Source organism: Amphiprion ocellaris, chromosome 9, assembly GCF_022539595.1.
Source record: "Amphiprion ocellaris isolate individual 3 ecotype Okinawa chromosome 9, ASM2253959v1, whole genome shotgun sequence".
NCBI classification, from domain to species: domain Eukaryota; kingdom Metazoa; phylum Chordata; class Actinopteri; family Pomacentridae; genus Amphiprion; species Amphiprion ocellaris.
The window spans coordinates 26,762,660-26,906,838 of NC_072774.1; the positions used below are offsets into that span (position 1 = coordinate 26,762,660).

At 40.1% G+C, this 144,179-nt stretch overlaps 8 protein-coding genes and 1 non-coding gene across 10 annotated transcripts in view; 7 read left to right on the top strand and 2 right to left on the bottom strand.

Annotated features, from left to right (window-relative positions):
- Positions 1–2,452: 2,452 nt before the first annotated feature.
- On the bottom strand, positions 2,453–42,817 carry LOC111589114 (exostosin-1a). Its single transcript, XM_023299837.3, has 11 exons — positions 40,864–42,817; positions 17,788–17,881; positions 13,684–13,791; positions 13,057–13,176; positions 9,642–9,774; positions 8,930–9,048; positions 7,792–7,887; positions 6,714–6,803; positions 6,362–6,522; positions 6,099–6,270; positions 2,453–5,711 (listed from the first exon to the last, which is right to left on the bottom strand). Exons 1-11 carry the CDS (start codon positions 41,814–41,816, stop codon positions 5,526–5,528), a joined length of 2,232 nt encoding a protein of 743 aa, XP_023155605.2. The 5' UTR covers positions 41,817–42,817; the 3' UTR covers positions 2,453–5,525.
- A 16,011-nt stretch (positions 42,818–58,828) lies between these two features.
- washc5 (WASH complex subunit 5) lies at positions 58,829–73,307 on the top strand. The gene is made up of 29 exons (XM_023299860.3): positions 58,829–58,961; positions 60,316–60,576; positions 60,975–61,120; positions 61,347–61,431; positions 61,676–61,776; positions 62,154–62,346; positions 62,521–62,673; positions 62,857–62,970; positions 63,359–63,530; positions 64,571–64,698; positions 65,145–65,274; positions 65,585–65,697; positions 66,580–66,746; positions 67,149–67,224; positions 67,375–67,485; positions 67,796–67,936; positions 68,445–68,525; positions 68,670–68,771; positions 68,913–69,092; positions 69,232–69,356; positions 69,482–69,644; positions 69,782–69,884; positions 69,975–70,054; positions 70,164–70,267; positions 70,605–70,734; positions 70,904–71,000; positions 71,818–71,971; positions 72,141–72,228; positions 72,499–73,307. Exons 2-29 carry the CDS (start codon positions 60,391–60,393, stop codon positions 72,553–72,555), a joined length of 3,480 nt encoding a protein of 1,159 aa, XP_023155628.2. The 5' UTR covers positions 58,829–58,961; positions 60,316–60,390; the 3' UTR covers positions 72,556–73,307.
- Positions 73,308–73,391: 84 nt separating this feature from the next.
- nsmce2 (NSE2 (MMS21) homolog, SMC5-SMC6 complex SUMO ligase) lies at positions 73,392–80,120 on the top strand. The gene is made up of 6 exons (XM_023260952.3): positions 73,392–73,751; positions 74,580–74,692; positions 74,962–75,115; positions 76,789–76,880; positions 77,123–77,229; positions 79,579–80,120. The coding sequence occupies exons 1-6, from the start codon at positions 73,637–73,639 to the stop codon at positions 79,688–79,690; spliced, it is 693 nt and encodes a 230-aa protein (XP_023116720.2). The 5' UTR covers positions 73,392–73,636; the 3' UTR covers positions 79,691–80,120.
- A 3,308-nt stretch (positions 80,121–83,428) lies between these two features.
- Positions 83,429–85,712, top strand: lratd2b (LRAT domain containing 2b). 2 transcript variants are annotated; one of them, XM_023299951.3, is made up of 2 exons: positions 83,429–83,792; positions 83,911–85,712. In XM_023299951.3, the coding sequence occupies exon 2, from the start codon at positions 84,113–84,115 to the stop codon at positions 84,935–84,937; it is 825 nt and encodes a 274-aa protein (XP_023155719.1). In that variant the 5' UTR covers positions 83,429–83,792; positions 83,911–84,112; the 3' UTR covers positions 84,938–85,712. The 2 variants fall into 2 exon arrangements, with proteins under 2 accessions (XP_023155719.1, XP_023155711.1); XM_023299943.3 differs by having other exon boundaries at positions 83,429–83,614.
- A 31,361-nt stretch (positions 85,713–117,073) lies between these two features.
- Positions 117,074–122,294, top strand: LOC111589177 (kelch-like protein 38). The gene is made up of 5 exons (XM_023299977.3): positions 117,074–118,336; positions 119,287–120,507; positions 120,595–120,736; positions 120,836–120,941; positions 121,196–122,294. Exons 2-5 carry the CDS (start codon positions 119,288–119,290, stop codon positions 121,483–121,485), a joined length of 1,758 nt encoding a protein of 585 aa, XP_023155745.1. The 5' UTR covers positions 117,074–118,336; position 119,287; the 3' UTR covers positions 121,486–122,294.
- Positions 122,295–127,358: 5,064 nt separating this feature from the next.
- Positions 127,359–127,432, top strand: trnai-aau (transfer RNA isoleucine (anticodon AAU)). The gene has a single exon. It is a non-coding gene; the product is annotated as a tRNA-Ile (tRNA).
- Positions 127,433–128,983: 1,551 nt separating this feature from the next.
- fbxo32 (F-box protein 32) lies at positions 128,984–136,025 on the top strand. Its single transcript, XM_023299826.3, has 9 exons — positions 128,984–129,199; positions 129,652–129,779; positions 130,115–130,164; positions 130,294–130,386; positions 132,736–132,829; positions 133,511–133,695; positions 133,792–133,974; positions 134,425–134,568; positions 134,668–136,025. Exons 1-9 carry the CDS (start codon positions 129,087–129,089, stop codon positions 134,755–134,757), a joined length of 1,080 nt encoding a protein of 359 aa, XP_023155594.1. The 5' UTR covers positions 128,984–129,086; the 3' UTR covers positions 134,758–136,025.
- Positions 136,026–137,319: 1,294 nt separating this feature from the next.
- Positions 137,320–140,919, bottom strand: prelid3a (PRELI domain containing 3A). Its single transcript, XM_023299813.3, has 7 exons — positions 140,553–140,919; positions 139,814–139,982; positions 139,560–139,649; positions 139,309–139,379; positions 139,037–139,139; positions 138,698–138,774; positions 137,320–138,549 (listed from the first exon to the last, which is right to left on the bottom strand). The coding sequence occupies exons 1-6, from the start codon at positions 140,582–140,584 to the stop codon at positions 138,703–138,705; spliced, it is 537 nt and encodes a 178-aa protein (XP_023155581.2). The 5' UTR covers positions 140,585–140,919; the 3' UTR covers positions 137,320–138,549; positions 138,698–138,702.
- A 2,409-nt stretch (positions 140,920–143,328) lies between these two features.
- Positions 143,329–144,179, top strand: part of elovl4a (ELOVL fatty acid elongase 4a) — a 7,657-nt gene continuing 6,806 nt past the window's right edge. The window contains exon 1 of the mRNA XM_023299793.3: positions 143,329–143,565. The gene's annotated coding sequence lies outside the window, so the exon portion shown is untranslated. The remainder of the gene's footprint in view (positions 143,566–144,179) is intronic.

The following is a 144,179-nucleotide window of genomic DNA, read 5'->3' on the forward strand; positions in this document are numbered from 1 at the left end:
TATCAAGGCAAACGCTGAAGAGTTAGATTCCTTTAATCCTGTGAAATGAATTGTTTCTGGCTATTAGTGCCATAATGTGCCTAATCTTAATGTATTCAATTATGTCACCACAGGGAGCCCCATCTACTGCTCTGTGTTGTAATTGCTTTTCTATGAGGTGCTGTGATATTCAGTTGTTCTGTCACTATGGGCCCAAATTGTTTTCAAACATTCAAAGCCCTTTGCTGTTCAAGTAAATTATACCTTGTGTCCTCTTTAAGCATACCATTTATTTTAATATAACGATCCTACAGTAACATCTCTGCAGAATTTTGCTCCCATAGTCCGTAAGTACATGTTTCTGTAAGTGTTTGTTAGCGTTTTTTGTTTATATCATTTACCAGCTTGTGTTGTGTGTTATTTTGCATAGTAGTTTCACTGGTGAGGACCACGTTAAAGGTGGAAATCCAGTGATTCTTTCTGCTTTTACTGGTTCTGGTCCCAAAAATTACGCAATTTTAGAGATTTTTTAAAAATTAAATAACATGACTTTCAAATGTGCCACAGGGTTAAATGTTTATTTTCATTCATACTGTTCTGGATTTGATTTAACCCGTTGAGGCCTGAATTTATTTGCAATTAAATTTTTTTTAAAATGTGTGTTTTTGCTTTGTAGCTGATGTTAAAATAAGTGGAGATTGGTAAATTGTCTATTACACATAGAAGAGATAAATAATAATAATAATAATAATAATAATAATAATAATAATAATAATAATAATAATAATAATAATAATAATAATAATAATAGATATATAATAATTAGGTCCCACTCTGACCTGTCCTACGAGAAACCAGTGCTTGCAAAAGGTTCTGAGGTACGTATTGAATATGCACAAACCAGCATTGGGGGAATGGATACACTATCTCAGCTACAGTCTGAATGAAAGTGGAATGATGCGAATTTGCAAGAATAGGTGTCAAGGGGTTAAGAGTTTAGTTTAAATCTATCTATCTATCTATCTATCTATCTATCTATCTATCATCTATCTATCTATCTATCTATCTATCTATCTATCTATCTATCTATCTATCTATCTATCTATCTATCTATCTATCTATCTATCTATCTATCTATCTATCTATCTATCTATCTATCTATCTATCTATCTATCTATCTGTTGTGACAGAATAAGACATTTTCTCTCCTAAATTCAGGCAGTCGTGCTTCCAACTACATTGCAAAATGCACCAAGGGAACATGTGGTGACAAACTCATTTATCATGTGGTGTGTTTTCAGTTGCAGCGTTAAAAATGAAATCGGTTCAAACAGACAGACGTCACCATGACAACCTAATTTCCCACATACCAAGAAAGTAACTTCTGATCCAGATCTATAGAAACCAGTATGAGTTATGAGACCAAATGCAGGAGCAAAAAACCCTTTCTACTCTTTCACAAGACTGAGTGCATCTTCAAGCATTTCACTGAGCACGGTGCAGCGATATCTGATGAAAAGATGATAGGAAGGGAGGGACTTCTCTCAAATTTGGCTCTGAGTCATGGTGCTTAATCCAACAGCAGGGAAAAGCCCTGGCTGCCTGCAAACTGAGATCCATCTCCACTGCAGATACACATCTCATCAATAGGATTGAGAGAAGTCGAACTAATTTGCATCCCATTAAATCATACAAGAACACTTTTGGCAGTGGATAGCCCCCCCCGTGTGCAGGGAAAATCTCCAGCAGCAACCTCTGTCAGGTTTCACTCCCTGATTTATTGAAAATCACGTATTTCCACTAACTACACATCTGGATCTTGTATGATTTTTGCTTTTTTTCTGATTTGGAACGCACGGTGCAGAGTGGATGTAGTCTTGGTGTGACTGTCCAAATGGTTTTCCTTTTGGCGTGAGACAACATAATTCATCCTGAGCGGGCACTCGTCCCGCTTTCAGATGCTGCGGATCTTTTTGCTTCACGAGTTTTTCCCAGTTTTGTGTCTGTGCGTGTTTTGGGGGTAGCAATTTCTCCTGTAGCAGTTGCTCCAGCTGAGTTGGCAGCTCTCGAGCACCATGGGATCATCCTGGATAGATGCTGTTATTTATGCAGCGTGTCTAAACCAATCATCCTGACACAGATTTATGTAAACACTGCAGTTTCTTGGCATCGGATGAAGTTCACACGCGCACAAGGAGGAAGCTAAAGGTATTATTTAGTTTGGCTCTGTCTCAGTGGGCACAGTGCATAAAACCTAACACGCAAAATATGTTTGGGATGCCTGGAAATTGGGTTGCAGACAGGTTAGTGAGGAAGAGGGATGACGAGGTAAAATGGAGAAAATGGAACTCTGCAGTATATATATCGAGTTGGGTACGTGTTGCAAAGTATGCTGTGGGCTATATGTAACTATAATAGCCACAAACAAATTCCCAAACTGAAAAAACTAAGACCAAAAACACACACGAGGCAGTCAATTTATATCAAACATTTTATTTGTTGATTTTTTTTTCAATTTGTTTCTATAAAATTCATTTACAAAATTGTGATTTTTTCCTCTATCTTTCCATTTTAATCTCTATAAAATTAGGTGTGCAGTTACAGAAGAGAGTGAAGGAAGCAGGCAAAGATTCATTTGAGACACAATCCTGTCTGATATATACTGCGCGTTTGTGTGTGAGAATTATGTTTATTACATGTATTACTGTAGTTGTGACAATTAGGCAGAAGTGGGGGTTTGGGATCTCGCAAGTATAGTAATACAAGGCAGTATGTATGTCAGGACAAGACTTAGAAAAACGTTCCTATGACAGAAAAGGCAGGAATGTTAGTATCAGATGTGTGGTGGTGAGTCTTCATAGCATTCCAGTGTTAAACAATATAAATTAGGGCGCTTTATGAGTTACTGGATGTTGATAAAGAAAACACAAAAACTTTGATGAAATGAAAATAGGGACCTGTTTCTAGAAACAAGGCATTTCAGAACAAAAAAATTCGTAAGTGTATTTCTTCTGAAGGCACGTCAATATATCACCCCCTGCCCTCTGAAACATTAACACAAGGGAAGAGAAAGGAAACAGAAAGAGAAAATGCCAGCTTAAATATTGCACCAAGTTCGTTTCTGAAATGTGATACTGTCTACGACCATGTTCATTTGTCTTGATAGCACTATGTTTAGTAGTTATACTAGGGCTGCTTATTTGCCCTTACACTGAAAGCACATTCTCAGAAGTGAAAAATACCATGCAGCAGCCTTCTGTGCCATGTTCTCAGCCTCTCACACAAACTCTTTCCATCCTTTTACACTCTTGTTCCTATACAGACAGAAAATACTTAACGAACCACATAAATATGGGAATGCATGGCATTCCACATATCCAGTGAACACAAAAAACAAAACCATGAATGCTCTATTGGCACATAGGGTAGTCTGTGAAGGACTGTGGCGCTTAAAGAAACAACGATTTGTTTGATTTTCCGGCAAAAAAAAAAGAAGAAAAGCTGAAGCTACCAAAGCATGTGTCACGGTTTGTGTGATTAGATGGCTGAAATGTTGCTAAATTTACAATTTAAGGGCAGTGTGTTGAATTTTAACTCGATCATGTAGTGATTTAAAAACTTCGTCCATTCTAGAGTCATTGATTTACATTTTCAGATAACATGATATATCAACACAAAAAAAGGACACAAAGTCATTTAGCCTGTTGACCCAGCACCATATAAACCTAATTTCATGTTCCAATGACATTTGGCAATCAATGTACAGATTTGTAACAAATGAGATATGTCTCTCAGATTTCAGACCACTATATAGAAAGTGACAAAGATGTTTTTTAGGAGACATACTGAGTTAAGGAACGTGTCTTTAACATTTGTTTCCTGAATGTTACCAAACTGCAACAGCATTATGTCAGTCTGATGTTGTGATGGCTATTTACATATATCATTATCAGACATGCCAAAAGGCTTTAATTTGCATGTATGTAGTCGAAGAAATAACACAAATGGGAACAATTACTTACTGGATAGCATATCATCCACTAATTTAAAATTGCTATCAAAGTCTTTTAGGGGTATGACAACTGGTTGGTGAGAATTCTTGTTAGTCTGCTCATATTTGTTCATAATATTTGGGGAAATATATAGTGGTCTGCTTAGTATGATGCCAAACTCTGACAGTCTAGATGAAAGCAATGTTAGCCACCGTCAAGTACCTGTGAACCTGAGCTACTGCCAAACTTGTAACTGGATGAAATGAAATTGGGTCTATATCAAAGAGACAATTACAGAATATAAATATTCCAGCCCAAAAAGAACCATGCCCTGGTTTTCACAGTGGTTTGTGTTTCAAACAGACCACTGGCAAACTCAGCCTCATATAACCAAGGCAACTCATACAATCCTCTGTTGTTCTTCAGTTCAGCACGTATTCAAGTACCGATTCTAGCTTGTTGTTTATGCCTTTACAAATGAAAAAAAGGAGACATGAAGAAAGTTTCTTGCTAAAATGGAAACAGGGGATCTCACTGAATTTTCTCTGCATTCCTATTCAGTTCCTGGGATTTCTGTTCCCACATAGCAAATCTAGCTGCACAAGGTGCCTTTGAAACAGCCATAATTTTACACAGGAAATTTGTTCAAAATGGCACATAACTGTTTGTTCAACTGAATAAACACATTTTCATTCTACCTTTTTGAGAACAATATGTGAATGCTGACCTTTGAAAATTTACTACACGATCCATAATTTTATCAGTTATACAGAAAATCACATATCACGAAAAAAAATACAACGATAAAGCAGCAAGATCAAGGTGCTCATTCTGCACCAAGTCTTTTTCTAAGATTCCAGGATCCCACTGCCATTAGATAAACTGTGAGGCACTGTGAATGTCAGATCAATGATCCTAACTCAGTTCTGTGGTCGAGGGGTTGTCATTCCTCCCCTAAGCCACCCTACTATTGGTTTTTTATTAAGACAATACAGAGAGAGTAGTGCTGGCCATTCATTCACTGTATAAAAAATAGCTAAACACAATCCAAAATAGTGTTATCCTCTTCATATTTATCAATAATATTCTGTCATCAAAAACTTTCAGGTACCTGTGCATAGTGTACAGAGCAGAACACACAGTCACTTTCAGTGGGTTGGAGTAGGGAAAGGTTTGCTGCTGCTGGGACACAAACAGAAAGCTGTGATTTTTTTGACTCCATGACCACTTCAGTTTAAAGTCGAGCCTTTAAAAGTCCTCAGGTGTCCTTCAGTGGTTGGTAGTCATGATGTAAATAGTGGGACCTGTGTGTTCCGCTATCCCCTAGTACACAAAGAGCAGGGGTAGAAAGGAGAAATGAAGGAAGGACAACAAAGGAGGCCGACAAATGTGGCGTCCTCCGCTTCTGTTCAAGTTTTATTCCTCGTCTTTCCCTGTGCCCAATCCAATTTGTTTCTCCACTGCTCCATCCATGCAACCATGGAAAGGCTTCTCTACATGTCCGCCCCCTCGCTCTTTCTTTGTTGTGTCCAGCGAGCGGGGGGCTCAGGAGGGTTATAGCCTCTCGATGTCCCTGTACTTCTTCCGCAATATGGACACCTGGTCTTTGAACAGGACCGGATCCAGCCTCATCTGTGAATGGACCAGCGGCATGGTGCCAAACCAGCTGGCAAACTTGTTCATGCAGGTCTGACGCTGGGCGAAATGGTCCGGGTCGGCCCAGCGAGAAGCCCGGGAGCTCTGGGGATGGGAGGTGACAGAATGGGGAGAGAGGGTGAGATGGAGGCAGCGCAAAGGAAAAGAGATCAACAATATGAATAATGCATCACCAATTATCGTGACCTTTCACAGCCTATTGTAAGTATTCATGAGTTGTTTTATACTGAAGGCCATATTGCTAGAAAACACATTTCAGTTTAAATTTACAAATGACTATTGCAGTGTTTTTCTCCCCTCTGACAGCAAATGTTATCAGGGATAAAGCGGTGCAACGTGTATAAAGGCCATCAGCCTCTACAATAGACAATACTAGCAGTAATCCATAAATTATCATATACAAATGCACCAAAATCTCACCTGTTACAAAATAAAATTAACTACTTCTGCAAGATAAATAATCTGACTCACCTGTCCCATCATGGTTTCCTTGTATTGTTTCTTTTGTGTGACCTTGATGGGTGGTAGTTTAGACACCGACGACACCAGAAAATTCATCAGAATGTCCTCGCAGTTCGACATTTGGTCAACCATGGTCTTCAGGCTGGCTGGAAGGTAGGTGGTGTACAAGTAGTGGTAGTATCTGAGGGAAGAAAAGTGAGAGAGTGAGAGGAGGGTTGCTAATGCACAAAGGAGAAACTGAACTAAATGGAAACAGAGCAGAGTGCCAGTACCTGTGATAGATGGCAGCCCCAGTCAGCACCATGGAGTAGTCGTTGGTCCATTTGGAAGTGTAGCCCCACCGCTCCTTGTTGCTGTCCCAGAAGTGGCTGCGAGCTGGGTAACCAACTATGCGGTCGGGGAAACTTTGCCACACTGTGAAGGCAAAGTCGACCTGGATCGAGATCACAGAGAAACAAAGACAAACAGACAGAGACATGAGGCCAAGAAACCAGATCATTCCAGAGAGGTGCATCCAACAGAGTTGTAATAGTGAAGAGAAATTTATTTGGTAGAACTTCTGCAACATGTGCTCTTTATTTAAAAACACTGTATGTGTTTGATGTAGTTTTCTGGCAGTCTGACCTCTGTGGTGGACAGCACCGTGTCCTCGTCCAGACTGAGTACAGCATCAGTGGGGATGGTGTCGTAGGGTAGAAAGCGACTGCTTATCACCTGGTATAATTTGTGGATACACCAGCAAAATGTAAATTTAAAAAAAAAAAAATGGAGTCAACACTTTTACTATGCAGTTCACTAATAAGTATTAATGTATGAACACATGAACACAAGTTAGGGCATCTGTCTGACAAGCAGCACTACCAGTTTTTTCACATCTGTTTGTGCTAGAGTCCTTTCATCTTGCTGCAATGACAGCAGTGTCAGCCACATATACAAGCTCACATAACATCAGTGACAGCACAAATACAGCATTTTACTGATGAACTTAAAACCACAGATAAAAATCTACAAGCAGCAGAGTGCATTTCCCTCCCTGATGAGCCCCAAAGCCTCTGCTTTTTGGCATGTATCTATGCAAATAACTCTGTCTAACAAGTGCTCATGAGGTGGTTTCCAGTTTTAGAAATATGTGCATACTGATCTAAATGCCAGCTTCAATCGAAATGTAGAGTGTGGGTTTTTATGCCTGATAGCAACGACCTTGTTAGCCACATCAGCATTCAACTCACGAGGCTTTGGCTAAACAAACACTTGAGGAAAAAGAACCTGAACTTCAATGCAACTAAGTCTACATTGCAATCTCTGTCAAGTTCCTGCATCACAGTCAAATACCTGGCATATTAGATAATTCTGCAGTTTTCTTCTTGTTGCCTCGAGAAGTTGTGTACAGTATCAGAGCGTTCATTGACAGACTTCTTTTCAGTTTCTCCTGAGTGGCAATGACTCATTTGTGGGAGCTATTCTAACTTTGTCTATGTGAAACATTAATTTTCTCTAAATTTAAGACATGTTTAATGTAGAGAATGTTAAATTAAAAAGCTGCACTGTCTGAATCAAGGTAGAATTGGATCCAAAGCTTGGACATGATACAAGTTTACACCTGTGCTTCATCAGTAATTTATATCTCACAAAGAGAAGGCTTCCAATAATAGATGCAAAATGTATGCAATAACATATTGAAGTATACAGCAATAGCCTTTACCTTGCTTTCCCCTTCTATAACAATGACAGGGACAGAGGTGGCAGGCCAGCGCTGCTTGGCAGGAAGAGGCTTGTCGCAGTTCCACAGAACCATTACCTGCACAAATGGAAAATTGGTAAAGCTTAGTCACCATTCTGAATAGAAGCATTTTCAGATTCACCTATATCCCTTTGTACGCATGTGTAGCTCATGAGAAATATGTTAAAAATGAAGTCTAATTATATCTGACAATCCTTGTCTGGTTTAGAAAGATATCTATAAACCCACAATAAGCCCTTGCTTTAATTCAAAGGACTTTGTTTTACTAACTCACGATTTATGTGGAAGACAAACATCTTCATGAAACTGCATATCTATTTTCAGAACTGTCACACCACCTACATGACAGCATCACACTTTAAATGCTGAAACAAAATGTACTGAGATATTAGCCGTACCGTTCTATATCCAGGAAACAGGACTTCCTAACTTTAGTTAATTAGCAAAAGACTATAATATTGGGTAATATAGGAGAATATCCATTGAAAAAAAGAAAGACTGGCAGCACACATTGAAACTCCTGCTGCAAAACATAACCACAAACTCATCCCTGTCACCATTAATATGTTCAACAGTGTTATGTGTGAATTCATACATTATAGTGATTACATGCAGCTATGAGTTTTGACAGCCGAACAGCTGTACATGACATGGTTCTAAGAGTAATGGTTTCTTATATTTCCAACAGCATACATTAACATAGTGCAAAGGTATCCGTAGAAAGAGGGTGGATCTGCTGCTGCAGGAATATTTGCAATATATTTGGACAGCCTCCCTTCATCTCTCCAGCAAGATTAAAATACTGAAGTTCAAAAGCAGCTTTAAGCCAACAGCAGCACTTCAGTGATGTGACAAACCTGAGAAATGACATTAACATAGCGACAAACTCCTTTTCCACCCAAAGCAGCTTTGCTCACTTTGCTTTCCGTTTAACATCTTAAAATACTGTGTTAGAATTTTTTAGTGTTTTAAGATGTCACACATTACTTCTGGTTTTAATAAATTACCACCACGGAGTAACTCTAATCACATTAACATCGAGTAGTAACCAGATCATTCATGGTCAGATCATTCTAATGTGTGCTGGGTTTCTGATTACCTGAGCACAGTACTGGGATTTGGCCACAGCCACCAGCAGCTTCATGACTGGCTGGGACTGGGAGACCAGTGGAGTGACCACATGAATGATTGCTGTAAACTTGGGGTGTGGCTTGATACCTGTGAAAAAAGTAAAAGTATTAAAAGGCAACATTCAAATCTGTTAGTTAAGCATTAAAATATGAGAATAGTTTTCTGAATTGTATTTACTTTTACATGGAACTACTTGTATATGCAACAGCGCAAATTCTAACCCTACAGTTCTAAGTTGTGCAAATAGGTTTCTTAAAAGAACTGAATGATGACATTTTTCATCTGTAATACCTTTTTGACAGCTGTGTGCATCTCTTGGTTTGTGTAAGCTTACATCAAGCTGTGTCAAGCACAGCTGAACATACGTAATTAAACTTGAAAAGGAAAAGGTAACTAAATGCCAGTGTCAGCAACAAGTCACATATCTGGCCAATTAACAAAGCACAAATACAGCTTGGCATGTCTAATTAATGTGCTTCTGTACGACAAATCAGGAATTAATCAAAATAAATTGCACAAACCTGTGACAGATTTACATGTTAGTTTACAAGTATTAAACAGCTGCCAAACCCCAGCTGTTCCTGTGTGATGCTGTACAAGAAAATTTGTCTAAATAAAGTGAATGTTGTGCCATTAATGTGGCTCTTAGCATGTACCATGTGTATGATTAATGAACTGACCCAGCTTAGCGTAGTAGAAGGGGAAGTCTCTCAGGTGTGTGGAGTACTGAGGCAGCGTGAAAAGACCTCCAGGAAGACAGTTCCACATGAGGTTACTCCGTGAGGTGTGCAGCAGTACCCGGTCCTGGATGATCTACATAGATAGGGGAGTAGAAAAGATTAATTTTCAGTACATTTGTCAACTGTAATAAAATGTTCAAAACACTTGTTATTTTGTAACACACAGAAAAAGATCACAATAAAGAAACTGTTATGAAACTTTATAAAGTACATTTTTGTACGACCAGCATGGACTGGAAGATTAGTTAGAAGGAATTTTTTGGGGGGTCAATATCTTCCATGTCCATTCACGTAACACTGAACCAAAATTATCCAACATGCTGTTTGGAAACGGAGTGCAGACTTAGTTCTTCAGGCGCTTCTCAAACTAGCATCTGAAATAACGAGTCACTTCAAATAAAGCAGGATCCTGCAGACTACAAATGAGCGTTGGTTTTTTATATGTTGTCAGGTCTTCTCAAAAACAACAATTTCTGTTACCCTATTATCTAATTCTCCTTTCATTGTTGTCTTCTGGAGAGCTTATTTCTGGTTGTGTTGTTTTCTATCTTTCAACTGTCTATTTACATTAATTCATATCACATCGCCTAAATATGTTAAATATTGTACAGTAATAAACAGCTTCACAGTTTTGTTAGCTTGTTGAATTACATCTATCAATGACCACCACATGTCAGAAACAAAGGCAGCAACAAACTGATTAAGTACAAATGAAGTATCTTTCCTAAAGGGGAATCACTTCATTATAATTATATATGTTTTTTCTCCTCAACTGTGGCACATAAAATGATTGTTCCTTTCAAGACCCTGAATCTTATCATTTAAGTCCACATGTAAACAAAAGCAGAAACAACATCCACTCTGCAGCTTCTATGAGCTGAAAACAAGACTCAACAATAAAAACCTATTTAATTTGGATTTTGGATATAACCTGTCAATGGAAAGGAAAAGCAAACATAGATCCTCTATATTGACAATTAAATCCTAAAATTAAATTACTCTTTCTTGGCTCAGGTGGTAGGCATGGCTTAATGAAATCATCTGAGCCTCTCATCTGTGAAAATGGTGAAAACATAAGCAGCTTTGAAGTCTGATCAGGTTCTTTGGCTTGTATTTGCAGCTACATCTTTTTGGGCCTAACCTATTCCTTCAAACATTACTTTACATTTGTATTCTGTTATTTAGCCTATGTTTGAGTTTATATATGTTCAGAAATTATGAAACATTCTCAGGAGCTGCAGACCAAAGTAAACTGTATTTATTTCTTATAGGATATTGTGGTTTTAAAATGCTTGGGTGTTTAGTGGAGCATACCTAGATCACTAAAGACTGCATTTGAAGCCCACACACACCTGACCTTGTGTTGTGCGATTGCATACGTTGGAAAAGGGTGAAGATACTGAAAGTGTAAACAGATCGAAGATCAGCTTCTTGAGGCTGTAACTTTACCCTGCTGACAGAGAAATTCCAGCTCTGCCTTCTTGTGTCCTGACTTCCTATTTCATAGTGTGTGTAAAACTATCTGAGGATGCAACTAAACTGCAGTCAGCAATAAGGTTTACGTGCAGCTCAAAATGGTGATTTGACAAGCTGTTCCACCTCACCTGTCATTCTGGTAGTTTATCAGGTCGTCTGCTGTCTTGACACATCGAGGTAAAATAGTGATAGTGGCTGGTGAATTTGAAGATGCACCAATGCCTAACCATGTTTACAGCATGAAATGAAATGCAGTAACAATTCCTGCCTTACTTAGAGCAACTTTATACATTCTGTCTGCCTCCCTGTCTTGCACCCTCATCCCTTTCCATTCCCCCCTGCTCTCATCTTTGCCTGCTTGTAATTCTAGCCCAAGACCAGTATGATAGCCTGCTCCTCACCAGGAAGAATACAGATAAATGGACTCTGACAGTAACAAACTACTGACATGATTGATAGCCGAGCCACAGCGCGATGCAGCCTCAAAACATGACAGCACCGTCTAACAATATATATCATCGTTCTTGGTTTTCATTCTAGTCTGGAGCATTTTCATTGCACGTATTACGTCTGCACTTGTAAAATGTCAGTACAAACTCAATAACCACCCTGAAGAGGATTAAGTGACTTTACACAACACAAGCTGTGTTTGTATTTTTGTGCTTGCTTGTATTTGTGTGCAAGCCTGCACAGTTTTCAGTCAAGTAAAAAATATTCACATTGAAGTAGCATTTTAAAAATTAAAAATGATTCAGTTTAAGTGCGTAAATACTGGCATACAGATTGCTGCCATTTTACACAAACATGCAAATCCTGAACATTTGCATCTGATTTTCCTCCCTGAAGATTTTCTGTTTTGGAAAACAGAATCATGTGTACAACAAACAGAATCCAATTACATGAAAAAAATATCAAACAATAAACATTGCTTAGCCCTTATGTATATGCATCCTAGTGATGAATTAAAGAGTTGTAGTATGTGTATTCATGTGTTGTTTTTGCTTCTTGTTTTGCTGATAGGTATCCAAGGAAACACATTGTTGAGTTTGAATTCGGTTTGATAAGCGTTTATCCAGATGCAAACATTACACAGCAGTTGTTGACTACAGGAGAGCTGTGGCAACCAAATGTACAGCGAAAACAGCGCATCGCAGCAGAGGCTATGCCCAGTCAAAGCACGGGTTCTCCGGTAGGAAAAGTTGGACATAAAAAAACCTAACCAACAATCATCTAAAGTGTGGAAGTGTTTTCGACAGAGCCAACAATGTGGCGCTCTGAGAGCACTGCAAACTGAAAATGGCTTATCACGCCAGTACAACTGCTGTGCATGAGCACTTGAAGAGATAGCACCCTGGAGTGCTTTGTCAAAACTGCAGCAACAGACAGCACCATCCTGTTTACTTTTTGTCTCCACCCAAGCATGATATAGGGTATTAGGAACGTGTTCTGTTGCAGAAAGTGTTCTGTTAGTAGTATCACCCAAAATTCATTTTCTCAATATTTCTTATTCACCCCCGTGTACAAAGTAATTTCTGCACTGCTGCCATGATGGTAATTTTACACCACACATTATCTGGTATTTTGCCATTTGATGTAACAGCCATATATGAATGAGAAAACTGCTTAAGTTAATGTTACATGCAGTTGTTACAGTCTGATAACGCAGTAAGTGCAGGTTGTGAAGTGGTGCGACGTAATCTGAATCAGCAGTTGGTCAGTGATATTGAGAAAGCTACAAGCAGCGATACTAGAGGCCAATAAATCGCCTGTTCCAAGGAGGCAAGTACTGAACGGGCACTGCACTAACATATAGAGATATAAATATATATGTGTGTAACTGCAGTGTTTTTTATGTATAAATATGAATATGTGTGTGTACCTCCAGTGTGGTCAGTACTATCTTCTCCACCGAGTTGAAATAAGCCTCCCATAGGAACTGCGTCTGCTGTCTCAGGGACAAGATCTTATCCTGGTGGATGGACCGCACTGTTGAGGGGATCTGCAACAGAAGTAGTACGTTAGTAAAGAGAGAACACAAGCTATAAACAATACTCTACACTGTGTACTGCCATTTAGTCCACCAAGTCCAGTAAAGGCATTGGGTGAGTCTCAAATGTTATGTGATAGCTTTAGAAGATGGATGTCAAAATTCACAAATTAACACCCAATAATGCAGAAAAACTTACAGAAAACATGTCCTTCAATGAACCATGTTGTGTCAAGAGATGCACAAAACCATTATTACTTTGCATGCGCATAGTGTCAAAAATGCACAAGTGAGAAACACCTGCACACTGCTGCTTTGTTATCAACCTTTTGTGAGTTAAGACCTGCTGAAATCTGTCTGTGGTCAAAAAACAGTCATGTCAATGGGTAATGTGACATTGGACTACAGATTCGCTTTCCATCTATTCTTTGACAGTATGGACGCTGTTATTTCAGTTAAATTTAGATGTGTATGTTGTTACTACCATTACATTTCAACTGTAGTAGAAGCTGTCCTTACCTGTAATAGCAGCCTTTCATCCCCAATAACTGCTGCCGTGTTCCAGTCGATTATCTCTGAGAAGGGAAGCTCCCAGCCATTGCTTAGCATCACTGGCACACAAGCTGCCTGCAAGCGTAACACAAACACAAAATACGCTGTTGGTTAACGTGATGAACTGTTTGAAGAGTGGAACCTGTGATGCACAAACACACACAGCATGGAATTAATACAAATATACAGTAAATGTGTTAAATCAGAGGTGTAGAGAAGTTTCTGGTGCTATAACTCCTTAAAATATTTATGCTCAAAGGGAACCAACACCCTTGTTGTGCTACAATTTGTATTTCTACAGGCAATAAAATGTAGATAAACAGAGAAAAGTAGATATTTAAATTTTAAAAAATGAAACTAAATCACTGTCCAATCAAATAATGAAATTCATACAACAGGATAAACACATTCCATTAACTGCAGAACCACTGCAGTACCTGGAAAGGCAGGTACACTCTGAAATGTACTCGAACAATAAACCTCTGCATGTAGGAGATTAATGAAATTGCACTGAGATGTGTATCTGTGTATGTGTGTGTGAATGTCCTTGTGAATCCTTGCACCCATTTGTGTGTGATAGTGCAAACATGTACACGTTTGTGCTGTGACTTTAATTCTGTGTGTTCCTCATGTGTGTTTGTAAGAGCTGGATAGCACATGCAGTGTTCTGCCAGCAGTAACCGGCCCTGTAATCTGTTAAGCGGGGTCCCATTCACTGATTGGTCACCACACATACGTCCAGGCACAAACACTCCTGCATCAGAGTGCTGCAGTGCTCGTCTAATCTCCTTGGTGTCATTAGCAAAGGTAGCAATCTGCTGAAAGGCTGCCATGCTTTACCTACTTATCTGCACTCACAGAGCAATCAACTAGAGACTCCTGTGGTTCAATCCTCTCCTAACTCAGCATATTACACACATACTCACACTCTCTCACACACACACACTGAAAAAACAGCCATTACTAAAACTCAGTGCTATGAACTCCCTGCATTTTGCAAAGACATGTAAAGAGAATTTCACTGTGACAGTGGCCTTACACGTCACATGACACCTGCAATGCACAGCTTGATTCTACAGCTTTGTGCTTTATATTTAGTGCTGAATCTGTCTACTGCTGCTCAACCTCACAGTCCTCGGTTCAGTAACATGTACATCTCCACTCCGGATGACTGCACTGCTTCCTTTATGACCATTTGGAATACTTTGTTTAGCCATTGCAGGAGTGTATCACACCATAGCATGTTTGTCTTCCTAAATTCTCCAGTGTCTGTCTGCTCTACTCAACCTTTGTGCTTCAGGTCTAAGGCTGTGAGTTTATAGACATTATTACCTCCAGGCCGGAGTCCAGTCCTACACCTCAGCCATCTTCTGCATGCTACCTCTGCAGCTACACTGCATTCTCTTCCTTTGTTGATCTGGTCATCAGCCCACTGGCTCACCTTGTCTCACTGTTAGCTCCCTTGTGGTGCAATTATTTTTGCAGTTCGATTCAGTACAGAGACACTGTCCATCTCCTATTGTAAAGTCAAAACTCATTCTTCTTCTTCAGAAACATCCCTCGTCTCTTATTTCTCTGGACTACTGCTGACAACACTTGACACAAGCATAACTCACACAAAGAAAACACCACAGCTGGGGCTTGTTTTAACTTTTTGATCACATAAATATTGACTCATTTTTGTGCTTTGCACTCAAACTCAGAGTAAGCCACGAAAGGGTGAAGAAACCTGCTATCTGAAGCTAAATATCTTAAATCTAATCATACAACAGGGGAGCTGCAAAGCCTGTTCCTATATGTATTCTTCAAAATACCTCAAAAATATGTAGCTACGTTCTCATGCTGGTGCCTAGAATTTGTGAAAGCAAAAAGAAAGCTGCCCTTTTCACTCTGATGTTTATTATAAATCCCTTAATGCTCTGCAACTGTATGATGTCACACTAATCAAATCAGTAATTTATGTTTAGATACTTTAAATATGTACATTTATAATCACTGTATTCAAGATGTAATGTACCATTTCCTTCGATTTTCACAGATAAACATTTGCCTTTTCAAACAGTTCAGGTGACCCTGAAGCACTGCCAGCAGACGTGTTTCCAATAGTAAATAGTCACTCATGACATAGCATAATAATTTGAAGGGCAATTATTTTTTTTTTAAACATTTCCTTATATTTAAATACTGAGGACAACCAGTCAAATACCAGACCACATTTATTATAATTAATTGGCAGTTATCTTGAGAGAATCCTCATTTACTGCATTATCATGAGGCCTGGCTTTCAAAATCTTGCCATAAATCTAAATCACTGGTCAGGATTACTGAAATAGTCTCCTTGATTAGCCTCTTGTTTTCCTTAAAAGACTGCTACAAGGGAATAATTACAGCATTTAGAGGAGAGCTTCACAAAATCCGGATACAGACAGAATAGCAAGTCTATCTGGACCCAGCTAATACGTTGTATTATAAAAGCAATACATTATAAATGTTTTATATTTAGAAATACATTTGCTGTTGATCAATAAACTGATGTCTTGTTTTCACTAATACACAGTTTCTACATCTAGCTAAGAATATTTCAGAAACATAAAATTAACTGCTACTACTTGAGCAGTTTCTGCCTCAATTTTGTGCTGCCCAAACCATAAGAGATGTGATGTTTGTGGTGTAATCACATTTAGAATTTAAGGGCTGTATCGTTTTTATTGTTAAATTTATATTTTTGGCTCTACAGTGTATTTATTTTAGTTATAGGTATCATTCTGTACAGAACTTGGGAACTTTATTTTAAAAGGCATTATAGAAATAAAATGTAATTTACATTGATGAAACTCATGCAAAACATTTCTTGAACTAGGTACTCATGTATTTTGATTATAGTTGTGCTGCTTAAAATTTCTAAGTTAGTTAATGAAATTATTTGTCTCCAATCGTTCCAGACCTATGATTTGACCTGAATAAAAATCTGATAGACTGAAGGGTTAAGATTACAAATACATGTAAAACCTATCTTATAGCAGTTTTTCCGGTGAGCCACAGAGAACATTGCAATTGCGTAAAGAAGCTTATTGTAGCAGAAGAATGCCTATACCTAAAAAAAAAGTTCATAAAATGCAACATGACTTTTAGTTACACCCAGCCTAATAGCAATTCAAAGAGACTTCTTCTGTTCTCAGTGAACAAAACGCAGTGAAAGGTAAATTTTAATGTAAATTTTAATGTAACTATCGTAAGTGAAACTGTTCATTTGGTGAAACCGCACATTAAATGTATCTATTTAAGTCACTAAAAAAGCTTCACCATCTCTGTACACCTAAAGGGAGCAGACAGGTTAAGTGAGTAATACAATTAGGGAGATGAATTAGGAACCCTCCCTGAAAAATGCACATCCACGTACAAAATTAAGATGTTTGTCAACATAAGAAAACAGATGAATCCATGATTTAAGCAATATGATTGAAGTTTTCAAACACAAGAGGAAACAACAGACAAGAAGAATCAAGCAGGTGGGTGAAAAAATTCAATGGAATAGGAGAAAGCAGAAACAGAATTGAAAAGAAGGAAGCAAAAAGAGAAACAAGATGGCAGGAACAGCAGTAAGACACTGAGTCACAGGCAGCTGAAGGAACACTGGCTGCACAATAACAAAATGACTGGCAGTGGGTGAGAGAGCAATTCAGACTAAATCGGTACTTCACTTTTTCCGTTCTCAAGCACTGATTAATGGATTTATTGTTTGGTCACACAGCAGTGAGGCTGACGCATTGCTAAGGTTTCTAGGAACAGTTCAATTCATGTCTGGTCATTTTCTGTTCAGCTGTGCACTCAAGTCAGCAAAATGCACGTTATTGATCTAAGCACTTTAGAAATTTGAAAGCGTTTAGTACAATTGGGACAATTTAAGTCACAATTTTGCATTAATTCCTTAATAAAATACAGAAATGATTTTAATCTGTAGGAATCAAACTGATAACACTGCAGCTACACTGTATTTTCTGAATTACTACAATATGCTACTAAGACCTCTACCTCACAGTAGCAAACAACATCTGTATTTGTATCACTGACCTGCAAGGCCTCCAAGAAGCGAAAGGAACCCAGCCGTCGTCCTCGAGGTACCAGACAGAATGTAGAGTTGTACAGCATCTCTCTGTAGTCATACCTGCAGAATGACAAAAAAGATAGAAGAACAAATGAAACAAACCTGCAGCATGTATTTATATGCGCAAGATACTAACAAAAGATGACAGAGAATATAAGCAGTCACGCAGAACACAGATAATGCATCTATGCATTGGTTTGTGAGATGAAAAATATAGAAAGGAACACCTCATTAAAAGAACTGTATTTAGAAAGCCAGCAAATACAAGGCTGAAGTTTCCTGAAAGATTCCTAGTGCAGCAGCAGAACAAAAGAGTTGCCTTTTTTACCAACAGAATACCTGGAAAGCAGCAGTATTTTCAGGAAAAATCCCATTCTTTGATATTGACTTTTCCCTCTTCCCCTTTCTCCATCCGTCGTTAAACCCCTTTGCCCTCTCACCTGCACATCTAAACATCTTTCGTTCTTCTTCCAATCTAAGCCTCAGTCAGCACTTGCTTGAGGATTAAGGAGCTGCTTGAAATTCCTTCGGTGTCAATATTATACGTGTGCAGGAGAGAGTGCAAAAAAGTGTGCAGGCTTGTGTTGCCTGGTCGTGCATTAGGTTTGGGTTTTATAAAGTAGGAATGGAAGTGTGACTTTTACTTGTCAGAATATTCTTTGGAAACAAGTATACATGCAAATTTGTGCTATATTTATAACACACTGTGGTCCCATTTGCATGAAAATGCTAATATATATGTAAAGGTGAATGATAATTTGTGTATGCATCCTGTGTGTGCCTGTGAGGGCCATCTCTCCAGCCTCCTCTTCATTGTGTGTGTATACAGACTTATTCTGTCTGAGGCAGCACTCCTGTGTACCTAAGTATACTGCTAAATGCCAATAGTAAGGTAAAATCCTCTGCAGACCTGATGCAGCAACAGATCCACAACTCCACGGGTCACTACACAGCCGAGACACATGTCAGCATTATGTCATGCACATTTGGTAAAAGCAGAGCACAGCAGTATAAATGCAGTTCTTACTTAGCACAAAATAATATAAAGTCTTTCCCTCGCTATGGCTTACAGGCAAATTAATCTAAACTCTATTCCAAGCAACATCAAATGTATCCTAAAAAGTTGCCTGACCAATACATGCTTTCTTATAGCTGCTATATATTTCTACTGTTATATTCAAGATTTCAATCACAGAGATGAGGTTTTCTGGGTTTTATTTATTAAAGCAGCCCCCAGAGATGTACATTAACCATAAGATTTTCATAAATACTGCAGACACACAAGGCCAACAGTTCCATTTATGCAATTGCTGGGCCATCTTAAAAATTCCCATACAAATTACCATTAGTCCCATCCATTACAATAACCATTTTCAGGTTTACTGTCAAGCACAAGACTTTGTATTATTGAGATGTTTGTACTAAGCATCCTAAAATACTATCATATGGGAGTCAAAAATGAGTACAATGCAAAATATCAACTTCAGTGTTGAATCAGCTTTGGTGGTGATGAAATATCATATCTGGATAATCCCACTTAAGACCACCCATGCCATTTACAAGTAACAGCCTCTACAATGACTTAGAATATGATTAACAGCTATAAAAAGCATAAAGGCAGCAGTTAAGCTTGATGTTGTTCATAATAATACATTATAAGTAACATGGTATAATGCACACAGAAATCCATTATCAACGCAGTCCACATTAGAAGACCATAGCAAATAATGCTACACACACAGCACCATCACAGATGCTGCTCTGATCTGTGCACCCATTACAAAACGGTGATCTGATTCATCACCGTGACTCCATCACAGATTTGATAGGCCATCATTAAGTATGACAAACAAATAATTCAGCACGAAACACAAAATAACCGACCACTTTTGCATGCCTATAAAAACAAAAGTATAGGTGCAGTATCTGAGCCTGGCTGGGTGTGAATCTCCCATCCATTATATTTCCTGTCTGTGCAAACTCAGAGAAGACCAGATGTTCCTCTCCCTGCATACCTCCATTCTTCCCTGCTCTTCCAGATGGCTGCCCGTGGGGAGGAGCAGGCTCACAGTTTGCTACCGCATGTCAGTGGAGACGTTAAGGATGGGTGTTCAAAAACATCTTCCTTTTGAACCAACTCCTGCCTCGGTTTACACTTTTTGTGCTACTTTTTCCTAGACTGTCAAAATGCAATGTATGTCGGAGTTCGACAGACGAGTGTCATCGTTAAAAAAGAAAGAAAAAGTGAAACAGGCATTGACGTCAGCAAGGAGTTACTCATACCCTGCATCTCAGAGCAATGTCAGCAATTAACTTTGCATGATATGAGGTAAATCCTGCCTTGTCCCATATTTTCAGTGCTCCAACATGCAGATGGCTGCTGGTGAGCAGAGTAGTCGCACAGTAGCAGATTGGTCATCACAAAGTAATGTAATGAGCTTAAGTCAGGCTTTTTTTGCCACTTCCTTATGCTGATCCAATTTGAAATGCTCAAAAAATGCTGTAACTATTAAGTCATTACTTTCACACCAGGAATGCTATGAAGATAAACTACTGTGTAGCTGACTGTGTAGACTTTAAAAATTAGAAGGGTACCAGTGAATATTATTTTACCATACGATGTAAAACCGTGTTAATGCACTAGATCAAAATAATGTACTGCAGAGCAGTGTAACCTACTGCAGAGTTGCAAACAATGCTTAGCCTCAGAGAATGCATGTAGTGGATGCAGCCACACCCACTCAGGCTTTAAGCTCGACCAACTGTTCAATCAGAGTGACCACACTGTTGACATTTCCTGACCATCCATTTGCTCTTGGTCAGAAACTACCGTCTTTTAGGAATGGCAGCTTTTTATACGACCACTGTGGGTGTTTGTGAGTGACAGAGTGAGGAAGAGAATGATGTGGAGACAAGTTAAAGGGAACTAGTAAGTCTTCTGTGAGGTATACTAGTAGAAAAAAGTCCATGCAATAAAATAACTTGATTACAACTAGTGTAAATCTCTTCTCTTGTGCTCTTTTCAAAGTAAATTATTGGTCACCCAACTGTCTGACTCTCATGCATTGCAGTAACAGAATGGGGACTTGTCTTGGATATAATGTTATTTAAATTTTGCTGCTAGAATAGGTTCTAAATTCAGGTAAGGAAGAACCTTATAAGTCTTATAAAAGTCAAAAGTCAAGTAAAAGCAGCGTTCCTTTTATTTAAATGTGAAAGCGGAATAAATATATTTTGTCCCTAAAATCTATGAATAATCATGTGAGTCATGATCACAACATTAATCGAAATAAATGTGCTTATCATTTTGGTTATAATCATGTAACCCTGGTTGGAACATGTATCAAATAAGCAGGTACTTGTATTAGTTTTGAAGTCCGCAACTTGTACAGAAAAAAAAATAGAGAAAGCTAAATGAAAGAGCTACTCATAAAACTGAAGCTATATTTATGTTGTCTATATCTTTGGCATTTGTGAAGTACTTGTTCAGTTAAATACATCACTCTTTACAATGAGCATCTACATAGCATTGACTGACGTGAAGAAAATAGATATACGACCAAATTCCCAGTTTAGATGCAAATACTTCCCTCCATGGCAGATCAATAATGATTAATTCCTGGCACATTCTTAACTTTTCTAGGTCTCTCATTAGGAGAAAGAAATAACAGAAAGCACTTGACAGTAAAATGGCAAACCTTCAGTTTTAATGCTGTGAGAGTCCTACTGTTATGTCATATTTATATAAACGTATTCATTCATGGATATAATTAAATGTCATTTATTAATATTGCAGGAAAGGAGCACAGTATGAATCAGAAAGAGAAAAGAATAACAAGAAGTGAGCTGGGTTAAGAAAAAAGATCAACCAGTCTCCTAGCAACGAGAATGGATGGTGTGAAAAAGAAATGCACGGCTCACTTTGTCAAGTGCCGGAGGAGACTCAGAAGAACAGCCAAAGTGTTTGTCTCCCATAATCTGAGCAAGAGACCACACACATTTACAGCATAACAGCTCTCAGAGAGGACTGCAATCAAAGAAGCTCTTTGACAAGTCTAAGTGCTCATGTGGGTTTTCCCAAACTATCTTCTGTCCTGGGACAGCATCATGGAATGGAATCATCTACTTTAATTATGCAATTACTTGTTTGTTCAACCTCTAAAGAACATGTTGCAGCAAAAGTTGATTTGATGTTTATTAATCTTAAGGAAATACTGTATTGCATCTCTTCACTATGCAACACTATTTTCTAAATGATACAAGCTAGGGAAGGTGAAATTAGATCCCCCATCTGCTTTTTGTGTTATTTTGCACCTTGCAGAATACAGCAGGCAATGAATATGCATTCAGATATTCAAAATAAACTGCAATTCTTACTGTACTACATGCAATTGTATGACATTCTTGCACAAGGGTGAAATTTTACAATCATTAAAGAATAGATTTTTAAAAAATAATGTCACAAAATAGTCTTACTCATTCATTTTAACAGTAATGACATGCATATTGATGCTAAACAGCTGAATATGGCACATTTGATTAGATACGACTGGTTTTGCAGTTCACCATTTGCTCAGCTACAGCTAGTAAAGTTAGCTTTAAAAGCGGTGCAAACACTGAGTAACTTTCTTTCAGGTTGTATGGTGTGTTATCTCACACTACACATTTTAATCATGCAACTTCTTCAGTTCACACTAAGCGTATGCACGAAGCTCAGGTTGATTTGGTCCAGTGATTATTTCAATAAAGCTTATTCCGACAAGATGACGGTATCCTTAATGTTGGAAAAATTAAAGCAGCATTACTTGGTGCAATTCTAAAGTTGAAATTGCTGAATCCTGGTCACAGGGAGAATCCTCACTAAAGAAAAATTCCCCAAGATGAGCTTCAGAGGGAAAAATTAAGGCAGCCCTCGCACTATGCTCTCTCACCTCATTTCTATCCTATACTAACTTCATATCCAATTTTCTGCTTCCTCTTTTCTGTCACAGTTGAGCCAAGATGATAGGCAGTTGGCTGTTGCCAGGACCATGAGTTCAAGCCAGAGGAATTTCAGCCTGAGAGGCACTGAGTGAAAGTGAGTGTCATCGGATGAAAAAGGGGAAAAGAAGGAAAAACAGCAGCTGACAACTGCACACTGTATCCCAAGCCCCACACAGCAAGAGCCACCCATGGTAGGAATGTCACACACAATGCAAACACACACATAAGGACTAAATTTGATCTCAACACACATCAGAGCAACTTCAATAGTTCAAGACACTGCCAGACCCTCATAGACCCAGCTGCTTTGTTTCTTGACAAGCCAGAACACCAGGAAGTAGACATGTACAACACACAGTGACAGGCCCACGGAGGGAGAAGTAACAGACTTTGCTCATATATACAAAAACTCAGAAACTTCAAATAAAACCAAACACATTCTTTCTGGAAGAGTTGTTTTTCCTATAATATAAATCAACATACACTGCTTTCAAGCAGCACAGCAATGATTGCATGACCATTTTAATCTCCACAAGGCAATTTATAAGCATTCCTCATTCTCATGTTACATGGGGTGAATTTGTTGTCAATACATGATGGAAAGGAGACTGGTGTATATAGGGAGTGTACTAGACCGCTGCAGAAAGTAATCCCTGAGGAAAGTGGAAACATAATACATTAGATGTGGTTTTATTGAGCTTGTAGGGAACTGTTACACCAATCCAATACTTGATTCCACTGACAGAAAGTTTCATTTTTCTGTGCATGTATGGATTCAAATTACACTGATTCCTATTCCAGAAATGCAATGCAGTCAAACCCCAAGAACCTCAAGAGATGAAGACACAATTTAGTGGCCAGAATAACTGCAAAGAGCATGACACTAACTCGCCTTAAGTTATGTAGCTTAAAATACCCCAGTGGCCTCAGGATGGGACATTACAGATTAACAGCTAAGACTATTATGAATGAGATTCACTGCTCTATCTTGTACTTAATGGCGTAGTTAATCTTGACTGTTTTACCTGCAGCCATGATATATGAGAAACTTTTTTTTGAAGCATTGGCGCTGGCTAACACTGCCTTGAGCTAGGATGGGGACAGAATACTGGGACAAAAAAAGTGAAGAGCGCAGAGTGCAGAGCGTTAAGAGGGAGGGAAAAAGAGATTCTAATTGAAATAAACCTTTTCAAAAGCACTGATGCTACTACACTTGGGCCACACTGTCCATTGTTTTAGCATTAACACTGTAATGTGTGCATGTGCAATGGTCACATGTACACATCACCCAAGTCTGGCTTTCTGTGAAACCTGAAAGATGATGGTACATAATTAAGATTCCAGTTTGTCCTTCATCTTTATCAATGGTTTCCTAATGGGCCCTAATTCCCCACTAGTAAAATGCCTGCAGAGGAAAATTAAGTAATCCTGACGTCAATTCAGATGTCTTCTGAGAGAAAATGGAAATACAATTTGAACATGCCTGTAAATATGGTAATTGATAAGTAATGCCTTGTGAGAAAATTAAATTTTTTTGTCAAAGTAAAAATAAGGCAGAATCAAAGGCGGTTGAAAGCTGGGATAATTTCCTAATTTCTGCCAGCCCTCTTTGTGACAATGAATGGAAATAAGTGGAATCACAGCATGTGATCATTTTCAGTACACATGTTCTCAAGATAAAAGTTTATAGCTTTTACACTTTATTAGAAAAGAGAACACTTTTGGCAATTTGGCACAAGAACTAACACTGCTGTTTAATGGGGTTTAACAAGCACTATGTGCTCCACCCTGAGTCAATGGAGCCAAGAGAATGTTAGTACCAATATGGCTTTTTCAAAAACAAAGCCTTTACTCATTTCCTCAAGGCACCTTGGGCTCACTCATCTTCTTCTGGTTAATGAGTTCAAAGAGAGCCTTATAAAACATTTACAGACACACAGAGGGGGGTCTGAAGCTCCACCGTATTACACGACCTCAGGTTAATTCACCTAATTACAATGCTTTGAGTCTTCTATCACTTGTCTTTTTCTTCTGCCCCTTCTCAACTCTATCCATCTTAAGCCCTCTCTAAACAGGAGAGTCTAAAAGCAAAAACCTTTCATCTCTACAAATACCACTCCACAAAATGGAGGCAAACGCGACTCAGAGTGAGCACAAGTAACTCCACATACAAACTGACCAAATCACACAGAATAATCAACATCCAGTAAAGAAATGTTTGAGTCCTAAAAGAGCAAAATTTCACTGACTCTTTTATGAGCATGAAAGAAGCATTTTTCACATCTCTAATCAGCCGTCCGTCAGCCTGATGAGTCTGATGAGTAGGATGCTTTGAAGTGCTCTCTGGACACCATAACTGGAACAAGGGACTCTTGGAGATAATGAAATGACTGTCGTTAATGGAACAGTCATTAGTGCTGGAATGTCAGGGATGACTTGTAAAGTCTGGCAACATAAACATGTCAGATCAGACGCGTAGGGTCAAATTGCATCCATGGACTGCCTGGCCTCCTTGGCAATAGCTAAGAATGATTGAGAGTAACATAAATTCATGCAGACTATTTCCTGCATTTCCAAACATTACATTAGGCCTCAGTATTATAGTCTAATCATTAAAGCTTTTATAGCTGGCCTTCAGGAAAAAGGGAAAGGTCTGTACTATTGTGTATTCAACTACATTCTCACTTTTGTATATTCATTTTGGATTCAAACTTGCAGCGTCTCAATTTTTTAGACCTTAGACTGACAATCCTACGGATCAACCAACAGGATGGTTCTGGTAAATGACTAATCGAATGAAGGAATGCATGAATAGTTTCTGGATGGCCAGTAAGTGTGTCCTATTAGGAACAAAGGTGGAAGTTGAGCAGATTAATCTAAGCAGCCTCTGTGCTTAAAGGAATGCTGTCAAACAGCCAGTAGCTGACTTGTGTTGGAGACAGAGCCTTGTTGGTGATGCTGGTGTTCTGCAAGAGAGATAAGTCCAGGTCAGGAATGTCTCTGTTCCTGGGCCAAGCAGGGTGGATGGATGGAGGAAGAGATAGAAGGATGTGAGAAGGCCGATAGTGATGGAGAGAAGGATTGGATGACACAGAGGTGGAGGGAGAGGCAGAAGGAAACAGGGAAGCAGAGAGTGATGAATGGATGGGAACTGAGAAGGGAAAGGGAGAGTGGAAGGCAGAGGAAGAGTGATGAAAGGCGGGGTGGGATGCAGGGAAAGAGGAGAATAACAGACGTAATGAATATGGAAAAACTGAAGAGAGCAGAAAATAGGCAAAAACAAGGAACACGAAGAAGGTTGAAATTAGGAGAAAGATTATGTGCAGCTGTTCAAGTATCTGTATAAGTAAAAGTATGTGAATGCATCAGTATGCTAATAGTTTTTCATTATCATTTTTTTTCATGAGGGTGAAAAATCCTGTCACATCACAGGCAGCCTCCTCCCTTCTATGGTAAAGCAACCATGACAACAGCCATGACAGGCAGAAAGGGGGCTTGGTAATGCCTCTCCTAGTTCAGAATATGGGATGTTATCAAGCAAGTTTGCTATCAGTGCAGCATCAAATGGACTTGTGGGCTGTGTCTGATCTGATCCAATATCCATCATGCTGGAAGAGGGATTTAGATAAAGCCTGGTGGCTGAAGCTAGGCTACGCCTGGACTGAGAAGTCTGTTTTGAAGCACTGTGTTTGTTTGTGTGTGTGGGTGTGATTTTGGACAATATCTGAGGAGTAATGCAACAGCCAAATCGCAGGGCCTGTGTGCAATAGTGCGAATGTGTATAGGCATGAGTTCTTTTTTTTTTTTTTTTTTTTTAATTTAGCCTGAACCAGGAGAAGAAATTATGTAAGTGTTTCAGGGTAGACAGAGATAGACAGTGTAGTAGAGAGAGACAAAGGGAAAAGGAAGTTTTTATGTTATGCCACACATATTGGTCATCTACATCTTGGACCTTCACCCTTTTGGGCAATAAGGGTGAGTGCAACCACAAAAATGCATAGTTTTTGGTCATTTAACATCAAATGGTCCTCAGGGAGGTCCGCAACTACCTACTACTACTGTTTAAAAAAAAACACCACATGAAAAAGACAGAAAATACGACCAGTTTACACAACCTGCTGACGATGACCAGCCTCAAATGCTCTGGGAAAAGAAGAGCTAAAAGTGCAAAACCAGTGTGAAGTAATGAGAAGAGCGCCTTCATTCTGCTGCTGAGAGAGTAAATTAGTGTCTCGCCAAGTCGAGCTGCCAAAAATGAAGTGTAAACACAGTCTTTTAGCTCTCAAGAGGGAAAAGATGATTACCTCACAATTACGAGACCACAGAGGAGAGAGAAGCCCCATTGCCTCAGTGACAGAAAGAGAGATTACAGGGTAGCGGCAGTACTAATGATGATGTGGAAAGTGAAAAACTGTAGTTTATCCCAGAGGATACACAAAACTGCAGTAACTAGCAGAAATTTGTGGCACTTGGCTAACGCATTGGCAATGCTCTTCAAAATGAAACTTGAAGAGGGGATGTCTTATTTGTTGCATGTCTGCTGCTGAGTTCAACTGTCGATTATCTAAGAGTCTGTTTCAGGAAAGCAGCATTGTACTGCAGCATCAGCGAATCTATTTTTCAGTTCTACATGTATACCACTACTAGGCCTGTCAAATTATTTAACAGTGAACAACTGATTAGTGCAACACGATAAATATAATTAGCTAAGTACTGAGCATGACACAGACACCACAATCAAGCAAATAAAGTTCTAACATTACTTTGCTTTATCTCACATTGTACTTTCATGCCCACACTGTGATGTCGAAGCGATACATTGTGCAATCCAAACCACAATCATCTGAAGTGTGGGAGGATTTTAGACAGAGAGATTGCTCTGTAAACACTGCAAACTGGAAATGGCTGATCCCACCACTACAACTTCTGCACCAGCACTCATACGAACGGCATCTCGGACTGCAGCCACAAACCACACCGTCCTGTGTACTAACCCCGGCCAAGCATGATGTAGCCTGTTACCATTACCATTTATCATCTCTGGTTGCTATTCAGTTGTTTCGTGTTTTCTGTATATTTTAACAGTCATGTACATGTAAGAACTTGGCTCAAATAACTGCTTATCTGCTTATAACTCCAGCGTTGAAGCGAGTCCATGTTATAACCATTTTCAGCTGTAAATCAAGCATTGTACTTCAGTAAAAAATACAGACTCTCTATTTCAGTGAATGGGGCTCTTTGACATGCGTTGATTAAATTAATCAATGTGACCTTTTTTTAATTCAACACTGTAGGGACCTGGAAATTCTATTTTAGTGATTGCATTACTGGATAAAACATTGAAATAAAAAAAAATAATTTTTGGACATTTAATCAGTAAATTAACTCATAGTAATTCAGAGGTTAGTTATTATATTAATGGAAACTAACTGAATCTGATTACCTTATTAAAAAATTGTTAGGAGCAGGGCATAGATTACATTATAGGATTACTGTTAATGTTTTCAGAACCGTACACAGTCGGTGTCAAGTGTTAAGTACTTTGGGTGATTGGCTCGCTTCTAACAGGCACATTTTTAATGGCTACTGTGCTCCTTCTGATAAAGGCTTACTGAGAGGCCACATTAAAAGCAAGATTTGTAAGTCTAAGTGCTGCTGAAGAGTTCCATTCCATCACTGTTCCATAAGCAATCCATTCAATCCACACTAACTCCAACCTGTTTGGCATCTATGTCCTCAGAACCAGAACCAGTCTGCCAGAGAGCAGAAAAGCCAAACTATCTGCAACAGACTGAGCGATGGCAGAAATTTACCAGATGAAAGTAGTTTTCATGTTGCTTCAACAGGAATTCAGCAATGCTTTGATGTATCGATTTACTGAATTTATTCATTGGAAAACAGTAAAATGATAAAGTTAATTGTCTTAGTGGGAGCCTGACCTGTAGAGATGCTTGACAAAGGAAGCTAGGGTAAAAAAAAATGTACTTGAATCATAAAAATCGCCTCTCCTAAGAATCAGTGTGGACTAATACATTTGACAGAATGGTAGTAAATCTGTTACAGGAGATGGCGGACATCTTGCTTTCTGTGAGGATTGGCCTAACAAATCCTCATTCACTAATGTGATGACTGTGTGAGAGGACGACCTAATCCTACTCACATAAATGTATTAGGTATGTGGATAGTGCAAATTCTACTGTGAAAAGCTTAAATAATTTCAAAGAGAAAACCACATATATACAAAAAAAGATATGATGAAATCAAATTTATTAAAACATTTGAGGTAAAATGGAGGACAGAAGGGGAAGGGAAAGTTTTGTAATTATTGTGAGCCACTTTAAGAGATGCTATATTCTTTCTAAGTCATTACCTTTTTCCAGTAGAACATAGGTAGCCCAACAAATACCAAAATATTATCGGCGACCTTTCAATGTTGAACACAAAGTAAAGTTAACCTGATCTTGGAGAGGAACCTAGACTGCAAAACCACACTCTTTGAGGAAGCTGAATTCCTCTATATCCTCACAGCCACACTGGCCTAGAACAAAGCTTTATCATCTGTTAATGAATTCCACGGCCAGCAGTACTTGCTGCTGCAGGCAGGTAATTAGTTTAAACAGCAGGAAAGATCAAAGTCAACATCTCCTGTCTCGCCCCCTGGTTGTGACCTCACAAGGGAAAGTCACAGACTTTACCGGCTGAGAAAACGAAAGAAACTGTATGAAGCTTAGCCAACAGGCTCAAAATCATAGTCTAAAGAATTTTAGTTTGAATTATAGCAACTTTCCCCTATTTTAAGACAACAAAAAGTGGTTTACAAAGGAAACAGCCGCTTTGAGTGTGTCAGTATTTCATATTTATACTTGTTCAGCTATTCTGTAGTTATTTATTTTGATAAAATATGGTCAGTTTAAATTGATTGTAAGTCTAAATGGCCACTTAATCTGTTAAGGACTGCAACAAAGAACAGGTTGAATCAGGCCATCATTTCACAGGAGAGTTAAGGCTATCACATACTCAGGGTTATCATCATGTGTGCTCGAGCGTCCCTTCCTCTCACGGTGCTGGCTAAGCCCTTATCTGACAAAGTGAAGTCCAAAGAGGACAGCGAGAGATACCATATCTTAGTGTGTGTTTGTGTGCCAGTTTTATCTGATGATCCAAGTCACTATTCAGCCAAGCTCTGCAACATGGTGGCTGGTAATTTTTCAGTGCTGCCAAGTGTGGTTACATTAACACAGTCTGGTCTAACATGGTGACAATGATCCAATGCCAGAGTACCTTTGAGAAAAAACAAGGACAGTGGCCCAACTCATCAGGCTAAGTCAGTCAATTTCCCCAAAACAGAAACACTAAGGCTATTTTAAGTGTAAAAAAAAATACGTGTAACATTAAAAATATTACATCAAGAGTGTCAGACAATGAGAGTGGGCTTTGCAGGTCTCTTGTACTCACTGACTGAAGGATTAAAAACTCACAGGATTTGACTAGCATTGGTTTTAGAGTGGTGCTTAATTCTCCATGTAGCTCTCACAACATATTTCATTGTACATGAGGGATAAATGAGCTCCTGTCATGGCCGGCAAGCAATTTATCTCAGTGTTTGAAGGACTGTAAATGTGCCAGGTCACGCAAACACTAGCTTGCTGAATGACGAGTCACTTCCATTACGCTATATCTTTGTCCCTAATGCTCCACCAGCAACGGTTCAGATGACTTTGCTCGAGAAACCTATCAAATATTAATATTAAATCTGGTGTGTCATTTCTTAGCTTCTCTGTCCTATTCTACTGTGTCACTAAAGGTATTTTCATATCTTGTCAAAATTGTCCTGACACAATCAACCGATGACATTATTCACATGAGCAGAGCACAAACTGGGTTTGAGGTGGACCAGACAGCACTTTTCTTTATCCTACTACACCAGAAGCAAACCTCCTTAATCAGGCCGAGTTGTCAAAAGTGCAACCATAAAGATAAAGTGTTACTACCCTTCAGAAAAGGGATGCCTGCATTTCACTACCATTTCTGCTTCTCTTCTTCCACACACTAACCCTCTCAGATCTAAGCCGGTTTTGGCAGCACCCTCTACCTTCTGCCATACTATGGATTGAATGGATCACACTCTGGCATGTGGACATCCCTTTCCTTATTTCACTCTCCCTGCATTCCAAGCGGAATACATCACCTGCACATGCTGCCAAGGACAAGACATACATCATCCTGTCAGGACAAGAGCTGCAATACAAAGGGGAGCATGGCAAACAAATGGCACTGCCCTGTGTACTGAACAACTAGCCTCCAAAGTGAGTGAGAGTGTGACTACAACCCATTCAGGCAAATAAAACATATTTGAATTTGAATCACGGAGAGAGACTGTGAAAGAGAGAGGGAAACCACTGCAACCACTTAAGCACATGCTCAAGTACACAACACTAAGATGACTACTTGTGATCCCATAATGTGCCAGATTTAGACTCTTCTTAAATTAGGCTTCACTGTTTTACTGCAAGTCACTGAGCAAGAGTAGACTCAAAGGTAAAGTGGAGAAACCTACTTCACCGACACTGGTAGTAATTAATGAGTGATGAGATGAGAACACTGATGGTAATACCCTCTGTTCACCCTCCACCTCCCTCTCTATAAATCCTGGCAGTGAAAAATGAGATGGCAATAAATTGAAAAGTGAGAGGACTGAACTCTTCTGGGAAATACTTCGTTTTCATCAGTTTCCTGAATAAAGCAGACATATGTGGAAACATACATACGCACACAGCAAATAAACATGCAGTATTATCATATTTTATATGATAGATATCAACAGGAGGTGATTATACACAACAGTAATCATGACCAGTCTGTGCACAGTGAAGGCATTGATTCTGTGTTACATTATTTAACAAAAATCAAACATTTTCCTGTTATTTCTGACCATTTTATAAGCAAAAATGTCTATTATAATAAAGCAAATCAATCTCCACTGATAGCACTGGTGCAAACAATGGGTTTCACAAGCATATCATTTGACACGCTAAAAAAAAGTACTACTTTCAATCACAATGGCTATGGCAGCAGCTATGTGTGCTTGCCAGATTCATGCCATAACAGCATAATGATCGTCATGCATTCACAGAAATGCAACAAGTTTTAAGTTTCATGCGCTCACAAAAAATGGTTGCACATTTTTGATGCATTCTAGTGCCTTGCCCATTTAATACAACTGACATATACATATATGTATATATATATTTTTCATTGTTAATTCTAATGATTTTGTTGCTGATGTTCTTCTTTTGGCTAAAATCCCTTTAAAGGATATCTAAACCTTCTTCAGTGGGCACCAAAAATTCACAAAATACAAAACTACAATCTCTTTTTACTATATCAAGTATAGCAGGAATTAACGGCACAGAAGGTTAAGACATTCTGCACAGGTCAGCTTGACCCCTGATGTTGTGAGTAAACAGAATGAGCTTCAACTCAACAGGTCAGCCACATGCAACTCTGTCCTCAGTCTGAAGTCAGAATCAGTTTTTGCACGAAATGTCTCTGTTATGTTGAGAACAATGCAGGCCATACCATAGCTTAGCTGCTCAGTTATCCACTTTCTTGTATTGTTTTCATAGCTATCGCTTACCGTGAGCTCTATAAATACGAGCAGTTTCTAATCCCTAAGGTCTAATGGATGACCTATGTAGCTAGGCATTTAACCCCCTCAACACAAAGCTATTAGCCATTAAAACTACGAACTAAATAATTCCTCTTTGACACAGTAATCACCTTCCAGAATATACACTATGTGCATCTTCTGGTTGACTAGACATATACTTTGAAACAACAAACTTGGAAAAGCTTTTTTTTTTTTTTTGCAAACATTAAACTGTTGGATTACCAATTTACACCCAAACAAGCCATACTGACAGACGGAAATTCGATGGAAAATTTGCAAAGATAAAAGGAGAATGGAGGCTTGAGGAAAACTCAGTGTGTCACACTGACACATTTCCTGTTCTATTGTCTGTCATCATCCCGAAAGATGAACACCAGCTGAAAAAGATATGAAACTTCAAAATCACAGCATTCAGAAGAGCTCATCTCAACTCACTGTTGTTAGTCGCTGATGGTGCCAGCATTTTCCTCTGTGGGATTAAATCTGTTTATAGCCTTAGAGACAACAGACAGGAAAACAAATAGCCAGTGGAATAAATATCAGATAACGCTGGATTTACACAAATTTTACGGATGAAAATTGCAACAGAAGTTAAACTGACAACACAGTGTGTGGGAAATAAATACAGAGAAATCCTGTTCAACAGCTACTTGAATTTTGTTTATGTGACAGGCCACAATACACTATTCTCTTGAGAAACAGTTCATTGGCAAATAAAGACTTGTTTTGATTCTATTGTAAAGAAGCTTGTAAAAAAAACATATCATGTAATGTATAGCATGACTGACTCAGGATCATTCAGCAAGGAGAGTTGGTGCCGAGCCCTCTTTAACAATGTAATATCTAAAGAACTCTTAGCAGCTCCATAACCTGTGCCTTCACTACAATACACAAACTGGCCAACTACAATACCCCAGAAACAGCATTTGAAACGCTGACCAGTCCTAAATTATTGTGTGGTCATGTAAATGTCCTTTCTAGGTCAACGTCGATGAAAAAAAAACATACAATCTGTGCAGAGTGGTTTTGTGGTTTACCAGTCTCCTTCCACGCCTGCTGTATCATTCAGCTCTTTCCAGCAGCGCCAACTGTTCTGGTTTACTGGCAGAGCTGAGTTATGCAGGATGGCAGCTCGAGAAGCCATCTCAAAACAGGCGTCTTTTCCGTAACTGAAGTCACATAGTTTATCATGGTATAAAATCTTCAAGATAAAGTCAGTCACTGCACTGCATAATAGAAACAGACTGCAGACGGAACAGGGTAAACAGACAAAACAGAGAACAAAGTCATCATCTTAATACAGAAGCAACACAATCAGTCTCATTATCTACTCGTTTCTCCAAAACACCTTCAAACATGGCCTGGAGTGTCTGTGATGTGTACGACGCTGTTGGCACAAACCTACTGGCACAAACCTACTGGCAACCATCACGCCAGCTGCATAATATTATCCAAAGAGATTTTTCTGACAAGCTTTTTGGGTTTTACTGAATCCAGCCCGTCTTCATCATCGGTTGTCTTCTTTACCAAGCAAATGGTCACAGACTAACAACATACATGCAGTGCTAACTTTTACAGCGCAATTACTAATTTTTTTTTGTCCGAAATATTACATAAACTAGCAGACTGAACATTGAGCAGGATCCATTAAAATCATTTTTCTTTCTGTCTAGAATACAAATACAGCTTCGGCCTAGTTTTTTTTTCCTCACACTGACACAAAATGTACATGCATGTCATGTCAGTGGTCATCTCCTCGTTGACCTTAGACTTTGCGTTTTGCCCAAGTGCAGCTTTTGTCTAAAGGCATGATCTGACATTAAGGATTTGATCAGTCTGCCTTTACCAGTGACAGTTCTTTAAGGTCATCTTGGCGTTTTGCCCTAAAGGTGATCTATGCAGCTATGTCAAGGTGCTGTAGAGGCTATGAGGTGCAATTGGAGCTTCTGTTTTCCTCCTTCAAACTGTACCTATTTATCAGACCTATGGAGGGTACTCGGGAGACTGTAAGAACTGGGATTACTGCAAATGTTTTTTCTAGAGGTTACAGAGAGTGGAGACACATAAGAGCACTTTTAGACGCTCTTGGCTGGCAGCATTCTGAACAAAAACAGCTACAAAATAAACATTGCAACTCTGAACAAGTACACCAAGGGAAGAAAAAAAACAGCTAATCCAATGTGTTGAAATAGCAGATAAGATGGTGGAAAAAAAGCATTTACTGTTAATGTGCAGGAACTCAGAAATTGAACATCCTCTCCCAATGATTATTATTTTCCCCAAGCTCTAAAGCCCGCATCAAGTTGGCTAGCAGCCCTCTGCCAGGGGCTTTGGCCAATACTGAGGATTAAAACACTGCAAGTCTATAAATACACCTAGCAGACCAACGTCACCATCCAGCCAGCTACTGCACACACCTCTTACTGCTGGATAGCTGGCATGTGTTTTCGTCTTTTCTGCTTCTCTCTCACTTTTACTGTCTCCCTTCATCTTTTAGCTTCTCAGACTCTCGCTGTTTGTTCTCTTTGTGTTCCTATTTCTCCTCCTAACTTCCTCTCAGTTTGTTTCCCACTCTTCTGTGACTCTCCCCTCATCTCTCACTCTATTCCGCTCATACTCTCTCGCTTGGCAGGGCCTCTTAATTGGAAACAAGCTGTGAGAGGGCTTTCAGTTTGAGGTTAAAATTGAATCTGACCTGCCTCCTGCTGCATCTTTTCTTCTCTCCTTTGGCTGTTTTACAAGCTTGTACACAGTGGCTGAGTGCGGATATATAAAGGACATGACAGATAAACCAGGAAAATGGAGGCTTACAGAGTTTACTAAAAAACACAGAAAAACAGTAAAATGGAAGATACAACTTGGCATTTTAAGTCACTGATCAGCACACCCTCTTTCCTTTGCAAGACATTTCAAATAATGCGTTTATTCAGGTAGCGCAAGAGAGACAGTATAACTTAGCATCAGATATTTTTACAGTCAAACAGATCACATCATTAAGGGTGCTGTATGTAAGCATTTTATTTTGAAAGTTCAGTCGCTTCATACCAGCTAGCCATGGCTGTCTCATAAATAAAAAAAATTAAAACAAGTGCAGTGTTTTACATTTCCACTCAACACAGCAGGGGCTGACAACAGGAAGGGACAGTTTGGCTCGCAAGGAAGTAAGCAGTGACAAGCTTAGATTCTTGCAGTCAGTCTACCAAGTTCCGGTGTAGATTTTGAGAGGAAGGGAAAAGGGAGAGCACCCTGGCTGGCCAGGTCGCTGTTGGGGAAGTTCTTGATGTCAGAGATTCTTGTCCCACAGGACTCTAATTCTATCATCTCTGAATGTAACGGTAGTCCTTGTTCTGCTCTCCAGGACATCTGCTATGAGCTGGAGGGATATTAAGACCAGAACCTGTAGCAGATTGAGAGCTGGTTCATTTGCGGCAACACAAAGTTTACCAACGGTGAAGAGCAGAACAAGCGTGCCATAAAGTTCATCCATGATAGTCAACTAGCATCGCCAGCTGCAGTCTATGATGATGGAGTTGAAGTCAATCTATAGGTTTAGAGACTTATTGGAGAAGGAGCTAAATAACACTAAGTACTGTCATGACATCAATCTGGCTAGTCTGCTGGTAAAGAAACAAAAAGATACGACTCACTATTTCCAGTCAGAACTGACAGAATAAAATGAAAGTGAAAACAGGATATAGAGATTTGTGAGTTAGCCCTGTGGCCTTGAGATCAAGTGAAAGGCTTTGTATCCAGGCAACCATACGCACAACTAATCATGCAATCACATGAGTTCGTGATTCTACCCCGAAAGACTGTCATATTATCTTTTAGTCAAATCGCCCATCGCTAGTCCAGATCTATTTATTTCTTCCTCCAAACAGGCCGTGCATGTCACACGCATATGCAATATATCAAAACCCCCATATTTATACCAGGCTAACATCTGGAGCACAAAGTCTCAACTATTACACAAAAATGACATGGACATTACATGGTAATTGTGGTGAGAGGCTGCATTCAGTCTGTCACAACTTCCTTGTTGTCAGTGGGAGAGGATAAGAGGGATTTGTGACACAAAGAGCCACAGCCAGGCACAGAAACTATTACTTCCACCCAGTTAGACCACAGACTGCACTGTCTGACCCACAGGGCTGTGTAACACGACAGTGCAACTCAGTCACAATCATATATCAACCTTCACTGAGAATTCTGTACTAACCAAACATGATGCAAAGTTGATTTTTTTTAGCATCTGATTCCTGCCGTAAAGAAGTGAGAAAATACTGTATGGAATAAGCTCTAATGTTGTACACCTACATTCGTTAAAATATTTGACACATTTTCAAATTAACTAATGTCTTAACAAGACACTAAGTGTGTCTGTCTGACAAACAGCTGCTTCATCTGGGCAGATATTTTAAGAGCTCAGGACATTTCATATTTTTCCAATTTGCAGTATCCTCCAAGCAACTTACTACAACTAGTGTGTTGTTTACAGCACAGTATAAGTCAGAATCACTTTTCATTTGGAAAGTTGAATCATGACCGAAAGACAAATATTGATCTCCTTGGCAACCGGCTTCCTCAACTACTGTCCCACCCACATCTTTGGCCCTGCCAAGTCTAGCCCCCTTGGAAAGCAGTGCAAAGCTGGGTGCCAGGATGGGGATAAAAGCAGGTCTAGGTATGATTTACCTTCCAAAAATAATGCAGCTTTTGGGGAATTGATGAATCAGACCTGTACTAGTAACTAGAGCCCAGAAAGCACCAGAGTAGACCAATACAGAAAGAGAAGCAGCAAAGATGCCATTTGTAAAAGCTATCCACAATACAAAGACCACATGTACCCTCTGGAGAATAATTTAAACTGCTTACACAATATGTAATAAGATGGACCACATCTGAAGTACCCTTACCCTATCCATCACAACATAAAAAAAACCTGAAGGGATAAAATGTGATTCATAATTCATGTATCACTGCCATCAACACTACACAGAGCGAACAGCTCTAGGAGATTTAAGAAAATACTACATTCAATGTGTAGTATAGACAGCCTTCATTTCGGCTTGTCACCGCGTTTTAAACACACCCAATCTATAACAGAATGAGCTATTATTGCATACCCAAATAAAAAGATAGTTCACCGCAAAAGATCAGTCTCAGGAGCCTCAAACTGTGTCCCATGAAATCACTGTATACTGCAGGATATTTTTACCAGATCCGGTACAAACAAACTTCTCATAAAAAATGTATGATATCTAGCTGAGAAATGCACTTTTCACTTTGCCTCCACTATGTACAAAAAACATGAAAATCGTGTATGAAGAAAATATTAAGGGCTCTAACTTTCTGTCATCACTTTTTCAAACTGTCAATGTGGCCAATGTCACGGCACAACGGCCATTATGAACCTGTAATAATATTATTACATGCAGGCAATGTCGTGGTCATAAAATGATGACTTGATCTACAATCTGCCACTTGATAAGAGCTGATTAAGCTATCACATACCTTCATACAGATTTGCATTATTCCATACTATTTCCGTCGACTGACACCAAAAATAGAAAAGTATGTAAATCTGAAAATTTATATTGTGAATTCAGCGGCCGTAAGTTCCAGTATGCAACAAAAGAGGGGAAAAGGTGAGACTGAACTAGCATTCAGACAGGGCTTTCCCTCTCTCATGTTCTCTTGCTTACTCTAACTACAAACATGAAAAACTAGTTTTGATGTGCGTTAAGGCAAGTCAGTAAGACTTTTAAGTCAGCTGTCAATAATTACAGAAATGTATATACATTCATGCATGAATTTAACACTTAGCAAGAAAAAAACGTAGCTAGCAAAGTGGGGAAAAGTGCCAGGGTCACACATGGTTCACAAGCCCAGTGGACACATGCACAGACCACAATGGCAGCGGATCATGTCCAGCAGCTGCTGTGCAGCCGGATGCAGAGCTACATTTTGGTGAGCAGGCATATGAAGGATGTAGACACATGGGTTTGTCAGACTGCCCAGCACAGGATTGGCAGATGGAAAAAGGAGCGCAAACAGGATGCTCTAACTTAAGGAGAAGAGTCATATTTGCTGAATAACAATAATCATCATCAGTTTTCCCTAACGGTGGTCCATATGATTCTAATCCAAAACTCTTCTGGTCAAATTCAGCAAGTATCTCCTCAAATTCTACAAAAAATGTGATGTATGTAACAAGCCTGGCCCTGTAAATATGAAACAAGCAAAGTCGCTCATATCAATCTGGACGACATTATTCCAAGTCCAAGAAGCTTTTATAACCATAATAGTTTCAATGACACACAGACTTTATCGAATGTTGTAGTTCTGCCAGGACAAGGTAACGGTGGGATCAACATTTAATGTATAAATCCATTTTATCTAATATTACAGAAATTATGTATGACTGGGGATCAAGCCAAAGGCTGCTGACTGATAGTGGTGTGGCTTACTGAGGATGTAATGACTGAGAAGAACTGGACATACTGTAACCATGCAATGAAACTAAGCTGGCAAGGGCTACAGATATACTCAAAGCCTGTTTCTCCCCCAATGCTACTTAATGACAGGAGGATTAATTTTCCTTTGGGTTACGGCTCTGATGCCACCCATCTCATGATGTGAAATCACTCCCTGGCAGCACTTGGCAGCAAGCAGTGAGCTGGCAAAGAGTGGCAGAAAGTTCATGTCTTAAGAGTGATATGGAGAATATTATTTACTGAGCGAACGAACCTAATGAGTACCACCGTGGTACTTCCCTACCCAGGCAGACAGTAAACATGTGAATCCTATGAGGAACCATGGTAAACAAGCATGATATGAAAACACATCTGAATCAGCTTGTGATTTAAAGTCCAGGAAGAAAACACCTCTCACTCATTCTCACTGTAAAAGGTACTGCAGCCAGATTTCATAGCCGACCCCTTAAGATACTATGTCACCCAAACTGAACAGTTGACAGCAACATGGTAAAAAGTTGACATGAGGGTCAATCACAGCAAGCCCCCAAACAACGGAGGGGTCACGCAGGACACGGGTTGGGGCCAGGGCATTCCTGGCTGATGCAGTTGGGTTTGTCTGGGAAATGACTGAGCAAACAGGGGCCAGAGTGGCTTCCCCTTGCTGGCACCAGCGCTTTGTCCCTACTAATCCACTCCAAAGAGCCACAGTCAAACACCCAGAGCCATACAGTCACCAATAACAACACAGCACAGTCTAGGGGGACACGAAATGAATCCCACTGGCCAAATCTGGGAGACAGACGCCAGTTTGCTCATCAGATTTGATCACAGAAAACAGTATGGCTTTAGCTGCAGGACTGGGTGATGATCACAGAGCAACTTTTTGGGCAATGGAAGTGTGCAATACTGCCTTCACTGGGAATTAAGACTAGTTACAGAGACAGCATTACTCCCCATTGCATACCTATTTGCTTTCAAAACAGTTGCCTGTGCATTATGATAACTGGTAGGCAACATTATAAAGAGAGACCCTTAAAATATCAAGGACAAAGTATCAGGACTCATGATACGATGACAGACATAAAGAGTGAGAGGACAAGAGCAAGAGAAGAAAGACGCAGATTCATCCATTGCTGAATAACAAGCTGTACAGACGAGAGGGATATAAATTACATTATTACAGTAGTTCTTCTGGCTGGCTTTAAAGCGGCGCTCCTTATCAGCACCATGTCTAATTCGATAAATAATGTCATATGATGAGAGGAATATTTAAAAGTAGCAAGTCGCCAGTGCCTATTAAAAGGGTTGTGGTTGTATAAATAACAAAACAAAATGAAGCGCAATCACATCAACGAAGCATGACCTTTGTAAAGACATCAGACCATGTTGTGTTTAGAAATCGTATGATCCCAGTTCCTCATCTCCAGTAAGAGTTATGACTAATTCTTTTCATGACGATAGGAAAGTCCCAATGTAGAACCAAAAAAAAAAGGGGGGGGGGTCAAACATGGGAACAATACTGATAAAACCTAGAATTTAAGCAAACTAAAGCATAACCACCATTGTAATATATGTGTTTTTAAAGAGTTCTGCCAATTTTATATACCAGTGAATAATTTAACTGCAGTAGTTCATGGTTAGAGTACATATACTGAAAATAGAAGGATTAATCTTTGAAGAATACAGGTGTCCTGTCAAAACCTTCAACACTTAATGTCTACACTGTCATTATTAGAGTTGGATAAGAGCGAAAGGTCAACTTGGTAAAATTCTAGCAAATATTAGGATAACATGAAAAGACAAGACAGTTGAATGGGAACTATAACAGACCTATAGTGCATCTGTGTAGTGTAGCGGTCTAAGAGTGTCATGGATTAAAGCTAACAACTTTAAAGTTAAGAAGTACTCACTTGTCGTATTCTGTGTTGTCCCTATCACACCGTGTATCCTTGTGCTTCTGCCAGTCCTTCCCATGCTTACAAGTGGTGAGGAGGACCACATCCTCTGAGTTGTGAACATGATATAAAGCATTCCTAGTGTCCGAACCTATTCCAGTTAGGTACCTTTTCCCCTTAAAAACAAGCATGTACTTCCTATAAGGGGGGATTGTGTTGTGTTTCAGATAGCCCCTTTCCCCTCCTGTCCTGGGGTGGTCTTTAGAGAAGAGAGGGATGGAAACGTCAAAGTTTGGCCGAAAGTTCTCTGTGCTGATGCTGGCCTTGGCCAACATTGCGAGTCCAATGTCAAAGCCAAGATCTTCTGTGTAGTCTGGCCAAGTGCCAGAGTATAAGTTAAAGATGATGTGGTTTTTGCCTCCATTCCACAGAGGAAGGCTCTGGATTTTTGCTTTCAAGTTGTGTACATACTGGGGGGAAAGCTGGTCCCTGTCCAGAGTGTCCAAACTCAGGACAAACAGGCAGGCCTGTCCTGGGTCAGGTGTATAGAACCTGGAGCCTTCAATCGAGGATAAGATGTTCTGGTAACTGTCTGACAGCTTCTCCCCCTTCTGCTGGGGATACACGTAAACTTTAAATCCATTCCTCTCGCACAGGGAGAAGTCGAAACAGGACTCCATCCTGCAACGTTTTCCGGTGTACAGGCCTGAGAGTGTGTCCCTCTTCTGCCTGGGAGATATGTGTTCATTGAGATCATCGCTCCGGTCCTGCTCCCAGGGGCTGAAGGGCTGTAGGTAACCGGGCAGGGGACGCCACCTCGCCCCGGGGTGATAACCGGCGAGGCTGCGGTCATCACGCCGGCTGGGACCCCGTCTGGAAAGCGGGACTTGTATCCCCCCGAAACAGAACAACAGAACCAGACACGCACCGGCGGAGAACAGAAGTAAGTATCGTTTTTTGGCCTGCATGTGTCCGGCGATCTGGGATAAGATGCCCGGCGATAAATCCAAGAAGTCCCGAAGTTTTGGTCTCACCACCTCCTGCGGGAACGTTCCGCCATCTTCCCCCGGGTTGCAAGGGCTGTGCGCTCACTTCTCCCTCCTTCTGCTTCAGATGCCTTTCACAAGTCCGGGAAGTGATCCAACGCATGTGGGCGATTTATAATGTCCATCCACCTCGTCTCCTCGTCAATAATGGCACCGCTTAACTGACAACAGGTTTTCCTAAACAACACAGTGACCCGATGCGCTCAAATCGGGGCATCTGAAGTCGCACCCTACTTTCCTTTGTATAACGCCACCTTTACTCAGCCGTAAGCGATCATTTCAACTCAGAGGATTCTTTTCTATCGAGCTACAACCACACACAGAGCAACAGCAACGCCACACACGACTACAAACTTGAGCAACGTTAAAGCAGCGGTGTGAGCCAGACTTGTTGCCTGGACAGTTAACTATTGTCCCCACTGGAAATTAGGAACCAAGCGGGCTCTGGAGCTCCAAACATTCAACATACCCGGTCGGAGAAGGTGTCACAAATCTTCCTCTCACCGTGTTGAAAGACTCCAGTATCATTTTTACTGTTTGTTGAATCCACACCGCAGATTTCTCCGGCCGACTTAGCTAGCTAGCAGGCTACTAACAAGCTAGTTTCTGAAAACATTCCGAGTTAGCTTGTTAGCTAAGCGGCTGCATCAAAGAGGCTTTAAGGCTGGTTGGAAGTGCAGGCAGCCGGACAGTCTCTCCCCCGCCGCTGAAAAACATGTCTCCTCGCTCGTTCGCAACTTATCCTCCGCTCTTCCCTCTAAGTCGACGGACTAATTTGTCCGTGAATTTCTCCGGTCGTGTAAAGTGTTCAAGTGGTGACTCTCTCGCTCACACACACACGCACGCACACACGAAAACAAGAGTGCTGTGGAGACTGCAAGCCACGCAAAGCAGCACGGCCGTCCCACCAGGACGACTGCTGATGATGATGTGACGTTCCTCCACGGCGCACGGTGCGTTGCCATTGGCTGCGGTCACCTCCGCGGCGGGCGGGGCTTCCACTGCACCCATTCACAACCAGAGAGAACGGAGAAGAAAAGACTCCCGTAGTGACCCGGTCGCAGACGCAGTGTGAGCTGGAATTTATGGTCTTGTCTATTGAGCAATGCCAACCCATTTGAAGAACTGACAAATAATCCCACTCTCAAATGCAGGAATATTTACCAAAATAAACACACTTTAAAGATCATTTTCTCAGAGTATACAACAGAAGTATGTACAGGCCTTTGCTATATGTTCATTGTCAAATGATTCCAGATTTTATAATCTTTCCACTCAATTTCTAAGCTAAAAAAAGAAAAGCCTCATTTCTTATACAACAATAAAAACTAATAGGTCATTTTTTTTATTATTATATTTAAAAGAAATACAGGCCTCATGGGGTGCAGTTTCACTTATGCAGCCTCATATTATCACTCCTAGCTTCGTGGTTCAGTGTCAGGACTATGCATTCATTGTGGTCGTATTGGACAGTTTCCTGCCAAATACACAACAAAAAACAGTAAATTACTGAAATTCAAGTATTTTATGTTTTCATTATTTTTTAGTTCCACCTTTATTTTTTGTAATGTAGCCCTGTGACAGACTGGCGACCTGTCCAGTGTGTCCCCTGCCTTCACTCCAAGTCAGCTGGGATAGACTCCAGCGCCCCCCACGACCCTAATGAGGATTAAGCGGTGTATAGATAATGGATGGATGGACCTTTATTTTTGGTGACTGACTCAGTCTTTCTCAGCATGGAGGACAGCAATATTGCACAAATTCTTAAGAGATATTCTTAAGACACATTTTTCTTCAGCTGCTCTTTGCTGGAGGAGTTGAGTTGCTCTGCCTTTCATCTTTCAAATACCCTAAAGATGTTCTACTAGATTCAAGATTCATTGACACATACTCGGTCAGATCATAGTTTCACTTTTTCTTCTTTCGAAACTCCTGTGTGACTTTGGCAGCGTGCATCGGATCATTATCATGCTGGAATGTTTGCCTTCTGACAAGCTTCTGCAGGCTGGGGGTCATCTTATCAGCCAGTATTTTTGGTGCATTCACAAGCATTCATTTTGCAAGTGACAAATGCAACCTCACCAATACCCGTTTCACTTATGCAGCCCCATATCATCACACTCCCTACTTTGTGTTGCACTGTCAGGTCTACATTCACTGTTGTAGTATTGGACAGGTTCCTGCCAAGCATGCTGACCAAAGAGTTTGCTCCCATTATTTATCTGGCTTTTCATGTTCTTTACCACAGTTTAGTCTTGCAGCTTTGTGCTAAAGAGCAAGCAAGTTTTTATTCTGAATAGCATCAATGGATGTAGTTCATCCAATGTACTTCACATTGTCTTAGCTGTCACAGAAACTCTAATTTCCACTGAAAATCTCTGTGTCAAGTCTAAAACACATATCTATCTGTTTTTCAAAGATATATTGTGTATGAGTGTACTGTTCTGGCATAAATTTAGGAACCCAGCCCTGCAACTATGACTGCTGGTACTTTGACTAATTCCTTACTTCCTGGTTATGGCTGCAACTGTGTTTCCATTGATTTTAGGTTGGTCTATAACTTAAAAAACAATCAGATTTTTAACTTACTCTGGTAATTCTTTTCCATGTGGAGACATGAGACAGATATATGCCAAAGACAGATATAGACAAACAATACTTACAGCCCTTAGATACAAAACTGAGAAACATCTGGTGTTTGCAGACCATTTTATAACCATGTTCATGTAGTTAAGCTAACTGTAAATCACAAGTGTGCATAGTTTAGTTTCTGTTCCTGTATTTTCAATGTAGTCTTTCCAAAGTATTTGTTTTCAGTTGTTCATAAGAGAAAAGACTCCACTGTTCAACTTAGAGATATTGAACAAGGGCATACTCACTTCTGGTGTATACCATTACTGTTCTGGTGCTTTCTAGTCACTTACGTGATCTTCATTAGCTGACTAGGTTTGGACTTCTTGTCTATGTCTGAGGTTATTTGAAGGCCAGTTTTATGGGGTGATGAATTTTCTCTGAACACCAGAGCAAAAGCTAAAGAAAAAATTGTCCTGCTGGTTAAAAGAAGGGTGTCAATGAAATAAATGTCTGCAATACTTGATGGCAATCCATTCATTAGTTATTGAGATACTGTAGACATGACCAACCTAACTTGGCTACAAAATCTCAGGAAATTTATTCTTAAGATTTTCTTGCTTCAGTTTGAACCATTATTACAAATCCAGTGTAAAGAGGCCACAATAGAAGATGAACTCCAGTGGATTTGAAAGATCGGCTCATGTTCCCAGCAGCCCCATCAATTCTGTGTTGCGCTGTAGTCATGAAGGCCTGTCACATAAATTTGAGTGACGTCGACTAAATGCTTTCACCCAGTCGTGACCCAGTTAAATTCCCATGCTCTTTTAAAGACCAGTTCTGTTGCTTCTTGCTTATGAACCAGAACAGAGTAATATCATTAGTGATACAGAATATCTGGTTAATTGCTTTTGCTTTTTCATCCAGTAGTTTTATGAAAATGTTGATTGTTTGCATTGGCATTTCACAGCAAGTGTAGAACTATTTTCACTGGAGATGGTCTTTAAATATAGAAATACTATTCTGCTAAGTTAACAGGAATATTTAGCAACATAAATTCTTCTGGAGCTTTTGATCCAGTTGCATGCTCATAATTAGCTGACTGGATTTGCCCAGTTGTCATAGAAAATGTAGGTATTTGTTTTCCAGAATTCTTTTAGTGTAAATTAAACCCGTCTTAGACTATTCTAAATATTACTTTTATATTGCTTTTGAGGTTAGTAAAGATGACCAGCTACAGAAAATGCCATGCAGACTCATTACTAACAATAAACTACATCTCTAGGGAATAGTATACTGTTTTGTCCCATATATAGGTGGGTTTTTGTCAAGAATTTTAGATCTACATGACAATAACATGAAACAAAGCACATAATTCTAAATTGCATCTTTAAATGGAGCAAGAGTAACTAAAATGTTGCCCATGATGCAAGATGCACAATTTTCTTCATCATCCATGTACTTGTTTTTGTTGTATTTTTCAAGTTTCACCTCAAAGAGAACTTGAGTTTAGGTTCCTATAATAACCAGTTTTTCTGCAGCTGTGAGATTAATTGTCTGTTGAAAGCCTAAAAAACAGGATTCCTGTGTTAGACTCTTAGACCTTCTAATGCTTTCTGATGGACAGTTCTGGTTCTTCTTCAGCATGATGTGGTCCTGCTAAAGTGTCCAGTGCTGGCTGTTGCTGAACCTGACCTCCAATCCCTCTGCCGGTTGTTAAACAACAAGAGAAATCCATGCTTTTCCATCTAAAGTGAAACAGAGTACAATAGAAAATGTTGGGTGAGAGGAGAATGGAGTTCTGAAAGGAACTGCACTGGTGGATGAGGACCGGCAGGACAATGGCACTGCAGTGCATTAGCCAGGTCTTTTCTGGCATGTAGTAAGCCATGATGTGTTTTCACAGCTGCTGTGGTCTGAAAGACTAGAAGTGATTTTGCAGAAGCGGGGAAAGCGCAAGGAGGAATGTGAAGCTGCGTTCCTCAGGAGCTGTGGACCAGCTATCTGCACTGTCTCGGTACCCCATGGACCAGTGATCAAAGACAGGGAGGGATACGACGGCCACCTCCTCATTCTCTACCTCCTCCCTTTCTCTTTGTCTCTCCCACTCCTGCCTTCTCCCTCTCTTACCCTTTCAATCTTTCCTTCTTCTGCTGTCCAGCATTCTTTCCATCTTTCCTCTCTTTCATCCCTTTAACTGGTTTACGAGGGGGTTGGGGTTGGGGGGGCGTGGGGGCTGCTGACTGATGTGAATAGATGGACGTTCCTCAGCTTTTGCCACCAAGATGATCAGATGGGCTTTGTTTATAAGTCACTGTTTTTTAATTCAGGCTCTTTTAAGTGGTCCATCCATGTGGAATTGCGACAGTCACTCTCTTAGCAATCTGAAAATGATTTTTGTGCTCAGATGCTTCACTTCAAAACCAACAAGATGATAGAGAAGGGACAAATCAACAAAAACACCGACAATTGGATTCCAGAGAAAAACAGTAGAAAAACGGTGGGGTTTTGCTTTTGTGTAACTATTATCTGCAGCTTAATGAATGTGGAGATGCCATCTCCCTGCTGTTGCATTGTGTTTGCTGAGCTGAGCACTGGCCAGATTTAGAGCAGCAGGGTGACTGAGGCAGAGCAGCACTCCCACTGTGTAATACATGCAGCCATGCCAATATCTAATTTGGATGCACCCAGGTCAGCATAGTTTTCCCAGCCAGCTCACGAGTCAGCCAGCCAAGCAACTAAACAGCCAAAAGGAGATTTATTACTTCCTTCTGAGTATGTTTTGAGTTCATTAATTTGCTGTTTGTTAATAAGTGTAATACGTCGCAGATTTGTTATTCAGATTCCGCCCACATGCTCAATTATAAAATATGAATGCACTGCATGTGTGAGGCCCATGTGGACATGTGCATGACTATGCACACACACACACACACACATTTGCGGTTGTGTGAATGCTACGTATGTGTGTGCCTCTTTCATGTAGAGCACAGCCTTGGATGTGATAATTTAATGTCTCCTCCTGACTGAGACTGACAGCCTTGGTGAGGAGCCTCATCCATCTGTGTTGATACTGAAATGCACAAATCACATCTCGGCCTATCAAGACGAGCAGCGAAATGAAGGGTTCATGTGACAAATGTGTGTGTCTTGTTGCAGAGAGGCCAGTATGATCACTCTCAAGGATTTAAGTGGATGGCTACTTAATATACTGTAGGCCTGTACATCTGGCACATTTTTCTCTACACAGAAAATGCCCATTCACTTTTTTGCTCATATATAAGAGCATTAGCTTTAGACAGCAGCTGATAATTTTAGTCCCACACATTACTGTTCTCAACTTTTTAACACTTTGGATTTTATACAGATTAGTAAAACTTGATACAATCTGTTTATTCATGAGCTTTGGAGGAGCCGCTTGGAAGATATAGTAACCTTTGTACATAGTCAGTTGTTTCCCCTTTTTGTGGAAATCTCACCAGGTCTTGGCCAAAGTTTCATACAGGTCCAGGAGTGTCCGAGGAAGTTTTTCTAAACTTTTTTTTTTTTTTTTTAACAAAGAAAGTCTCAAAAATTAGACACAGATTGGCATAAGTCTCACTGGAGTTATTTCCAGTTGATACAGTGAAGTCTGTTCATTATAATTGTGGTTAATGAACATGATCACATTTTATTATTTTTTTGCTTCCTGCTAATGAACAAGAAGAGAGAAATATCCTTAAGCAGAGAACAATACAGATTATTTGTTCAATTCCTTCAGATTTTCCAGCTAGCATTTTAGTGAAAATGTAGTAGTAGTCCAAAGAATGTCTCCTGTGTAGTATGATACAGTTATCCATCCATCCATCATCTATACACCGCTTAATCCTCATTTGGGTCACAGGGGGGCTGGAATCTATCCCAGCTGACTTGGAGCAAAGGCAGGGGACACTTGGACAGGTCACCAGTCTATCACAGGGCTACATATACAGACAAACAATCACACTCACATTCACACCTATGGGAAATTTAGAATAATCAATTAACCTCAGCATATTTTTGGACTGTGGGAGGAAGCCGGCGTACCCGGAGAAAACCCACGCATGCACAGGGAGAACATGCAAACTCCATGCAGAAAGATCCAGGGAACCAGGGATCTTCTAGCTGTAAGGCGAAGGTGCTAACCACCACACCACTGTGCTGCCCATGATACAGTTATGAGACACATAATGCAAGTTGAATTTTTTTTTAATTCTTTGATAGTTTATCTTACAAAAATGTAAAAAAGCAAGAACCAACATGTAAAGAATTTTTACATGCCCATAAATCTTATAAATACTAGGAGGAAAAAGGTTGACCCTTCATACAAGAGATATTTTGCTATTTACTGTTTATTTTGCTATTTATTTATTTTTTTAAATCTTTAATCTTGTCTCCCATCTGCATTGTTTAATCACAGCCTGCAATTCAGCAGAAAAATCCCAGAATTTTTGTCATCTAACTGCAGGTCACAACTGAACTAATCATGGCAACGTCTTTGTGCCATAGAGCACAGAATCCTTGATATCTACAGATTCTTGTTGGAGCAAAGGATTTAGTTTTTGCTCATTTTTGATTGAGACATGTAGAATAAAGTAATTTGGATGAAATACGTTTACTTTAAGCTTAGATATTGTGAAGTTTTGCAGTGGAACTGCTTGTCAGAGCCACTGTAAAGTTGAGAATCCTATGATTCTTTCTGTTTTTACAGATTCTGGGTTGATGAATGATGTAATTTAAGTGACACACCTTTTAAACCTGATAGCTTGTGCAGAGGTTCTGAAGGATGAATGATTATTTGTATTCACATTTCTCTGGATTTGTGTAATACTGGATTTATTAATTCAGTTCTATCCATCCATCCATCCATCTATCTATCTATCTATCTATCTATCTATCTATCTATCTATCTATCTATCTATCTATCTATCTATCTATCTATCTATCTATCTATCTATCTATCTATCTATCTATCTATCTATCTATCTATCTATCTATCTATCTATCTATCTATCTATCTAGCAGTACATTTTGATACAGACAAAAATACTGTTTTCATCATAATGTGTTATTCATGTGGCTGTGCTAGAAACAGTCTAGAGGAGAGTAATGTGTTTATTCTGTTTATCATAACTTGATTATCGTTACATTCATCTTCCTTATTATTCTTCTGCTTCCATGCCTGCATTGAGGCTATATATCAGAGAGAAAATTAAAATATAACAATACACATATTTCTGATGAAATGGGATGAAAACATAAAAGCCCCTGTATGTGAAAGGTACATTTGTGCCTGCGTAAAATATGCTCACCACCGTATGCAGGGCAATCTGTGTGTTTGTTGGAACATCTCAATCACAGAGCAGAGATCAGGTTCAATTACACATGCAATAACTTTTAGGTCTCTGTGGGCCTGGAAACCATTTATATGCTAATAAGTATGACAACAGTAATGACGTGCAATAAAAAGACATCTGCTGCTTGATCGAATCTGATATTAGAGCATTACCACAATCAGTCTTTGCTATTTGTCTTGAAAACTACTTGTTAGCCTCGTAACTCCTTTTGGGAAGTGTTTTGGCATCTCGCGGCGGTGATGTAATAACTCCTCTTCTGGCCTTTTCTTGTCTCTCTGCAGTGGGTAGCAGTGTTTCAGCTGCATGCACTTTGGGGAAATTGAAAGTTGACAGATTTTTCCATAAAGTCAGGTCGATTCAGTCGTGATTATATGGAGCAAAATCCCAATAGAGGGCTATAAAATATGTACAACAAACTGCACTATACCCTCCATCCTTTAGACTTTTGATTCATATATGGAAAACCTTATTTTCATAAATTCTGGAAATAGGGGAGAAACCTGATCATTCTTCTAGGATAGATAGACATGTTGCCATATGTACAGAGAAAATGAAAGTAGTAAGGAAAACAAGGAAGGTGAATGAACTTAAGGTCTAAATTAACTGTGTTTTAACCATGCTATTGGTGAGAGAAGCATCAACATGTATTTTATGAATTGTCATGAAATTTTGTACAAAAGATTATATTTTTCATGTTTTTGTGGATTTAAATAAGCAGAAGGAGTCATCAGCAGTAAATATTAGTATGGAACATGGTTGAGATTATACTTGCTGAGCATCAGCATGTCAACAAAAACAAAACGCCGCAAGCATTTTTGCATGCTGATGTTAGCATTTAGCAGATTTTGTGCTCTTTCCTAGTTAAAAAAATTAAATGAAAATAGTTTGTGGAACATTTTTCTTAATGTGTGTCACTTTATCCTGTCAAAATTTGATTCCTGATGTGTCTCCAGAAACTGTGCATAATGAAAACACAAAGGACTCAACCTTTTGTGGTCTGACCTGCTCAGTCATCAGTGGTTATAACTTTCATCCAAGAGTTTCAGGACTCAGAGCACATATAATTAACTTTTGCAATTCAGTATCAAAAGAAAGAACAACAAAGTTAATCACATAAGTGTTGCTAAATACTAGCCTCACGTGGCACCAAATTATAACTATAATTAGACTAGGTACACGACTGTGAAGTAATTGTTGCACGGAGTGACGGGCAGAGTAAGGCAGAGTATGCATCCTGTCTTATTCCAGTGTGAGGAGCCTGCTGTGCTCAGCTCTTACTTCAAGGGCCTGAAAAAGATCAATGAGGAAGAATAACAGTGGGACTGGACTACAAATCGAGGAGCCTTTAGTCACCTCACACAGTTCACAGCGGTGTGAAAGTTCCAGCCATGAAAAGGTTTAATCACTAGTCAAGCGGAATAGAGTTAACTTGCTGCTAATAAAGGGCACACAGGACCTCAGGGGAGACACCTGCACATATGAGTCTATGCACTCACACACATCAGTGGGTGCCCTGGCATTTGCGCATACATGCACACACATCATTCAAATTATCCACATCTAGCTGCAGAACACAGCTAATAACCTCCAATTTATAAACCTCTAAATCGCTCCTTTTCAAAAGTTTTTAGTTTGATGAGTTTGTTAACACATAAAGTAGATAAGAGGCTATTCTCATTTGTCAGCCAGTTCAAGGTTTTCACTGATAAACGCTAATTACTTGATGCAAAATGCTCATCAGGCTACTTTAGGAATGAGAGTGAAATCTGTCAATTCCCTTAATGGGCAGAGACATGAGGGTCATTTGGTCACTCTTCAGTTGATGGATAAATGAATATATTATAAGTGTTTGGAGTATTACTCTGAGGTATGTGATTGCGCTGTTGCTGTGTTTATGTGCTGCACTCTACCTGCAAACTGCACATGCTTGATTCATCACAAACAATCTTGTCTTTTACGAGGAATTCTCCAAAGAGGTCCCTCAAAGACCAATCAAGATAACAAGAAGAGAAAACCCTCAAGGCAACAGAAGGTTAATAAAGAAGGTGTGTAATAAGAGACCTCATTAGTGAAAACCTTTCATGATGCTTCCCAGGAAGCCCATATAGCTGACCCAGGTGATGCTGGGAATGTGACCTTGGTGTGATGGTAAACGGGTAATAAATCTGGCGGCTGCAGGGACACCGTGTGTAGTTTGTGGACAGCCGGGTCAATGAAGAGGCGAGCTATGAATCTAAATTGCATCTGTCTCTGTCTGTCTGTCTCTCGTGTCCCCACTATAAAATGCATTGAAATAATGGCGCACCGGTGGCTCGGCGAGATAAGAAGCACGTTTATTCAGGGCGCTAGGCGTAGCTCACCTTGCCATATGTCACACCCTCTGTCTCCCATTTTCCTGTCAATCACCACTCTTCGCTAATGAATAAAGTTAAAAGTGTTGAAGATAATCTGTGAAAAAAAAACCCTGGAGCAAAGCATCTTTTGCGTGTCAGAGATAAAACACAATTAAGATGAAGCAGCAGGGTGGTATCAAAAGACTTAAGGCATGAAAGTTGAACGATGAGGACATACAATCTGCCACGGTGCACAGAGATATCAACTGGCGCAAGACTGAGATGAAACCTTGTTCTGGCACACGGAGAAGCGACAGGTCAAACAAACAGCTCCCACCATATGGCTGTTGTTAACCTCTGGCTCACACTGCTTAAAGGAAGTGCCTGCCAGCACGTTAGACTTATTGGCAATAAAAGCCCAATTCAATCAGAATTTGAAGGAAACATGAGGGCTTATGCTTATTCATCCATACTGGTCACATGTTGGTCATGCAGGTTTGGTGGTTTTCACAGCACACACTGTGAAGTAGACCCCAGTAATACATGCAAGGTCAAATATTACTGCAGGCAAACTGATTTTCATTGCATAGATGAATACTGAGTGGTTTGCTGCTGAAGTGAAAAGAAAGTCCAGTTCAAAGGCCTTTAAGAAAATATATTTTAGTGGGATATTTTCTGGTTGAGGGCCAGAAAATTTTACATTTCTTCACAGCAGTTTGATCCCAGAGACAGTAGGTTGGTTTAATTTCATTTCAGGCTTATTCTATCTGCTCGATCCCTGCAAATCACTGCATCCCTGTGGAGCCACAAATCTGCACAGAGGCCCTCGGTGTGGTGGAGCAGAAGTGAGAGAGATAAACTGAAGGTGTAGTGGATCTCTGTCGCCACCTACAGAAACCTGCACACACCTCTGTTCATCCTGACTTGTGCTGCAGAGGAAACAGGTGCCAAAAACTGATCCTCTGCCAAAAAACTGATTATCTCCTGGTTTCTGTACATCTACAGCTGCTCTTATGAGGATCAAATGGTCATAAAATGCAAATACACATCACTTTGTGGCTGTGGTGAGAGCACAAAATGTGTTTTTGTATCTGAGTCATTGTGACCAAAGAAATGTTTGCAGTTTGAAATTAAAGATTATACTAGACCTATAATGATTAAAACTCAGATAAATTGCCACCTGCTTTGATAATTAACTGATCTGCATATTTTTAAAGAAAAGGAAAAAAAAAGCTCTGAGCTTATTAAACTTGAATATTTTCTGAGTTCTTTAGCTCTCTGTGATAGGAATCTGACAATCTTCAGATTGTGAATAAAGCAAGACATCTGAGGACATAATCTTTTGATTTTAAAATACCGTCTGACATTCTTCATCATTTTCTGACATTTTTTAAACCAATGAACTGAACAATATTCCAGAAGATAATTAAGAAAAGATTTATCTAAAATGAAAAATAATTATTGTAGCCCTAGATTATGGGCAATATTCTAGAACTCTTTCTGATGTTTGAGCTGTATGTGTTTTGTCTGACTAATATTCTTGTTTAGACTGTAATTAACATGATTTGTGGACAGATTTTATATGTAAAATAAAGAAATGCTCTTTAAATCTTAAAAAAAGAAATTCAGTCATTTTGATAACAGGGGCTGCAGTCACTTTTTGACAGGTAAAAACTGCACTATATGAGCTGAACTCGTCCCTTTAAGCATTTTTAACAGGTGAAAATAACTGGATTTGTTATAACTTAGAACAAAACACAGGTAAAATAAGCATATTTTGATGTTTTGAAATTTGGGATCATTGGAGAGATGTTAAATGTCTGAATTTGTTTTTCCCAGTTCCCAGTAGCATACTGTACATGCATCAGATGTTATAGCTTTTTATCAGCTAACTTTGATCTTTCTGTAGCGTTTTATATAATATTTCTGATTCTTGCATTTGAATCTATTAGTGAATAACTAAATCTGGGATGTAGCAGTTATCGTTACAACATGAACATGTGATATGCATATTTATATATTTATAAATTCAGGTTGTGAGGAGAAGTAAAAAGCTTACAGCAGCTGGTATTCCCAGGTAGTCTCCCGTCCAAATACTAACCAGGCCCAACCCTGCTTAGCTTTGCAGATCAGACGAGATTGGATGTATTCAGGCTCAGAAACAAACCAACAATGTAAGTTCTGTACCTCACATGATTCAAATCTCCACTCACACCTTTTATTTGTCCTTTGATTGCTCCAGTACTGATTGATGCCATCATTTAAGCCAATTTACAACAGCACCTTGTAGGAAATGTGGTGCAGAGGTAAGTTCTGTGCCTCACATGTTGAAGGTCCATGGTTCAAATCCCCACTCAAACTTTTTATGTGTCCTTTGGATGCTCCAGTACTAATTGCTAGCATCATTTAAGCAAAGTTAGAGCAACATCTTGTAGGACAGGTGGTGTAGAGGTAAGTTTTTTGCCTGGCATGTTAAAGGTCCCCGGTTGAAATCCACCTTAGTACCTTTATTATCTTCACCTCCTTAATAGTTTTGTGTACCATCATTTACGAAAACTAACAGTTACACCCAGTAGGAAGGATAGTGCAGTGGTAAGTTATCTGCCTCTCAGCCAGGAGGTTTTTGGTTCGAATCCAGCCCAGGGCTCTTTTGACACTTTTTAAGATAAGATAAAGATAAGATAAAGTTCTTTATTTCTCCCCACTCCAGGGGAAATTTACATTGTTACAGCAGCTTTATTTACAATATATACATACTTTGGCTGTATGACAACCTCTTGCAACCATCATTACAACAAAGTCCATGAAGGACCTTGTGTGAAAGATAGCTCACACATAGGTTGTGTGTCTGTCATGTGGAGGGTCACGGTTCGAATCCCCACTGGGAACCTTGCGGAGGATGATAGTGGAGTGGAAAGGTTGTGGTCTGTGGTGTGGAGTGTCAGTGGATTGGAGTTGAAGGGTGGATTGGAGTTGAAGGGTGGTTCCTGGCAAAACCCAGAAGTTGCCTGAAAAAGGCAAAGAGCGCAAAGAGCGCAAAGAGCGCAAAGAGCGCAAAGAGCGCAAAGAGCGCAAAGAGCGCAAAGAGCGCAAAGAGCGCAAAGAGCGCAAAGAGCGCAAAGAGCGCAAAGAGCGCAAAGAGCGCAAAGAGCGCAAAGAGCGCAAAGAGCGCAAAGAGCGCAAAGAGCGCAAAGAGCGCAAAGAGCGCAAAGAGCGCAAAGAGCGCAAAGAGCGCAAAGAGCGCAAAGAGCGCAAAGAGCGCAAAGAGCGCAAAGAGCGCAAAGAGCGCAAAGAGCGCAAAGAGCGCAAAGAGCGCAAAGAGCGCAAAGAGCGCAAAGAGCGCAAAGAGCGCAAAGAGCGCAAAGAGCGCAAAGAGCGCAAAGAGCGCAAAGAGCGCAAAGAGCGCAAAGAGCGCAAAGAGCGCAAAGAGCGCAAAGAGCGCAAAGAGCGCAAGTGAAAAAAAATCTTGAGCAGAGTGGGGGATTGAACCTGCACTCTCCAGGTTCCAAACCACCATCACTACCTCTGGACTACCGGTCCTACATACCCAAATACAGGCTTTTCTTCTATTCGTCAAGGCGGTGACATCAACACTGAAAGAAAAAAAACAATCCACAAAATCAAAAAAAGAACATAATCTACCTACAACTTTTAAAGAACACGCTAAAAAACACAATACTAAAAAGTCACACTCTTCTCCTCATCACTCATTTTTACATTTTAACACAATTTCAAAGCCACACAAATCACATTCTTCATGTCAAATCACTTCTCTTCACTACAAATGGGAGAGAACAGCAAACAAATAAAATACAACTTATGGCTTAAATATCTTCAAAATCTCTTTGCTATTCCTCTACATTCAAATTCCTCAACACCACTCAACAATCACCTGCAGGATCTCTTACTTCTTTCTTAGCTCTGACAAAACATCTTCAAGACTCTGAGAAGACAACTCATTTTCAACACATTTGCTGCTTCGTCTAAGTGTCCACACACATCTCCAGTCATCCACAGGCCTCACCACTGATCAGCTGCACAAACTTACATGTTAAACTTCTCCAAAGATAAAATACAGGCCCTTCTGTCTGATCACAACTTTTACTGGTGGCTCATATTTCAAGTGCATTTCCTTGCAAAGTCTTTATTTTGGATTAAAGTGGGATCTGTGACCAGGCAGATCACTTGTTTATTCTTAGCATTTGGATTTCACTGACATTCCTGTCATGTAGAAAAATAGAAATATCTTTGCATTGATTCAGCTAAACTAACTGCAGACACTGAGAGGCGTAAAGTTCAACAAATGCTGTTTTTATTTACTTCACTGGTGACATCAGTAGATGCTTGCAGTGAAACCACCACTGCAAATATTTATGCATTAAAGTATCCCAACTGAAAACTCCCTACAAACGTCCACTTCTAACACCACAAACATTGTCCAGAGGAAATGATATTAGCTGAACATAAAAACATGTAAAACAGCTCTGATGCTTTCATCCTGAGCTCCACTCAAACATTTCACTGTGCAGCAGCTCAGCAGTTTGTTTAAGAAAAGCATTTAGGTTCAATCTGTGAAGCCCAAAACCCACCAGCTTTGAAAAATGACACCATTTACCAGAGTCACAAACTGTAAAAACAGAAGGAATTGTTGGATTTTCTATGTCCCCTGAAATCTGATCAGATAAATGAATGTGAAACTACTTTGGGTCTGCTGCAGCTGCCTCCCTCTGATCTTGTTCCTGCCCACAGCACAATCTGATCAGTGAAACACTGAAGGACAACTTCAGCATGTAAAACATAAATAAGCAAAGACTGCAACTCGTGATTATTTTAATTTTAACTTAACTTTATGTGCTGTTCAAAAACTTTATTTTTTCTGCAAATGTGTAGTGATTCCAAATCTAGGTTACTTGATCTCCTTGATTACAAAAAAATCTGTATCGACCCGGAAAAAAAACAAACATGTCAGGCACCCTATGATGTTAACTGTTTGCCTGAATGTTTTTGTTTAAAATCCTCAGTAATAACCTTTGACTGGTTGCTCTTAACCCTGTAAAACTCCCTGCTGCAAAAATACAACATCAGCTTATTTTTTAATTACTATTTTCTATTATATATATCTGAAATAAACCCTAATCTGGGGTCTGACAGCAGTGTGAGGTCAAAGAAGCTGCCATCAGCTGCTGCACTTCTGTCCGTCCAGCAGATGGAGCCATGGAGCTGCAGTGAAGTGAAGAGCAGCACAAGGCAACCACCACTTCCATCCACTGACGCATTCAATTTGACTGACGCTAATGTTTTATTCACTTCCAACCACTAAACCAATAAAAGCTGCAAGCAGCGTTGGACGGGTCCTCGCATCCGAGCGGCCCGGCTGGCCCACGCATATCCACCAGGAGGCGCTGCAACTGAGAGAGTAAAGTTTCAGGCAGATTGGAGCATGTAAAGGCTGGTTACGCAGCACTTCCTGTTTCATGGCGAGAAATCCAAAATGGCCACCAAGTGGCGCAAAGATGTGATTAGGGCCAGACTCTGATCATGCATGTAAAATTTCAGGCAGATTGGAGCATGCACAGGATGGTTTGACAGCACTTCCTGTTTAATGGCGAGAAATCCAAAATGGCCGCCATGTGGCGCTAAGACTGTGAGTGTATATCGACCTATGGATGTGATTAGGGCTGGACTCTGATCACACATATAATGTTTGGGGCAGATTGATGCATGTCCAGGCTAGTTAGACAGCACTTCCTGTTTCATGGCGAGACATTCAAAAGGGCCGCATTCCGCTGGTCACTATGGCCACGCCCTCAGACTTTTGCGGAGCGTTTTGATAACTTTTGATCAACCATGACTGGTGTCCATCCTGGCCAAATTTCAGCTCTCTCGTGGTTACGCTGTTTGAGTTAATAGCTGTTGAAAATGTCCAAAAATGACAAAATTGTCCAAAATATGAATCATATTTCAAAATGGCCGCATTCCGTGGCTCGCCATTTCCACGCCCTCAGACTTTTGCGGAGCGTTTTGATAACTTTTGATCATCCTTGACTGGAGTACATCCTGGCCAAATTTCAGCTCTCTCGGGCTTACGCTGTTTGAATTTATAGATTTTAAAAAATGTCCAAAAATGACACAAAATTGTCCAAGACATGACTCATAATTCAAAATGGCCGACTTCCTGTTGCATTATGGGTAATGTTGCAAGAGGCTTTTTTGTGCGTCTTGATGAGTTACATATGTGTACCGAATTTCGTAGCTCTAGGTGAAACGCTGTCCGGGGGCTGAATTTTCTTAATTTTCTAGGGGGCGCTATTGAGCCATTTTGGCACGCACGCGTGCCATTCCCCTAAAATATCAAATCTTTCGCCGGTCCTGATGTGTGTGGCGATTTTAATGCGTTTTCGTGTATGTTTAGGGCGTCAAAAATGCGTTTTCCCCGTCCGTAGAAAAAAGTATAATAATAATAATAATAATTCCTAGGGTTTCAATAGGTTCCTCGCACCACTTCGTGGTGCTCGGACCCTAATAATGCAGACACATTAAGTTAAAAGCTACTTATTGATTCTGGCCAATAACAATGACTAGTTAATCAGATTTTTCTGAAGACAATATGAAGAGCAATCCTTTCCACATTTACACATTTACTTCTTTAGGTGGTGAGATCATTTGCCAAAGTTGTTCCCGCCCGTCTCGGGCGCGCTGAGAGAGGGAATTCAACACACCCAGCAGCGAAGTCATGTGATCGGTCATGAGGAAGTAAACAGGGAAGAGGAGCTCCGAAGACGAAAGAGGTACTTTTAATTTCCTCCAGTCAGTAAAAATGTCACATATTTTAAATTATAACATTAAAATGGAAAGAATTTAGTTAACACTAAGATGTTTACAGCTTTCTACGTGCTTCTGTGTCGCCTGCAACATCATGGGTAATGAAAGTAGCTAGCAGGCTACATGCTAACGCTAGCTCGATGTGAATAGTAACAGGTATAAGTGACCATGGGAAAACTCCTTAAGTTATTCCGAGCAACGCATCTATTAGTAATTCAAGGATGTTTTCTGTATGCTTTTGTGTGTCTTCAAGAAACGGGATTAATGGGTAACTCGAGGGTGTTCACATGTTGAAAACACATCACTCTAAAGGACTAAAATCTGTTAAAGCTATTGTGCATCGAAATACATCAAATAGTGATAGTAACTTTATCTATATAGCACCGTATAGCTGACAAAACAAGGCTTTACTAAATACTTGGACATACAACGCAAAAGCAGAATACCCAGGCCAGGAGGCAGAATATTAGCAATAAGCCACAAAACATTAAGGTGAAAATAAATCAGTATGTCAATATAAATAGATAATAAGAATAGTAAAATAACCATTAACAAGTCTTCAGAAGACTACATCATGTTAACGACAGTTTATAAAATGGGTTTTACGAAGAGATTTATGTATATCGCTGATTTGTCAGCCTTATTTTCTCAGGCAGATTGTTCCAATGACAGGCACTGATGGAGAAAACATTTTTCTTTCAGGTTTGACTTTGATCTAGCCTGAGGGCACCTGACCTTAAAGATTTATAACTGTGAGTCGGCTTATATGGGGTTGACATTTCTGCTCTGTAGCTCGGAGCCAGACCCAGGCGTGCTTTAAGAGTTATCAATAAAATCTCAAAATCAGTCTAAACTGAAAGGGGAGACAGTGAAGAGAAGCCAGGATTGGAGTGATGTGATTTTGTCTGCTAAAACTGATTAGAAGCCGAGCTGCTGCATTCAAAACTAGTTGGAGATGAGAAAGTGACTTTTGATTTGTACCAAAGAGAAGAGAGTTACAGTTGTCAAGTCTAGTGGAAATCAAATGTGGGAACAACTTTTTTTCAGGTTGGAGTGTGAAAGCAGTTTTTTTTTTCAAAAGCTCACAGCTGATACAACACCTATTCTTCATGAAAATACTATGCTAACACTACACGTTGCTAAAGCTAATTTAGTCAACTGCAGCCTAGTTCAGGTGCTGGTAGACATTCAATCCTGCTCAGGCGTCCCTTTAGCACACTGGATATAATAGTCTGCCTGCCTTAAAACATAATAAAATCCTCGAGAAGCAAGCTCCATGTTATGTTTGAAATTCTAAAAAAAATGTTTCCTTTTTTTAAGGAATATCTGGAATATTGGCTGCAAGAACACAGTGTCAAAGTCTGGTTACTTTGCACATCCTCCTCCTCCTCTACTATGGTGGACTTCTTGGCGGAGAACAACCTTTGTGGCCAGGCCATCCTCAGGATAGTGTCCCGAGGAAACGCCATCATTGCCGAGCTCTTGCGTCTCTCTGACTTCATCCCTGCAGTTTTTAGGCTCAAGGACAGAAGTGACCAACAGAAATATGGAGACATTATCTGTGACTTCAGCTACTTCAAGGTATGTTTTACAGTCGGACCTGCAAAACCCTATAAGTTTTTGGTCCAAAGCTTGCTGTGCTAGTACAGAGAAGACCTGGAGACTTTATGTAATTAGTTAATGTAATTGTGTAATTATGTAGTTGTAATTATTTGTATATTTTAGAAAACTAGACACATGATGGATTCATAGTTTTGAATTAGTGTAAGGGGTTTTAATGGTTTATGGTCATAGGAAGTTTAGATAATTTCTTTTCATTTTGGTTAGCTCTGAGTTTTCCCAGCAAAACATGATGGAATGTAGCTTTATGTGTAATCCTTCTGATAGGAACAGCTGCATTATGTGGCTCTCATTGTGGGTTTGTGCAAATCTTTATAAAGACATGAGTATCATGTGCTGCACTGTTGCTTCCTCTCCAGGGTCCTGAGTACTATGAAGGTAAACTGGAGGCCAAACCTGAGCTGCAGGACTTGGATGAGGAGTTTAGAGAAAACAACATTGAGATTCTGTCCAGGTTCTATCTTGCGTTTGAAAGCGTTCACAAATATATCGTGGATCTTAACAGGTAGGACAGGAATGAGAGATTTAAGGGTTTGGTTCACTTCTTTTTTTTAGCATATTCAATCTTCAGAATGCAAAAACATGTTTTGTACTTGTCCTATTCAAATACATAATAAAAACATAGTCCTTGACCTTGATGCTCACTGTCTCCTTTTTTCTTTTCAAACCACAGAACATGATTAAGAAAACATTGTATTAAAAATGTGTGTATTATTTTCTCTTCTCTCCAGATATTTGGATGACCTATATGAGGGAGTTTATATTCAGCAGACCTTGGAGACTGTCCTTCTAAATGAGGATGGGAAACAGCTTCTAGTAAGTAACACAAATGCACATTTATCCTTATTTTATAACATTACGAAACAAGTTAACACTACGCACAAGCTAATGCCTGCTAAATATCTGTTTCTGATGATTTGATATTCAGATTTAGCCGAATGTTTCACTGATTTTCCGATTAATGTGCATGTTTAGCTCTAATCTACCTGAGAAAGAGACTACAGAAATTGATTGCGTATGCTTTTTTTTTTTTTTTTTAATTATTTTTTTTTGCATCTAGTGTGAAGCTCTCTACCTGTACGGAGTCATGTTGCTGGTTATTGACCATAAAATTGAAGGGGAGGTCAGAGAGAGGATGCTTGTTTCCTATTATAGATACAGGTGCGTTGTGACTCACTCACCCCCAGGCAGACGTATGACACTCTTTTGGTGACTCATAGCTCAAATTACTTGTTAGCCAGTGAGCCCGATCACAGCCAAAGTTGAATCACTTACTTGACTCATACATAGTTTCACCCCAGTGTCAGGTGCAGAGAATACACGCATGCATTGAAGCTACATGCAGAGACACGCTGAATGAAACATTTTTAAGTCATTTTGGCTAAATGATTCCATAGGCTCTTTACGTGTGCCACTAAATACCACGCCTGCCTGATTTCACTTGCCTGTTTGAGATTTACACTTTTCATATGTCACTTCTTTTATTTATGGGTATCAAATGTTCATACTGTTTTGTTCAAATATATGTGTATCTTTAGTGCCGCCCGTTCATCAGCTGACTCCAACCTGGATGACATCTGCAAGCTCCTCCGCAGCACCGGCTACTCCAGCCAACCTGGAGCCAAACGACCAGCCAACTACCCAGAGAGCTACTTCCAGAGGGTCCCCATCAGTGCCACTTTCATTAGCATGGTCATCGGGAGGCTGCGCTCAGATGACATTTACAACCAAGTGAGAAGCATTTAGTCAATTACAAGATTGTTAAAATAAAAAAAAGACAATTAACATTTTCCCCTTTTATCAGAGTTTTCATTTGCACAGATAGCATGATGCTGTACCCTGAGCAGGGTACAGCATCATGCTCTGACCATCAGGCTCTGACCTAAATTTTCCTTCTGTCCTCAGGTTTCTGCCTACCCTCTACCGGAACATCGCAGCACAGCACTGGCTAACCAGTCAGCCATGTTGTACGTCTGCCTGTTCTTCAGCCCCTCCATACTGCAGACCCAGCAGGCCAAGATGAGGGAGATTGTGGACAAGTATTTCCCTGACAACTGGGTAAGACATCTGTTATGTGATACAAATGTTCTCTCCATGCTTACGCTTTACTTTGCCAGATTGATAAATCAGAAGTGAACATAAAAAACTGCTGAAATGTTTTGCCATTCTATAAGTTTTCTTTCCTGTTCTGTCTCATTTCTGAGGAAACTTTCCTGAGGTGTTTATTTTATCTATCTGCAGGTTATCAGTATTTACATGGGGATCACAGTGAACCTGGTGGAAGCCTGGGAACCATACAAAGCTGCCAAGACTGCTCTCAATTACACCCTGGACTCTGCTAACATCAAAGAGCAGGTATTAAAAAATGCATTAGCTTCAATGTCACAGAGTCATGAGGTTCCACAATTTACAGTCTTCACTGTGTTAATCTATTGTATGCTGGTACCGATGACTGTGTCCACAGAATTTGTAAGTCATCCACTGTGACTGTGCTGAATTTAAATTGAAACTTTAGGGTATTAATTAAATCTCTGACTTTAGAATGACATTTCTAAAGTTTTCTTGAAAAGTTAGTTTAAAAGATGGTGGATGTTCATGAGCTTGTGTACAGAGTTTGAATAGTCCTTATTTAGTCTGTCACTTGTAGACATTGTCAGTGTCTGTATGCATAATTAATTATCTAGATTTAAGGATGCTTTGCTGTGTACGAGCACTGTATCACTACAAGCAGCTCTGTGTTTAGGCCACTCGGTATGCAGCCAGTATGGAGACTCTGAGACCTCAGGTGCAGCAGCTGCTAAAGGAAGGATTCCTCAGGGAGGAGATCATCCTGGACAACATTCCCAAACTACTCAACTGCCTGAGAGACTGCAATGTCGCTATCCGCTGGCTGATGCTGCACTCTGCAGAGTCTGGTGACTTTTGGTCAAATACCTTTAATATACAACAGAGATGAGTACAGCCCCTATGCAATATTACCAAAATATCACATGATTCAAGACTGTATCACCTCTCAAGAACTGGATTATTTCTAAGTTGACAAGTATTTCATTATATGAACAATATAAAACAAATCCTTTTGAAAGACTGTATTAAAATGGCAGGTTCCAAAGTAGGAACTAAGTGCAACAAACCTGAACACACCTGTGATTACCGACACACAAGTTAGAAAACCTGTTATCACTGAAACTAAATTCTGTACACTTCAGATTTCCAAGAAGTTTAATTGCAAGAACATAATAAAAAATACTCTTGAACACTAGAACTTGAAAGATTTGAATGTCAATAATGAACACTGTAGTGACTTTTGTTACATTGTGTTTCTACTGTGGGGCCTGCATTTGTATCATAGTGAATCTAAACTATTCATTTTTAGTTTGACTTAAGAGCAAATATCATCCTGTTTGCTTTAGAAGTAATGAAAACACTGTAAGGGGATATCATTTTGAATCATTTGACATTTAAGTGATAGGGGGTGTGCTGTAAGTAACATGTTTTGTGATGTATAATAGTAATCCGAATGACTAAAAGGGCAAAGTCAAGGAAATGTAAGACGTATTCTTCAGATTTTCTCAGCTTTACTATCAGATAGATAGATGGATTAAACCTTTATTGATCCCGCAGCGGGGAAATTTTCGGTGTTACAGCAGCAGAAACAGTAAAAAGAAAAAGAGCAGCACACAGTGCACAGATATAAATAAGTACTTTCTCCTTACAGAAGAAATATGAATATAAATGTTTACAGAAAAAAAAATCTGTGAAACTGCATAGTGTCACATCTGGCAATTTAGAATTGTCTAATTAGCTTGTGCAGTTATCCCTAGAGAATGTACTTGTTAGTTCTTACAGCAAATGTCCAGTCATTTCCAAATGTGGCAGTACTTTTAGAATAGTGATATTAATGAAAATAATGTGTTGGTTTGTAATTTACTAAAAATGTTATTCTGTGCGTCAGCCTATGACCCAAACAACAAGCGACTGCGTCAGATGAAAGACCAAGTGCTCAATGACTCCAAGTACAACCCCAAGATCCTCTTCCAGCTGCTGCTTGACACTGCTCAGTTTGAGTTCACACTCAAAGAGGTGAGTCTTTAATTAATATTACATAATGTCAGTGATGACGGGAAAAAACAGAAAGATAAACAGTTAACATAATTATAATAATAATAATGCATTTTATTTTTATAGTGCTTTTCAGAATACTCAGACACTTTACATATAAAATCAGCAAACAAAATCTCAATAACAGCATACATATATAACAGACAATAATAGTAAAAGTAAAAGTGTGCTTCTTTTAAGCAGCTAGAGTAAAAGTGTGAAATTATTACCTGAATAATTCCAAAGTGATCCATCTTTGGTGGTTTTTGTCAGGTATATCTGCCCAGCTGCATATTAGCATGCCGTGGGATAGCATATGGCTAGCCCGTCTATCATTAGGAGAGGACACAAATTTAATGTACTAATTACGCATCTCATCTGACTAATCCTTCCTCATCGACTTGGCATCTGTGCTGTCCCTCTTCCAGATGTTCAAGCAGATGCTGACAGAGAAGCAGATCAAATGGGAGAGCTACAAGAAGGAGGGATCAGAGAGAATGACTGAGCTGGCCGAAGTCTTCTCTGGTGTCAAACCTCTTACCAGGGTGGAGAAAAACGGTGAGTTACGCTGTTGGGCTTGATAAAGTGAAGGATTACACACACATACACAGCAAAGAAGTGGTTTTGTCTGCAGGAGCCTCAGCTGTTCTGTGTGTTTGGATTATTCCAACATTGGAACACAAATGCTAAAATGAGTTTGAAGCTGTTCAGAGGAAAATGATGAGGCAGGGAAACATGATGGGGAAAAAACATTAAGAAATACACATACAGGAAGAGTTGGATTAAATTTACATCAATCATACTTTAAGCTAAAGCACAAAGTCATATTTCATCCCTTTGTTCTACACACCTATACATTCCTTTACAGAGAACTTACAGGCCTGGTTCAGGGAAATCTCAAAGCAGATCGAGTCTTTGAACTATGAGGATTCAACGGCTGCTGGGAGGAAGACGGTTCAGCTGATACAGGCTCTTGTTGAGGTGAGCAGGATAATTGTATTTCACCATGGATTTACAATTTAAGATTAGATCAGTCAAAGATAATGGTGTTAATGCTCCCTTTTGGTTGCACAAAGACACTTTTTTAAATTTAGCCTCCTGCACAGATATTAATTTACTCCAAGAACATTGTTTAAAATTGGAAGCAAAACTAACAGACACGTTACTGCTATTAAATTGTGTAAATGTGTAATTTCAACACATAAGAATGTGTCACAAATGTTTTGTTGGCTTAGTGGTTTGCGATGCCCTCATTTTCTCTCCCATCACCATATATGTGAATTGAAACACAAAAACTTGATAAATACCACTGGACAATATTTTTTGATCAAGAAAATAACACTGTCAAAAAAATATTCTGCAGAGTACAGTCAAGTTTACATCTTAAAATTATGTGAATCCTAAATCACGAATCAAGCCGATGACTTTGGTTGCCCACAATCTTTTTTAATATGCCATACTCTGAAAGACTGTAGTGGTAATGTGAATGCAGGCAATATGATTTTAGATTTTTATGGATTCTTTGTACACTCTCAGGCATCCTTACTTGTTTTATTTAATCATTTCTGTGCATCAGATCAATTAGCAGACTTCTGAAACATGCTTCAGTGATGTAATCTGTCACAGTGAACATCATTTTAAAGGATATTTCGATACCAAATCAGTGTATTAACTACAGTAAATGGTGGTCGGTACTGCTGTAGTTGGGCTCAGCATTGAAGCACATCTTAGCCACATAAAGAAATCAGCATCAGTTTAAGTGTTCACTCTGTTTGGTAGATTTTGACCATTTTATATGATTGGAGTGTTGTGTATTTTCTGCAGTTTTTCCTGTCTTAAAAATGTTTTTCTCTTGGACTTCAGGTCCAGGAGTTCCACCAGCTGGAGTCTAACCTGCAAGTCTGTCAGTTCCTGGCCGACACCAGGAAATTCTTGCACCAAATGATTCGCACCATCAATATCAAAGAAGAAGTCCTCATCACCATGCAGATAGTTGGAGACCTGTCCTACGCATGGCAGATAATAGACAGGTACGTACTTGCTGATAAATAACAAATACATGCAAAATACTGGCCATGTAGAGTGAATAATTTGTAAGGGGTCATCAGTTTAACTTCTATAGAATAGATCTAAGATAATAATGTAGCCATGAATAAACTGTAAATACATCTTTAGTACTGCAGTCTATATACAGAACAGTTAAATGCCTTATGAACAACTGATTTTTAGGCATATTTTCTATCATCCCTGCTATTATCTTCACATTCCCTCAGTAGGATGCAGTAGTGACCCATTCTGCTTACCTTTCTATTTCCTAAATCATCAAAAAGACCACAGTGCTGCTGTACTTTCAGATTTACCTCACTTTTATTTTTGTTTTGTCTGTGTAACAGATTTCACAATTATTTTTCGGCTTATGTTTTATTTTGCAGCTTTACATCCATTATGCAGGAGAGCATCAGAGTCAACCCGTCCATGGTCACCAAATTGAGAGCTACGTTTCTGAAGGTGACGACTGTTTGTGTCCAACACACACATACTCAGACACTGATAAAAGAATAATAAGAATTCATAAATTATTCTGACAGCTGTGCCCGGATGTGGAGAAACGTTTCCTGGCATTTTGAAATAATTTGTGGCTTTTGTGTGTGGGACCAGCTGGCATCTGCTCTGGATCTTCCGTTGCTGCGTATCAACCAGGCCAACAGCGCCGACCTGCTGAGTGTCTCACAGTTCTACTCTGGAGAGCTGGTGGCCTACGTCAGAAAGGTGCCGTATGATGGAGCATTCTTTGATTTGAGATCTTACAGAAGCACCTGCTGTTTGCAAAGCTTGTTGTCAGAGACGACTGATATTCTCTGTGGTGTTCGTAGTTGAACACGCTTTCATAACTTGAACAAATGAGCTCTGCATGCTGCAAATTGTTGATCGCTATCTGCGCAGTAACAGCTGCTGTAATTATTAATGTTTCTTGAACCATCTGTTTGGCAAATCTACCCAACGCCAAATACTTAATGGGTGTGTACCTGAAGATGATATCATCTTCTGGTGTTTGAGTTTTTTATCGTCTTGCTTCCAGGTGCTGCAAATTATCCCAGAGAGCATGTTCACCTCTCTGGCCAAAATCATCAAACTCCAGATCCACGACATCATGGAGGTGCCCACACGGCTGGATAAGGACAAGCTAAAGGACTACTCCCAGCTGGGGGCCCGCTATGAAGTAAAGCAACTGTTGTGGTTCAGAATGACTCCTGCTTCTTCAGCGTTGTTCAAAATGTCACTGACACAAAGAAACATAATCCTCAGATCTACGTTAAAATGAAGAGCATAGATGAGAGGCCCCATGTTGTTCTGTTTTGATGTCGACTCATCTGCTGTAGGGGAGTCTGAGGCAATCCTCCAAGCTGACATTTCTGAACACTTTTCAATCTTACCTGCAGCTTTTGATGTTAAATAGAAATTAGAGAACAAAGTTTGATGGAGAAGCAGATTGTGCAAGCAGATGTAGCTGAATAGCATTAGAAGAATTCAACCTACTGCAGTAAAATTTAAATTTCCGTAGAGTGTATTTTAAATGCAGTCAAATGGCTAAGTTTACAGTTTCAATTTCGATTTTGAAAACAAAACTGCAGTCATTTCTCTTTATACAGTTATTGTGGAATAATTAATTTATGCTTTGCTGGATTAGTAGTTATTTGGGTGTCTAAACATCTGTCATGTGATTACAGGTGGCGAAACTCACTCATGACATCTCTATTTTCACTGAGGGCATCTTGATGATGAAAACCACTTTAGTTGGAATAATTAAGGTAAATGCTATAATCAACTTATTTGGAAAAATATTTTTATTTTTACTGTTGCAAGCTGTTAGAATACTAAAACTTTGTTCCAAGGCAAGCAGGGATTTGGTGCTACAGTATAGTTTTCCTTATTAACACACTGTGATGTTTTAGGTGGATCCTAAGCAGCTTCTGGAGGACGGTATCAGGAAGGAGCTGGTGAAAAGGGTAGCTTACGCTTTGCACAAAGGCTTAATCTTCAACCCCAAGGCTAAGGTGAAACATCACGTCTGTTGTCTGCTGATAGCTTATGCATTTAAAACACTTTGTCTTCTTTTTCTGTGAAAATCAAATATAACAGCACTGAAAAATTAAAAGACTAAAGAAGAATATAATTTTCCTTATATTCTCTCTCAGCCCAGCGAATTGATGCCAAAGTTGAAGGACATGGCAGCCACCATGGACGGCTTCTACAGGTCCTTTGAGTACATCCAGGACTATGTCAGCATTTATGGCCTTAAAATCTGGCAGGAGGAAGTTTCCCGCATCATCAACTACAATGTAGAACAGGAGTGCAACAGTTTCCTCAGGACCAAGGTCAGGCTTCACACGCTAGCATGTTTCTAAGAATGTCCCTGAATAGTGCACTTACAGCAGTTCATCCCTGTGTAATCAATAGCAAATGTTTGTTTGGCTGTAATAGGAGTTTATTGATTGGTTCCATGCTTCCATTCAGATCCAGGACTGGCAGAGTGTTTACCAGTCCACTCACATCCCTATTCCCAAGTACCCCCCTGTGGATGAGTCGGCCACCTTTATTGGTCGTCTGTGCAGAGAAATCCTCCGAATCACTGATCCCAAGTATGTCTGCTCAAATATATCAGTGAAAATAGGAGTTACTGAACAACTAAGAGATAAAATCTTTGATCAAATATATAGAGGCCAAATCTTGCTGCATTCAAGACCAAAACTGACTCTTTCTGTAGGGTAACATGCTACATTGACCAGATGAACACCTGGTATGATATGAGGAGCCACCAGGAAGTGACCAACAACAGGCTGTTCTCTGAGATCCAAGGCACTCTGGGCACATTTGGTCTCAACGGACTGGACCGCCTGCTCTGTTTCATGATCGTCAAGGAACTTCAGGTGATTAAGCCCCTCCATAAAATGCCTCAAGTTTTATGATAAAATGAAAAAACCCAGGATCCTTGCAAAGGCTTTTATGATATCTTCAGTGCACATACGGGCATGTGAATAAATTTGCAACCGATATGTCTCATCAGAACTTCCTGACAATGCTTCAGAAGACCATCCTGAAGGACAAAGCTGTGGTGGATGTCTTCAAAACCATGCTGGGTGCTGTCAACCCAGTCCAAGGCATTGTGGGTAGGTATTCACTCAGGGCTCTATCTCTATAACCTGCCAGAATTTTTGAATCGCTTGTACAAGATCTACTGTATTTTTTTGTCGCTATAGCTAACGCCAGCAAAGTGTACGCCAGCGCAGTGGCCAAGTCCCAGAAGATCTGGAGTGCATACCTGGAAGCCATCATGAAGGCAATGCTGTTCTCTCATTTTAGTGAATAAAAGCTAAACAACAATATCACTTTAAATGACAATCTTCATTGCTGTCCATTTTCTGATTTATACAAAATGTTTGCTGCAGGTTGGACAGATGCAGATTCTCAGACAGCAGATTGCTAATGAGTTAAACTACTCCTGCAAGTTTGACTCCAAACACCTGGCTGCTGCCCTGGAAAACCTCAACAAGTCAGTCTGTTCTCACCACTGAGTGTATACTATCTTCTTAATATATATATATTTTGTATTTTCTAATAGTTAGTGTTGAGGAAATCACAAAAAGATACTAACATGAGCTGTTCCTAAAGGTTTATGGACTTCAGGCCATACTCCAACAATAGATAGTTGTTTAGTTATGGGTTTTTTTGTGTCATTACTAATCTGTATTACTGACGTTATGATAAATACTCTTGCTGTTTGCTTTGAAAAGGAGATACAGGACTTTCCCATACACAATGCATGAGTATGAATTGATAAATGATAACAGGCACACGTCAAACTTTATGTGTGATTATTGTCTTGCCAGGTCTCTGCTGGCAGACATTGAAGCCCACTACCAGGACCCATCTCTGCCCTACCCGAAAGAGGACAACACTCTTCTTTACGAGATCACTGCCTACCTGGAGGCTGCCGGGATTCACAACCCTCTCAACAAGGTTTGGAATTCCCCACTTAATGACTTGTTCTTGTCTCACACTTCACCTGTAATCAGAATGAGTCTTTTTATGTTCAAAAACCACCACAAACTGAAGCCAGCTTCTTTGTTTGTGAAGTGTACAATACAGGATATTCAAATATTTTTTCTTCTGTTCATGCTTCACACAGATCTACATCACTACAAAGCGCCTCCCTTACTTCCCCATCATCAACTTCCTTTTTCTTATTGCTCAGCTGCCTAAACTTCAGTACAGCAAAAACCAAGGTGAGCTTTTCATTCATCCACAGGACTTATTAAAACTGAGGTCAAACCACTGTACTGTGATGATAATAATATTAAACTTTATTTCAATTACACCTTTCAAAACTGGAGTTACAAGGTGCTTTTGAAAAAAAGAGCAACGATTAAACATGAAAAGTCAGTAATGCATTAAGAAAGAGGGGAAAAAAGGTATTTAAAAATGATAAAATATTACACAAATGTCTGTCTGTACCGATGGTTTTATTCAAAGCTTTTTAGACTGAGGCACTGACTGAGCTCTACTGGCATTAAGAAGGAGCTTGTTCCAGAGTGTTGGAGTTTAAAGAGTAAAAGATTTATTTTGATCCTGGAAAGTAGAAATTTTAGCAGCAACTTACTCTCTTATCTGAACTGTCTAGCTACAGAATAAGGCGTTAAAATTCTTCAGGCTATCTACAGATTTGTAAGTAATGGGCAGGATCTAAAAATAGTGGTTGACTCTTAAGAGAAGATTAATTTTCTACTTCTCTTAGCCCATCACAGTATCTTTTGTACTCAATAGAAAGCTGCATAAAATCTTTGTCCATGGGGTGCAGCACCCATTATTGGTTTCTGTATCTCTTTGAATGTGGTATTGACTGGATTAGGCTATTTGCTATACTGAGCATGCACAGAGGATTACTCTGGGAAATGTCATAAGTCAATACCTAAACAAGGAAAATTGAAGAATTCTTGTTCCAAGTGATAAATTCTGCGGTGGATTAGTGCATCAGTATATTAGACTTGCTGGTCTGTAAGGATTCATCCACATGTGTTTACGTGATGTCTTGTGTTACGCCAGGAATGACCTGCAGAAAGGCCACAGACCCAGTCGACTGGCCTCCACTAGTCCTCGGTTTGCTCACTCTGCTGAAGCAGTTCCACTCTAGATATACACAACAGTTCTTGGCTCTCATTGGTCAGTTCATCCGCTCTATCATGGAGCAGTGCACAAGGTAACAGAACAGACTTTGGAATAAATTATAAAATTACATATAAAATGCCTTACTTTGTCTCTTTTTAAAGATTGTTTTATGTTTTCATCATGTTACCAAATTATTACTAATTATTTCCAGCTGCAGCTTCATGAACTCATAATTGATTTTCCATTTGATCCTGTTACAGTCAGAAAATCCCTGACATGCCTTCTGATGTGGTGGGAGCTCTAATGTTCCTTGAAGACTATGTGAAGTACACAAAACTGTCTCGTAAGGTAGGACAACTTTCACCTTGTTCACGGTGCTAGAAAAGCTGTTGGTATATGACTAAATGTCACAATGAAATAGGGTAGTTGGGAAGCTGCAATTTAGATGTTTTATTCTACCTTAACATATCTTACAACTGCTGTTATACAATCATATCTATTACCAACTGTAATGCATGGGAGATGCATTATAATGTTTTTCAAGCATGGTAACTACCATTTTTTCTGTTATGTGAGATTATGACATGTAAATCTCTTTATTTTCTCTTTATTCTCCAGGTGGCTGAAGCTCATGTGCCCAGTTTCATTTTTGATGAGTTCAGAACGATACTGTGAAGATCTGGAAGAAGAAACATTTCATTTGAATGTTTTTGTTGCCATAGGCCTTTATCCCCCACCGTAGACATTTTAACTTGACATGTCAAGAAAAGCACAGGCGTTATTACGAACATTGAGGATTGCTTCATACTGTTCAAGTGTTCCAGTAAGCTGTGAGTCAGTATGCAGTAGGGAATATGACTTTTTTTAGGGCCATACCCATATCTTGCTGTCAAAATTTACAGTAACACAAACTTCAACAGTGTCTTTGCGTATTTTAATTTTACATATGTTTGAGTTAAAAACATTCAACATTTAACCTTCACTGTTATTCAGTTAGTGCTCTAGGAAGGATATTACTTGAGACCCTAACCCTAACCCCCCCCAAAAAAAAGACTTTTAAAATGAATTTATTTTTACAAGAACAAAAAAAAAATGAAAAATACATAATATTGGATCTGATATTTGGCACAGCAGATAATTAGTAGACCCCACTTTCATGAACTTAACTCATTTAGCTAAAGCACCTAAATAGAACTAATTAACTTTAATGTTTGCACCTATACTTTTCCTACAGCAACATGTCAGACGAGGGGCCTGTGGAATAGTTTACTTACATTTCATTGTTTAGACTGTTATTGTCTTGCACTAATAATAGAATGTACATAGATAAAGCAGAGAATTGTCTATGAATTAAATTGCCAACTTTGTATACTGTCATTCTGTGCCATTTCGAAATGAGATTCACTAATAAATACGATTGTTCATAATGCGATGTAATGTTTTCTGTAGTTGCTGATTAAGGCTCTTATTTTGGAAAACAAAACCGGAAGTTAGAACTTCAACGGCTCTTATATTTAGTTTTTCACGCAGGTGATTTTTAGTATACATTTTACCTCTTATATTATTATTAACCGAATTGCTGAAATACGTTGATGTAGATTCCGCTGCTACTTTACATTCCCGCAGTAGGTCGTTAGTTTGCTCGGCTAACCGGAAGTTGCAGTTAACGTTAGCAAGTGAGGCTAAGCTAAGCTAGCTAGCGTTAGGTTTTGTTCTTGGTGTCTGCAGTGATTGAGGATTAAATTTACATCTTATCATGTCTCTGAGCGCCGTTCACGGAACACTGTCGAGTCTGAAATCATGTCAGACAGACATCGGGACAGGGATGGACATAGTGACAGACGTAGCCATGGACCTGGCTGAAGCTCAGGGTAAATATCACTGAATATCACTAATGTCATCCTCACTGGCTGTGTGTGTATCTGCAAAACTCACCTACTAGGAATATTTTCAGATTTATTGTCTTTCAGTTACAATTTTAAAGTATTTGTAGGTTACTTGAATGTTTTTTCCCTCTTTATTCTACTATTCTGCTACATTTCAGAGTAAAATTATTGACTCCATTTGTCAAGTAGCCATAGGTACTGTTACTGCTAAAATGTAGCCTGTACTTACAAATGCTGAATAGGATTTATTTTTGTATAAGATGATGCATTACAACCTATACATTAAATTACCCAAGAGATCTGAAATCTTGCATCATGATCAGCTACAACTTTAGGTCTAAGCATTAATAAAGCTCTAATAATATAATGAAAACTTGTGCAATTAGCAGCCAACTTTTCAAGTAATCACCAGTTATTTTGATCATTGATTAATCACTTTGAGTCCAAGCTCTTATTCCAGCTTCTTAAGCTTGAATATTTTCAGTTTTTTTCCCCCACACCTTATGACTGTAAACTAAATGTCTTTACATTGTGGACAAAATAGGACATTTGAGGAAGTCATCTTAGACTTTGATATACACTGAGCAACATTTTTTTTTTTTTTTAAATTTTTTACCATTTTCTGACATTTTATAGACCAATCGACTAATGGATTAAAAGATCATATCAAAAGAAATAACTAAAATCAACAACGAAAATAATCATTAGTGGCCACCCTACTTGTACAATGTAAATTGTAGATGCATCTTTTTAAAATATGTATCAGAATATTTTTACAGCATACAAACCACTGTGCCTGATCTTATGTTACAGATGATGCAGTGAATCCTGGCATCAAAGCGATGGAGGATATGATCCTGGAATGTGCCAAACTGGACAGAGAGATTAACTACTTTGTTGATGTGGTGCAACAAGTCACGGCTGAGGTGAGAGCAACTGGCATCTAATCACTAGAAGTGGAAAACATGCTTAAATCAAAGAATCAAGCTTAAGATGTACTGTTGGAAGAAGGACTTTAATTAGTGAAGTGAACATAAACATGTTTGATTGCCTGACAGGTCGTTGAGTGCTCACCACGCCTCCTGTAATGGCGGTACTTAATGCTAAAGTGTCACTTTTAAATGCTGCAGAGAACGCTGGACTTGATTCATTGTAAAGGTCAAAAAACTGGTCTTACATACTTAAATTTCCGCAGGTTATAACACAGCAGCCGGAGGCCATGTTCAGCCTGTCCGACAAAGTGAAAGAACAGTACACGGAGAGAATCGCCAGACTCTCTGATGCTGATCTACACAATCACCAGAAAGTAGTGGCCTTCAAGGACAGCATCAAGAACTCTTTCAAACAAGGTGAAGCCTGAGGAGAGACTAGAGAGGGAAACATAATCTGAATCAATAGACTGCTAGACTCAATGCAATGAATTCAGGGCTCATAATAGACTGATACAAGCTTGCAGCAGAACTTCATAGCTGAGGAGAGAGGAAAATCTTGCAATGCAGGGCTCCAGACTAACTTTTTCACTGGTAGCACCTCCCACCTTGTCACAGGAAAAGCACATCACTTGCTGAACATTTTCTTATCGATGGACACAATTAACCAATGTTCCCTAAATGCCCCACATTGCAGGCTGTGGTAGAAGCTGCTTGGTGTGCTTAGACAGGTGCATGACCAAAAGTGACCTTAAAAAGAGTTAAACTAGGGTGTTCTAACATCATATATGTCCAGTATATAACCGAGTGATTTTTTTCTACATGCGGCCTTCTCCATGAATGGAAAAAACAGTGCATGTAGGTGTGCTCCACATTCCATGAGAAGATAACATTTTTAAATGTAAATACCACAGTACACCAAAATTATAAAAGTACTATTTTCCACCACTGTGATTAATGCAGTAGCTGCCTGTCCTAGTTAGAGCGACACTAATAGAGCTTAATCATCGTCATGCACTCGCACAATGCAACCACTTGAAATTTGAACTGGCACACTCTTTAAAAAAGGTCACAAATGCACCCATTTTGGTCGCAGTCTGGAGCCCTGGAATGTGTCCTTTTTTTCAGCTTAATTCTAAACATCAGGGTCCTTTATTTACTGTTCGGTAGTTATATTTGCCTGTCACTTGCTTTTAGTTGTCATCCTCATGATATCGCTGATACTTTGAGGTCCTCTGTAGATATTATAAGCTGAAATGTAGTCTGCATGATGCTGTTTTACCAGGCGGACTCAGTCCCAAAAGTTGCATTAAGAGAGAACACTTATTTTGATGTATGGACTTTATAAACTGGGGTGATTTCATGAGCCTATTTCATATTCTGTCACTGTATTCTTTTGTATTCTTTGAAGGCTTAGGCGATCAAATGTCATTATTGTTCACTGAATAAGCCGCAAAACTAAAAATGCATGTTACTCTTCAGGGATACTTTTGGCAGATTCATTGTTGCACTCTTAAAGGCTGAAATTAAAGTGTGTTGTGTTGCATAATAGTCGGGAAGAGTTGAAAAGCACTTTTGCTACCTTGGGCTCAGGATGACCTTTGAGTTATTCAATAGTTGTATCTGTTCCGGGACAACAATAGATATTGTGAAATTTATATGCGGGCTGTGAAAGGGGAGATTGTTTTGTGCGTGGGTGGATGTGTTAGATGTCTGTGTACCAGGGTGAGTGGATGAAACTTTTGTGTGCACACGTAGGCAGCCATGCATCTGTTGGTGTAATGTCTTACGGCTTTGTGTGCGACTATAAATCTATGCATCTCATGCCAAAGTAAGGGTTTGTGAATGGTGGTAAACACGTGACCACGTGGACCGTGTCCTGTTTCTGAGGATTTATTACCATATGCAGGTTTAGCTCTGAATCCATTAGTACATAAGTGGCACATGTTGCCATATTCGGTAGATATAATTTCATCCAAGCCCGCGTCCTTGCCTGCTGGATATTTTCCTGCCGTCTTGTAAGTGATCCAGTTCATTATTTATTACTGTGATTGGACATTTGGAAACAAACTGCACTTATGCTGTGTTTTTAGCCAACCAGGAGTCAGCGGCGAGCATGGAAGAGCTCGATGAGGACGTCGCTGTTACACAGACCCAAGTCAACTTCACCTGCCCACTCACACAGGTAATTTAGTCCACGATGCTGTTTTATTTATTTATTTTCAACTTTCCATCGATTATTCATCATTCCTGTTTTATGTCGGAACACTTCCATCTTCTTTTTTGCTCAGATAGCTTCTGACCACAACAACAAATTGGTTTCAGTTTTAGAAACACACAGAGAAACACCTTGTGGTTTAAGCAGCTAAATTAGATGTTCTTTCTGCGCTTCAATGTGCAACGCTCCTCTCTGCATCTGTATTCAAGGTGGAAATGGTGAACCCAGTGAAGAACAAGAAGTGTAACCACCATTATGATGAAGGAGCCATACTGAACCTGATCAAAACAAGGCACGGCCAGAAAAAGAAATGCCGGTAAGACGCTCTCCCTTGGAGGACCGGTAGAAAGTTGAGTCAGGTTTTGCAGCAGTAAACAACTCTGCAGGCTGGCATGGGACCAGCAGGCTGAGTTAATTCACATTTTCTTTATTATATTGCTTTGATGTTGGAATCAAATTAAATGTGGCTGGTCCTGGAGGAACGCTGATGAAATCCCAGTGCCTGTTTATGTTGTCGTCAAATAAGCTTTCCTATTGTCAATGTGTGCAACTTTAGCAGCAATGTCCTTTACTTATTGTGATTAGGTGTGTGACTGATGAAACACCGTTGTACTGGTAGTGAACAGCATTTCATCAGCAACCCTGAAGTGGCCATCATTTAAGTCTCCCAGGGTATCAGAGCTTTTATGTAACAGCCAGTAAAGCATATGTAGGGTTTCAATAATGTATAATTCCTATGTAAGAATACAGAAAAGAAGGAAATCTAATCCCCAATTAGCGTGAAAAAACTTCCTGGTATAGAGCTGGCTTAGAAAACAATAAAGCTAAGTTACGTAGGGGTTTAACAATGTGTTGCACAAAAATTACACAACAATAAATTAGGCAAAGCTAATATGAAGGAAGCTTTATTTGATCAGACATGCTCATATATACTTAAGGTATATTATGTAGCCATCCTACATTAAAAATTGCTGACTTGTGTACTTACATAATCCCAAATTTTTCCAACAATCGCTATGCTTCCATTAACTGTCAAGCTAATTTGATGTGAAATTTTGAAATTTCACAAAAATACAAATTATGATGCTTTGGAGCAACTAACAGAGGCTGCACAGTTTCTTCAGGCTGTAATTAACAGAGTACAGGAAGCTGGAAGCAAAACAGTTGTGTGCCGACGGCCAAGAAACCTGTACCTCTAAAATACGTTGGTGTTGATTTAGATCTCAATGACACAACTCTAAAGTTTTGTGACCATAAACTTTGAATTGTTGCAAAAAATGTTTAAGAAAAAAGAAGACATTAGATTTTAAAGAATAGTGTTGTTTCCATAACAGCTTCAGAGCAGTAATTTGCCAACTGCTATAACACCTCTATGGAGAATAGAGAGCAATCTTCAGGAATTGTTTTCAGTCAGGACATTTTTCTTTCATGTCAGCTGGTATTGGCCATGTTTGAGGACAATGTTTTGTTACTTTTTTCCAATACTTCAGAATTCAGAAAAACATATTATGTTGACACAACTCATCTTCTCAGGCAGGGAACTCCATTTTTGTTTATTGCAACACTGCATTTTGGGTGCCTGTCAGTGGCATGATAACTTCTTAACTGCTGGAAAATCACAAAACACTGGATGAGAGTGCAGAAGAAAGAGGAATTAAAAGTAGGAGGACTAGCTAGTTTGTCGATGCTTTGTTTCATTTGATTGTTTGTATTTCAGCATACGTTTGTTCGTCTTTTTGTCTGCTAGCAACATTACTCAAAAACCGACTAACGCATTTGAATGAACTTTTCAGGGAAGGCCAGAAATGACACAAGGACCACCTCATTAGATTTTGGCAGTGATGCGGCTTATAGTCTGGATCCATGGATTTGTTAAAGATTTCTGTATCGTTGTTAGATAGCGGCACGGCATCACTGTAACTATGACAACAAGTGAATGTTACGGCAGCTGCCTGCTGATGATCACATGATTGTGATCCTACTACAAATCAACTACTGTGGACTTATCGGGATTTATCTGTCAGAAATGACACAAGGAACAATTGATTAAATTGTGGGGGTGTTTCTGATTCCCATCAATTCCCGCCGTCTGCTACATATTTGGGTCACGCGATTCAGTATCTGTACATAACATACACATGCATAACACACACCTGTGCTCAGCACAAGTTCATTTTGTTTGTGGGTGCACCTATATTAAATGGCCACATTCTATGGTGCCGGGATTTCTGCCACGACTTTTTCAAGATTTCAGCTGTAGGAAATGATACGACGACCAAGCAGTCTTGGCGGAGTACTGCAATCTCTGAGTGCTTTTCTTGTTTTCACCACTATAACAGCAGTGGAACCCCCACAGCTACATTTGTCATATAACCTTGACTACAGTCAGCTCATCTAATGTTAAATTAGCAGTGAACATCACTTTAGCTAGCATTATTTGTAGCTATTAGAATGAAATTGCACAAAGTGAATATACATGAATACCAGAAAGTCAAATACTGCAAATTTTCTTCAGCAATGGTGATGAAGACAAGAACTCCCATGATCCCTTGCTATTTCAGGATGTCATTCACACTCCATATTTTGTCATTGTTTTGATTGAGAGACCTTGAGCAGCAGAAACTATGCACTGTGTCTAAGTTTCTGTCTCTTTCTCTGCCTCTAGCTGTCCGGTGGTCGGCTGTGGGAACGCAAATGTCAAAGAGTCAGACCTCATTCCAGACCAGATGCTGAGGAGGAAGATCCAGAGCCAGAAGAGGCAGAACAGCCGCACTTAGTACAGTACATTTTTCTGAATCGTTCATTACAGTTATTCATTAAGCCCATGCCTTGGAGATGACTGGCACACTGAGAAATAATATGTTGTTGGTTGTGAAGCTGTTTTCATCTGTAATGAGCACATGTTGCTACATTACATTTGCAGGTATTTGTAAATAACTTTTTTTTTTTTTTTTTTTAATTCTCTTTGTGCTTTGGACTTTAGAAAATATCTGCTGCTCAGCTGGATTTGAGTTTGGAGGTTTGAACTGTTTTTCTATTTCATCTGGAGCGTTTCTGTGTGTTCCAGTTTTGTTAAATGAAAATAAAGGCTTCAGATATTTGTATGAAATAATTCCACTTGTCTTCCTGATGCAGTAATTTGACAGAACCACAAGAGAGCAGCGTTTGTTCAAAGTCAGTGCCTAAATAAATGAATCTTAACAATGATGGATTCTTATTCCTCTGTTTCAGGTGGAATATTGGTGGAGTAGTGACCACCACAAAGATCCTTGAAGTGCTAATTTTAGCTCCTCTTCAGATTGCTGAGTCACTACTTTCTACTCGAGTGTAGAAACGCTGATAATGAATACGGGCATTGTTGAAATCTTTATGGTCACATGTGGTCCTCTGTCTCTCCTGTTTGCAAGAACAATACTGGAGATGTAAAAAAAAAAAAAAAAAAAAAAAAATCCTGAAAACACAGTTACATGAACAAGCCATAAACAAACTGTTCTTTAACATCTGCGGGAATGCACTTATGTGATTAAATCTCTCCCTGCCTGCTCTCACCCCTTGTGAAGGGTCTTTGTTCCAAAGAGAAACAAACAAAGGCTGCGTTGAGATGAAACTAGGTGAAGCTAATCTTTTAATAACCTTGCATCAGGCATTTTTCAAAATCTCTAATTGCTCTTTCCCTACAATGAGTGCGTCACGCAGCACAAAGAGCACTTTGCCAAAGAAGATATTAACTGGCAACAAATGCTCTCGCTGGTGTTGGCTCATTCATTCCTCCACTCTGCTTCATTCTGAACCGCGGCTCTCTCAGTCTAATCGAGTTTACAGCACAACATGTTAAGTCACAGGTAATTTCCCAACAACAGTTCAATTTGTGGAAAGTGCGCACACAAACACGCCTCAGCGTTGCGTTCACCAGATCACAGGAAGAGCCATTAAGCTGTTTCTTTGCAGGGATGCGGAGCTGTAAATATCCTTGGGAATTCAATCACAATATTGCATGGACACACAGTGCTGCGAAAGAAGGAAAAACAATCAATTCCTCATAGATGTTTGCTTACTTCTGGTTACGTTTGATCTGGAATTCACATTCATCTCTTCAAAGCTGCAAGAAGTAGGTGTAATGGCTGCCTGAGACACTATAAGCCTGGATATCTGGCTTGTCCAAGGAGGATTTTTCCTTTGGAAGTATTCTCACTTCTTGGCAGTGCCAGAGCTGGGTGGAGAAAGAGATGAACAGCAGGGCTCAGCTGAGACTGGCACTTCAAAATTCTAGTTTGATCCCGGTGTCATGCTTTCCTTCCACTGTTTTTTGCACTTAAGTCTAAACAGTTTGACATGTAAAAAGTAGCCAACTTCTTCTGCTGTTGACACACCGAGTTGTCAAGGAAACTATATTCTCACAGGTTGCCCACATGACCTCTCCCTCTCTGAAGTGAATAAAACAATCCTTTTATCGCAGAGTTGTTGGAGACTTCAAGTGATACCTGAACTTTAGAAGAAGCACTGTCAGACCTGAAATGTTCCAGCATCTCTGTACTGTAAATCTACCAGCGCAGTAGATTCCTGCAGTGACTCTTGGAAGATTCATTTCAGTTAAGCGCATCTCAGTTTTGATATCCAATCTGGCCTCACTGATGTGTATATCTATAGCTCAACAGATTAGGAGGCCAGATGTCAAAATCCAGAGCAAAGTTGGTATTTTTCTCTTCGGATAAACACATAAAAAACATAGAATTCTGTAAAAACCTGTTTAGATTTGATTGTGTGAAGTTTATTTGGATTTTATTTTTTTTACAATAAAATGAAAAGGTATGTCCTCAGTTTGCAGTACATTTTATTTCGTATATAAGCCACCTTTAGTCATGTAGTTTCTGTTTGACAGAATGATTAAAACTACATTTAGGTCTGTATAAACCTATTCTTACTGTTGCATAATAAATTCCTTAAATTGTTCTGGGCACAAACAACAATGTGCATACAACAATGTAAGTTGTCATTGAGATTTCTCTTTTAAAGCTGATTTCTACACACATTTCTGAGCACAGGTATAATGAAATATTTCATAACTGACAGGTATACTGAGTAGAATACATGTTTGTTTGTTTTGTTGCATTGTAAATCTCATGATCAAATTCTAAACTTAATGATGCAGTATTTTTCATCTGATTTGTAGATTTGCATTTCAATTGCTTCAGTTCAACAATAATAAGTTTTTCAATTCAAATAAATTTTGGTTGACAACTGAATCGATGAATAGAGATATATGTGAAATTAAACAGCAATAATGTTTGTTTTATTTATATCTATCTGCATTTTTCATCTGTCTCAGATTACTGCAAACTTAAAGAGCAATTATAGCGATTATATGCAACATTTTAACACTTTTTGTAAACTCAAGCACTTTCAATGTCAAGTGATCTATTATGGGATGGTTACATTGGTTGCCAGTACCAGGACTGTTGTAGTTAACGTTTGGTCTATTGCTCTGGAGCTCATTTGCAAAAAGTACTTTCATGTACGCAAATGCGGTGCGGGGAGTAGACGTCCAATATATTGTGAAACTTTAATTAAATGCCTAAACTAGCAGTCATTGAACTGAAACGAGGACAGATTTAGCAGTTTATTTCTTGCCCCAAATGCTTTCAGAAACACTTCCTGCTAAAAGTTTTTGTAATAAAAGAAAGTTTGTGATTGAGCCACCATGTTGGTCCGACGTTTCTTTGCTGATTCCCTCTTTATCATGACTAGCAAACAGACTTTAGGTTCTTTACCGCCACCTACTGGGCTGAATTGTGCATCAGTGTTACCATTGTGCTAGAAATTAGGGAACTGAGAAAGGTGTGATTAAATGCGCTATTTTTTAAACGTGTAATATTTTTCTGTAATTAATTAATCATAATTAACACGTTAAAGTCCCAGCCCTATTTTTTGTGCAATATGCATACAGCTGGGACATGCTATGTCATCATAATAATGCACCTTTAACTTTGACTTTTGACACCATTAGATACTGTATGTGACTCAACTGTGCAGAGGATTGTGGGTCAAAATGGCCAGAAAATCACTCTGACTTCCTAACTGCAAGATCAGATGGGATGTAGTTGGACATCTGGGTAGTTTTGTGCATTGTGCATTTCACCTACTGTATATTGTGACATACTAGATCTTTTTTGGCAAACTATATGATAATATAGTATGAATACTGGAACACAGCCATAGATAAAGAATGAGAAGAGCAGAAATGATGGATCCTGTTGACACTTTCCATTTGCTTGCTGTGGCCCCCCTGTGCCACCTCTTAGCTCCGCCCCTGTGCTACACTGAGAAGTGAGTTTAGTACCAGTTTATGTTTTTCATTATCAAAATAACAGCATATCGATCTATCTGGCAACATTTCCAATCAGTCCACTTTTTCCTCAACTTACTTTAACCTGACAAAAGCCTCAATATGTAAATGAGGAAAGGCGCTACTGTCGCTTTAAGTGACAACACCTCCCAGCAGTCTCCGGATCCTGGGCGAGTTTCGCTGCAACAAACCCTGAGCTTCATACTACAGACAGACTAAACAGCAGAGCAAAGCACACAGAGCAACATCCTCCTCGCAGGAAGCGCAGCGGCAGCCAGCACACACCGAAATCCGGTTTATTTTATCGATGTGACAGCAGGAGACCGTGAGAAAGCTGCAGACTGTTGCTGAACCGCAGGTGAGTGTCTGCTGAGTTCACTGAGACTGACCTGAGAGAAATGAGTAATTCTAGAGAACAGCTGAGAAACGCGGACATGGCAGCAGCAGTGGAGGCGATCAGCAGCACTGAGCTGGTGTAAAAAGTAGAAATATCCGCAGTTGTGTTGGTGAGTTTCGTGGAAGCTGTGAACCAACAGGTGAGTCAGGTCACACCTGTTGGGAATGTGAACTGAGCGAACACTTTGACTTGCAAATAGGCCTGGAATGTCATCTGAATTCAGCCCTGAAGTCGACGTCTTGTTTATCTCCGTGTAGGTCTGAACAGGTGGGTCCGTCTGGAGAACCAACAGCTGGACATGGATTACTGGAGAGAGTCTTCACCGCTTTGGATTTAGTTAAGACGCCGCTCAGCGCTGCGCCTCCGTCAGTCTTTCACCGGTTCAAGTGGAGCATCAAGAACAGGTGGATCCTGTTTCTGCGTTCAGCCTAATCCCGCCTCCATCCGCCCTCCACCTTTATGGGGAACCAGGTGGAGAAACTAACGCATTTGAATTACGCAGAGGTGCCAACGTCGGACCCAAATGGGTTCGACCCGGACGACGACGGACCGCGGATTGGTGTCTCTTATATTTTCTCCAACGACGACGACGACGACCAGGACGACAATTTGGATCACTTTTCATCGGACAGCCGCGCAGTGAGCCATGAGGAGAAGCCCTTCGACCCGCAGGACGAGCTGGAGTGCGCCATCTACTACCGAGAGGAGTGCGTCCACGAGAGGAGCACCGGAGCCGCGACGCACTCACCGGAAAGTCTCCTGAACAAGTGCAGACCCGGAGACCTGCTGGAGTTCGTGGCCACGGGACAGTATCCACACTGGGCTGTTTACGTGGGGGACTTCCAGGTGGTTCATCTGCACCGAGCCGAGATCAAGAACAACTTTCTCACCGACGTGAGTCAGGGCAAGAAGGGCAGGATAGTGAACGGCCTCTACCGGTACCGTGCGCTCCCGCCGGAGGTGATCGTGCGCAACGCCCTGGACCACGTCGGCTCCAGAGACAGAGAGCTGTACTGGAGGAACTCGGAGTGTTTTGCCGCCTGGTGCCGCTTTGGCAAACGGGAATTCAAAATCGGAGGGGAGATAAGGATCGGGAAGCAGCCGTACAGGTTAAAACTCCTCTTTTCAGAAAAGAAGAGTCACGTCCTGGAGTTCCAGAGCCTGGAGGACGTGATCATGGAAAAGAGGAGGAACGATCAAATTGGCAAAGATGCTGTGATGCAAGAGCTGGCCAACCACTTGAACGCGACACACGAAATCAAAGAGGAGCATTTTGTCAATTGATAAAGGATGCTGTGGTCATCTGATGAGAATCTGTGCTTCGCTGAGCCTGAGTGCTGCTGAGGAGCGTTTCTGCATCCAGTCAGCCGGTTAACAGCTTCTGTTAACTTGCAAAAAAAGAGTTTCAAATCCATCTTAAATATTTCCTTCCTTCCAAATGCGAGGAAACCCCCATATCATCTGGAATAACACCTATTCCATTCTCAAGTGCATTAGCCAAGAAGATCACAAGGATAAAATGCCCATGCTTTAATTTACAACAAGTGAAGATTAAACAAACCAGTGGCAGATTCTCCTCCCTCAGAAGAAAATGAGATTTTACCCTCTGAGCCCAAGAATAAATGACTTGTTATGATGGATACATGTGCATCCAGCTGAAATCCAATCATTTAAGGTGGAATCCCGGATTTAATTGCCCATAATTATTTTTCTAATCCAGTGAATCTTTGCACAGAGGAGCAGATAAACCTCTCCTTGTACTTCTATGTGATGAGTGCTGAAAGTACCTGCTCCTGTATAACTCAGGTGTTGGAGACCAATACAGAGTGAAAGAGACAGATACTTGCTTTTCTTATTGTGTCTCAACCACAAGGTTTCCCCTCCGTTGCTTGCTATCCAATCATCACACAGCTTTACCTTCTCTGGACTACTCTGGACACCATTCATAGCCATGACTGCACTTTTATTGATTCACCTGTTTCAGCAATTTATTTTTTTGGAAACAAAAAACATGTTTGTATGAAGGATTATGGAAATAAATATATATTTGAAGAGTAAAGTTTTTTTTTTTTTTTTTTCCTTTTCAGTGAAGGCTTGTGACTGACCTTTAAATGTTTTGTGGGGTTGTTGGTACAGTGCTGATCAATAATTTCTGACCACGCACCTCAGGAGACATTATTCTAAACCTGCATCCTAAACACCAGCGTTGTTTTGTGCTGCACAGATGATCTGAGAGCTGCAACACACCGACAACTTCAATCTGAGCTCACACCCTCAAAGAGCCACGGCTCTACCTGTTCAACTAGAAAGATCCCTGCTATTTGTTGGTCGCTGTGTGAGAAAGTGTGTTGGCTGCCCCACAGTCACAGCTGCTGTTTCTGCCAGTTTTGATCAAAATATTTGCCTCAGAGCAGCAGCTCCCTGAAACTGCTTAAACGGCAGCTTTATTAGCTCGTGTCAAATTGTGTTCCAACCGTGCTGGACATTTTGCTTTGTTTACACCTCTGCTGACTGAAGATAAGTCATTTTTGAAAGTTTAGCCACAGGCTAAGACTGTTCTTCACCCATATTTGGCTTACCTTCCTATCCCTTGAATTACAGCATTTATTAAATTTAGGGCAAAGGTGCAGCTTTGTTTGTGTACACCCACAAATAGGCTCAATTTAAACTCCAGCCAAATCACATTACCATTCAGTTTCTATTAAGGTGCACTGAAAGAAAAGAACTTAGAGGATGCAACTGCTGTTTATATAATATTAACAAGATTGAAATTCCAATGCATTCAATTTCAAACTTGCATGTAAATTATATATTGAGTCTATGAGGAAATATAGGCATAAGTTGAGACGCCTATTTAAATACCAATGTCATACAATGAATGCCTGTGTAGCACTTTGCAGTATGTTCACATACAGAGGCTGCAACGGAAATTACAGTCGGCTCTGAGGTTTTGAACTGCTCGACATCTTGTGTTTTTTTTCTTCCCTCTGTGCTCCAGAGGACGCTGATGATCACAGCCCTCATAGCCAGGCGGCAGATGAGTTACTTTTTGCCTGTAGTTTCTCTTCAGGTGATATTTGCATGGAGATGATACTGTAGTGATGCTGTTGCAGGTGAAGTCCCACCAGACCCACAGCAGGATTATCATCAGCACAGGTAGCAAACAGGGAGGCTGCTGGACACATTAGCATTTCTTCAATTCTCTGCGGCTGACCACGGTGATGAAATATGAATTGTGTGCGTGTGTGTGTGTGTGTGATGCATATTTATGATAATCGGTGGTATTTTTCAGCGGCAACAGAATCAGAGGAGCTCTGAGTGAAGCGCCCAGTGTTAAAGCAGCTGCCAGTGGGACTGTAATTATGAATATTAACTCACATTTTTCATCATGTTTGACACAGCAAAAATGAAATTAGATGTGCGTCACATATTAGATTCATTGTGATTTGCTTTGCACAAATTTGTGGGTTTTCTGTGGCCTGTACATACTTATACTGTACCATGGACTGGTAAAAACTGGCAAACAGGCACCTTAGAGTTGATAGAAATTTGAGTGCTGTTTAAGGCTGACTCTACATGTGCACAAGTAGTTTTTAAATTAGTGTTTTTCTTTGTTTTTGTTTGGAGTAAAATGCCAAAAAAATAATTAAAGCTTTGTCAAGAGCTGCCAAAACAACAGGTGATGACGTACCCCTAACCTACAGCCACAATGGCCAATCAGAAACCGGAAATAAGCTAGAAGTGGTTCAAAAAGGCCACCAGCATCAAGGAAATGGAGAACAATATGTGTGGACTGATTCTGAAACACTTGTTCCTCAATGTAGTGGAAGAATAACTAAATTTCTGTGTAAACATGTAGAAAGTCCTGTTAGCAAGTTAAGCCCCGTCACTGTTTCAACATCTGTTATTGTGTAAACAAAGGAGATAAGACTCGGACATGACAATGCAAAAGTTCAATTTTCTCTTTCTCCATGTCAATACTGCAAATTGGTCTCTGAGTAACTTCAGGAGTTCCCAAAAGGTCAACTAAAACTGTGTGTGCATGTGAACAAAACACTGTAAAATTACGGTTAAACATTTTCTCCATTTACAGTAAAATGTATTGATGCTGTTGCTGTTACGGTTAAAAAATGTGCTTCAGTCTATATTTTACTGTCAGTTTGGCAGGTACAAACTGTATTTTTTACATGAAATAAATGCTGAAATGTTACTTGTTATAAATATTACAATATGTTTCCATTATCAGCACAACAATACGTACATTTAACTGTGAAAAACTGTATTCTTTCTGAGAAATAAATGCAAAAATTACAGTATTGATGGTCAACATTTTACGGCATTTTTCCATTACGTAACTGTGCAAGAGTAGGGAAACGTATGTTTTTAAGAATAGTTTTTTTCCTGAATAACTTATTTATGGTGATTCAGTGTTACATAAACAGTATCAAACTGTTTTAGAGTTTACAGATTTTTGCCATCATGGTTTGACAGTTTTTCATAGTAAAATTTCCGAAACTTTTTTACAGTGTATGTCATTGCTAATAAATACATATATTAAAAGTTAAATACATTAACTGTTGAGCTGATGATGGAAAACAACTGGAATATTTACAATAGGTCACACAAATACAACTATTTTTTTCCCAGTAAAATATGGAATGAAGCATATTTTTGTAGCCTTACAATCAACAATATCGATATATATCTTTACCGTGAATTAAGAAAACATTTTACCGTAATTTTACATTAGCATTCTGGCAACCACTGCGACTGGAATTTTATCGTAAAAATAGCATTTTTTTTATTTTTTATTTTTTTACAGTGAAGGCCAAAATATGTAGAAAAGGCTACACTTTGAAGAATACTCATGTACGTATAGATAGGACCTGATTGTGAAGCTTGTATGTTGGAATATTTTAAAGCTGCTCTGTGGAGTTTTCTTATAAAGCCACATTTCTATGTACATGTAGTGTTCTCACTGAATCACCATGTGTGCATCCTTGAGAGCAAGCCGAATGTGTTCTGCTTGTCGTTGATCTTACATCCATATTTCTTACATCTGTCTGCAGCCTTCTGCACTGCCTTTGTTGACATGTTGTTTACACATAACTGTTTCAGAATAGTGTAAAACTGGCCACATATGATGCAAACAAAACTGAGGGCCAGCCATGAAAAGCGTAAAACCTCCACAGGGTGGTTTGTAATTTAGCTTAAATTCTAATTAAATCTGTTTCATACTGAGTCCTAACAAAAACTGAGCCCCAACAGAACTCATTTTACTTCAGAAAAAGGCCACCTTTGTGATCTGTAACCACACTGGATGAGACGTGACTTGTGAGAATGATTCTTTTCAAAGCCCCTCTCTTTACCATGCTGCAGAAAGTGTGAAACTGGAGGGAAGCTCTTGGTTTGACATGTTGGCTTATTCATGCCCGCCTTTTGGCCAGTGAGTCTGACATGTTTCCTTTGGAGGTTTGGAGGGAAGCCCACACCCTTCAGGCTAAACTGGCAGCGTTACAGGAGCTGGGAACAAGCCAGAACTCAAATCAAACCCATCCCCATGTTTACAAATTGTTATCTACAAAAACTTCTTCCCACACGCAAACACGGTGTGTCTGAACTTTAGAGGAGCCTGCTTATGAAGAGATTCTATCTGACAGGCCTACAGGAAGTGGGAGTGGATTGTAGACGAGGCCTCCAGCCGCTGTGAGATTGTTATCCGTGCAGGACAGACACTGTGGAGTGTGGAGATAGATAGTTTGAGGACATGTGACAATTTCAGGTTGTGTGCTTGACTGCTGAGAATTTTAATTTCACCTCAGGGCATTTATTAGATTGCCAGCTTTCTGCACTTGATCTTTTGCTGCTCAAACAGCGTCTCAGAGCTGCTCAGGTTTCTGCCAATAGATAGGATTCCTCTTTAACCGGTAAAGAATGGGATTTATGAATGGCTGTTGGGGGAAAGAGTGTGCTTGTAAGATAAGATAGCCGGGCAGATTATTAAGATTGCCCGAGCTTTTGATTAGCAGCTGAGTGTTTCAGGTATTCTTGCCAAGGCTGATATAAGTGTGAGTTGAAAACGATGATGTAAACTGTAAAAAAAAGAAAAAGATAAAAAGTGTGTTTCCTTGTTTATGAAATCATCTGCCACAGACGGGGACAGAGTGCTGTGAGGTTTTGTCAGGCCACTTTCACTGCCCACTCACCTGAATCATGTTTATGAGAGACACTTTCATTTCCTGTGAATTAGAGGGAGTATAATGAAACTTCAAAAGCCCTTGTAACTCTAAAATTAACTACACCGCATTCATTACCGATTATCGATCCACAGCGCAGCGACTCTCGCAGCTTCTTTTTAACATCTCACTGTAAACTTTACCTATTCCAGCGCCACCTACGTGCATGGGGTTAATCATTTATGCGGGACTTCCACCAGTTTGACTTGGACTGGACTGTGTTTACTGTTCATCTCAGACTGCCGCTGTGTTACGATTCTTTCTCGTCCCCATGTGGGATGACTGTTTGTTTTTTCAGCCACACAATAGCAAAGTCCATTCCTTCCCAACGCCACGGTGCTCTAATGTTGCTCTCCTTTTTCATAGCAACACTCACGTAGCCTAGTTTTGCACAGTTTTTTTTTCTTTTTTTGCTTTGCCTGCCACTTCTCAACAGTCGAATTTAGTGTGTTATAGCTACCACACGTGCATTCAGGCAGGCAACCAATGTTCCTTCCTTTGTGGTTTCTTTCACTTGCCTTGACAAATGTGGTTTGGTAGGACTGAGCAGTAGGCTGTGAAGGTAAAGCCACTGTTAAAAGCTAGAGCTGGGGGAGCTGCTGTGCTCACAGAGGAGTTCAAAGAAATCATGTCGGTTCAAAAGGAAACAAGAAGGAAACAAACACAATGCATGCAGCGTGTGGTGCTGGGTGAACATACAGATAGCTTTGTGTTAACAATATCTTTGATTTAATCTGACTGGAGGTAGAGAGTGAATTCTCGGACAATAGGAGCCGACGAGGAGCTCCTCAGGATTCTTGTTTGAGCTGTCGTGTTTGGTCAGTTGTAGCTGTCTGCTTTACATAAGCAGAGTCCGACAACAAGAAAGAGCTCGAGGAAAACGTCAATAAAGCTGACCCGGTTCTTCGGCTGAATAAATGAATTTAAGAAAGAGAGAAGGAAAGACGGTGAAAGAGGCCTTGAGCTGTGACCCCAGAGAGGAGAATCAGAAATCACACTGTTTATTAAAACCTCACACTGACATGTGACTGAGGATTGTTTTCTTCAAGCGCTCTGACCTGTTTGCCAGTTAGATTATGTACGACAGGCTGACTCAATAGATATCGACATTCATCTTATCCTGAGTCATCTCAGGATTTCCTGCCCTGCATCTTTAGCGTTACTGACTTTACACCGAAACTAGTGAAGTTTAAGTTATTCTACTAATCATATTATTTACCTGGAAGAATTAGGTGGAGAAATAAATGTTTTTTCCTGTTCTGCCTCTCAGTATTTTCTTACTTCAGAGAATTTAGATTCTAAGTATTAAAGTTGTTACATATATTAACCTAGTGTCCATTTATGTACCATATGCAATCCCTAAAGAAATTACCAGGTTTGACTCACAAAAAGCCTCTCATTTTTATAGAAGTGTCGGTTTTTGTGTGGAGTTTGCTTCACCTGGCAGCAAGAGTCATAATCCCATGAGAGTCTCTTTTTTTGTCAATTAACAGAGCCTCTCCTCGCAGCTGTCTTTTCAAACCTTCCTCCCAGATCCCAGGGAAATAAATTAGTGCTTATCAGCATTCTTGCTGTTCTATAATTTTAATGCCATGTTGCTGCTCCTGTGCTCTGTCAGTTTAATTGTCAGGGACAGGATTGTGTTTTTGGCTCTTCACCAAAAAAGGAAAATCATTCTTCCTCCTCTGCCTCCTTCCTCCTTGTTTACTTTTTGCTTCCCCCGTACTTACTGACCGACTTATCTTCTGCAAGTCTTATGTTGAAAAGCTTCAGCTGAAGGTCTGTGGCTCAGACGTTTCTACATCTGCTTTTTGTGCTAACTGTGCCTCATTCGTCAGTAAGAATTGCAGATTTTCGATCGACTGGAGGTGGTGTAGAGAAAGAACTGTCCGTCCTTCAAGAAAAAAAAGTGAAGAAAAACTTGACTGAGTACAGAAGCATAATTATTATCAGCCGTACCTTACGACTGAAAGAAATATTCTGCGTTTAGTGAGAAGATTGATACCTCTCACATTTCTGCATGATAAATATAAATCTAAGCCAGAAGTTAACATAGCTTAGATTAGCTTAGCTGAAACAGCTAGTCTTGCACTATACATAGGTAAGAAAAGCCACCTGTCTTTATGTTTGAAGCTACATAACACATTATGCCTTGTTTGTTTGATTAGGAGGTGGGTGTGAAAAGGGACAATTTATGGTTTTAAGGGAAGTTATACGTGGATCTATATCTTGGCCGGGTGCAGTGACTTACTTGAGCATCTCCTGGTATAAGGTAAACTCACAATAGCGACAAAACTACTTACCTGTGGACTAAATATTGTTATTTCAGCTCTAGGCAGCAGACAGTTAGCAGCTGTGATGGCAACGTTGGTTTTGTTTTCACCCTGTGAGTCTGTTTGCGTGTGAAGAGTTACTGCAGCTGAACTTACCACAAAGGTGGTTTTAATACTTTCTAAGCTGTTTTCGTGTCTGGATGTCTGTCTGTGGGAAGATTTTACCAACACATTGCAACTGTTGTGTACAATACAAATAATGCAATTTTATGCACAGTTTTGAAGCATCGTAAGTAGTATCGTAAGCTGCAAAATTTGGAGAAACTTTAAATTTTTTATGCTTGCTTGGGGTAGTTTCAGTCTTTTTTGAAAAGAGGTGATGTGCATATGGGATGGTAGAAACACCTTTTCTGAATGTTTATCTCTCATCAGTACACCTGGGGTCCATAACTCATCGTAGTTTTTTACTTGTAAGTTGGATTTTTCAGTCCCTTTAGGTAGCTGTCACCCACGTAGTTGCCATCACAAACACCAAAGCTTATTTGATTCCAACCAGGTTTGTGGTGTGATATTTATATAAAAAATAATTTGGGGTACATGTGGACCCCAGCCAGAACCCAGCTGGACTGTGCATCTTTTATTTATGTATGTTTGTGTTATGTTGCTCTTTTGATGACTGCTTCAGTTGCATTGGCTTCATTTCAATTCAGGAGGTCTTATACTAATATTGTAAGCAATACACGTTCGTAATTATCGGTAGCAATTTCATTGTTTCTTTCATATTTGTATCTGTAGATGACACGTTTTAGGTAAATATATATTGAGAGGATATGGATAGGTACAGAAATACTGCTGGGCTGGACCCCAAGTATACGGATTAATAAGTTTTGCCACGTGTACTGATGAAGGTAAACTGATCAGTTGTTTCTGCTTCTAGAGCCTCTGGACAGCATGAAACATTTCCAGTTCTAACTGACATTAAGGAATAATTACAACTTTCTGAAATTCCTGAAGATCTTGCTTCATTTTTCACTCAGATGACCAAAGATTTGCTTATATCTTCTTCTTCTTCTTTACTTCCTTTATTATTGCCTTCTGTTGAAATTAAACAGCCCAGTTTATTTGCTTCAAAACAATTAATTGGAAAAAGTGTGATTCTCGTTTTCTTTTTTTGGTCACATTTTAAAGGTTTGCTTCAAATTTCCTTGACAGTTACCGGAAAACATGGCTTTAGACATGGAACTTTATGTGTTTAGGTGTATTGTCTAATGGTGATGTTGTAATTACTGCAATAATTACTATAGCAGTAGCTACTTATATAAGGAAGCAGGTATGATCAGTCATCTCAATGGACAACTATTCCTTTAAAACAGGTTGAACAAAGACCAGTGATAATTTTACTCTGAAATTAGGATTTTAAAGACACATGATGGTGTCTGCTCTGAGCTGATGATAAAATATAACCGCTTTCGTTGACCAGGCAAACATGTCCATAGTATTTTGTCTTGGAATCCAAGAAGAAGGCACAGATTTAGGAGCGAATCAATGAGCCGCTATTTTGCAAGAGATGACTTGCAGGCATGACGCATATGTTCAGGCTGTGACTGCTGATGCTGAATGAGTAAAAGGTCTGCACTTTGTTTGAAAAGGTTATTCATCACACAACATTTGCCGTGTGTAGCCGTTCATGTGTACATGTAATTTAAGCAAGCGTAACCTTTTCTCAGTGCACATTTACATGCACTGTGCTTGTGTGCGTGATTGGTCCATAAACCTATTGATGCCTCACTGTTGTGTAAATAAGGTGGGTGTGAGTGTTGGAGGTCTGCACTCCATCATACAAAATCAATTAAATCCTCTCTATTTACACAACAGGACCCGATTCGCATCTTCACTGTCATGTTGTCATGACAAAACATCACCACATTCATCGTCCCAGCTGCCCACCGATGGAAGGAACTGTGATTTTCAATTCCCTCTCCAGCTGATAAGCATCCCATCATCCTTTTGTGGGTGTCGGCTATGAAAGCAGATGTGCTCAGTAGCAACCTGAACATCCTGCTGGCTTAATCAAAGATATGGAAATGGAAGCATTAGAGTCAGCATGTGAGAGACAGTGAGAGCATCACTATACGTATGCCTGAGCCTGCACATACCTGTGGGTTCAGTGCATGAGAGAGTGTGTGAATGAACTAGTGGGTGGCGGAGTAGCAGAGGTCTGGCCCTGCAGGCGAGATCTTCGCTGCTGATAATGAGGCGCTGTTGGAGCTAATGGAGGCAAAGCCAATTTAGACTCACTCAGTGGCCGTCTGATATCACCACATCGACCAGATTGACGAGAACTCGAAGATGAGCTGTTGTGCTTCAGCATCTAAAGACTTGGGATTGCACAGTCTAGACGGGCTTTGAAGAAAAACAACAAGACTGTAATTTAAAATGAAATCAGGGTAAAGCTGTTGGGTTTTTTGTGGGGAGCTACTACTCTGTACTAAGACCAATAAATAAAGAGACCAAAGACATCACGTAAACCTCCTGTCTTGACATATTTACACATTTGTAGACGTAAAGCTGAACTAAGTCTGTGTTGTGCTTGTTGTTTTAACCAGAACATTGCAGAGCTGCACTTTGCTTCTTGGAGATTTGTCACAGCAACACATCTTAGCAGGGTAATTGCAGTATCCCAGAGACAGATCAGTCTCCCATGTGTACTGCAGTTTATTGCCCTATAATTATGAGACTAATTACAAAGATGTATTACAACCCCCTATGTACACAGATATATGTGTGTACACACAATTCCCACACATACATCAATCAGAAATACTGTAGCCGATGATTAAAATCTCAATGTGAAAATGGGCGGCGGTAATGACTTCACCACTGCCTTACAAAGCCTCAGTGTTTGCTCTGAAGCAATGCTAATGTTTCCCTTTAAGGTCTGAATTTGTGATTTATTGTCAACAAAACTCCTGATTCCATTTTTAACAAAGTGTGTTGACAACCAAAAAGCAATTAAGCTGCGTTCAGATTTCTACAGCCTGTTATTACGGCTCTGGAATCAAAACTTTTTGAAAAATTGCCTATGTATCATCACTGCAATTACAGGGAGCTATTTTATTGGTTTTACAGTGCTTCATTAACGAGAGTTTCATTTGTAAATTAAGTTCTAAGTTTTTTTTCTCCTGTGCACCTGTCATCACACTACTATATGCTGTGCAATCACAACAAGAGGACAGACCCACAATAATTCTAACAAGGCTCTTCTGGTGTAACATCAATCAGGGCATGAGAAGTGTAGTAAATTGATGCAACTTCACACACGGAGCATTGCTTTCTTTGTTCCTCAGGCATTTTACAACAGATTCCACTGTCTTTGTTGATTCAGAGGCAACACCCGTCTCTGAGGACAATGGTGGGACACTGGACACAAGGACGAGGTTTCTGAGATGCAGCCGAAGCAGACTGTGTTATGTGTTTGTACACAGTGGGAGGCAGTGATGCCTGTGCACCAAAATGATTCATTTCCAAAACAACTTGAATGTGAGTCGTCTGGGCATACTGGGCACACTGAGGAAGGGAAAAAGCAATCCTTTTATTTATCCTCAGACGTGACAAAATCGATGACCCTGTGAAGCTATTTCTGATGTATTGACACACACACACACACTCACAGGCACACATAAGCCGGCAAACAGGGCTCCATGTGCTTGCATTTTATACAGCACCTTCTGCACCCAAATACCCATCCTGTACTCACAGACGAAGGCACTGAGACTGATGTCTCCAGGTCGATTGAATTCTCATGGGTTGGATAATCGCTGGTGTTGCTTTCATAAAGAGAAAAGCATGAAATCAGTATTATTTTTAGAGGCAGGAGGAACACGGTTTCATGAGTTTGAACTCGCCCAACTTCACTGAGATCCCTATGACTGACTTATTTACCCCTTGGTCTAGATTTACTCAACGTTTGCTCGACTGCAACATCATTGTGGCTTCATTATGTTGAAATGGACGGCCAAAAAGTCCAGTGTAAACTTAGCAAATAGCAGTTAACTTATCAAAGCTTAACAACCAACATAGCAGGTCGTCTAAAAACAGTAGGCTAACTTACCTGCTCAAAACGTATCTTTTCAGACTGGCTTTTAATACTCAGTAATGTGGTGATATTTTATTTTATTTTATCTTATTTTATTGGATTTTATTTGTTGACATGTGCTCTATTGTTCCTTTCTTTTAATTTGCTTTTATTCTAATTTTATTGTTTGATTTTAACTGGAAAGCACTTTGGTCACCTTTGAGTGTTGTAAAGTGTTCTATAAAGAAATCTTGATAGATTGATTGATCGATAATATTTCATATGTAATAATTCATGTGCCAGGATCCCCAGTTGGTGTAATGTTCTATTCTTTGGAAATCATATGAATAGGGACAAGCACGAAGTGGTCTTCTCTGAGTCTGTTGTCATTTGAGTACAAAATGACAAGTTAAAATGATTTATTTTGCATCAAATGCAAGCCTTTTATGTGCATTTATATTTCATTTATGCTAATAAGGCTAGCAGGTAGAGTGAACTCAGTGCATTGTGGCTGATTTAGATAATCTACAGATAATGGGCAGATTTTTTCCCCCTGTATCAGTTGGTTGAAGAGCAGATATGACTTCAGACAACAAGGATGTTCTTTGGCAGACTCCAGAGGATACCACTGAAGGAGCAATCCAAGGCCTAGCCATGAACGCAAATACGCTCTCTTTAAACTTTGACTGAAGTTCATCAAAGTGCATTCTTCCCCTTCAGCGAATCCACTCATGCTCTTGATCCATAGCGGCAAACCAGTGATAAGTTGTTACCGCTTTCATGATAAAGACCCCATTAGTGCTACACACAGAGGCACTGAGGAGGAGGAGGGGGAAGAAGATAACTCCATGTTCCTAAACAACAGGCTGACTTATCTTTCAATGCCTTCCTGTCCAGGATATCCCATTTGGCCCAGAAGCATCATCGTTACTATAGATAGAGAAAGGCTGCATGGAGCTATTTTTAAGTTCACAGATTGTTTTGATTGTCTACAAACTTTGGGTTCTGCGTGGCATTTTACCAAATCATATTGGCTCAATGGGTTTGTCTCGTCTTTGGTGTGCTGTGAGTTACTAGAACAAAGGTTATCTCTGTGTCAAATCCCTGTAGCGGTTGTGTAGACACGTTGGTGGAGCTGCACCAAGGCACAGTCTGCTTATAAGAGAAAACTCAGCAGTTTCCTTTTTATAAAACAAGACACAGCCTCATGGCCCCTCGAATCACCCCGTACCAGCATCTGAATGCAGAATTTGATACCTACACGCATTCCCAGTAGCACACCCACATGCGCACCACAATGAATACTATCTTGTTTTTTCCAGTATCTCATACAAAGGCATTCAAATATTCAAATGCCTGTTTGGCATTTTTGCCACGACTTTGCGATGAATAATTCAGGCCTAATCTTCAGAGGGCGACATGAATTGAACATACAGTACATCTGTCAGATGCTGCCTATCTTTGTGTGCCGGGCTATGTGTTTTTTTGAATGATCAACACATGAGCTGTTTGCCTCTTTGGCCCGCCTTTCATTGACTTTTAATGTATGTACGTGGAATGTCTGATCATTAAAAATCTGAGTGGCAGCACAGGGGGTCAGGCTGAATAAAATCAAAAAGAAAACCCCCAGCCTTTTTCTCTCTCTCTCTGAGCCCCCCTCTCTCTCTCTCTCTGTCCATTCATTAATGATATCTATAGCCCTTTAAGCTCTTCATGAGTGTTGGTGGAGTGTCTGGAAGCTCTCTAATCCCCGCGTTGCTCTTTATTCTGCCCATGACGCTCATCCCCTCTGTGTCAGATCCTGAAACCCCGCTAATCCCCTGGTGGCATTGCGCGCGAGGCCCCAGCTGTCGGATCCCATGCTGCGCTGCTTCTTGCCCGGCTAATTTGTGGCCCTGCTTGGGATGCTGTTGATGTCACCCGGCCCCATCTAGTCCAATAACTTTTTTCACTCTGGTGTTCTTTCACACTGCTCCCTTTCTCTCTACGCTCTCTCACTTTGCCCACTCTCTCTCTCCCTCCTGGCTGATGATGAAACTCCCAGCTGGCACCAAGTGAAAGCTTTTGTTCCCTCTGTTGTATTAAGAGTCAATGTCCTTTTCCTCCGTGCCCGCACATTACAAATCTGCCACAGAGCCCTTCCTCCCTTCCACCAAAAGCTGAATGGACGTGCAGCAGGGGAAGTTGAGATAAATGCAGCACAGAGGGCAATTCGGACTGCGCAGCCGAGAGCACATAGACTAAGCATTTGAATGATGGCACATTAAGAATCCTCAGGTTCAATTAAGAGTGCTTAACAATACATCAGTATGCAGGCTAGCTCTCTTGGACTTATTTTAATGAGAGGAAGGAGGTGGGAAGGAGCAGGGAGGAAAGGGAAGGGTGGCGGTTGAGGTTCTGCGTAATGATTAGCACTGTTTTCTCTTTTCCTAAGCTCCTCTGTGCTGCTCAGTGGAGCAGTGGGCTGCACGGAGATTTTGGACACCTTGGTGTCGCCCACCCAGGCTGCCACCCGCCTGGCATGAGGGAGTCTAGAAACACAGAAACTGCACAGGTGTACACTATTACCAGTGCTATGAAAGAAGCGGTAAGCACAGATAAAACAAATGAGACATTTTGTTGCAGGAAAAATCCTGCAAGATTTCTATTAACACTAAAATGTTTCCTAGCATCAAAAAAGAAAATACACTCACTTATCTGTGCAGGGCTTTAGTCAAGGTTTGAAAAATTGTGAGGTCGGATGTAGGCTGATGTATTATCAGCGAAAAGGCCAACAGATAAAAAATGTTGGTTCACTAACGTTGACCACTGGCATCCACCTGTCAAAGGACTCTTTGCTTCAATTTGACTTTGTGAAGCAGTAAACAAACATCTTTTTTATACTTCGCTCAAAACAAAAAATCAGAGCTGGCTATGAGCATGTGATAGAAAAATATCAGCTGATATCCTAACAGCACTTCTTTGTAGTTCATTTCCAGCTGAAAACCTGTGATTGGTTCAACAGCGATTTCTAATTGCATGAATATAGTCATAAAATTACCTGTGAACCAGACCTTTCTCAGTTTTGGACTTATGGGCTGTATCAAGCTACATGTCTGCATCAGGGCTCCATATGTAAAAGACCTGTCAGAGGAATTTCAAAATGTGATTGTGACACTTCACAAAGCTGGAAAAGGAAGATTGGTGACCAACTGAAAATCAGTCAAAACACCCATACAACAGTAATCAGGGAGTGTAAAACCAGCCATAATAAAAACAATCAGAACTGCAGTGCATGTCTCCATAAATCGATGCCAGAAAATGGAACCGCTTTCCCAGTATAACTCTGAAAACCAGTGTTTCAGAATAGGTGCTGGCGTTTTCCATGGAAATTGGAGTTTCTGTGATAGCTCAGTATGAAGGACACTGTATAACATGAACCTCTACGGATGGCATCCACAAAAAAACTACTGTTTGCTGTTCAGTACAAAACTGCAAGACTCTGGCATGACAAGAAGCCTGATGAATGTTGGGAACATGTTCTTTGGTCAGGTGAGATCAAGACAAGTTTGTTCAGCTTAGATAGGGTTCAGCATTGGCATGAACCTGCCCAGGACGGCCATAGTGAATGCATAGTCCTGCCAGTGAAGCACAGAGGTGGGAGTGTGATGATATGGGACTGCATCAACGCCTGTGGATAAACCATAACACTGGCTAAAACTCAGGATATAAAGCCTTGACAGAGAAGAAATGTTTCAGTGTTTCTAAAGAAGAAAAAAAAGTTTAAATTATGACCTAAGTTGCCTGACGTTTATTTAATAGAACAATTTTGAAGTATTTAAAAGAGAAAGATAGAGCAGCACAAACCCCTCCAGTAAAGAGCAGCTGAAAAAGCCTGTATTTTTAATACTGTTAATCTTAAAAGTTTTCTATCTTTTTTACACAAGGTCAAATATTGTACTGTTCAGCTTAGAAGTAGTAAAGTTATTGAGAGGTGATGCAATTTAAGTGTATTCAACGTGTAGGCATTTACAAACTTCTGTTCAGACTGAGTTCCTAGTTCTCTCTATTTTGTGTTAACAACTACAGATTAGTTTACATTCAGTGGGTCAGAAGGCATTTACAGCTGAGTACAAGTCACGGCATCTTGTGCGCATTTTGAATTCAAAGGAATGATTACAGAACAGATATTTAGACCATAATGTGTCATTTGTGTAGCACAAACAAGCCAGAAACAGGCTTTATTCAGTCCTACCTTCTTCCCCTCACAAACTTTGAACATAGTGGTGGATTATAAAGAGTGTGGAGTGAGTGACAAAGACAGAAAAGATGGTTTAATTTTGTCCATTGTAGACAGAGTAGAGGAAAGAACAGTCAAAGTGAGACAGAGGCAGATTAGAGAGGCTGAAAAGACGAATAAAGACACAGAAAAAGACTGAACAAATGATAGCAGTGAAAACTGGACTTAGAGCCTGGAGCTAAGATACTGGGAGGCAGGATGTGGAGCTGACCCCATTCCTAACTTCTCTTGGCGTGGCCTCATCGATGTGACATGCATTACCATCGCAGCTCTTGTCTCTGGCCCCGCCGTCCCTTCACTCCGCTGTTGTCTCTCCACTGCCAGTCATGATCACAGCCTCTGCGAGGCCAACACAGCACACCGCTCGCTCTCTGTCATCCCTCCTCTGGACCCACTGTCATAAAGATAAGTAAGAAGAAGAAGTCAGAGGGAATTTTCCAACAGTCACTCTCTTCTGGGGGATTTTTCTACATGGTTTCTTCACTCTTCACTCTGTGAGGCTGCGGGATTATCTCGGGGGCTGTCAGGCTACTCGAGGCCAGGATGAGTATTTACAGGTCTGGTACACAGTGTGAAGGGAAAAGTATTCACAAAGTGACACAAATCAAATCTGTGTTTGCAGAGACCGAACCCTCATACAGGTGTCACTTCTCATTCTGCTGAAATGACCATTGCTGGAGAAGAGACCCAGTGGAAGTTGAACTCAGGTTCATTTCACAGTCAGATTTAGCGCATTTGCAACCCTGTAATGTTTAAGATATTTAAATTACACATCTCTGGAGAAGAGCGCCTCGAGGCTTTTGGTAATTTGTATGTGCTGTAGGTTGTACAGACACACCATTAAGCTCCAAGACACACAAGCGCCACAATGTATTCCTGCGTGCAAACAGATAAAACCACTCATGGTGCTCCTCTTTGAACCCGGCACCATAGAGTAGTAAATTGCCAAATTATGTCTCCACTTCGCATTAAACTGCAAGACTGTAATTTCAGCCATCACTCGATGACAGATTTTTTGTTTTCTTTCCTGTCACTTTGTTGGAGAGAAATATGCTCTAACCACCCCCGAGTGGAAAATAGAAAGTACTTAGCGTTTGATGACGAGGGTTTGCAATTTCTATCAGGCACCAGGCATCTGTTTTTGTTTGACAAGCAAAAGCAGCGGTCCTTAGCATCACAGTTAGAAAACATGAATGCTTTCAATAGACAGACAGAACAAGGAGAGGCTTGCACAGGGAGCGAAAATGAAGAAATTGACACAGGAAAGTGGAAACCCAGTTGGTAAAGAACACTGTCATTTCTGTCACTGTCATGATTGAATGTGTTTCATAGTAGAAGCTCGGTGCCTCTGCTTAAGTCAGCGGTTTGACTCTACTATGTTGATTTTATACCAATTTAAAGCCGAATTGAAAAAGAGGCACACATGTGGAGCTACAGTAGCTCTTTATGTTTCCTCTTGTTAATTTAAAGCCAAACTGGCTTAAAATTGCACACTTGTTTACATAATCTGTCAGCATTTGGTTTCGTGTCAGGAGCAGTTTGCCATAATCAGAAGCAAACCTTTAGGTATAAATAGTTTTTTTTAAACGCAATAATTCATAACACTGTAGAGTCTCAGCCTTAAGGTGTATTATAATTCAGGTAAAGTAGTATATAACATATTTTTTTGTCAGTTTTAATACCCTTATATGTAAATTATTCAGGTGAAATCACACCATAAATAACACAATCGGGTCTTCACCCCAATATTTACACTTGTTAGGTCATTTTTGTTAGCCATAGTCTCAATTGTTGTCTTAAACTTTCTCTGTAAAAAAATATTGGCTTGACTGAACAGAACTATTTCTATATCTTGTTTTATTCCATGCTTGGTATCTTATTTATTATGAATTTGCTTTCATTATTTGTATAATTTGAGATTTGTTTCATTGGAATGCACTTTTTGACTTCATTTTTTGAAAAGTGCTGCACAATTTTCATTTATATATAAACATATTTATTGTTTATTTGTTAGTTTTATGTACAAGTTACTTGACAATATTTTTCTAGATTTACCGTTTTTTAAATATGTTATATTTTTGAAATGCATTTGAAAAACGTAAAAAGAGCCAGAACCACAATATAACCCATCACAATATAGGCCAAAGCATTATAGTAGGAAATCATAAAAGGAGTCCTGAGCATTTACTCAGCAGTTTCAGCTGCAGAACCATTTTAGAATCTCTGCTTGGTGCTTTTGTTCCACATGCAAGTGACTCCTGAATGAAGGTATTATGTGCAACGGAGTTCATAGAAAGTTTGCAGAACAGATTGTGGAGGAGCCTGAAATCTGCAGTGCACAAGGTTATGAGCTAATTCCTCAACAACAGTGAGCCTGATGATTGTCGCTAATGCCGTGTAAGAACCAGGATTTGCGTGTTTACTTTCCTGCAGCACATGACTGTGGAGTCACTGTATACAGTAGCTACACTATGTACATATGTGCATGTATGCTGTGTTCGTTTTGTGCTATGTTGTTTCCCACACACTCAACTTTCCACATTCCAACAAGGTGACATCCTCCTCCTCATTCTTCTCCTTTACTCTCGGTGTATTATCTCAGCAGCTGATACACACCAACGTTGTGAACATCTGCCATGTAAAACAAAATAGGTTATTGTGTTGGTAAGTGTAAATTTAATTAGTGGCAAATGAGCAAAAATAATGCATGTGCAGCTTCAGCTTCAATCAGTTTTCTAAGTGTAAGAAATATCAGCTCTGGAATTGGTTTCATTTATTTATGTGAGTGACAGAGATCTCTCACACCAGAGCGCTAATAACACACAGAGGTGCTGCTCCATCGCTGGGAGAAAAAACCCCGGGGCAGGCTTATGCCCAGGATTTCGATGGGAATCTTCAATGGGGTGCAAAGGGTGATTTGCATTGCCCCCTCCAGGCACTTTCATCCTGACCTGGCAGCACTGTGCACGTGGCAGACCAGTAGCCACTGCTGTTGCCTGGACAACTGATCGCTGGATTGCAGGCTGTGAGAAAGGCGAGAGAGCTGGAGAGGCACCGAGGGGAAGAGTCGGTAAGTGTTTGGATCAGTGGTCTTCAAACCTGATCCTGCTGGTTTTTCATTCTGGCCAACTAACGAAGGCTTGTTTTAGACCTGGGACACAAGGTGAATGCAATTAACTGACTGGTTGGAGGGGGAAAAAAATCCATCGGTGCTCTGTGGCTGAAATTACGAAATCAATGGTTTAAATCGGCTGTCAGTGAGGATGTTTTCTTACTGGGCATACAGGCAGCATTGTTGGTTTCATTCAGCCATAAATTCTTCTTACTAAACATTATATTCTGTCAAAAGGAAAAATGTGTAAACAGCTCTTGTCTGATATTCTTGTCACCGTTTTTCCACCCAGTTGGTCAGCTCCTTATTTAACCTGATGGTAGAGATTTGTTTTGTGCAGGTTGTGATAGTTTGAGCTACTTTCTGCACCACCAGTAAATCATATCATGACTGAGACTGTCGGGGCAATGAGTTGAGTAACGTTGGCAACTGATGACCAACAATCCAAATGTCATTTCACATCATTATTGTTCAACCGTAGCTCTGAGATTAAACAAAAACATGTAAAAGCTTCCATCTATTCATAACCGAGGATTTTTCCTTTTTGTGTTCAGCTACAGTTATGAAACACAAAACTGGAAGAACTTCCTTGGACCCAGCACTTTGTTGTCAAAAATGAAAACTGAATTGGGCCATTTTTGCAACAATTGATTGTGTTCAAGGTTCTGATTGTGCTATTTGTGCCTGGAGATACTGTCTTTAGATGCTCCCAGACTGAAGGTTTGCCATTTAGTGAAATCATAGTGCGGTTGGTTTCTAGAACACGGTTGCCAGAATGTGCATTAAAACCTGTTCAATATAGGGTGAAAGCAGATGTATGAAGAAAGCAGCAGTGCTAAAATAGACCTTGACTGTAAAAGTATACTGGTCTGCTTCACCGTGCATAACTTTCTCTCGATTCCAGTAAGAAACCTCTTTTCATTTCTATTTGACGCTGTTTCCATATAGACCACACCATCAAACTGAGGGATATGGCACACTCAAATCTAATGCCTTCGGGGAAAAGAAGAGTTTCTACTGCTGCTGCATATTAAAGCCTTGCTATTTTCTGTGAGTGTGGCACGTCTTTATTCAATATCAGGGGCTCCACGGAGACACATACGGCTTTAGGCTGGCAGCCGTGTGGTGAGAGTGTGACTTGCTATCTGACTGACTGATCGTTTTTAATAATGCTCACCCCCCCATGCTCACATTTGTTCATATTTAACCAGGGAGATGTTAGAGTAGACCGGTGTTGCTGCATTTTTCTGTTAACCTGAAATAAGGACAATAGTCGTAATTTGAGGCAACAAGGGGGAAGCGTTCTTCTTTCATTTCCTAAATGACTTCTCAAGGCAACACGTCTGGGTCAAACCTGCTCACCCACGTAGGAGGGAAAACCCGCAGTTCCAGAGTGTGCTTTAATTCTCCTGCAAAGCACCCACCTCACTATCTGGAGGTCACATAAGGTGCAATATTCATAAACTATGTCACGTGTTCTCTAAATGCATAACTTTTTATGAAATTGCATCGTATACACAGGCATGCTTTACTTTCTAACAAAGCCTGGCACTGAGTTTAAAGTCCCTCTCTGGTCACAGGTTTATAATAAAACTTAATTTATATAGCACTTTTAAAAGCAAGAGTTCACAAAAGTACAAAAGCAGGATACCCAGAAGGCAAAATGACAGCAGGAAGCCAAACAGTGAAGCCAAACAAAGCAAGGCAAAATTAAGGTGCAACGAAGATGAAGTTAAACCAAGAAATACTAATGAAATAATAAAAGCTATGGCACTGCATGAAAGGAAGTCTATAAAAAGTGTTTTAAGAGGTGAATTAAAAGAAGTCACTGATTCTGCTGCCTTCTTTCTGCAGGCAGGTAGTTCCAAAGCTGACGGTCACCTTTAGATTTAAGTCTCGACATTGGAACAGCCAGAAGGTGTCACACCTGAGGATCACATGGGGTCAACATTTCTGCTTCAGCTTCAGGCCAGACCCAGATGGGCTTTAAAAGTGATTGTTAAAATCTTAAAATCAATTCTAAAGAGAGAAGCCAGGCTCGGGGTGATGTGGTGTTGTGCACTAAAACCAGTAAGAAAGTCCTTATTGAACCCCTAAAAGTCAAGTCAAGTTTACCACACTTAAAACAACAATAAAGTGCTTTCCAGTAAAAACAAGAGATCATGATTGTTGTTAAGAAGTCTTCAAAGAATTATTATGTTAATTATGTTTTATCTTTGACTGAGTGATTTTTTGCATATCAGGACTAAAAACCTTGCATACATACTCTAAATACATAAAATACTACTTTCCCTGCCTATAATATAATACATTAAGAATGAGATCCCAAAGTATTAATGTAATAATATAGCTGAGATTTTACAATATTATAAATTACAGATCTTAACTAATCCTAACTAATACATTTTTTAAGGTTAACAACCTACAGATAAGTAATTATGTAGATTAAAGAGCTAAAGTTTTGACCCTACAAAAAATATACCTGAAAACTCAATGAATCCAATCATTTCCAAGATCTAAGAACTCATTTCTAAGTGTCAGAGTTACATCTCCAGAATCTTTTTTTTTTAACATGAAAATAATTTCTTCTTGTATTAAAATTACTTAGATGTGACTTCACATTATTGCTTCAGATCTATAAAGTCCTTTCTCTCTCCAGCCACCACTCAAGCACATCAACTCACCTCAGACTCTGCTCAACCACTGTGAAACTACTTTATTATTTGCAATGGCAAGCCGTAATATTGAAGTAATTCAACTATGCACGCTTGAACCATAATCTGACACTGAAGAAGCGTAATGATACCCTGCAAGCTGACAGGATTGTTTGCTACATATGAAACCTCAAAAGTTATAATGCTTGTTTCTGAAGCTGTCATTTGTATGCTGCATCTTTGAGGTGGAAATGCTCAGTCATGGTGTTTGTTAAGGAAATTTTCAAAGTTAAACAAATACTCAAAAAAAGAAGCATCCTTTCTGTGATTTATTGGATGCAGTTGTGCAAGCAGACCCAGTCAGTCACTGAGCAGCTGAATGAGTGCTTCAGCTCTTTTAACAAACATCTTTATCCATTTCTGATGCAACTAATTCCATTATTATCGCCTAGCCCTTGATTCTCCAAAAGAATGCTAGCTTTGTGTACTTAATACTTTTTCACAAGTCATGTCTCAATCAATTTACCATCATAAGGTCAGGCTTGTGATGTTTGTCTCCCAATAAACAATTTCCTGTCATGCAGTCATGAGTTCTTATGATAGTGTAGAACTTAATTGCTTTTGCATATACAGTTCCTGCCCTTGTGCAGTTTCCTGTCTGAGCAATTAATGCACATATCAGTGAAATAATTGTGGATATGCATCATCAAGAACCTCTCCATGTAGCAAACTAAAAAGAAAATGTAGGAAACCCCAACATTTCAACACCACATGAGCAGTTGATACCCTAAATAATAACAATAATAAAACAGAGTACATGAGTAAACAAGAAAAGCACTCAGAGAGCGCAGTACTCCACCAAGGCTGCTCAGTCATTGTATCATTTCCAACGGGTAAAATCTTGAAAAAAATTGTGGCAGAAATCACAACACTATAGAATGTCACCATTTAATCTAGATGTACCCACAAACAAAATGACCTTGCACTGAGCACAGGCGTGTGTTATACATGTGTACGTTATGTACAGATACTGAATCGCGTGACCTAAATATGTAGCGGGCAGCAGGAATTGATGGGACTCAGAAACACCCCCACAATTTAATCAATTGTTCCTTGTATCATTTCCAACGGATAAGTCCCGATAAGCCCACAATGGTCGATTTGTAGTAGGATCACAATCATGTGATCATCAGCAGGCAGCTGATGTAGTGTTCACTTGTTGTCATAGTTACAGTGACGTTGTGCCGATATCTTGCAATGACACAGAAATCTTTAACAAATCCATAGATCCAGACTATAAGCTGCATCACTGCCAAAATCTAATCAGCGTCTTTGTGTCATTTCTGATCTTCCCTGAAAATTTCATCCAAATCCGTTTCTCCATTTTTGAGTAATGTTGCTAACAGACAAACAGACAAACGCCAATCATTACATAACTCCACCTTCTTGGCAGAGTCATGATCACATATTAGGCATTATTGAATAAACTAAGCCATTACATGAGTAAATGATGAAACTCACAGTGTTGACTGCTTATTTTATTCGCGACATACCTTCCACCAAATAAAAATCACCACATAAATGTGAACAAGCTACAAAACCTGACTGATGAAAACTGGATGTTGCTGCTATCTCAGTCACTGTTGAGTTTGTGGTTCTTTGCCCCTTCAAAAACTACTTGATCAGCATTCAGTGAGTTAAAACATGGTCCACCTCCACACCTCTGGAGACCCATTGCTGTGAAAATTCAGAGGCATGCATGGACAAACTATTTCCTACTTAGTGTTTTCCAAGCACATCTAAAGGTAGAAATATTTATACCTGTTCTGGATGAGCACACTGGAAGGTGAAGCAAAAAAGCCCCAAATGGCCATCTGACAAACAGTCTTTTAAATAATGCTAACAGTTTCTGACCATGTTTTAAACAACACTACCAATACTTGGTGGTATAGTCAGAATATTTTTGATGATCTTAACATTCCTCCATATTGGACGGCCCTTTGTCAGACTTGTGTAGCTCCCAGGAGATCTCGCTTTTGTCTTTACTGCTTTTACAGTTTGCATTTGCACAGATTTTTGCTCCATCTGCCTCTTCAGAAGAATGTGAAAAGCTTTGCCTTATTCTTCACAGAAATGGATTAAACTCTATCCATTCCTTGAGAACTCCTGTTGACTCGTGCATTAACATGAGCTGCTCCTGTCCAGGTTCAGCCACCTGTCTCCAACATCTTACTGACATGGTTAAACACAAGAAAATCTCCTCCAGCCCCGTGGATGTTTTTGCCCACTCATTATTTAAAAGGAGCCGTGGCTCAGGTCCTGCATATAATTATTGATAGATCTCCTTCCCGTGGTTCTGTATCTGAGTATTTTAAGCACGCAGGTGTTCATGCATTTTTAACGAAACCAAAACCTCGACCTACAGCTTCACAACAACTAGACTGTTTTAAAGTGCTAGCAAAAAGGTGTTTCACAGCAGCAAAGAAATTCCATAAAAAACAAACAACAAAACAAGACACTGCATTTGAAACCATGTTTTGAATTTGACATTATTGACCATAACATTAACCAACATCAACCTTGTTTTGTTAAGTTAATATTTGGTTTTGGTAGGTTGTTTTTATTAGTTACCTGTGGATTACTAACTTGTATGTTTTTCAGCATTTACCCAGTTTAAACCTAGTTTTAATCCAAATGATCTCAGTAAACTTAACGACTTTCTTTATGAAATAAAAGGGGCAAATGACCCAAAACCTTCAAGAAACTAAAAATAATTTCAATTACAGGCCCCATGGTTGACAAAATTTAATCATTTCCTGGGTGTTGAGTTTGTAATGATTTTGTCTGAATCCACATTTCAGTTGTTAAAATGTTTTAATGCCTTTTTTCATCCTGCAAATCTCACTGAGTTCAAGAAAAAGAAATGTCACAGTTGCAACAAAAAATAAATCTCTCAGAATTCTTCCAGTCATCATTTTTTCATCTTTAGTAATTCCTTAAAATGGGATCCATTGCAACTGGTCATGGCGCTTCCAAAATCCATCTCTGCAACAACCTGGTGAGTTTACTGTAAAACATTTTTCATTCACATTCAGGGCGTCGGTCTTCAATAAATCCCCTCCAGCTTATTCAAAACTCTGCTGCCAGACTTCTAACAAAGACCAAACGCTCTGCACACATCAGTCGAGATTTAGCCTCATTACACGCGATCTGAGTGAGTGTTCGAATCATTTTTTTAATGATTGAAATGCCTAGAAGGTATTACATGGTATATCCATGGAGACAAATGCTGAAAATTTAAAAATATAAAACCTTTCTCTGTGTCTACAGTTATCGCACCAAGATCTCTCGCTATCACTATCACAGCAAATAACATAAATCTTTGATGAGCTTTTTTCAAACTTTCAATTTTTTATCAGTCACCTATCATCAGATAGCTTTCTATCAACGTGGACCTTTATTTCTGAAAATGCTTTATACATGTAAGCTTATTATTGTACAAAATAAGTCTACTAGCATGTACAGTATGACTCTGTCTTGTATAGTTTTGATATTTGCACACTGTAACCCAAAGAATTGTCACATTGCATGAGAGCGTAAACAAGAAATCTCAACCCACAAACCTCTTGATGCGGAAAACACATTTCCACAGTTTCCTTTGTTTGAATTGCAGTAGAAAAATCTTGCATGGTGCTTTAGTGGTGAAAGGAAGCTGAGCAGCAGCGCAAACACATCAGTTATGTAAAGTGTTGCTTTCCGACAGCAGGTCGAGGTCAGGGTTAACATGCTGATAGGAAAAAAAAGACAAGGTATCATTTAGTGAATCCGCCCTGTAGCATCACAGAAGCTGCCACTTGGATATTACTTTTAAAATGTAGGTAGAAAAAACATGCAATTTTCTGTACCATTTTCCTAAATAACCTGGTTTCTCAGTGCTCAATTTCACACTTGGAGGTCACAAGAAAATAAACTAGATAAAGCAAAACAAAAGCTGCAAATGGATCTCCTGATGCTGTTCAGTGAGCTGACTGCACTGGAACAGACCTGAAGACGGATCCTGAGGCCAGAGAAGTTAAACACAGTAGAATACAGGGTCAGGTTTATATTTCAGTGATGGCCATTATCATTGCCCTTGTTTTTTGCTCTAACAAATGCTGATTGTGCACTTATCACTTGTAAAAATCTTGTTTGGGTGCAGAACTGGAGTCAACGCATTAACTGTATCAATATGCAGCCATTCCAGTAAAGGAGATACATTTATCTAAAAAGCAGATTCAAGGCTAAATAGTACTTTCACAAGTAGCAGGCATGCTTCATTCACTGCAGTGTTTGTTCCGGATATATCGCTGTTTGGAAGATTAGCTTCTGATGTGCCTTTTAAGTGAATCCATACACAGGCACCAAATGGGCCTGGTTTGACAAAACACTGCCAATATTAGACAAGGTCAGAACAGTCATCATCCCCAAGCTGCATTACATGAAAGGACATTCCATTAATTTGGACGGTGTTTAGAAAAAGCGAGGGAGGGCGATGAGGGGGAGGAACGAGTGAGGACTGTGAGAGGAATGAGGGAGGAGAAGAGAGGTGTAACAGGTTTCCAGGAAGCAACAGGGAGTGAAACGACGATAAAGCAGTGAAACTAAGATGAACCCGAAGGAAATGATGGATGATATGAGGAGGAGGAGGAGTTAATTATTATGAGAGACACAGTAAGACCAGAAATGGTTGGACTGAGCTGAGAGTTTGGCAGTCTGAGGTGTTCTGCCAACAAAAATAAACTTTTAGATCAGAAAGTACTGCTTCTGCTCAATACCACTGCTAAGGGGCCCTTGGCTAGGGGCCCCTCAGCAGTTATATTGATCTCTAAAATACTGAGCAGTCAGGAACACATCAGACTGTAGTTGCACTTGGCAGCTTCCAGGTGTGGATGTATGTTATGTGAGAGAGGAACAGCATGTTCCCAAAAAGACAGAACTGCTTGTAGGATGTTTTCTCCAGAAGTAGAGATTAAACCAGGCTGTATGTAAAAAAAATGGACATAACCTCCAGGTCAGAAAAGTGTCATAAACTTACATTCTTAGCAACAGCCAGCAGGGGGCGACTCCTCTAGTTGCAAAAAAATCATGCTCTAATTGCAAAGAAAATGATCCTATTTCTCACTTGATTTATTCCCTCACTAAAGATCTTCCTAATGAGTTTGTGGTCTCACTTGCTAGTTTCAAGTCTTATTTTATGCAACATGATGCTCATTTTGTAAATTATGGTCCCATTTAGAGTAAATTAGACACTAAAGCAGAGCATGCTTCAGGATGTGGCCGTCTCAGTCAGATTCACCCCTCATTGATCCAATCTGGTTTTAATGGCAAAATTCCAAACTTGCAGTCAGTAGTCCACAAACTAATGAGTGACGTTAAAGTTGCTACGTTCATCTTTTATATATACTCTAATGACCCCCTTCAGGTAAAATTCAACAATGGCACTACTGCACTCTGAAACACATTACTTCCAGTCATTGTGGTATGATGGTTTGGTGCTGCTTTGAGCAAAGTGCTGCCTGTAAGCAGCAGTTGAAGTTCAAACTAGGTGAACTATGATCGTTGTAGATTCTATTGATACTTGCGGGGCCAATAGAAACAGAGCACCAATCCAGGCACAGACAAAGCGAAAGGAATGGCAATAAGTGTCTGAATTCCGTCAATTATTTTCAACAAGTTTACATTTTTATTGAGACCTCAGGAGGAAAACTGACCTTAGAAACAGGTTTCCATCCAAGTAGTCCTATCAGGTGTATTTTAACCTGTTTATGTACAGTCAGTTAGCTTGTTGTTATGTATGCTAGCTTGTTGTAGGTCAGCTAGCTTATTGTAGGTAAAACAAACAACACAGCTTAGCTTTATGTGTGACTGCAGACCTATTAAATTGTCTTCAGGGAGGTTCATAGAAAGTATTTTTATTGTTCTGCTTATGAAATCTCACTAGAAGTTGAGAAAACTCCACCTATTTTCAGTGCGGAGTGCAAAGCGTGATGCATCTTAAAAGGCCATAAACTTGCAGTTACTGCTTTTTGGCCACTAGGGTGCAACAAAAACAGGCTGCAAATAAAACACTGACATGATGAGGAAACACAAATGCTGAGAAATAGTGACATTAATTTGGAGTCTTGTTCCTTGGAACCTGACTACTACAAATCCAATACATGTAATTCATTTATGTGACTGATTTAAGTAAGATAAACAAACTTTCTGTCGTTGCCAACTGCGTAATACCTTTTGGTGAAGAAAATGCTAAAGAGAGCGATAAGAGTGAACTGAAACAAAAAAGTTTTGGGTTGTAAAGGAGCTACAGGTGGTTATTATTTATGGATTCATGAGTGCAAACTTATCCTCTTTCTCAAGACACATTTACATTATCAGCCGTGGAGATAACAGCACAGAAAAATGCAGTAGCTTACCTGAAAATTGAAACAGTGACAATAGAAAAGAGGAGTTTTCTTTTCATCTCCAACTCATTACTATAGCGATGGATGCTATTTGTTGTTGCTCTCTTTTGTCTACCTTTCAAAATGGTGTACTGGAGAGATTCGGTTGGAAATAGTGTGTTTACCTGCAGCTTGAAGCACCGGCCTACATCGAGGGAATCTTGGAATCAGAATAAGCTCACAATGAAATCCCTTGAGGAATATTGCTGCATTTAATTGGGGTCCTTTAAAGAGGGGGACCATGCTTTTTTGTGTGTCTGTGTATCATTCCTTTGTGTTTTCATGGATTCGCTGACCCTTGCTTGCACCTTAAAACCACTCATTTGCTCTGTTTTGAAACCTGACATTTTCCCTGCCTGTCCCCAACGCTCCCCCCGTGTCCATCTTTTTCTCTGTCTGTGTGCACGTCGGCCAGAATACAGAGGAAGAAGACAGTCACAGAGGCCTTCAAAGACCTCTGAGTAATTTCACCTCCAGAAAACCCGCTAAAGTGTTCTTTCCTTCCCTTTCGATATTATGTTCTATCTTCCTCTCTCTGGCTGTCTCTTCATCTCCCCTGCCTTTGTATTTCTCCCTTCTTTCATGGCCTCTCTCTTTCTCTCTACATTTCTGCCTCCCTCCCTTTGCTCCCTTTGCTCCCTTTCCTCGTTCGTCCTCTCTCTTCTGAACCTCAGGTACACCTGGCTGGCTGCTGAGGGCTGACACTTTAAAGACACTGGCTTCAGCTTATTCTGCTCGTGGAATATCAATATCTGCTGTATAAACACACACACAGACACACACACAGACACACACACACATGCACACACGCACACACATTCACAGCCCTCCCTCCCACACGTGTAGCAACATATAGCACACATGAAGGCACGCACAAATCCACAAACACCCCTCCGTCATCCGCATACCACCCTGCAAACCCACACAGTGCAGCTGACTCCATCAGAACACACATAAAGAGCGGCTGTGCTTGCCGTGTTGTACAGTGGCCGTGACTGAATGACCACCATACCAAGAAGAGAGGAACCTTGGGAGAGTTAAAGTGGAGGACACAATGAGTAAACACAAAGCATTTGCATGTCCGCCTCCACATCTTCTTTTTTTGTGTGGCTATAATGCTCTTTTTGCATCCTAAATAACATGTCCTGCATGTGTTGGTTGCATCAGAAGAATTTTAAGCAGCTAAGTGAAAGCCCTTTAAGACCTCATCCTAGCTTGAGGATGTGCGTATGTATAGAAACACACGCTTACCTTTGCACCACAACCCCCCTTTTGTCTCCATGTGTCTCTGCAGGCTTCTCCTCAAGCCTCCCCTCTCTCCCGCTGCACTCTTTGTTGATTTACATGTGGACGTCTCTCCATCAAAGCCAGATTACTGCTCTCAGTGTTGCTCGCTGTGGATCTCCTTGCACCTGGGAGTTACACCCCACGGCTGATTGACTCAAGAGGTTATCACACGATTCCCACTGTCTGTTTCAATTGTCTTGGCTATCTGTGTCTGTTTCCCACCATAAATCCATGTTTGCAACAGTAAAAAAAAAAACATTTCAAGATATCTCAGAGGATTAATAGCCTCATTCCTCTTTTTGTATTTATAGAAAATGTGCTATTGGGCTGGCTTATAAATAGCTAAAAGAAAATAGGGGAACAATTCTCATCTCACCAGTGAATGCATCTGTTACTCACTGTAAGTTTAGCCTTGGTGCCTTCTGAGAAGTCACAGGGGACAAAGTCAGCATTTTACCACAGAAATTTGCATAACATTGTCCTGACACCTAGTGGATACAATGATGGTCTGAACGGAGCAAGACGCTAAAAATGATCATGTGTTTCAAATCTCTATTTGTCTTCCTCAAATCAATAATCACACAGACGATTCAACTGCAGTATGAACATCAGAGTTTACTCAGGGCTGTCATCCACTATATTGAGTATAGTTTAACACTCCGCCTACACCTTGAACATTTCATTTGGCCTGATGTTTAATTTGCAAATGGGATGTGAATGTTTTGTTAAGCTCTCACCAGCCTGGTAATTTAACACGCCTTCACAGGGTCTGTGAGTAGTCATCTTTGTTAGCCAGTTTTTTCTGTAGGACATAACAAAGAGCAAGCAAATGACTTAGTCACCACCTATAAATGAAAAGCAACAACTATTTACATCGAAAATGAAGCTAAACACATGAATAGGGCCATGTGACGTTAAGATTTTTATTGGATTTTTATTATGTCAAATCAATTTCTTTTTATTCATGGCTGGGATTTTTCTCCTGCAGCTGTTTCATGTATTTACACCCTTGAGCTTTCTTTTTTTCCCAGTGCCAGTCCACCATTCAAACACTGCATTAAAAATGACATGCAAATGCACAAGACATTCCCAGAAGATTATGCATGAATGTACATGATTTGTAAGGCAAGAACCAGAACATATATATATATATATATATATTTTCATCATCAGCTACAGCAACATGTGATTTGCATGTCTTCTTCTGTTGGATTCCTGACAAACAGCTGTGTTTAACGCACATTTCATGCTCCCAGCAGTCAATACATCTGACAGCTGTATTTTTACCAACAACCACTGGTACTGACAAATAGTAAAGAACTGTGATTGTAAAGATTACAAAGTGAAATGCTTTTATAACCCAGATAGTGGTTTGTGGCTCAACTTTAGGTGTTTATAAAACTTTCGACATTGCATAGCGCCAATAATAATCCGTCTCTCTTCATGAATCATTTCATGACAGTGTCAGTGGCACAAATCACAGGTACCCAGCTAGCATAGTCTGACTCCGCTGTCAAAGCAGAGCTTGTTTAGGCTGTACGTCTCAGTGAGCTTAGTCAAGCATAGAATCAGTGCCCCAGCACTGGGGCAGGCTATCTAAACAGACATGACAGAGTGACAATCCAGCGTACTTCAGACCGAGTCTGCTCAGAACAACAAGAGAGAGAAACTTACAATTGATTGATACTGGATTGAGATGAGCAGACTGCTGGTTCTGAGTAATTTTATGGCAAAAATCTCCAGAAAGTACAGCCATGACTTGTCTGCAGAATATTTTTTATTCTAACTCCTCTGTGGAATATTGTAGTCTAACCCTGGGTGACTTTCACTTTCACATTGATTTAATAAAAAAACACCTTAATTGAGCAAACACAGATGAAAGAGAATCATTATTGGGCTTGTACAAGGATGAGTGCTCCTCTTTCCCCTTATTTATAGCCAATGGTCTGTGTTTTCTTTGGCCCGTGTATCACAGAACCTTTTACGTAATTTCAATACTGCTCACTTTTCAGGGTCAAGTATGATGGAATAAAATCAAGTCGGGTTTTCATATGCAAAACAAAATATTGCCTACAGTCCTGCACTGAATAGAGAGCAGTCAAATGAAGTCAGGTATGGAACAGGAAATAGACTGAACTCGCTGTCCATATTGCTTTCAAATAGTCTTTCATTTGACCAAGGAGAGCTGGCTGTCCTTCGCACACACACACACACACACACACACACACACACACAGACACAAACACAATACTAATCGTGAGATCTAAATCCCTCGGGTATAGGCTCTATTAGCCCATTTGCTTATGAGAAGATAATCATTTTGGTGATATGAAGACAGCGCCGGGCGGTGGGTGGCAACACTTCTGCTGCTCTATGAAAATGCTCTGCTGCAAAGTGTGCACCAAAGCCTTAACTTTTAATATAACTTGTTGCCTGCAGGCAGACATTAATGAGTCCTTTTCGTCAAGGTGAAGGAACAGAGATAGCAGACAATGTGCTTAACTTTAAAGGATGCAATCACAGCGCTGAATATGAGAGTGTGGCTGATAAAATGACACTGCAGCGTTCTGGGCAAACAAGTTAAGCTTTCGCCCTTGCCTAGACAGATCGATGAGACAATTTGAATGTCAGTGTCATGGAAAAAGGGCAGATATTAATTTTTTGACATTTTGCAGCGTGATACAGTCAGCACTGTCCAGTAGGGATGAACAACAATTTACCATGTCTCATTTTTAAAATAAAGCCCTATTGGCATGCAAGAAAGTCAAAGATATGGAGGAATTAATTAAAAAGGGAATTGGCTTTTCACTAATTACCATGTTGAGTTTTTACTGACAGAACCACTAGATGTCGCTGTTTAGTTGTGCCTGCCTGCAATGTGAGAGTCAATCTGGTTCTTCAGTTTTTCATATCACACTTACATTTCCCTCTTTTTTCTTTTTTTTTGTGCAATAACTGTGTACCTGATGCATCATTGTTAGAGGTGTCTGTGCTGCTTGAATTTGATGTAGTGTAGTCCGCAAACAACCAAATAACAAACTGTCAACACAGATGGCCAGTAAGCACAAGTGTTTTATGGTCGAAGCTGGTGATTTTGTTGTGCAATCCGCATCGAACTACTCTCAAGTGGCGGTGGTGGCTCAAGCAGCAATTTGTGTCTGATTTGCCAAGCTCTGTAAACAAGCCAGATTACAAGAAAAACACAGCACATCGGTATCTGTGATGACTGAATACGCCTTTTAGTTTTGTTGTTTTCATGTGCCCACATTTAAGAAACGGCCCCGCAAGCTTTGATTCTTTTCCAGCTTTAAGGAATGGGCAACAATCATGTTGCCACCTTGTGGGATGTACTCCATAAAAGTGTTATCTGTCTCAGGGAGCATGAAAGAAACAAGATGGAAATGAGCTTAAAGAAACACAAAGATAGAAAATGCAAGCATCTGTTGTTGATGTATAGTTAAATTAAGATAAGATATTTTCCATCTGTAAAAGTGAGGCCAAACATCACATCACAGCCAGAGCAAAACTCATCTCATTTTCCTCCATTAGCTCTGAGCCTCCTGCTAATTTGATGCAAACCTGAAACATTTTCACTGAACTTGTGCTCACTTGTTTGTAATGTCAGTAGACGTGGCTTACACACGGTTGTTCCTTTTTCCTGAATGCCGACCCCCTCATATCTCTATGTTTATGTTGCTTCTACAGTAACATAATCCTGTTTTTATATCACTGTGTGTTCCATCAGCCAGTTGGCAGCCTGAGCAGCCAACAAAATGGGTGTTATCAAGTATCAGCGCTGTTTTTACTGCTACAATCATGTGCCAGACAGAGATAGAGATGATGGAGTGAATAGGAATGCAAAGCTATAGTGCAGAAAAAGAGAGGTCTGGTGTGGGCGGAGGGAATGGAGGAAGAGTGTGATATAAGAGGAAAAAGGGGAAGAAAGAAAAATGTAGAGGGGAAGATAAAGATTAAGTGATGGAGTCAGACAGATACCGAGAAAGCTCCATAACATGTCACATGTGAGTCTGCAGCAGTGTTGCCAAAGAGAGGCTCTATTTTTAGGTGAGGAATGTTCACACAGGCCTCGTGGAAAGAGACCATAACAACAAACAGTACGCAACACGCTCCTACAAAGAGAGAGGAACATACAGTCACACAGCATCAACACGGGAGGAAAGCGGAAGAAAGGACAGGAAAATGTCAAGACATCACATTTTCTGCTGAGAACTTACTTTGAATACAGCGGGACCCCCAGAAAAGAGATAAAGTGAGAGAAGAGGAGCAGGTAAGAGAAGTATTCCAGTTTGACTTCACTTCATGAGCTGCAACGAGCATCGGATTTGTTTTATCTGATGCTGGCAATAACTAATAAATCTGATGTAAATATTAACCCACAGTCTGCTGTGCAATGTTTAATTACAATAATTTAAGTTCATGTTTTATATTATGCTACTTAAATGCAGACTAATGCATTTTTGCACACTTTGTATATCTAATGTATGAAATGGAACAGAAAAGCTGCAACCACATTCATCAACTTTAAAGAGAAAAAAATGGTCTAAAAGTTTTTTGAAAACTGCATATGAATTTTTGCCACACAACAAAACAACAGCAGCATCACAGGTCTCATGAGAATGACCCCCAGCAGAAAATACAGTTTTGCAGGTGTTTAAGCAGAAACCTGCTCAGACAATAGTCTCCAAAATGATCAGACAGGATTACTGTAGTCACCACAGTGCCGTATATCCATGTGCACGTGCCAAAGACAATGACACAAAGCTAAATAATAACGAAGATAATGTCACAGTAATGAGTGGAACAGTTTGCAAATCAGTAAACTGGATTTTTTGACTGTGGATTTTAGGGGAAGCTCTGGTGGAAATTTGCAGACTACATTTCAGATTCATGCCACTGAATGTGTTTGGTAATGCGTTTGACTTTTGACTTTTGATAGTTTACTGTATGGGTAATAATTAATTCTAAAATGTCTCATGAAGTCCTTAATCCATTTATCTGTTCATATAAGCAAAAAGGACTACAGTCATCTGATATCTAATCCAGTTTGGGTATACTGAATCCTACATTAAACTAGAGGGACTGTTCTCTCAGTTGATAGCTGATCATGTCACTAAAAGGCTTAAATTACGTTACATCAAAGGCAAAAAATTACAAACTGTGTACACAAGCGGAGAATTTTTCAAGCAGTTTGACATTAACAGCTTGGTTTCTTCTCAGCATGGATCGACCAGCGGTTGAGGTCTTCCACTTCAAAGACAAAGAGCAGTCGTCCAACCTGCTGCTGCAGCTCAACAGACTGAGGCAGGAGAACGTTCTGACCGACGTGCTGCTGTGTTCTGATAACACAGAGATTCCCTGCCACCGGAACGTCCTGGTCTCCAGCAGCCCCTACTTCAGAGCCATGTTCTGCAACAACTTCATTGAGAGGCAGCAGGCCAGGATTGACTTAAAGGGCGTCACGTCGGCCATCCTGAGCAGCATCATTGACTATGTTTACACTGGACTCATTAGCATCAGCCTGGATATCGTGCTCCCTCTAATGCAGGCGGCATCCATGTTCCAATATGGCCGCCTTTTTGAGGCCTGCTCGAGCTTCCTTCAGAAGCAGCTGAGCCCAGACAACTGCTTGAGTATGATAAGACTGTCAGATATCATGCATTGCAACAGTTTGAGGGACAAAGCCAAAGAGATGGCGATGAAGAGCTTCTCCGATGTGTCAGCTTCTGAGGATCTGTGTGAGCTCTCCTTACTGGAGCTCATGGGATACCTGGAGGACGATGGTCTTTGTGCAGAGGAGGAGCAGGTCTTTGAGACACTTGTTGCTTGGATCCATCACGATCCTTTATCTAGACGTGGCTCCATCAGTGACCTTTTCAAGAAAGTTCGCCTCCGATATCTCCACCCCACTTACCTCTTCCAGTTCATAGCCAACGACCCTCTGATCCAGTCGTCCACCCTCTGTACTGAACTCATCGAATCTGTGAGACGCCTCATGTTTTCTGTAGGCACAAAATGCATAGAAGGCACTGCGGTGGACTTTAAACCTCTCTGGGTTGCACCGAGGCGCTACACCTACCACGATACACTGGTAGTGGTGGGAGGGAGGAAGAACAACGAGCAGACTTCGAGGGAGGCCCTAGTGTTTGATGAGAAGAGCCAGAGGTGGCAGAATCTTTCCAAGCTGCCTGTTCGTCTTTACAAGGCCTCATATGTCGCCCTTCACAGTGTCCTGTATGTCATCGGAGGCCTGACCACAAGTGCGAAGCGTTGTGAAGTCAGCGCGACTGTCTACACCCTCTCATTGAAGACCAACCAGTGGCGGACAGCAGAACCCATGCTGGAGCCTCGCTTTGCCCACCAGGGCGTCTCCTACCTCCACTTCATCTTTGTCCTTGGCGGCCTCGGACCCGACAGACGGCTGACAGACAGCGTGGAGAGGTGAGATCTTCAGTCGAGAACCCTGTTGGAGATGTTTGTGTGCTGCAGCATGTAGAGAATGAAACTATCTGTTGATGCTATTATCAGGTACAACAGCATGTTCAACCAGTGGGAGTCGATGGCGCCGATGCCTGAGGCCGTACTGCACCCTGCAGTGGCCGCGACTAACCAGAGAATCTATATGTTTGGAGGAGAGGATGCCATGCAGAACCCAGTCAGAATAATACAGGTACAATCATGTTGGTTACTTCTGTCTTCTTCTGTGTGTCCATTCACACCCATTCGTTCACTCATTATATTCCCCCTCACCTCTGCTCCCACTCTGCAGGTGTATCACATTGCCAGGAACATGTGGTCCAAAATGGAGAACAGAACTGTGAAGAATGTGTCTGCTCCTGCTGTTGTTATGGATGAAAAAATCTATATCATTGGAGGTAGATAATAGTGCAATGGGTTCACATGTATTTAAAAAGCATCACATAAATTGAGATTATGATAAATACCAAAAGGTTAGTCTAATCTAGACTATAGATTAATTTTTAGAAATTCTCTGGATTCTAGAGAAAGTGAATCATATTGCTTTTTTTCTTTAATTCATTAGTATTGATTGATTTCTTGATGAATGAGATTGTGGAGTTAGGTCACCACATGTGCTGCCTCTCTCATATCAATGTCTTCCCTGTCACAGGATACACCAGGAGAATGATCGCATACGACACCAAGGCCAACCGGTTCATTAAATGTGCCAACCTGAAGGAGAGGAGGATGCACCATTCTGCCACCGTCCTCAACAACAAACTCTACGTTACTGGCGGACGCTACATCAATGGGCATCATGTTATCGAGGACTTGGACACGTTCGAGTGCTACGATGTAAAGACGGACACTTGGACGTCTAAAGGGACTCTGCCGTATAAACTGTTTGACCACGGCTCCCTGACTCTGACATGTGCCTCACAGACATGGGCAAAATCATAGCTGAGACAGAAGGAATAGGATTTAAAGCTGTGATTTTTTTTAAAGCACTTGTTTATATAGATATGTGATCTATAGTTTAATGATTTAAATCTGATGCCAATGTTTTCCAGAAATAAAACGCTGTCATTCAAAAAACTTGAAGGACTGATTGAATACCTCAAGTAATTCAAATACTCATATGTGTACATATAAGAACTTGATACCTAAAAATGGATTTTTGCATATTCCATGACTTTTCCATGTTCTTGTTTAACTCCTATGCCTAAAAAACTGAGCTCTCCAGCTGCACAGCCTGTTCTTAATCTGTTTGACTTCACAAAGGGCGAAAGGGCTATTTTCAGCCGCCTCTAAATCACCAGATTTCACTTGTCATGTTTAAATCCTGGAGGCTGTTTGGTGCAAGTCGAAGCTATGTTCAGCTCTAAGGTCTGAAATTGCTGATGTGTCTGGCGAAAATTGGGATCATGGTCTGTTGCCTCAGTGGAAAACGATGATGAAATTATTGTTATGTCATTGTTAGCAAAAGTTTCATTCAGGATGGAAATCAAAATAAAAGCATAGGAGTTTAAAAAAAAAGTTAGGTCTAGGCAATGTTGGCAATGTTGTCACTTTTTGCAGTTTTTACACATGATAAAATGAACAGCATATTTCTGCATCATATAGCTACTAAATGAAAGTGCAGTGTACTGTAGCATATAGAAAATTTAAATTTTACAGCTTTTCAATTGTATACTGATGTTTTTGTACTATTTTCAGATTTGAACAACTGTTTGTTTTTTTTAACCTTGAAAATAAAATGTCACTCCGAACATGTGCTCTCTCCATCTCTTTAACTATCGGTGCAGTATTTCTTAGCAGTGCTTAGTCAGTCCACAGTGAATGCAATCTGAGCGGCACATGTGTCCTGCATGTCTCATCATGTGTCTGTTTGAAACCCCTCCTATCTCTGCACACACACACACACACACACACACACACACACACACACACACACACACACATGGACACACACACACACACACACACACACGGACACCTACATGTCCAGACAGGTCTCTGCCCGCCACAGACAGTGAGACATAGGGATAATGTAAGAAATCATATCTTTTTCGAAGGAGAACCTGAAATATTACCCAGCAGGAAGATGTTTGAAATCACTGACTCCACCTGTGAAAATGTGCAACGAAAGCCAGTGCTGCCCTGTGAAAGTCCCAGCTGGCTAACCGAAGTGTATATGTTGCAGAAAGCACAATGGGATGACTGAGAAAGTGTGAGACATCAGTGATCTCAAATCCAGATTTTAGCTGTCTGGGAATTATGCAGAATAGAAAATCTCTGGTGATTAAGTGAATGTTTAAGTGAGCACACATTGTAGGGTTAGGGTTTTTTCTTTTTCCAGGAATAACGTTTAATAATGCTGGTAATTCAGATTTCTATGATGACTTGGCATCCTAGTTTAATATTATTCAGCACCAGCTAAAATGATTACATAATTCCATTCATCAATGACAGCCACAGACAAATGTCAGCGTTTCATATGGAGTAAACATAATGTGACTGGGAGTGAGTATCACATGAGGGTCTGTGGATGCTTCTTTGAAACCAGGAGTCACTGGGTCAGATGTTTCAGTGCTTTGCTGCCAACGAATGGAGTCCGGGCGACTGTGGGCGGAGTGGCTGAGAAAAGGTGGAGAGAGTGGGGGGGGCTGGAAAAACTATAGGTGATCTTATTTTGAGAAACAAACAAGAGGGCAAATGTTACACCACGTGAGGCATGTGGCCCTGGCGGTTCACATGCAAGCTGGCAGATGTGAGGAGAGACTAGAGAGAAACTGATCAGTCAGGTTTCACAACAGAGAATCTGAGCGAGTGATGAAATTCACCCAGGAGGAGCAGCAACAGGTGTATATTTCTGTAACTGTGTGCATACGTGTGACTATGTGTGTGTGTGTGTGTGTGTGTGTGTGTGTGTGTGTTGGTGATTAAGGCGTTTGGAGGGTCGAGGGGGACTGACCGGCTGTCGTGTCTGGTCACAACATCCCAACAACAACAGAGATGATAGAAGGAGACACATCATTCACTAACTGACCTTTTAAAACTGGTTCTAATTTGATGTCTCATATGTCTCAAAAATATTGACATACAAATGGGACAGTTATGTTTTGGAAACCTTTTCACCTAAAAATAAGCTTTTCTGCTTGATAGAAGCTGAAATAATACATACACAGGGTTATAATGTGCATTATATACATGTAAACTAGCGTTGAAAAGTTTGGTATCACTTAGAAATGTCCATATTTTTGAGAGAAAATCATTTTTTTTCAGTGAAGATAACATTACATTTATCAGAAATCCAGTCTAGACATTGTTGATGTGGTAAATGACTATTCTAGCTGGAAACAGCTGGTTTTTAATGGAATATCTCCATAGGGGTACAGAGGAACATTTCCAGCAACCATCACTCCTGTGTTCTAATGCTACATTGTGTTAATCATGTTGAAAGGCTAATTGATGATTAGAAAACCCTTGTGCAATTATGTTAGCATATGAATAAAAGTGTGAGTTTTCATGGAAAACATGAAATTGCCTGGGTGACACCAAATTCGTGTATATATTACCTCTCAACCCAGCCGGCCAGCAGCAGATAAGTCCTCCTCATTATGAGCCAGCTTCTGCTCCAGGTTTCTTGTTTAAAGGGAGTTTTTTCTTGCCACTGTCGCCTTAGGGCTGGCTCTGGGGTTTCATGCATATGGATTATGTAAAGAATCAAGAAAAATCTTGAGATAATCTGAATTGTAATTGGCTCTATATTAATAAAATTGAATTGAACTGAAAAAATTTGTGGGTTTAAACTAAATTAAAAGCCTTGCTCTGTAAGGCTTTAGGCACAGGCGTAACCTCAGCTATGTGCTAATGTCACTATGCTAACATTCTTAAAATAACAATAAAACTAGACTGATATTTAGCCGATATAAACATAGGTGTATATTTCACCAATCAGTGTTAAGCATGCATGCAAAGACAGCAGAGGTGGGTGCATAAAGACTCACTAGAATCCAGGAAATTAAGCATATGATGCTCAAGTTGACCCACAGATCCCCAGTTAATATGTCCATTCAGTGTTCAGAGATGGCGCCCATGGTAAAATAAATATCATATTCAACATCTGAGATAAGCATGTACTTCATTTGCAAGATAAAGCTACAGTTTGTGATGATGTGTTGTCAGGGAAATCATTAGATGCATCATCCTGGGAGCATGAATGCAAATGTTAGTGGCAATCTAACCAACTGAGTTATTTTAAATGGTAATTAAATCCCAATCATGAGAACTAACCCTTTCTGGGACCATGAAAGTCTGTACAAGCTGTTTTGACAATCCATCTCATAGTTTTTAGGATGTTTCAGTCTCTAGAAAGGCTGTGGAAAAAAACCCAACATTTCTTGTTAGTGTAGAGGAACTGTAAACTGCTCTACCTTGATCTAAACACTACACAGTTTCAGCATGGTTACTCATTCAGAGTATAAACTAAACCCAAACTCTTTAGATTCTTAGATCACAGCTTCCATCTTCAACAGTCATTAGCCAACTGACCGAGCACTCACCGGGACTTTCCCTGTCATCCTGTAGTTTGGCCTACTCTACAAATAGAATTAATTAGACTTCAGGGACTCACAACATCAGAAACATCACTGTAGAACCCCTGAGTTCACACAGTAATACACTTTTTACACACAGTGCTGCACTCTGTGTGGTTACCCTCGTGGGGAACTGTTGAACTTTCATCATGGATCACTTCTGCTGTGGCTGCAACTGCACGTCACCATCAGTTCACCTCGTCAGAATACACTCTGTCCGATGTGCCTTCCAGTATTCTCATGTGATGTCTTGTTGACAGATTTTAACAGGCAGAGTGTGCGCAGAGCTCTTTGACCTTTTGCACATATCAGGGTGTTACATTAAAGCCTCAGACATGCAGCCACAAACACACCTGTCTCAAAAGCTTCAGCTGTGAAGCCGTGATGAGCATTGCTGTAATGTTGGAGTGAATTTGATGATGCTGATGAATAGAGACTGAATAAAGCTTTCCATGACCCCAAGGCAATAAATGCTTGCAGTGCAGAGTAGATTGATACCATCAGTGATGAGTCTGTAGGAAAACATCAGCCACATCTGCATAACTGGTCAGACTACACAGGGCCGGATGTACAAGCACTGGATGAGCTGAAACACTGATCTGCAGATTCTTGGAAAGACTTCTTGTGCACCATGTGCTGCTGCTGACATGTTTTGCTGATTGTATAGTGCGTCATGAATTATGAGGACCAGGAAGACAAACATGTAAACACACACACACATGCACAGTCACTGTTGCAACATTTTACTCAGAATGAACACACAAAGGAAGTGTTTGCTGTGTGGTAGGACTTTTAAAGAGCAGCCCTTTGCATCAGCAGTTGATAGTGGTGTGCATGACTTTATGTGAGACTTTAAAAGCACTTTTGGTTTAATTTTTACTGAATACTGATGACAAATTTCAAAACACAAGCCTCTCATTGGTATGTAGATGTGTAGTAAGTGTCTTAGCTATTTCCTATGAAAGCATAGGGTTAAATGACATGAGAAAGGCTATTAAAGCCATGAACAAACAGATACAAACTTTAGATTTGTTTTCCAAAAGCCTCACAGATGAGTGTGTAAACATGTCAAGTGTTTAATTAAGCTGATAGGATCTGACCCAGTGGCCCGGACAGGATTAGTTACATGTTATCTTCCACGGAATAGGCCAAAATCAACAAAATCCCCTCATCCTGTCCTCATGGATCAATTGGGGCTGTTTTGGGAAAACTGAAATACAGTGGTAAACCCCTGCCTGCCCGCACACACACGCATACACCAACACAATCCACAGTGCAACCTAATACTCTGAAGGACAACTCAATCTATTTATAATACCATGACTGACTAAGAATCAGGGGACTTTGCAGCCGTATTGCTGGGAGGCCTGGATGTTTTTGTTCCATTTATATTTACAGACACATAAAGCCAGTCCAGATAAGCAGAGTAATTCTTTTTTTCTCAGCATCAGCGCATTAAAAACTGTACTCTGTTGTTTTAGCTCAGAGGTTTGTTCCTGTGTGTGATCCTGAATATTGTTTGCAGCAAAGTCAGAGGGAGGCTTCACATAGTCGCACAGGGACACATGTAAGATGATCATTCCTCACAGCCAGCGGTGAAAACTCAGATCATTTAGTAAAAGTAGCAGCATCACAATGTGCAAATATTAATCAGCTGCAACTCAAAACATCAGCGTGGGCATGCAGGGGCCTTAATCTATAAAAATGCATCATGCTTCCTGTGTGAAAGTCAATGAAACATATACAAAGATAGGGAACAGAAGTCATAGCTGCAAAACAACTACAAATAGAAACTCTCAGCCATATTTCTCTGGTGTGACTCATGCTACAATATTCTAACCAGCATCAGACGAAAGCTTAAAGTCTCAGCTATAAATAAATGTGTTCTAATGTACATCAATGTGTTATAAAATTTGGTGATTTGTGATTACAATCATGTGCTATTTTTCAAACCTGCCCCACAAATAGTGCACGTGTTATGGGGTTGGTTGTCACGGTGTTAAACCACAAATGACTGCATCATTGTGACACCTGCAAGAAATTTTTTGTAGTTCGTAAATGTTCAGAAAATACAGAGATTTTTTTTAAAAGAGCAATTGTATTTTAAAATTTAGAAATCAAAAATAATAACAGAGAAAAATATAACTACAATTGTCAGTTAATCAAATTAAGTCACAAGCGTTACAGAATACAAGAGAAGTGTGTGATGTCTGTGGAACACCATTGATCCCACATGGCCGGTTAGCTCAGTTGGTTAGAGCGTGGTGCTAATAACGCCAAGGTCGCGGGTTCGATCCCCGTACGGGCCACGAACGTTTTGCTGTAGTACTCACATATCAGAAGTTCAATGCAACTAATACAGCTGTAATCACTGGTAAAAAAAGAAGTTAGCAGACCCGTGTTTCTTGAAATGTGATTGACTATATCTGTGTGCTTTCCAAGTGCAAGAGGATGGTTAAAAAATAACCTGTGAACTCCAGAACTTTCTCACCATTGCACCTGTTGACTCTGTGTGTCTGCATGGCTCCATGTGGACGATTGCAAGAAGAAGTAAAAAAAAAGTAAATGATTGTGAGATTTCACAAATATGAAAAAACTTACAGAAAGACTGGCGACGGACCAAAAATCAGGCAAAACAAAGCTAGAAAAAAATATAATTTAAGATTATGCAATGTGATTCACTTTCATTTAATTTTTGCCTAACTGGGTGGGAATGTTAAAAAAATAGCAACATACACTGTAATAATAAATACAGTGAAAATTGGGATACTCAGGCCTTCTTTTATCTCAGGATTACAAAAGTGTGACAACTGGGGAGAAGGCGAATAATTTCATAAAGGGCAGTAAATATAATATTTTCAAGGGAAGGAACTACAAAAGCAGCACACAATGAAGCTGATTCCTTTGTCTATTAAGAATAAGTAAAATATTTCTAATATCTAAATCTAATACAGCTTTATAATACCATTACTTTAAAAAAAGGGATTGACTGATTATTAGTGATCACATAGATTAATAGTCGATATTTGGAGCCGATGCACATTTACAGCTAAAATGAAAATCTTGTCAATACAAAACGAAATTGATATTTGGAGCCATTATCAGTAAATCATTTGCAGTAAAAATGACAATCATAGTGTCAAACTTAGAAGGACAAACTTTGGTGAACTGTCTGTTTGTCTTCCATAGTTTTAATACAAAGTGAATGTTTATCACATTTATGTGTTGCACATCTTTTAACGAATATATTTTCGTGGTATTTTGGTTTTAAAATATGATGATACTGGTCAGTGGCAAAATGCTGACCAACAGATCTGATTCCTACTTTTGTCGCGATTAAACTGAAACACTAACCTCATCCAAAAAGTTAGTGATTTTCAAGTGTTTTAACAAAGTGCATGAGTGCAGATCAAGGTAACAAACATTTTTCAGTTTGTTTCCATGACTTTCAAAAAAACAAAAAACAAAAAACCCACAACCAGCTGCGTGCCAACCAAGCCTGGTTTCCCCTCCTCAAAACACAAGTTCCTCAAAACTAAGTACAGTACAAGAGCAGATGTACTTTCCAGCTCACAGTTACATAATGCTCCTCTAAGCCCTGCACATTTACAAAAAAACCCAAAAAAGCCTCCAAAGGGATTCATCCAATTAAAACATTTCAGAAAGCATCTCCTCGGTGTCGTCTGTCTCTATCTTTCCATGACATGAACAGTTTATATTCCTGAGCTTTTCTCTCCAGGAGGTTTTGCAACGCTGGAGTTGATAAACAAAGACACGTGTTGCAGGGAAGTTTCCAAAGTGGGCGGAGCTTCGTGTGCTTCCGCGTTCTGAGTCGGAGGATATAAGAAGCTGCGCAATGACAACAGTAGACTAGAAACACATTGTAGAAGAGCAACATTCACCCAGGAGCGACTGTTTCCTCATATTACTGCATATTTTTTTATAATCTGCCCTCGGGTCAGGATGCCTTTCCTCGGACAGGACTGGAGGTCACCGGGTCAGAGTTGGGTTAAAACCGAAGAAGGCTGGAAAAAGACAACAGCAGACGATAAAAACAACAACGTCTCCGTGCAGAGGTTGGTCAGAAACACGTCTCACAAGTCTTTTTTTTTTCAAAGTGCGCAAGTCTCAACTGCGCCATTACTTTTTCTTAGTTAAGAAAAGGATGGGGAGAGAAGGAAATGACAAAAGCAGGTTGATAAACAAAACTTTAATGTTGTCTCCACCTCGGAGTCTTTGTGTTTTCTTAGCTGCCATGTTCAGGCTAACTGCTGAGCTAATAATAACCTCACAACAACAAGTGGGTGGATTAAAAAACGACCTTAAGTCACTCGAAAACACATCTAAACGTGACATGAGGTGACAGTGAAAACAAAGTGTATTTCGTCCCTTTGTTTTGGTGCTTTGTGTCGAAGATAAGACTTAATGTAACTGACAAAATGTAAAAAATGGCACTTAGAAAGTTTGCGCTGCGTTCAAATGACATGTTTTGATAAATAAACGCGTCCTTTGTGTTTCTTATTTGCAGCTTCTGTAAAGTCGAGGAGGAGGAGGAGGAGTGTTTCAACAAGGAGAACCTGCTGCTCTCTCTCAGCTATGACATGGCTGCCAAGAAGAGGAAAAAAGACCTCATGAACAACAACACCAAGGTCCCCTGTGAGTCACGGTCAAAAAAAAAAAGAAAAAGAAAAAAGAACCACACACTGCCTTATTATACACACATGCCAAAGATATCATGTGTGGGGTTTGAAGTCATGTAATAATACACCAAAGTTTAGTTCCATATGAGAAATATTAGCAGTGGTGTTATGTAACATGAGAGGAGCACTTCCTACTTATTATTTATGATTAATTTTCCATCACTTTTCAGAAGCTCTATTTCAATGACTACAGCGACTGAAATGATATCTTATTTGTGAGATGTATTTGTGCATTTGTCCCGATGCTTAATGAAGGTAGGCCACTAATATAAACATTCTGTGTCCTCGCAGATTTCCACCGGGAAAAGTGGATTTATGTTCATAAAGGAAGCACCAAGGAGGTAACAAACCAACTCATTTAGTTTCACATCAACTTTTCATATCATCATTGCTAGTGTAAACATGCAGAGAAAAGTCTATACTCCTGCCGAGGATTGCAATCTAATACCCTGATAATTAAATTCTCCCAGCGCCACGGATATTGTACGCTGGGAGAGGCCTTCAACCGCTTGGATTTCTGCAGCGCCATCAAGGACACGAGGAGATTTAATTACGTTGTCAGAGTGAGTTCTCGTCTCTTTCTTCCGTTCTAGTTTCTACTGTCCCTTTTGTTTGTCTTCTTCTGTGGTTGTTAATGGGGGATGTTGTTGTTGGTGGCAGAAGGGGTTAAGGTGAAGAGGGTGTGTAGGGATGTGCTGAGCTCTTATCAATGCTCTGCAGACAAGAGGCTCTCAGTGATGATACAGACCCAGGGAGTGTGTGTGTGTTTGTGCTAATATGATTGCCAAAACACTTTGGCATCCCTGAATTGTATTAAAACCAGAGCTGTATTAAAAGTCTCTTCCTATTTGCCACCCAATGCATAACACTCACTCATAATTTGCCTGGGTTTTAAGTGCGAAACAAACGCATTATGTGGCGGCCTTAAAATTCCCACCACGCAGTTTACACTTGGGATGCCAAATGGCTCGCTGAGAAATATCCTCTCGGGGGCGATAATCGTCCTCATATATTACATCATTATTGATTATATATTTGCATGAGTTTGGTGGGATTTAAAGCCTCCATCGGTGTCACTGAACACCAGCCTCTCCCGCATGTGCTCCCATGTGAGCTGGAGGCTGCATGGGGTTGTTCTGCAGCGCCGGTGTGGGTGAGGGGGGTGACAGCTGTGCGGTGAGGTGCGACCACCCGACGGGGGTTTATGAAACCAGACCCGGTGGTTGTCAGGTGATTCAGACCACCAAACACATACAAACACTCGCCTGTGCCAGAATTAGCCTCCTCCTTTTGTGTTGTCACCTCGTCTCTCTTTTACCGTCTCTCTTCACTGTTCTGCTTCTGAAAATGATCATCCTAAAGACAAACCAACTTTATATTCATAGGGGATCATGTTTTATGCCTGTTTTGCTTTTATATACTGTGACAAACCCATAAATCCAGTGTTGCATTATAATATTCCGGGGATATCAGAGCGCAAAATAAGCAGGTAATCCACAGGTTTTTGCTGATGGCTTTCCACTGATAGTCGGCCATTTGTCACCGCCTCTGTTAGAGTTTGAGATTGGCCTTTTAGCGCAGCAAACGTGTGCAGTGTAATGTGTTAAGTCCAAAGAACAATAAGGCTGTGTAACACTAGCATCCGGTCTGGACACGGTGTCCTAGGTCACTGCTCCTCACCGGTTGTGTCTGGTGGCATTTGCGGGTTCATTTAACTCTGTCTCAGTTACACAGATCGGATTCTTCCACAGAGACACAACAAGTGGACCTCTCTCTTCTGAATGGAGGTTATCTCAAGGAGACGTCATCAGTAACCTTAAAATGAACTTTTTGAAAGCAGGACCGTCGTTTAATAACCAGAAGACGCACTGCTTCTAATTCTGATGGGGGATGTTTGTGGAAAAGTACGGACCGCACGCCAAGCTATGAAGTGCAGTTTAGCGAACAGCGGGGGCTAAAAGTAGATACGGAAACGCACATTGTTCTGCCCGGCTGCTCTACAAAGAGAGGAACACTTGATGAGCTGCTAAAAGAAGAAGGGCATGGGATTAGGTTTTAGGAATGGAGCTGGAAAGAATGGAAAAAAAGCAGCCAGGAGGGAGTGAAGAAGCTTAAAATTGGCCAAGCTGACAGAGAGGAGGGAAGTAATTTAGTTCAAAGTTAGGTAATATTAATACTCCGAATTCATCACCTTTTAAAGTAGGATTTGCCTCGATGCTACCTACAGGAGGGTTACGTCCAGTAGTCCGTTTAAGCACAGTCCATGAACCAGTTTTATAAGATTATTAATATGGAAAGCTTGTGATTTCTATTTTTTTTAACCTACCTGGGAGTACGTTCTCCAATGAACCAGGCCGTATGTTGATATGAAGACAAAGGTCACATGATGAGGTCAGAATTCAGCAAAGACTTGAGTTTCTCCATGATGTCACAGCATCTGTTAGATGCCAGACATGCCGCCCTGGAGCCCACTGTTTGTCTGCTAGCCAACGGCAACAACCTCGCAGACAACAACACACAGACACACTCTGTCAAGTGATTCAGCTAATTCACATGACAGGAAGATCAGGAGTCAAGCGTGTTTGTGGAGGTTGACGTTGACGGTCTGGGCTGTTGTCCAACACCTTTCTAGTAGCTTCTTCGCCTAAAGAGACTCCGATCAAGAGCCATCAGGGCCAAGAATGCTGTTACATGCTTGCTGGATCCAGTTTCAGTTGAGAGTAATAACCAGGTGGAATGTCTCCAAATTTGTTCTCGACAATATTTATTGTTAGGAGTGCGAGTGGCTTTGTAAGAATGCAGCATAACAGACATTAAGTAATGAGACAACGGAACAGAGAGTCTCTGCAGCTGACAGGATGAAATTTATGTTGTGTTTCTTTCTTTCTGTCTCTTTTCTTTCTCTGCTCTAGCTTCTGGAGCTTATCGCCAAGTCCCAGCTCCCCTCGCTCAGCGGAGTGGCGCAGAAAAACTACATGAATATTCTGGAGAGAATAGTACAGAAAGGTGAGCCCTGTCTGTCTTCTCTTGCTCTTTTACATTCACTCACTAGTTTGCCTCAGTTTCTGCCTTTTGTGTGTTGGAGGCTTTTATTTTTCTGCTGTGGTATCTTCTTTTCTGGCACAGCTCTTGCGCATCGGCCCCTCAGTCAATCCATTTCATTGTCTTTTTTTGTTTGCTGGCTCAAGTATACAGTGTAGTAGGCTCTTCTCATCTTTCTTTCTAAAAGGTATAAACACAAATAATGTCAGTATAGCAAAGGTGAAGCCTTCTTGCTCTGTTATTTGCACCAGTAGCGAGGATATTAGCCTTGTCGACATCTGAAAAAGCCTGAGGATTGAATTTAGTGCTTTAATGGCACAGTAAAAAACACTGACAGTCACCAGACCCCTCCACAAGCCACAGTGTAAACTAAATGTTCCCTCTACTAAACACAGTTTCAGGTTGTTTAGGTAGCGTTATGAAACCTTTTCCCCAAATATTATGAGCGTGACAGGGGCAGAGTACAGCCACTTCAAAACATTTGGTTTCATAGTGTGCTTTTTGATGATTCACAATAAATATTTTACTGTCTGCTTGGCTGTTTGCCTGGTAGCTGCTAATCTCCCTGTAGCACCCAGGGTTTAAAACTTCACTTCAGATCATCGTTGGATTAATTAATTAAGATTAATGGGTCTTTTTCCACAGTCCTCAATGACCAGCAGAACGTCCGTCCCATCAAGGAGCTGCTGCAGACTCTGTACATCTCGCTATGTGGGCTGGTTCAGGATATGGGCAAATCGGTCCTGGTGGGGAACATCAACATCTGGGTGCACCGCATGGAGAACATCCTGCAGTATCAGCAGCAGCTGGACAGCATCCAGATCAACAGGGTAGGCATCTGCTCACAATACCGAATTCGTGAGGGGCTCTGAAGTGCAAATTTTCCATTGCATTCATGACTTTTTTGTGCCATTTATCTCCTTCAGCCCACATCTACAGGTATGTCTCTGACCGACCTGCCTGCCAGTCTGCAGCTGAACATCATGGAGCGGCTGTCGGACGGCAGAGACCTGGTCAGTCTGGGCCAAGTGTGTCCTGAGCTGGGGAGCCTTACTGAGGACCGGCTGCTGTGGAAAAGACTCTGCCAGTACCACTTCACCGACAGACAGGCACGTAGAAACTTATGGATGCTGATAATAACGCACGCTATGTGCATACATGGAAAGTTCTGATAACCTACATAGTAGAGACGGTTAAAATAAAGAAGTTAAGCATCTCTGATAAACTATACTGGAAAATGGGAGGCCACATGGGAGCAGTGTGACTCAACAGTAACCCAACACTGTGTTCAAAAGCCTGCACTTGATAAGCGAGTGAGTGAGTCTCACCTACAAACTAAAGACGGTTACAGTGAAGGGTTTCTGCAGGTTAAAGTGGTTGAAGTTTAGTTAGTATGTGGAGAAGAACCCTGTCCATTAAGGCTACTCAAACCTCCGTCTTTTAAGTGTTTTTGTTCAAGTGAATGTGGCCTGAAAGAAATGATCAAGAAAGCTGTCATTAAAGTGGATATTTTTCTCACCTCGGGTCACATCTTTAAAGTCTTTTTTTCCTCTCTTTAGATCCGTAAGCGCCTGATGGTGTCAGATAAAGGTCACCTGGAGTGGAAAAAAATGTACTTTAAGCTGAGCCGCTGCTATCCTCTCAGAGAGCAATACAGTGACACCCTGCACTTCTGCTCACACTGCCACATCCTTTTCTGGAAGGTAACATATTTTTCTTTTTGCACTTGAACAGAGCGGATATAAAAACCGAAACAGAAAACAGTAAGAGTCTAATCCTGGTGTGAATATTTCCCCTCTCAGGACACAAACCATCCCTGCACAGCCAACAACCCAGACAGCTGCACCACATCCCTCTCACCCCAAGACTTTATCAATCTTTTCAACTTCTGATCCCACAAACACCCTGAATCCAGACTGTACATACTGTTACTGTACATAGAAGTGTTCGATATTGTTTTTTTTTTTTTTGTTTAATATCACAATCAATTCCTGGATGTATATTTGGTTGCGGTATGACTGGAGGGGCAGGGAAGCTCAGGCAGTGGGACAATTATGCAATCGAGTTTCTTTTGAGCGAGCACTGAGGCTTGAGTGCGAGCGAATGTGACGGAGAGCAAAAGTGATGTTGGAGCAATCGGCCCGTGGACGGAGGACAAAGGGAATGCTCAGCTGTTGGAGTTTAGTCTTAGTTTAATGTGTTTTTTTTTTTAAATTACACCTCCAAAGTAAACACACCACTTTACCTTAGATTTGTGCACTTATTCTTTTCCAAGTTTGAAGAATTTTTTGGGTTTTTTTGTTGTTTTAGTTTTGCTTTTTCAAACCTTGTATTTGTTAATTTGAACATGGAAAGTAAGTAAGTGATTGATTTATTTAAAATCAGGATTTATTCAGTGAGATATTACAAGGCCTGCTCACATGCAGTGTGTTTAATGTTCAGATGTCTGCGATATTGTCGTATTTGGCTCTGGGATAAGGGAAAAGTACATGTTGAGTTGATGCAGTATCCAAGTGAAAATGAATGTAAACAAGAGTCGGGAATTACTCGTTAGACTGAGGGTTGATTCTATGTTGACACACCACAATATCTTTTCTATTTTGTTTTGTTCTTTTTCACTTTTATATGGATTTGATAAGTTTTTCTATCGTTTATTTTTTGCTGTGGCTGCTATAGAGGGCAGCACCTGAGTGCAGTATTACCAAAGATTGTAATCAAAGTCAGTATAACAATGGTGTGTGCCTTTATCATGAAACTTGAAACAGTACAGGTACAACTTATGTCGCGTTTGCAATGCTTTCAGATATTGATACCGTTTTTTTTTGTTGTTTTTTTTTTTAATCTTATCGTCAACAACGGTCTCAAGATCTGAGGCTCTGATACCAAAGTCGACTGTTTAAAATAGCTTATTTTCCGATAGCCTCCTGCATGATTTTTTAAAAATCACCAATCTGATCGTGTTTACTTATTTATTTAATGAGATTTTGGCAAGTGGCTCAACTTGCACACTTGGGTTTGAAGTAGTAGAGGTTATTAGCATAAAGGTACAGTTTGACCCAGACTTGCCTCTATCACTGCTCCGACAGTGAGGAATCATGTACATGCTATGCAATGCATTCTGTTTATGTTCTGTTGAATAAATAAAACAAAGTAAGCCCAACCTCTGGCAACAGTAATGTGTAGTCATCAAAATGCTGAACATGTGAGTGTGAGCCAACCTGTTTTAAGAGCGTTATGTAGCACATTTGCTTCAGAGTTAATATTCACATGGGCCTCTTGGTAGATGTGAACAGAGGATTCATAGGTTTCTGTGCTGTCGACAGCAAAAGTGTGCCCTCTATTGGACAGAACGATGAATCGCAATGAAGGAGAATGGTTTCTGTACAGCAGACGGGTGAACTCTTGAGTTTCCATCACAGTTAAAGCTTTACTGACACAAACACTTCAGGCATTAGATAACCAAAGAAAACAAGATCTGTGGTCAGTTTCGTGTAAAGTCAATCTCTTACCTCCAAAAACTCATACCTGCGTATCAGTTACGAATTTAGAAAAGAGGAAAAACATTAGCTGTCTTATTAATGTAGCTCCTTAGTACTGATCAACAGCCCAAAGAGGATTCAGTCACTCTGATTTTAACTGTGTGCCTCGGATACCCTTTGGACTGATAGCCTAAACTAAGAAATTCCATTTAATGGGACAAAATTCCTTGTTGAATATCTTTACTGTGCTTGTTACATATATTTACCATTTTGTCATTTTTTTTTTGTCAGGAATTAATAAGTTTACAGATTTTCCTTGTTTTGTTTAATGAGAGATATTTAGTAAAATTACAAAAAAGGATTAATTTTCATGCCAACTGTAAAAAAATTCCCAACAGATTTTTTTTACAGAATCACATTGCTTAACTGTATTTTACTCAGCTACAAATATTATTTTAAAAGTTCAACATTATTTTTGCTTCTTTTTTTTTTACAGTTAGTGTTTCACTATTTCTTAATGTATTTTTTTCTTGTTGCAAATATTCATTGTTTATTATTGTAATCTTTTGATTTTTTTTAAAAACAGCGTACTTTACTTATCCTTGAAGTGCATCTGATATGGATTTTCTTCATTTTAAACCTTCACTTGACCAATTGCAGTGCTTCTTTTTTTCTTCATCACATATTTAGATGTTTTTTCCCCTAAAATTCATTGTTTCCTGCCTGAAAAATGGCCTGAATGTAACTCTACACCATTGCATCACCTACAATGTGCAGATCTATCAGGTCCTTGCCTGTACGTCCACTCATTTCTCGCCACTCGCTGCAACCAGAGCACACCAGCTCACCTACAGCTCTGCTTATTGTTGGCTGCTTATTTCTCTAGTGATGTGGCTTCAACCAAAAGAACGTGTTGATCTAAATTAGGCTGTAAAATAACACTCTGGCTGTTAGACAATGAGCTCCAACAACAAATAACGTGTTCACTTCAGCTTCAGAGAGTTTTGTTCTGAAACAGTTGCTTTAATTGTTGCAGGAGAACAACAGCTGATGAAACAAAATTTGAAAAAGCAAATGGAAAACTAATTTTTACACAACACGTGTAAGAAAAGCAATGTCATGATTTACTTCTTTCAACACAATGTTTTTTAAAATAAATATTATACAAATATTATTTAAATATTTATTTCACCCAGAAATATTGTTTAGCACATCAGTAAAGGTGTGCGTCTCCCACTGCAGCATTGCACATACAGTACTGCCCTGCTCTTCAGGGAAACATAGGTAGCTTCTATGGAACAGTTGGAAGCATGATGTGTGTGACAAAGCTGTCAAAGCAATAATACACAGGCATCATTTTAAGGCCATATTAATGAAAGCCAATGCATATTTTCATCCTCATCTTATTAAAACCTACTAGTCTGCTGGTTTTTAAGGCAAAACTGCCCTTCAGAGTTACATCAAAAAGGTGCCAGTGTATTGATGCCTTAGAATGGAAAAAGAAGGCAATGATAATGGTACATTCCCATCTTTTTTAAAATAGACAATATGATTTCTTTGAATTTATATCTTTTTTTTCCTTTAACTACCCCCTTTTTGACTAGTATCATGCAAACGTAATATCTACAGTTTGTGCCCCCTGTAATAAATAATAAGCACCAGTAACATCTTTTGAACTTGAACTTCCTCCTACTATAGGAGCCTCCAGTGTTTGACCTTGCAGAAGAACTACATTAGTTCAAATAAAGGTTGTTGCATATTATTAACATTGTAGCGTACCAAAGTCTGTGCATCCTTCCTCTGCATCTGCATCAAGTATCTAAACTGAAGATATGGTAGGAAGTAAATGTGGGGTAGTAATATAATATTCAAACCTGTGCAGGCTTGTAAAGTTGATGCAGCTCTCTGTTTTGCTTGCACCTTATTTAAACAGTTATTGGGTTAATGAATTACCAGTGAGCCACATCTCCCACCCTTGACACCACAACCACTGAATCCTACTGCTTCGCTAACCATTCAGCTTTGGCAAAAGTTTCCTGTTCTTCCAGAAACTCCAGAGATGAGAGAGGCCATGTGGGGTGAAAATTCACAAAACCTCCCAGACGGTTTAAGTGCCACTTGCAGAGGATCCAGAGGTGCTGAGGATCCTCAATCTTTTATGAGGTGTGAGCCAAGGTAAGAAGTCATCACGGCAGACTTGGAGTCCTGTGCAGGCAAACAAACAAGCACTAAAGACTGTGTGACCCACGTGCACTGACAAAACACTGTGGTTTTAGAGAAAGAAAGAAGTAACACGATAATTTGGTGAGATTGAAAGACAAAGTTGCAAAAGGAAAGTAAAGAGAAGAGTTACCAGCATTAGTATATATCACAGAGAGGTACGTTCTCTCTTTCAGAGTTCTGAATAATCCACTCAATAGCATCCCAACCCTACAGATTCACACGGAGAAAGAGAAGATGAAAGAGGAGACAAAGGTGAGTCCCAGAGACAGACAAGTGAACATAACCGGAAATACTTCAATTTCATGTTAATCCAGTTAACTTGCCCTGATTCAGCAGAGAAACTAACGAAGACATCAGAGTCTTACTTAGAAAACATGCAAAGAGATCATCGGTTGTGTTTTTATTATTTGAAGCTGTTGTCAGGCCTACATGCAAAACATAGATAGATATGTGGTGTATGTTGTGTTACCTTCCTGGCGTTGGCTGACATTCTTCTGGCCATCATCCCCTCCAGGTAGCTGCTCAGACTGACTCCCTTGACTGTGATGATGGCTTCCTGGGTCAGCACAGTGCTATGAGATATATATAGAGAAAAAACATGATTACTGCAACATTGCACACCTTCAAGAACACAAGGAGACTCTATTTACACCCTTACACTAAGAAAACAGACTATTTATATGCATTCTAGCCAAAAGTGCTTTCAGAAATGAAATGCAAAAAGGAAAAACTTGAACGTACACGTCGGGGTTATCTGGGTGTGGTCTGTAAAGAAGCCGCTCATCCACTGATATGAGGTTGGTTAGTGTGATCTGGAAGATAAAACAAATGTTGATTTCCTCATCAATGGATTACGTATGTAGATATATTGATGCAGACACAGTTGGTTACACAAAAAAGTACATTTTAAGGCTTTTATGATTTATTCTGTCACAGTTTGACAGAAATAGTTTGTGAAACAGCAGTTGTAGTAAAGCTCAGGATGAACTTACATTTGTTGAGCACAACTCCATCTTTTTCTCCTCTGGATCGACTATTGAATGCTCCTTTACATAGGTCTGCGTATGGTTGGTTCCCAGTATCTACAGACAGAAATATACACAATAAGTACACTAAATAAAACCTGGACGGAGCAGATATACTTGAACAGTGAATAATCATTGTCTGGACCCACTTAAGACCCCTGTAGGACAAGTTAGAAGCCTTTGTTTCCGTGTGTGTATTTATGTATCTGTAGATGACTGACCGCTCGTACGATGCCCGGCAGGCCCCACTCTGTGCTGAGGAGTCTGTGGCTGTGAAGGCGTCCTTCTGCATCCAGACTGCGATCCAACACGTCCACCCCGACCACATTGGGGTTCATGGGGTTCGGGTACTTCCTCATGGCAGCCTTGATTACCGTCTCCCAGGGGTAACTGCACACAAAGCAGCAAAACATAACACATGATAACAACAGTTTTACTCCTATAGTCATCAAAGTAGTAATCCTGAGTGCAACAGTTTAAGGCAAATAGACTTCTCTTTTAGTTTGTCAAGACTGGGCCAAAGAGATCTAGAAAAAAACTGCATCAAACAGAGCACGGCAGGATAAGCCATTTGAAAGTGAGATATCTGAGACTCCCCACCAGTCAGTTCGAATTGAGGAAGTCACTTGGCTAAAAGTTGAAATGAGTCCATTTACCTTTTACTGGAGCACTTATCAGTGAGTCGTACAGCTGGGTTTGTATTTGTAATATTAATCATTTTTTAAATATGCAACAGTAGGAACAACCTTTAGTGACACTTGCTGGCGTTAATGCTCATCACCAACAGCCAACAGACTTTTAACAGAGAGCAGGTGGAATTCACTGAGCTCTGAATTTAACGCGTCAATTGACACTCAGTTAATGAAGCTGGAAGTGTCACCGGTTTAGCCCTGCAGTAACACAACCGCTCAGTCTGCTGCTCTATTAATATTCCGAACAACCAGCCTCAGAGTGACCAACCTGAATACATGCTCCGTGCTCCAAATCTTCATTTTTTCAAGTCACCGTCTTGACCTTGTCGTTGAAAAAAACCCACCCGTGATGCGAAACTACATCTCAGCGTTCCATTGTCATAAGAGGAACTAAAGCTCCAGGAACCACAGATTGGGGCCTGTGATGGAAGCTCACGACCATCAATGAGGTGAGTCCAGGAAACACATCTCCACTGTTCCAGACATATCAGCCGCGCGTAAAGCGTGCGTAAAGAGTGCGTAAACGGCTCCGCTGACCCCCAACTCACGGTGGCACAAAATATGTAAGGGATAGATTAGAACAAATAGCTTGGACAGGAGAGAAGCCGGTGCAGCAGAACAGCCACCGAGTGTCAAGTCACACAGACTGAGATGCAAAGTCTGGGCAAGGATTCAAAAATAAAACGCCAATCGACCTTTACGATTAAAGGTTTGGTTTTACAGACATCATTCTCAGGCTTAGAAATATCTCATAATGTGAAGCCTAATATTTTATAAATATTACTTTGTATTAGAGATAGCTTTTTCTGTAAGACCAAAAATTTTATCTCTTAGCTCCCTTTTTAAACAACTTGAAATCAAAATTGCCCCAATAAACAACACCCTAAATTGGTAATCTAAGACCTTTGATGTGCTTTTATGCAACAAACTTTGCATTCTTGTGTCTATTCTGCAACCATACTGACCATGCTTAATACAGAAGTAATTAGAATTGGCCACTGTCCTTCTTTTCCGGTCTGACTCTGCTTGTGCTCGCCGACTTGACGAAGCTGATGTAGCCGCTGCCGCATCCGCCTCCATTTGTGCGCATGCGTAGAGCATCTTTCTATCATCTCCCAGTCAAGTGGCACAAGAGGAGCGGAGCTGCATGAAGCTGCACAGAGACACCGTGAACACGACCGGAAGGGAGTGATGCTGCTTTCAAATAAAAGTCTGAAGTATGCGATTTGGAAGAAAAAAAATAGAACGAGGCTGCCGTAAAATATAGTTACTTTCTGCTGAAAGTTCCTCTGTGCTCATCTAAAAGTTTAATGATTTTGTTTATTGTAATTATTTTTCTATGTCTTATGAAACTGCTGACAATAGAACACTTAACACATATACTTCTGCTGCAGAATTGTGGGCTTAGATTGTATTTATATATTGTAGTGGGGACAGTCTAAAGTAAATTCATATTGAGTTAATCTGTAATAATGTTATTCTTTCCTATAAGCTATGTTAATTGTCATCTGTTCAATGTTTATATTTTTGTCATTGTAGTGCCTCTGGAGCGTCCTGACAGGGTTGAGGATCATTTTGATCATTACTGTCAACAGAAGTATGTGCTTTGACAAGATTAAGACAAGCTGCATTAAGTATGAAGAGTTATATTTATTCACTGATGCTCTTTTTTGAATTCTTGCATGTTCATGCACTTATGCCCCCTGCACGATTTGGAGATATTCTTTGAGAATGTGGTTGGGCCCCTGAAGATTTTAAGTATTCAATTTATAGTACTTTCCCATTTAAGGTAAACAGTTTTGGGCATATGTATGCATACAAAACACTTAACCAAGCCGATATTGACAGCTGACTACGCTGCCTCTCACCCAGTGTCAGCTGGCTCTGGGTTGCTACTTGTACACAGTGTCACAATGATTTTTTTGGGATCCTGCTTTCCTGTAGTTGATAGGGAATGGGATTGGTTGTGAAGATGCCTCCATGGTTTGTCAGTCATAAATCACTGGCTTTTTGAAGGCCTAGCACCAAAATGTTGCGAAGAGATGTATTTTTGCAGGTTAGACAGCATTCAGGAGTCCATTTGAAATTCTGGAATTGCTCCAAATTCTGTTAGTTTTTTTCTTTTATTTACCTTATTTTAAACCAGGAAGTCCCCTTGACATTAGAGATCTCTTTACAAAGGGAGACCTGGCCAAGGTAGCAGCCATAAAAAATGTCTAAGTTATATAAAACAGATATATGATACACAAATAAACAATAAGCAGTGAAACAATAAAACAGATGGACAGCTATTTAAGGACAGTGACCTCTCAAGAAAAACATTGTCATTCCTCTTTCACTGTATTCTTTATGGTATTCATAAACTCATTAATGTATGTGAATGTTTCTAGTTGAAAAGGTTTTTGAAGATTATTCCATAATCATGGTGCATGATGGGAGAACGCTGTTTAACCAAAGTCTGTTAAAGTCCAGGGAACATTCAAAAGTAACTACTTGGAGGTTTGCAGATGGTGACTACTAGAACTGAAAGGGTGCTGAGGTATTCTGGGAGTTTGGCCAGCAGAGCTTTATCAATGAACATGTATTGTCCTCGAGTGCTTAGTGATGTTCAGCCAACCAAATCACAGAGAATACAGTGGTGAGTGAGAGATTTTACTTTGTAAATGAAACTCATGAGGCATGATACACTGAATCAAGTCTCTTTAAGGTGGGGGAGGCTGCATGGCAGATAGAGAGGTGCTTTCCACAAGTTTTTTCGTTGCAGAAAATGTAAAGCATGCTTTCTTTAAAAAAAAAAAAAAAAAAAAAAAAAAAAGGCCAATCCTCAATTTGAGTTTCTAAACTAAATTAAAGATATGTACATTAAATGTAAGCTTTTTATCAATCCATATTTTAGTGAATTTATAAACAATCCGTTTTAGGTTATAAAATTCATATACTCTGGCAGTGTTTTATGTGGCTCAAGGCAAACGACTGAGCCTTTGTATTATTTTGAAAGCGTGACCGGAAGTTAAAGGTGCATTCTGTCTGCCTTGACGCTGGTTCTGCTCTGATCTGAGGAGCTGTTCACTGAAGCAGATGCGCAGTGGAGCTAGTATGGTCCCTTAACGAGAAATTCGTGCCATCGCCGTTCATTCAACGGCCCGTTTATCCCGTTCTGGACTCCAGACCATCCATCAGTTCACACCAAACCCGATCAGCTGATTAGAAGCCGGAATAGCCCGCATTGCATGACCTTGCATTGAATGTCATAGACGGGATTTTTTTAAAGCACCGACACGGTAAGGTAATAAGCATCCTCATCCGCGCCGAGCAGCCGAGAAGGAGAGATCAGTGTCGATAATCTGCTCCGCTGTGTGATGAGCGCAGTGTTGCTTTTTAAACCGCATCTGTCTTTTGTGTGAAGCGGTGTTTTTCCAGCTCTGAGATGGAAACAGATCAGCATTTTTTTTGGGGGGGAAATTGATAATGTGACTGTTCGTGCAGCCTGTGGTTGAAGGCCGGACTGCCGCAGAGAAGCCAAAATTCGTCTCACAGATTAGATTCACACTCTGAGCACACCGACCTGAGCCTGTTAGAGGTGTAAAATATGCAGCTAGATGTTTATTGAGACAGGAATGAGCGTTTTTATTGTGAGGAGAGTTTATTTCATGCAGGACTGTGGCAGATGCTGCAGCAGCAGCGCCTGATCCGGGAGAGGAGGGGGATCATTAAATCACACCTCCGCGACTTGTCAGTCCGCCTGTCTGGCTCTCTATAGGACGTGACCCATTTCAATGTAGAAGTGGGACACGAGGCAACCCCCTCCTCTCATTAAAGGGCCACCAGGTTGGCTGCTGGTCGCGTTCAGGCCAAAAAAAATCTGCTGACACATGCGCTCTGCCGGCCGGTGTCC

Excerpts from the sequence above, each read along its gene's own strand:
- LOC111589114 (XM_023299837.3), bottom strand. The coding sequence starts at position 41,816 with ATGCAGGCCAAAAAACGATACTTACTTCTGTTCTCCGCCGGTGCGTGT. Across the intron at positions 9,049-9,641 it reads CTTCTACTACGCTAAGCTGG|GTATCAAGCCACACCCCAAG; the intron begins GTCAGTTCATTA and ends CTTTTTTCACAG. Across the intron at positions 7,888-8,929 it reads AATCCCAGTACTGTGCTCAG|GTAATGGTTCTGTGGAACTG; the intron begins GTAATCAGAAAC and ends CCATTTGTGCAG.
- washc5 (XM_023299860.3), top strand. The coding sequence starts at position 60,391 with ATGGTGGACTTCTTGGCGGAGAACAACCTTTGTGGCCAGGCCATCCTC. Across the intron at positions 62,674-62,856 it reads AGTATTTCCCTGACAACTGG|GTTATCAGTATTTACATGGG; the intron begins GTAAGACATCTG and ends ATCTATCTGCAG. Across the intron at positions 67,486-67,795 it reads TGGTGGCCTACGTCAGAAAG|GTGCTGCAAATTATCCCAGA; the intron begins GTGCCGTATGAT and ends TCTTGCTTCCAG.
- nsmce2 (XM_023260952.3), top strand. The coding sequence starts at position 73,637 with ATGTCTCTGAGCGCCGTTCACGGAACACTGTCGAGTCTGAAATCATGT. Across the intron at positions 73,752-74,579 it reads GGACCTGGCTGAAGCTCAGG|ATGATGCAGTGAATCCTGGC; the intron begins GTAAATATCACT and ends CTTATGTTACAG. Across the intron at positions 75,116-76,788 it reads CAAGAACTCTTTCAAACAAG|CCAACCAGGAGTCAGCGGCG; the intron begins GTGAAGCCTGAG and ends CTGTGTTTTTAG.
- lratd2b (XM_023299951.3), top strand. The coding sequence starts at position 84,113 with ATGGGGAACCAGGTGGAGAAACTAACGCATTTGAATTACGCAGAGGTG.
- LOC111589177 (XM_023299977.3), top strand. The coding sequence starts at position 119,288 with ATGGATCGACCAGCGGTTGAGGTCTTCCACTTCAAAGACAAAGAGCAG. Across the intron at positions 120,508-120,594 it reads CTGACAGACAGCGTGGAGAG|GTACAACAGCATGTTCAACC; the intron begins GTGAGATCTTCA and ends TGCTATTATCAG. Across the intron at positions 120,737-120,835 it reads ACCCAGTCAGAATAATACAG|GTGTATCACATTGCCAGGAA; the intron begins GTACAATCATGT and ends CCCACTCTGCAG.
- fbxo32 (XM_023299826.3), top strand. The coding sequence starts at position 129,087 with ATGCCTTTCCTCGGACAGGACTGGAGGTCACCGGGTCAGAGTTGGGTT. Across the intron at positions 133,696-133,791 it reads ACAGCATCCAGATCAACAGG|CCCACATCTACAGGTATGTC; the intron begins GTAGGCATCTGC and ends TATCTCCTTCAG. Across the intron at positions 134,569-134,667 it reads GCCACATCCTTTTCTGGAAG|GACACAAACCATCCCTGCAC; the intron begins GTAACATATTTT and ends TTCCCCTCTCAG.
- prelid3a (XM_023299813.3), bottom strand. The coding sequence starts at position 140,584 with ATGAAGATTTGGAGCACGGAGCATGTATTCAG. Across the intron at positions 139,140-139,308 it reads CACCCAGATAACCCCGACGT|CACTGTGCTGACCCAGGAAG; the intron begins GTACGTTCAAGT and ends TATATCTCATAG. Across the intron at positions 138,775-139,036 it reads TGTCAGCCAACGCCAGGAAG|GGTTGGGATGCTATTGAGTG; the intron begins GTAACACAACAT and ends GTGAATCTGTAG.